At 51.9% G+C, this 140513-nt stretch overlaps 4 protein-coding genes and 1 long non-coding RNA gene across 7 annotated transcripts; 3 read left to right on the forward strand and 2 right to left on the reverse strand.

Moving 5' to 3' along the window:
* Positions 1-34068: 34068 nt before the first annotated feature.
* Positions 34069-44770, forward strand: Mlycd (malonyl-CoA decarboxylase). Its single transcript, XM_038312713.2, has 5 exons — positions 34069-34656; positions 38334-38446; positions 39251-39407; positions 41411-41560; positions 43669-44770. The coding sequence occupies exons 1-5, from the start codon at positions 34132-34134 to the stop codon at positions 44200-44202; spliced, it is 1479 nt and encodes a 492-aa protein (XP_038168641.1). The 5' UTR covers positions 34069-34131; the 3' UTR covers positions 44203-44770.
* Positions 44771-48090: 3320 nt separating this feature from the next.
* Positions 48091-65170, reverse strand: LOC119802009. Of its 3 annotated transcripts, none has more exons than XR_005283333.1 (5): positions 65140-65170; positions 64707-64829; positions 49167-49273; positions 48864-49056; positions 48091-48330 (listed from the first exon to the last, which is right to left on the reverse strand). It is a non-coding gene; the product is annotated as an uncharacterized LOC119802009 (long non-coding RNA). The 3 variants fall into 3 exon arrangements; XR_005283332.1 differs by having other exon boundaries at positions 49167-49277; XR_005283331.1 differs by lacking the exon at positions 49167-49273.
* Positions 65171-72499: 7329 nt separating this feature from the next.
* Osgin1 (oxidative stress induced growth inhibitor 1) lies at positions 72500-81253 on the forward strand. Its single transcript, XM_038312840.1, has 6 exons — positions 72500-72700; positions 76784-76888; positions 77744-77880; positions 78235-78426; positions 78562-78653; positions 79943-81253. Exons 2-6 carry the CDS (start codon positions 76822-76824, stop codon positions 80889-80891), a joined length of 1437 nt encoding a protein of 478 aa, XP_038168768.1. The 5' UTR covers positions 72500-72700; positions 76784-76821; the 3' UTR covers positions 80892-81253.
* Positions 81254-82067: 814 nt separating this feature from the next.
* On the forward strand, positions 82068-108525 carry Necab2 (N-terminal EF-hand calcium binding protein 2). The gene is made up of 13 exons (XM_038312841.2): positions 82068-82277; positions 85228-85252; positions 87240-87348; positions 89239-89264; positions 89416-89513; positions 99761-99897; positions 102210-102328; positions 102458-102537; positions 104849-104902; positions 105366-105478; positions 106551-106628; positions 107497-107588; positions 108006-108525. Exons 1-13 carry the CDS (start codon positions 82068-82070, stop codon positions 108032-108034), a joined length of 1170 nt encoding a protein of 389 aa, XP_038168769.1. The 3' UTR covers positions 108035-108525.
* A 9580-nt stretch (positions 108526-118105) lies between these two features.
* Slc38a8 (solute carrier family 38 member 8) lies at positions 118106-135719 on the reverse strand. Its single transcript, XM_038313344.1, has 10 exons — positions 135531-135719; positions 134178-134376; positions 131133-131265; positions 128442-128543; positions 127219-127276; positions 123733-123847; positions 122406-122553; positions 121874-122082; positions 119638-119689; positions 118106-118199 (listed from the first exon to the last, which is right to left on the reverse strand). Exons 1-10 carry the CDS (start codon positions 135717-135719, stop codon positions 118106-118108), a joined length of 1299 nt encoding a protein of 432 aa, XP_038169272.1.
* Between the last annotated feature and the right edge of the window lie 4794 nt (positions 135720-140513).

Genomic DNA, 140513 nt, shown 5'->3' on the forward strand with positions numbered 1-140513 from the left:
TTTATGAAATGCCCTCTGAACACTGAGAACTGCACCAGGCTCTGTGCCAGCCTTGCTATGTTCTGCTTACTCGATAGAACCACCTGGGAAACTTCACGTCACTACTGTTCAAGGGCTCGGTGGCAGAAATCCTGCTTCTCCTGTGCTGGGTCCAGAGAATCAGTCTATTTATGATGCCTTCTCCCAGGGCAAGTGATGAAGCAGCCTGCCTCCATCTTAGGCTTGAAAACCATCTTATAGTAAAGACAAACCAGGCTCACTCCTATTTGTGGTTAAACCTCTGTTTCTCAAGGATTGAGCTCTGCCCCACCTGTGACCTTAACTACAAAAGGTTCCTCAGTGCCTGTCCCAGAAACGGCAATCAAGTCTTTGTTACAAAAAGTTGAGATCATCTTGCAACCCTTCTTTTGTTTTAAAAGGTTATTATAACCACCTGCTGTTACGACTAACTTGTTATGGCCAAAGTTATATTCTGCCTCTATAACCCTGCCTATTTGCCTGCTAAATCTCCCATTCAGAAACCTTCTTCCCTGTGTCCAAGGCTGTCCTCATGAATCCCACCTTTAGGGAGAGAAGTCCATGTATACTCATTTTTTAAAAAAGCTTGCTTTAATCAATTGCTTGGTTTAATTAATCTGGCCGTTGTGATTTGGGTCAATGGTCTTTCTCCTCAAATCCTTGGGAAGCAAATAAGATATACTGTATCTCCAGTTACTAGAGAACATCTCGTGGGGGCATAAATGAGGAAGAGGCAAGGGGCTCATATCTGAGAAACAGCTCTAGAGCCACCAATGGGACCTCTCCACAATCCAGAGAACCATAGAGTGCCGACTTAGGGGGAAGGAGCTCAGATCTGGATACCTAGTTCTAACATTGTCAGCACTGGGAGGCCCAGGACAAAATGAAAGTCGAGGGTCTTTGTTTAAAAACAACTAAAAATTTCAAGGTGGCAACAGCAGAGATTCAAACCCACCACCACCCTACAGGACCCACCCCCAACAGGGTTCTGGGCACCCATCACATGCCACCCTCCCCACCCCAACCCCTGCCATTCCTGTCTCCAGGCTTTTTTTTTCTCATTTAATAAATTTTTTTCTCATTGCTTTCAATTTTTTTTAAAAAGGGGTCAGAGGTAGGCAGTGGGTAGGGTCTCTTAGACCAGCTCATCTGCATAACCAGGGACTTCCAGGGGCCTGGGCTCCTCTCTAAGGTCTTTGGACCCAAGAATCTGCATCTCCAGCCAGCAGCAGGCAACCACAATACTTTTGAGTTTTGGTGAGCTCAGCGGTTACTTCGGACGTGCAGCTGCTTGCAACCAATCATTCGTGGCTGTGTTCAAGCCCCATAATCAACTACTTACAAAGCCTGTCTCCAGGCTTTACTGCATTGACCACTCTAAGGCTCTGGACTCTCATTACTGCAGACGGCACTTGGGGCTGATTGTACAGTGTTCAAATAATGCTTGCATTCCCAGCTAGAGGGGGAAGGTGGACTGGAAGGTCGACAGCTGGCCATTGCCTATGTGCAGATACCCCTTATCCGCCAACAATTTGGTAGCTGGGATGAAAATGCCCCCTAACGTTGCAGGAATCCGGCTTCTGCTTAGACGTGGCCCCTGACCTCCAACTGTGGCCAGCAGAGGGCAGCATTACACAGTTAAGGCAGATCCAAGACAGAGACCTACTTTTCAAGATGGACAACTAAATCCCAAGCTACAGTAAAGGAAGACCCTATGGATACTTTAAAGGCACATGACTTGCCTGCAAATAAATAGTATAATGTGACGCCTTTCCCAAGGTCTGTAAAATCTCTTTCCAGGAAGGAGAAACATCAAAGGAGCAAGTAGCTTTCCTAAGCTGGAAAGAAAATAACGTTGATAGGCCTTTTCCTGTGCAGTATTTCATTTGATATTTGTGATGTCTTAGAGAGGTAAGCATTTTTATGAATCCCTCTACTTATAAATAGAAGAGTAGAGGGCTGGAGAGCTGGCTCAGTGGTTAAGAGCACTGGCTGCTCTTCCAGAGGACCTGGGTTCACTTCCCAGCACCCACACGGCAGTTCACGACTGTCTGTTAATTCCAGCTCCAGGAAAACTGGACACCCTCATACATGCAGGCAAAACACCAATGTGCATAAAATAAAATAATGAATCACTTTAAAAATAGAAGGCTAAATAATGTCCTGAGAGCTATGGTGGAGGTTAACTGGCTTTCTTCCACACAGGGGTCTTTGTGTACTGTTCCTTCTGCCTGATATGTTACCCTGCATCAGTGCTACGCACTTTGATGACGTCACTGCTCGGCTCTGACGTCATGTCACCAGGAAAGCTGTTCGAATCCCACAGACCTGTTGCTTTCCTGTCTGTGGACCTCACCGCTCAGATTCCTAGGGCTACAAGTGTCTGCGATCATTTGATTGACAGATTTCTCCCTCACGGTTTTCAAACATTCAATTCTGTAGTGTGTGCCCGCGCGAATGTGCGTGCGTGCGCGCGTGCGTGCATGCATGCTGTAGTATGCATGGGAGGTCAGAACTTGTAGAAGTCGATTTTCTCCTTCCACCAGTCAGTCTGATCCTGGGCATCGATCTCATGATTTCAGGCTTGACGGCAAGTGCTTTTATTAGCAAGAGCCGGTCCTTCTCTGCTAATATTCTCCAAGCAATAAAGAGGTAACTTTTTGTTTCTGCTCCCTGAAGTGTCTTTGCTGGCTGGCTGGATAAGTTTGTTGGAGGTGACAGAGCTGCAGAGAGGCCAGGGAGCATCCTTGCCAGCCCCTCTGATCCCTCTGTCACTTCTACTCCTGTTTCTGGTGCCAGGTGTGAGAACGTCAGTTACAAAGAGGTAAAAAAAAAAAAAAAATGATTAAAAAAAAAAAAGAAAGAAAGACATGTGAGGTGACAATGATAAAAAAAAAAAGACATGTGAGGTGGTGGATACACTGATTATCTTGATTCTATCATTACATATCTTATAAATGTGTCAAATATCACACTGTACTCCACTTACATATTGTTGAAAAATAGAGTAAAAATTGCAAATATTATCACTCTGATTTATTACAACGAAAAAAACAGCGATGCTTTCCTCTTGGTGATTAAGCTTGGTGTTGCGGTGAGATTTCTGAACCCATACAAAAAACACAACAGGCCTGCAGAGGCGAGACCCTGACTCTCCTCACGTCAGCCTCTGAGAGCATTAATAATAAACATATTCTAATACATAGCTTGTGAAAGTCTCCAGTAAGGAGAAGCAGCTTGGAATCTGTAGTCCCAAAGGCACAAAGGCCTTCCGAAGGTCAATCGCTTCCCTACTGTGACTTGAACAAGAAGCGAGCACAGAGAGGTTACATGAGCTGCCCAAACCACACAGCGTCACCACTGTGGGCTCCCGGGGCCTTGGTGATTGCAGGAGGATTCTTACTCTGACTTCTCCAGTCATACAGCACCTGGCTAGGTCCCTCTTCCTCACTGGGCCCCTCCTCCTGGCTGGGCCCCTCATCCTGGCTGGGCCCCTCCTCCTCACTGGAAGGGCCTTCCTTCCTGACCCAGGTGGTGTCTCTCAGTTTCTCATTTTGTTTCACGAGGATCCACCTGTCTCTGCCTCTGCAGCGCTGGGATTGAAAGCACACACCATTCCAGACTCTGAGCCTAGCTTTTTGCATTGGTTGTCTATGTCCAACCCAGGCCTTCATGAATGCACAGCAGGAACTTTACCCTGAGCCAACTCCCCAGCCCCAATAGCTGGGTCTTGAACCCAAACTATTTGTTTCTAGAACTTACATCCTTCGACAACACGTGGTACTAGGTTACTGCTTTCCCGGTCGCCAGGCTGGGGCAAAAGCTGCTTCTCCTGGGAGTGGGCACAGAAAAGATTCAGGAATGTCCTCAGGCCAGGACCAGGGCCCTCTCTACTCTTGTCCCCTCTCATCCTCCCTCCCTCCCTCCCTTCCTCTCTGTCTTTCAGCCCCCCCCCCCCGCCCTCCCTCCCAGGAAGCCCTTCCTCAAAGCCACAAATGCTCAGATTGCTTCTCTGTGCCCCTTCACCCCTCTGCCCTTGACTGTCACTAACTCACTTCTGACTCTCAGGCTCACGTAACAATGACTTTTGCAATGTCAGCCATAAATAGATTATGAGACGAAAATCTTTTGTTTAAACAGAAATCCTAATTTTCCTGGAGGCGGTAAATAAACACTGCTGGAGATCAGCAGCTGTGTTTGCAGAGAGTGGGGCTTCAGTTCTTTCTAGAAGTCACAAAAGGCCACTCTAGTGTCCTTGCCAGGACCTCTCTGTGCCAGAGACTCAATCTCCCCATATCAGTGTGCCTTCATGGGGCAGCGGAGCCCAGAATTCCCAGCCAGGTGGGAGGAAACCAAACGGAACCAAGTGACCTCAGAGGCTTACTGCAGGGATCCAGAGCAGCTCTGCTCTCCCACCCTCCCAGTCTCCAGCAAAGAGATGTGGCTTTGGGTAAAAGATGGGATGAGAGGCAAGAATCACTTCGCAGTAGAGAAAGGTGAGCCCAAGCAGAAAATCAAAGCCAACAAGAGTGGGTGATGAGTCTCCGGCACAGGTCATGATATGTGGTAAGAAGGGACAGCTGTCCGGCACCACAGAGGTCCTAGGTTCAATCTCTATCACCGAAAAACAGAAAGCGGAAGCGATGGGTGGAATGTCGCATTTGTCAGGGCTCTCTAGCGGAGCAGAACCAACAGAGCGGAGGCGTGCTGTACTGGACAGTGTATTAAATTAGCTCATACGGTATGGGCTGGGTAGGCTAACGATGGTCATCTACATCTTGGCGAGGCTGAGAACTTGGGCGTTTGTCAGTCAGTAAGGCTGGACGCAGGACCATGGTCAGGACACAACTGACCTCTAAGGAAGGTGGGAGGGGTGGCAGTAACATGCCCATGTGGTCCCACAGGGGATCATGGCTTCTAGAAGCTGGGAGAAGAACCCATGACTGGAGCCCAGAGGGACGTGGAAGCCTAAAAAGCAGGGGTGCCTCTCAGAGAGCAGGTGACAGGGTGAGACCACCTTCTGAGAGACTCCAGGCACCCCTGAGGTTTGGAGCTGAGGGCGAAGACTTTCTGGGACTTTCTGTCCTAAAATCAACGTTCTTGAGTTGTGTGTACTCTGATTTCAACCTGCCCCCAGTTTATCGGCCTCATCCTTGGGCTGGTGATAGCTGGGGACCACCCATCCGGGCATCACATGTAGGTTTCAGGAATGAGGGGCCTGTGCTCAGAATTGCATAGAGGACCTGTGTGCACACCCCAAGCTAACCTCTGCACAACACACGAGGCCACTCTAGCAGCTCACACGCCCCCAAGACCACCGTGGGCTGGTGAAGGAATGCTTTCCTTTCCTTCCCAGGGTTTCCATAGTGTCTGTCATCCAGAGCCGGGAGGGACTGGAGGCCAGCCTTTGCTGGCTCCTGCAGCCAAGGCCCCTGCAGGGTCCAAGCTTGGCCATGCGTGTGCCTTGGGCTATTGGGAGAGACTGAAAGACCTGGATGAATCAAGAGGGAGAATTAATAGTATTTCAGGGTGGACTGGCAAGCTTGTGTGGACTTTAGATCTTCATATGGGGAAGTGTTACATTGTTGTTCTCCTGCAATCATCTCCCTGATAAACATACCCCAAATCTGCCATAAAAAAAAAAAAAAAAAAAACACTGTTCTCCTAGAGACGAGGACACAACATTCTCAACCAAGAGTATAATACGAAATCACAGAAGATTAAGGAACAGGCTGGGAAGATGGCTCGATGGGTAAAGGGCTTATCATGCAAGCATGAGGAACTGAGTTCAAATCCCCAAAAGCCACATAAAAGCCAGGTGATACCGCACAAACCTCCCTACTTTGAACACACAAAGAACCACACTGGAAATCAAGGAGAGGTTGAGGAACCCCAGGATTCACTGGTCAGACAGCCTAGTCAAATCAGGAGTTCCCAGTTTGGTGAGAGAGCCTGTCCCAAAACAGTAAGATGGGAACAACAGAGGGAGACACCTGGCAATAGGCGCTGGCCACAGTATGCATGTACATATGTGGATATACATTTGTGCACACACACACACACACACACACACACACAAAACCACAGACATAATTTATCAGGGTCTGTTTTGTTTTCGAGACAGTCTCATTTTGCAGCCCCAAACATAATCCTCCTGCCTCAGACTTTTTGCACGTTACTATTACAGGTGTGAGTCATTACATCAGTTTCCCAGAAATGTTTTCTATCCTTGCTAATAGATTTAACCAGCATTCCAATCCCAAGAATTTAGAATCAATTCAGCTCAATTTGGAGTCATTTTTAAAGAAAAAGAAAACAAACACTGTATACAATCAATCTCATCTTTAATAAAATTATGCCTCTTAGGATTTTGATATGATGAGATTTAAAATATCAATATCTAGGACGACGTAAAAAGGGGTCTTTTATTAAAGAAACTCCCATCAAAAGCCCAGTTCTGACTTCTGGGGCTTTCTGTCTGCATTCCCTGTGGAGTGACTGCTGTCGGGAAGAGTTCTGCAATAATAAAGCTGCCCATTCTTAACTCAGATGCCACCTTCCTGTCCTGTGCAGGACGTTGCCCCACCTACTCTGCTCAGAAGGGAAGGTGGCTTTCCAGTGTGTGTGATCACCTGGAAGGAAAGCCTGTAAGAGACAAATCATGGAGTCCCTGCTCTTCAGGTTCTCCGCGAGCGGCCAGAAAGCGCTTCGTTTCTCATTGAGCCTTTCACTTCGTTTGAATGCAATTTGACCCTCAATCTACACAAACTATTAAGGAACACGAAGACATTTTCCAGTGCAGCTCACTCTGCACTTGAGATGTGTCCTCGAAGGTGACCACTTTGAACACATAAAGGACCACTCTAGAAATCAGAGAGATTCAAGTTCACCCTGACTCAACCATGATAAATTTGGGGGTTCTGTTATCGTGTTGTTGGTTTGTGTTTGCCCCTCAGATTGTTAAAAGAAAATTTCAGGAATTGATAGTATGAGGGCTAAGGCAAGGGGGTGGATACTTGTGGTGTGCTAATGATATGCAAATTAACTCGCCCTTATTGGTCAGGAGCTATTGACAACCTTTAGAATATACACACCCTTTGTCACAACAATATCCTATTTAGAGATTAAACTACAAGAAGACTTAGCCTCACACCAGGAGATGGTAAGAAACACTGGTTACAAGTGGAGAAAACCAAACACGACCCAGAGAACATCAAGATTTAGACTAACATGGCTGGTACTGGAGAGAAGGGTCAGTGCTGAAGATTACTTGTTCTTCTTGCAGAGGGTCTGGGTTAAGACCCCAGAACCCTGCCGGGCAGTGGTGGTGCATGCCTTTAATCCCAGCACTCGGGAGGCAGAGGCAGGCGGATCTCTGAGTTCGAGGCCAGCCTGGTCTACAAGAGCTAGCTCCAGGACAGGCTCTAGAAACTACAGGGAAACCCTGTCTCGAAAAACAAACAAACAAGCCGGGCAGTGGTGGCGCACGCCTTTAATCCCAGCACTCGGGAGGCAGAGGCAGGCGGATCTCTGTGAGTTCGAGGCCAGCCTGGTCTACAAGAGCTAGTTCCAGGACAGGCTCTAAAAAAGCTGCAGAGAAACCCTGTCTCAAAAAACCAAAAAAAAAAAAAGAAAAAGAAAAACAAACAAACAAACAAACAAAAAGACCCCAGAACCCCTGCTGAGCCGCTCACAACCGCCTATACCTCCAGGTCTACGAGATCTGATGCCCCCTTTTGAACGCCTTGGGTACCTGTACTCATGTGCACATACGCATATGTTCATAATTACAGATAAAATAAATCTTCTTAAGAATTAAATAGAGTTGGAGAGATGGCTAAGTGGGTAAAGCACTTACCACACATGTTTGAGGACCTGAGTTCAAATCCCCAGAACCTACGTAGAAGTCAGATGTAAAATGTGAGTATTTATAATCCCAGTAGGCCTACAGGGAGATGGGAGTTGGAGACAGGAGAATTCCCAGGAGTTTATGGGCCGGCTGCCCCGGAACAACAACAAAGCACCCTATCTCAAGCAAGGTGAGAAGTGAGGTCGGACGCCCAAGTCTGTCCTCCGATATTTACACGTTCACTGTGGCATGCTCGTGCAAGCAAGAGTGTGTGCGTGCACACACATAGATGTAAATAAACAGAGTATGTGTGTTCAGAAACATGAACAAGGCCTCCCTAACCGGTGTTATCTGGACAGGGTTAAGAGAACAGAGTGTAGTAAGAAAGGGATTTGAAGCCAGGTGATGGTAGCACACACCTTTAATCCTAGCACTTGGGAAGCAGAGGCAGGTGGATCTCTGTGAGTTCGAGGCCAGTCTGGTCTACAGAGCGAGTTCCAGGACAGGCTCCAAAGCCACAGAGAAACCCTGTCTTGAAAAGCCAAAAGAAAGAAAGAAAGGAAGGAAGGAAGGAAGGAAGGAAGAAAGAAAGAAAGAAAGAAAGAAAGAAAGAAAGAAAGAAAGAAAGAAAGAAAGAAAGAAAGAAAGAAAGCGCTCCTGATGGATGGGCCTGTAGCTCGTGTTCTGTAGTATGTTCACATAAGGGAAGAGCCCAAGGAGAGACAGGAGGGACAGGAGCTGTGGAATCTAGCCAAGGCTGGCTCAACAGCTTGGTAAAATGACTGAATTAATGCAAATTTGTTAATATTTAAGCCTTTTGGCATCTACCTCTCTAACTTCCTGTGTGGAGGTTGAAGTTTTTAATTTATTTGTTTGTATGGGTGCGGGGGCATGTGCGTGCCATGGTACCTGTGGAGTCAGAGGACAGCTTGTGGGAGTCAGTTCTTTCCTTCCATTGTGTGGGTGTGGCTCAGACCAAAGTTGCTGGACTTAGTGGCAAGTACCTTTGTCTGCTGAGACATCTTGCTAGCCATGAATGAAGTGGTGGTTTGAATAGGAACGGCCCCCATAGACTCATGTGTCTGAATGCTTGGCCCCTAGGGAGTGACACTATTAGGAAGTGTGGCCTTGTTGAAGGGAAGTGGGTGGGGAGCAGAATGTGTAGCCCCAGCACCCCCTTAGGTGAAAATTCACTTCTCGGGTGAAAGGTACAGATGCTGGCTTGTCTATGAGCTAAAGACTCATGCTAAAGTGGCTGGATGGGGGACCCGTCCTGGTCAGTGCCCTTCAAATGTCGCAGCCTGAGCAGGAGTTGGATCATCAGTCACACACCTTAGCCGGTGGCCAACATTCCACCTTCAAAACCTAAATGGTCTTTTCCACGGCTAGCAAGAGAACGGCCAAATCTCGGATCCAGGTCCCCAGACTGCTGTAAGAAAAAAAAAAAAAACACCCATTACTACATTTGGGGAAATCACCCCCAAACTCCCAATCTTACGTATTGCGAAGGGTGGTAGTTCCTCCCTCCTGGACGGTGGGTAATCAAGGATTCAGAGCCCTCCAGATAATTTGAACTCCGTGAAATTCTTTTCATTTATCTTTATCGTGTCTGGCAGAAATCTTAATTTTCCAGTTGTGTTAAGCTCGTCTCATTCCTGAGGCCAAAAAAAAAAAAAAAAGGAAAATCCTCAAAGCCATTGACTGGTACTCCGGTCTTCTCCAATTGCAGCTTAACACGGAGCTTAGAAGAGAGCGCAGGTTAATTAACTCACGTGTCACAACCGTGGCTGTCTCATTTGTTTCACTCCCCCAGATTGTCAGTCTGGGAAATCCAGCCAATAGTTAAGTCTGGCGGATTTATCCAGCGCGAACTGTTTGTTCATCAGCCTCCATAAAGCGAAGGGTTTTTGGATTTTAATGATTTCCTGAGGCTGAAAGGGAAGAAAAAAAAACCAGGAAGGAAAAGTAAGTGGCCAGTTTTCTCACATTTCTTCCCAGGGGTCAAAGTGTACAATCCACAGTAAAAATACGGTTTAATCAGAAAAGTTGGTGGCTTCCATTTAGATGGTTTTTAATCATCTTTTTTTCTTAACTCTGAATGGTCAGAGAATTTATTTCTGGCCCATGAGTGTGCGTGCATGTGTCTTGCATATTTGTCTCTGAGCACGCGCATGTGTGTGTGTGTGTGTGTGTGCGTGTGTGCTCGTGCACATAGACACACACAGGTGCAAGTGTCACAGAGCACATGTGGACACAGAGGACAACTTGTGGAGTTAGTTCTCAACTTCCAGCATGTGGTCCCAGGGACTGAACTCAGGGAGTCAGGCTTGGTAGCAAGCCCCGCTATCAACCAAGTCATCTTGCCAGCCTATGACTCAAAAAGTCAGCAATTCTGTTAGCTCGACTTGTTAAACCTAAATTCTTGAGACTGGGGATCTCTGAATCTAAAGGATCTGTGAAGCCGGCCAGGTGCCAGCCAGGTAAGGTGCCGCACACCGCACCCCCGTGTCTGCGTTCGGTGCGCTTGAACCCAGTTTATGAGATTCGGGCAAGGGGCAGGAGGTTAAAATACACAGACACACAAAGACAGAAAGACGGCGACACGGGTCATCCTTGAATTCCCCAAGAATGACCCCTTTATTGTGTTCAGGGGCAGATTATATAGAGATAGCCACGCCCCAGCCAAACCCACCAGAAACCACTCTCCTGCCATCAGGAACTCCTGAAGGTCTCATGCTCAGAGCAGCTGTAGGCACTCAGATCAGGGGATTACAAGAAATTCAGGATCTGGGGTCTCACTGCTCCCAACAGTAAGAGACCTTACACAGGTTCCCAAGTCTTCCAGGAGAGCGACACAGCAGCTGGGAAGCGACTCCCTACCGAGTGGCCGGAGCATTTTCTATCACTTGGGGGAAGCAAGGCAGAAGCTATTTATTACTTTGGAGTACTGAGTCTTGAGCCACTTCATTTAGCAAGATCCAGGATGCCCCCAAGCTGTCTAACCTTGCCTATGAGTGGATCCTTCACCTGCTGGACTTTTGAGTCCAAGATGACACAGCAGACTTCCCCACATACAGCCAGCAGCACCCCTGCAGAAAGCACTTCTGAGAACCAAGGGGCTGGCTTTCCCGTTTCCTAAAGGAACTGGCTCAATATGAGAAAGAAGAGAGAGAGAGAGAGAGAGAGAGAGAGAGAGAGAGAGAGAGAGAGAGAGAGGACAGAAATAAATTAATGATGGATAGAAGAAAGATGATGTAGATAGATGGATGGATGGATGGATGGATGGATGGATGAATAAATAGAAAGAATTGTACAAAAGGAATTACTAGATTATTGTACACAGTGGACCCTGGGTAATCTTAGAGTTGCTGTCTATAGACTAGAGATTCAGTCTGGTAGCTTCTCTGTCCAGTCTGGAAGCCTCAGAATAAGGGGGATGGGTGATGCCACCCCACTTCAGTCCGAAAGCCTTTGGTAGCTCCCTGATTCTGGCTTAAAAGACAAAGAAGCTGGAGTCCTAAGTCATAGACGACAGCCACAACAGCAGAGGCTTCCCTTGCCAGCCGGCTTTCCCTTCTGTTTCTCCTCTGTCTAGGACCCCCGGCCCCAGGTTACTGGGTTGGGACCCCTGCACATCTCCAGGGCAGGTCTTCCCTCCTCTGTTCTCCCACAGGTCGATGATCACTGCAAGCACTGACACAAACCCAGCAGCAGTGCGCCTTCTTAATCTCCCAGGGACCTTCCAGTCCAGTCAAGATGACAGTTAAGATCAACATCCCTGGCAAAGCCAGGCGCAACTTCCGGTCCTAGTCCATGGAACATGGTGGGATGGGTCTCTTACTGACCTACAGCGCAGCGTGTAAAATCAAAAGCAAACAGAACCACACGCTGGTGCTTGAGAGTCTTGTCTGGTGCTGGCTTCCGGAAAGTGTGTCTAAGAATAACATGAAACTTGGACAGCGTGACAGAAAAAGCTGATTCCTTTGACGAGAAAATTAAGCTGCCCTGACTGGAAGCGGGCACCATAAACAAATCAAATGACGTGACAGAGTGGGCAAGTGGCGTGTGTCTCCAAGGGGTTGATTGATTTCTCTAATATCCGTAGAGCACCTATGAATTGATAGGGCTCAGGGCGCGAAACCCCAAATAAGATCATAGGAGTCCAGGCCCACTGAAATCAGCCTCTTCCAGAATAGGCTTGACCTGGTGGTAATCCCAAAGTGGAAATATGAAAGATCACTGGCCCAAATCATCATGGCCAGATTAGCCAAAGCAAGCAATTAATTAAAACAAGCTTTTTTCTTTGTGTACATGGGCCTCCTCCCTCTAAGGTGGGGTTTGAGAGGTCAGCATTGGATGTGAGACAGATAAGGGCTTTTATAGCTAAGGGGTCAGGACTTTTCCAATGGGGGATTTTGCAGGCAAGATAGGTAAGGTTGCGGGAGCAGAACATAAGCGGAACAAGTTAGCCAGAAGGATCTCCTAAAACAAAGATGTGTTTACAAGGTGGCTGTAACAACAGGTAGTTGAAACAAGGTAGTCATAACAACCCTTTTGAAACAAAGGTAAGGTTTCAAGATGGTTATTACCTTTCTAAAACAAAGGCATGGTTGCCTTTTCCTGGAATAGGCAATACAGAACCATCTGTAGTTAAGGTTACAGAAACGAACTCAATTTGTCTTTGCTATACAATGGCTTTTAAGCCTACGACGGAGGCAGGCTGGTTCTTCACTAGTTATGCTGAGGAACTGAAAACTCGAACACTGCAAAGTTACTCATTTTAGATACCTAAGAAAAAAAATGTCCCTCTGAGGGGGAAATCTACATTTGAACGCTGCACAAGCTCAAGCAAGAGACATTGCAGCTGGCTCTTGTCCTGAGGTCTTCCCATCTTGGGAGGCTTTCTCCACCCTCTTCCCTAATTATTTCAGATGACAATGGCATTCAAGGCGGAGAGAGGAACTGTGCCTTGGATGTCTCATTTCTCTGTGTCATCCCCATGGACGTGGGAGGGAGATGGTCACCTGGCAGGAGGAGACACAATTTGATGTGTTTCTGGCCGCGTGGGTGGAGGCAGGTTCCTCAGAGATGCCCACTCAGGTGCAGTCAGGTTATTGTCTTCCGCTGCAGGAAAGTATTTCAGGGCTGGCCAGGAGGAAGCACAGTGGGATCTTATTAGGAAAAGAGCACTCAGAAGAGAGTCCTGTGCATGCAACAGGGGGCGCACTTGCTCGTCACTCTCCTTGCCCCTGTGACAAGAGCATCATTTGTCTCCCAGGACAGAGTGAAGCTGGCAAGCATCCTGGAGCGGCACCCAGCACAGAGGTCCCCTGCAAAGAGCTGTTGTACTCAGAACCTCAACCGGGATGTGTCACCGTGTTAATGAAACCATTCAACCCCTTTCTCAATGCTTCATGAAATGGGAAGAGATTCATTTTTTAAGTGTTCCTTCTTCAATTATTAAGGTTCTTCAATATTTTTTCTTGTCTAGTGACAAACGACCACAAAACACAGCCTTTGGCCTTTGCCACCTTTCCTTTAACAAGTTGTTCTACAGTGGTTGGCAAAATGTCCCCAAAGACACCGGCATCTGTCATCACGAGGTCTATTGATCTGTGGCATTTTTCAGAAATAGATTTTTTTCATGGTTCTAGAACTTTCTTTTGTAAGACAATACTCTAATTTTTAAGGATTGAGTATTAGAAAGCAGTTTTCTCTAATAGTCTCCTCACCCCAGCCTCTCTCTCTCTCTCTCTTTCTCTCTCTCTCTCTCTCTCTCTCTCTCTCTCTCTCTCTCTCTCTCTCTCTCACACACACACACACACACACACTAAAGATAGACATTACAGACATACACACATATAGGATTCCCAGTTTCTACATCTGATTGTCACCTCCTCCTTTTCTATAGGCCCTGCCTGGCCTCCTGAAGGCCCATCTGAGGATTGACAGCATGAGCCAGCTTTGGTCCTGGCTAGCCGAAGCAACTAACAACTAGCCAGTGGTCCTCTCCTCCCCATTTCTGCCCACCAACCCCTGGCAGAGATCAAGTCAATCTCTATGGTGGCTAGCAGCCAAGGGAAGTTGCCCCTCTGCCATGAAGATGGAGAGTCCTGCTGGCCATAACCCTATAAAATGCCACAAGGGTAACTTCGGAGGGCATGTTTAGGACCCTGGAGAGCCTGTAACTGACTGGTTTTCCCCTGAACCCCCTCACACCCTGCAAGTACCTCTGTCTACCTAGCTGCCCCAGACAGTCCATGATCAGTTAGCTTGGGCATTTCCAGCACCCCTCTCTCCCAGGGAATGAGGAGTCAGCCAGGCTTAATCAGCATACTGTGTGACCACCTGCCCTCCAGAACCCTCCCCTTCTCTGCCCACTCTGGGACCAATGCTGCTGGAGGTCTTTGCCTCTGGCTGCAGAGGACTTGCCAAGTGGGCAGTACCTGGCAAGGTCGAGGGGAGGGAAGTAAGTGACTGGGGTGTTACCCTGCATCTGCCAGGCCCTCCCCAGTGTCCCAGCTACCTAGCCTGCTGCCCTGTCTTGCAAGTCCAGCAGGCTGAGGACTCCTGGCTCTGCTGGTCCAGACTTACCATGTTCTTCCTAAGTTTTATAACCCTGCTCTTAAGTCTCAGGCTCCTGCTTGAGCAGCCATATTTCCTGCTGGGAGTCTGCACAGTTTTGGGGACTTCCTGGTGTCACCACTGCTCCTCCTGATGTGGCCAGGCCAGCAAACCCCACCCTCAGGCTGCCTCCTGTTTCCCTGAGGAGACTCTCCCACAAAAGACTCAGAAGGACCCAGAAGGGCTCTGGACAACCCCTCCCAACTGTTCCATGCCTGTCTCCTGCTCTCCCCGCCAAGTTCAGAAGTTAACAGAGGATTCTTTCCAGAGAGCACTTGGTCTGGACAGCATCTGGGCACAGCCTACAGAGATGTGTCTCTCCCTCAGATACATCACTCTGGCCTGACAGAAAATTGCTGTAATAGATTTATTTTGGATCCAGAAAGCTGTCAGAATAAATCTACATTGTATGCTAGGAATGACAGCCACCTCTTAGCCAGGACCTTTGCAGAGTACACAGCTTGAACTCCCCTGCTTTCCTAGATAAATCATGGGTGTGTTCTTCCCTGCTATACAGGCACGTCGAAGCCCTATGCATTTGGGGACACCTAGGGAGGGACTCTAGGGTCAAATGGCTAAAGCCTGTGTCTTGTTAGAGAGATGGAACACCTCCTCTCTCCTCTTCGGTGGTGATACATTCCTGATTTAGCTTAGGAGACAAGCTGCCTCAAGGAAGACACACTAAAGGATAGGCTCTTTGGTCACCTGGGTCCTCAAGGTTGTGAGCTTGGACATCAGTTGTCAGTTGGAGACATTTTTTTTACACTGCAGTCCGCAGCTAAGGCTGGATCCACTATGCTCTTGTCAGAATCTAATCAGCTTCTAAAGTGAGCATTGATACCAGCAGCAATGAGCAAAACGCAGCAAAGGCTACCAGCCTTCTCAGCCCAGGGAATCCGACTCCATCTCCCTCCAGCTCCTCCTCCACGGGTGCCCGAGCTAATGGTTGGCTTTTTTTTTTCCTTTTGGCTAATCAGAAGAAAAATTGATTACCAAAATTATAATTAAGAGCTGGAAAAATATGCAACAATTTAGCTGCTTCGTTTAACACGTATTTCAGGTTAATTGCGTGATTTTGCTAATGAAGATATTTGCATGAGTATTTTGGGTGGCTATATTCAACTTATTGTGTTGTGAAGACTCAGTGAGGCAGCTGACTTCACCGGTGTTGGATTTAGAACAGGAAAAAAAAAAAGGCCAGGAAAGGATGCTGGTGAGACTCCCAAGAGACTGCGTCGAGAAGCCTGCTGTGTAGCTGAGGGTGACCTTGAACTCCTGACGTTCCAGTACAGGCCAACTCTGAGATTCCAGGAGTGCACCCCCACTCCCACATCAGACAGTGCTGGAATTAGACCCAGGGCCTCTTGCACGCTAGCACATCCTCTGCCGTATTTATCTGTTGTTCTTGAGACAGGGTCTCACAGTGTAGCCCAGGCTTGCTTTGAACGTGAGGTTCTCCTGCTTCAGTCTTTGAGTTAAGCATGGAGCTTAGCAATGGAAGTTGGACAGTCGCATGGCAGAAGTGGGGCAGGTTAGTGGCTCATGAGTTTCAGAAGACGTATGAGAACGCCCAGAGTGTCCAGAAGATGTGCCCAGATATGGCCAGTTCTTTTGTTGTTGTTTTTGTTTGTTTGTTTGTTTGGTTGGTTGGTTGGTTGATTTGATTTTGAGTCAGGACTTCTTTGGGTAGCCCTGGCTGTCCTGGAACTTTCTCTGTAGACCAGGCTGACCTCAAACTCAGAGATCTCCCTGCCTTTGCCTCCTGAGTGCTGGGATTAAAGGCAGTCCCCCAGGAGGAATTGGTGTTTGGGCCGGAGCATCAATTCCCTGGTAACATATGGCTTCCAGCCAGAGAACTCATTGAGAGGAGGTCAGAAACCAGGGCTCCTCAGCATCTGGGCAGAGAAAGGAGGACATCCCTGGACCACTGCTGAGGCCCTGACCTGAGCTTCCTGCCCAGATTCTTCCTGTTAGCATCACATCTGTCCTCCAGTGAGGACTCCGCCTTCATGCATGCTTCAGCAGCGGTAAACAAGTGGAAGGGTTTCTCCTTTCTCTCCTTTCTCAAACACTGTGGTTCAGAATGTGTGGGTCCACTGCTTGCTTTTCTGGCTCCATGTTGCTTGGGAAATGCATCCAACAGCCTAGATGTGGTTCTGACCTATTTAATTTACTGCACATTGCATACTGTATGGGATCTTATTAGACTGGTACATTAGCTCTTTTCTCCCACAGGAGGACATGTCTGCCAGCTATGTTTCATCCATAGCCAAGAAGCAGAGATCAGTGAATGTGTGCTGCTACTCAGCTCGCTCTCATCACCCTCACAGCCCAGGACCTCAGCCAGGGAAAGGTGCCACCCCCAATTGGTAGGTCTCCCCATCTCAGTTAGTATGGACTCAAGATAGTCCCCTCGTGGGCATTCTCAAAGGCTGGCACCCAGGGAATTCTAAAGTCTATCAAGTTGACGACTGACTCTGAGCACCACAGGACAGCTGTTCCTCTGGTTATCCCCACCCAGCACGGGCTCTCCTTTAAGTAAAAGTTGGCAGAATATTCTGGGGACTATCACCATGGGGATGCCAAGTATAACCCCCCTGGGATCGTAATTTAGAATGTAGCAATAAGCCGGGCGGTGGTGGCGCACACCTAAACCTCTAAAACTGTAAGCCAGCTCCAATTAAATGTTTTCCTTTATAAGAGCTGCCGTGGTCATGGTGTCTCTTCACAGCAATTGAAACCCTCGCTAAGACAAGACCCGATTCCCACTTTTCTTTTTTCTTTTTGAGGGAATGGAGGAGCTTGTAACTCTAGACTGGGAAGGCGGAGCCAGGATCTCCACAGCAAGCTGGCTAGTGAGGCTGGCCCTATTGATGAGTTTTGCTTTGATGGAGAGACCCTGCCTCAAGGAGTGTGGTGGAAGAGCAACAGAGAATGACTCAACATCAACCTTGGGTCTCCATCTACACATGCAGAAGTACGTGTGTGCACTCACACACACACACACACACACACACACACACACACGAATGTCTGGTGGGGGTCACTTTCTTGCTATTTTATTTTATTCCAGATTCTCTTAAAGCGTCCTTGTTTTCATACGTTCAAGATGTTTGCAGGACGGGAACACTGATCATGGGGAAGATGGGACTTCAGTAACAGCGTGGTTTGTACTTGGCGTGTACAAGAAGTCAAGACCAACAGTTCTCTGGCAGGCCTGTCCCCTCCCTGTACCTGGACCTAGTACCTTACTTCATATAACCAGTGGATGAAGCCACTTTACCGCTTCTAAGTCCCATCAAGGCTTTGGAAAGGCTGTACCTCACACACACACATAAATTTCCACATGAACTTTGCTTAAGCTAGGTCTCATGGAAGAAGGGAATGAGGCACAGTGACAATCAAGCTGCCCTGCTCGGTGTGGCCTTGTTAGCACCAACAGAGCCACCTGTGAAGGTGGAACACTCCCCCATGTAATCCAAGGCCGCTATCTGCACAGAGGCTCCCCATACGGAGAACGTACCCACTCACATCCTTAGGGAGATGAGAGCAGAGGTGAGCCGTGAAGATGTCAAGGAACTCAGCAGGGAGACACTGGTGTGTAGTGAGACAACAGAGAGGAGCTTTGAGAGTGGAGAGGAAGCCTCGGGAAGGTGTTAGTTGAGCAGGAAGGGGAGGCAGAGTGAACCAGGCAGGGGCAACAGCGTGTGCAAAGTCCTGGGCAAGTAGCACAGGCAGGCATTTTGCCATAACTTGTTGGTGGTTTGTTCTCAAATCTGATCTTCATGTTGGGCTGTATGCTTCCTGAGAGCCAAGGACACATCTCAGTTCGTCAGTCTGGGCTTCCAGCACCTAGAAACCTGACACACTTGAAAATCCTTGGTGATAATGAATGGGTCAGAAATGTCTAGAAAAACCAGCCACATACTAGGAGCTCTTGGGAGCCCTGCTCCATCCATCACTGCTTCTTATTCATTCATTTGTTTGTTTGGTGTGTGTATGCGCTTGCATGTGTGCATGTTCGTGTAACTGCGTGCATGTGGCAACCAGAAGACAACCCCTAAAAGTCAGTTCTCTTCTTCTGCCACCTGGGTTCTAGGGAATGAACTCAGGTTAGTCAGTTTGAAGGTCCACCTGCTGCTTCTTCATGTTGATGGAACTCTGGGTCCCCTTCTGTAAAACGCAAGCGTGAGATCAGTGGGCCAAGAAGCCATTTCTGAACACTCTGTTAGAACTTCAAGGCCCAGCAGTACAGGAAGCAGTCATGCCCGTGTGCTCTGGGTTTTGCATGTGCCCAATCCCCATCTCTCTCTGCTGCTGGGAATCGAACCCAGGACCTTGAACACACTAAGCACATGCTCTACCACTGAGCTCCACGCCAGCCCCCACATAACCCTTAATGACACTAACTCTAACACCCATTAACCCACTCAACATCAGGCCCAGCATGCACTCTGGCACTGACCCAACTGAGTGGCAAAGAGGATGGCAATGGGTGGCCAAGGGGAGTCTGCTCAGGATGGGGTTTCACCCTCTGTATCTTGCTTTTCCTAAGTGAAGCAAACGGCTTGTTGAGGTGCAGGAAGGACTGCTGCAAGGCAGGGAAAATACTCTGCGCACACCCACATTGCACGGCTCGCTGTCACAGGCCCTCTTGCTACACATGTTACTAATCATTGAAGAGGCAATATCTGCATTTACACAGCAGCGTCCCAGGTTTAGCTAGTTTGGAGTCAAGCTAACAAATTTGTAGCTATTAAGAAACACAAATCACCCTGGTAGGTTTTAAATTCAGTAAACACAAGGGCTTCCCTGTTAAGACCAAGGCTACAACCCGGAGCAATTAGTCTAACAGTGCGTGAGTGGGGAGATAAGCCGAGATATAGGCCCCTGCCTCTACCTGGAGATCCCAGGTTAGAAGGAAGTGCAGTAGAAGACCGCCACAGGGCTATTTTAACTATCATCATCTAGTTTGCAAAATTGGGGAGAAAAACAAACTCTTAGCGTGTCTTCCAAAGAGACAGTTGAATCTTAAGAGTCCTGATTTTTACTGCTGAATTTCCCTGCTTGGTTACTAATGACAGCTAATTATGGGGTAATCATGAAAGGCTGGGCATGGGAAGACTGCTGGACTGTGGGGGCTAGTCAGACACTTGTCTTGAGAATGCTCCTAGTGGGGGTGGGGTAGCTGAGGGGACCCCACCCTGTGCACTTATCCTGGTGAAGTCATCACACTCTGTAGCTGAGACTAGCAAGCTCTGAGACCTGACGCTATAAGGCATCCACTAAAACCGGAAAGGCTGCCACAATCAAGGGTAATGAGGGCTATCTTCTGGCCTGAACTTTGCTTTTCTGGAAGGAGCAGCCACCTGGGCAGGGCTTGCTTTTCCCAGAAGAACATGCAGCCGAGTGACTGGGAGAGGTACCTTAGGCAGAGTTTGAACTCAGCACCTCTAAGGCAGGGCACACGAACAATAAGAGGAACCCCTGATTCCTGCCCTTGTCCCCTGTTTTTAATAGCATCCACTAAACAGGCTGCCCTTTTGAACTGTACTTGCACTGAACTACTCTCTGTACCCAAGGGAAGGCTACTCCCGAACCTACTTAGGCCAGACATCTGGGCTTCCCTTGCAGTGCTTGGGTCCAGTGTTCAGACACAACAGTCCCCTGACATTAGGTGTGGAGTGGCCCTGGTCTGGGTTCATCTGCCCCACTTGGAGCATGGCTTCCCCTAAAATATGCCCCCAGGACTTAGCACAATTGACTCCATGGTGGAAGTTCCTACCATTCAGGCCATGGAACCTGGCACGTAGACAGTACCACCAGCCAAAACAAAAACAAAGACCTAATCCATCAAAGTCCGTAGCTCTAGGAAAGTCCCTAAATCTACTAACCTTGCTTTTCCATAGTTCTGCTTCTGGCTAGCTGTTCGTGCTAACTGAGGTGTGTCAACCCGGATATGGTTTTGGTGCTTAAAAGCTCACCTGAGAAAGGCTCAGGATTGCACTGGGGTCCTGACCACCCAGTGTAATCACCAGTCAGTCAGTTAATAAAGACTTTCTACTGACTTAAACCTATGTCTGAGTAGTCCTCTCTGGTAGAGCCTCACAACATCCCAGCTGGCCACCTTGGAGCCTATTGGTGCTACAAAAAAAGCTTAGGAGGGTACAGTCACTCTGTCCCTATCTTGACTACAGATCCTTTTAAATGGGAAATGGGGTGTGAGGCTCAGGACAAGGACCATGGAGAGATACTTAGATCACAAGCAACCAGACACAGTGGATCCCTGGGTTCTCCCTAGCTTAGAAATAGTCAGGAGGAAGAACACAAGCCACAACCACAAAAGAACGCAGGGCAGTCGAGTGTCTGTGCATCACTGCAGACAGTCGGGGCTAGAAAGGGAGCTTGCGTTTTACCCGCAGCCTTCCTCCCAGGTCTCTTTCGCCTTTTGGCTGTGTTGCTTGCGGTGGTCCAGGCTGACATGTTCAGGAGAGCAATCTCCGGAGAAAGGGGTGGGGTAGTGGCGGGGGTCTCCTTCAGAATATTCCAACTGAAGCTGTAGAGTAGAGGGTTCTTCCTAATTAAAACCCTGCCTCCAGAAGGAAGAGGAAAGGTTAAAGTTCACAAGGCTAGCAAAACAAAAACTTGGAACATTCTGGAAATCCCTTCCCCGGCTTTATAAAAGAAATAAACAAAGTGTGGGGAAGAAGCTTCTGGCCAGGCCAGCTGCAGAAGGAAGACACCTCGTACATTCTGAGCTGCTGCAAGCTGTGCAGAGAGCATCACGGCTGCAGTTTCAGTGAGTTATGGTTGTCATCTGTGCTAGGGTGGACTTTCTGGTTATGCAGCTGCTTTTGAGTCACCCATGGTCCTACACATAACCTGTCACCCGTGCTTCTGTTAGCAGACCCAAGGTGGTCTTTGGTGCAATCATTTCATTGGACTGTTGAGGGCTCCCCTGCTGGGCTGAGTTGACCTGTGTGTTGCATCTCCCTAGAGTCTGTCACACAACAGAACCCTGGGACGGAGTCTCCTGGGTCTGGCCTGGGTTCTTAGTTCATCCTCGAAGTATCTGAGGCCAGGAGGGTAGGATAGGCTGATTGTCTGGGCCTGGGTCATGTGCTCAGCTCTGGGTTCGAGGATTGCTGGAGCTTGTATTGGTTACTCTGCTGTTGCTGCGTTAAAACACTGAGACCAAAAAGTAGCTTAAGAAGCAAAAAGTTTATTTTAGCATACAGTTCCAGAAGGCTAGAGTCCATCATGGCAGTAGGCGTGGAACTCACGGTGGCAGGAGCAGGAATCTGGCTATTCATATCTTCATCCATAAACAAGAAGTAGAGAGAAAGAACGGAAGTGAGGGAGGCTATAAACCATCAAGTATTGTGGTGCCATCCGCCCTCTAGTTCTGCCTCCCCAAACTGTGCCAGCAACTGGGGACCATGTGTTTCATTATATGAGCCTCCGAGGGACATTTCTCACTCAGGCCACAACAGTTGAACAAAGAACTCCATGTGCCGGAGGTGACGATGAGATTTCACCGAAGGAGCCGAGCTGTCGCCCATGAATCCCACATGTCAATCACGTGTCCTTCTCCACACACTTGACATTACGTCAGGATGTGTTAGCTGGTGAGCATCAGTTCTGCCATGATCAGCAGGACCTGTGAAAGGTAAGCACCCAGGGAGTGATGTCAAGGCTCCCTCGGGAGTTTCCAGTAATATATAAACGCCGGCAATATTCAGGGCAGTGCTTTACAGGGCTCTACTACATGTTATTGAAAATGTGGGAAAGCCTCTGACTTCCCACAAAGGACAAACAAGACGGATGTCATTGGAGGACGCTGAAGCCTCTTGCAGTAGGGAACACTGGGTGAAGAGTGTGGGGGATGGGGGAAGTGGAGAGGCCTTTTTCTTGCCAGCACTGCCTTGGAACAGACCCAGGAAGCCTCAAATGCCTGGGAAAGATGAGCGGTGGAGCTGCCTGCGTGGGAGTTTTTCTACACAACTCCTCGGGCGTGCTTGGGCTTTTTCTTCTCTGCAGAAGAAAACATGTCATAGCTAATGGTGTTTGCTAGATTTGGTTTCAGTAAAGAAATATGCAAAAGACCCACTTTGTGAGCCATTAAGTGAAAGCCATCTGAGGGAACACGCGTTCTCAGTCATGCACTTCCCCCTTTAATAAGAAGAGGCTCACGGGAAGGTTGCCCAAGTTAACTAGTGGTAGACTAAAACAGGAAGCTCAGAATGCGGGGTGTGTGTGTGTGTGTGTGTGTGTGTGTGTGTGTGTGTGTGTGTGTGTGTGAGAGAGAGAGAGAGAGAGAGAGAGAGAGAGAGAGAGCATGTCACGTGGGTGGATAAAAGGCAGGTTATTTAATAAATGGTATTAGATTACCTAACCAAGACAAGGCTCCTCCAATGAATTTGAGCGAAAGGAGGTGAAACAGCGGAGAGATGCTAACAGAAGAACAGGGTGATGCCTTTGTGCTCCATAGAGATTCTTTTTTTAAAAAAAAAAATTTTCCGAAGCACAAGCTGAAAGGCAAGAGGACAAGTACTGAATCAATGTGGCACCTCACAAGGAAAGCGTTTTTTTTTTTTGTTTTTTTTTTGTTTTTTTTTTTTTAAATGTAGTACCAGGGGCCAGAGACGGCTCAGTGGTTAAGAGCCTTGGCTGCTCTTGCAGAGGACAACTTCAATTCCCTTTACCTACAAGGCAACTCACAACCCCTGACAACCTCAGCTCCAAAGTAGAGGACACCCTTTTCTGGCCTCAGAGGGTACGGCACACATGTGCACACATATATGCATATACACGCACACATAAATTTTAGAAATTATTTTTAAACAAACAGCTAGAAGGAGGAGAGAATAGAAGACTGGCAAACTGTCTGGGAGGGCCATGGCTCCAATGTTTACACCATGACTTTTCACTGGAAATGGAATGTGCCTCGTAATGACAATGCACGTAACTGGAACATGCATTGTAACACTGACAATTAAAAATCTCTGCAGTGGCTTCCCAGTTCCAGAGCTGAGTCATCCTGCATGACAGGCACTTTGTGCCTGTGACCAATGTCCTCATTCCTCTCCACCCTGCCCCAGCCAATTCTCTGCTCTGTGTGTTATGTGTTTGATTTCCTTAGATCCCCATGTCAGTGAATTTACCTGGTGCTTGTCTTTTGGTCCCTGGATTATTTAATTTAACACAATGTTTTCCCACATTAATGCAAATGTCAGGCTTTTCGTTTTAAGGCTAAGATATTCCGGTGTGTAGGCATGCATACCACAGTGTACTTAGCCAATGATGACGTGAAAATGAGTCGCTTCCCTGTTGGGGTGTTGTGAAGAATCTCCCAGTAGGATCAGGAGTAGAACTCACCCTGGTGCTTTGATTTTGATCCATCTGGATGGAGGACATGGCTGAGTCGCAAGGTAGTCATGGTTTTCCACAGCGGCTGCACGAACGCAATTCTACCAACATTTTTTCGAGAGTTCTCTTTACTCTACCTCTTCACCAACCTGGGAGGTTCTTTTTGTTTGTTTGTTTTGTTTAAGTTGTCGCTATTCTAACAAATGGGACAGGACATGATACCTTGTCTTAGCATGAGCATTTGTTGGCTTGTGCGTATGTGCGCCATATGTATGCCGTGTCCGTGATGGCCAGAGAGGAACATTGCATTCCTTAGAACTGGAATTCCAGACAGCTGTAAGCCCGCAAGTGGGTGCTGAAAACTGGACCCAGTTCCTCTGCAAGAGCAGCCAAGATCTTAACCACTGAGCCATCGCTGGCCCCTGGTACTACATTTTTAAAAATGCTTTCCTTGTGAGGTGCCACATTGATTCAGTACTTGTCCTTTCAGCTTGTGCTTTGGAAAACAATTCTTCCATAGAGATGGAAGCCGGGCAGTGGTGGCGCACGCCGTTAATCCCAGCACTCGGGAGGCAGAGGCAGGCAGATCTCTGAGTTTGAGGCCAGCCTGGTCTACAAGAGCTAGTTCCAGGACAGGCTCTAAAAACTACAGGGAAACCCTGTCTCGAAAAACCAAAAAAAAAAAAAAAAAAAAAGAATCTCTATGGAGCACAAAGGTATCCCTCTGTGTCTTCTGTTAGCATCTCTCTGCCATTTCACCTCCTTTAGCTCAAATTCATTGGAGGTCACTGTGTGTGTGTGTGTGTGTGTGTGTGTCTGTGTGTGTAGTTGAAGCCAGTGTCTGTCACATGCTAGGCAAGGCAAGTGCTCTACCATTGAACTATGGTCCAAGACCTTCTACTGTTATTTTTAAACAAGAGCTCTAAGTTGTCCAGGCTGGCTTTGAACTCACTCTGTAGCTCAGGAAGCCCTTGAACTTGCAGTCCTTTTGCCTCAGTATCCCAACCAGCTAGGCTCAAAAGCTTGCATTCATGTGGTGTAGTCTTACTTACTTCTGTTTATTGTCGGTGTTTTTGATAAAAGAACCAAAAAGTGAAAAATGTCAAGAGCGAAGCCAAGGAGCTTTCCCGTTATGCTTCCGTCAAATGGTTTTGTGACTTCAGATTTAACGTTTAAGTTTTTGACCCATTTTGAACTTATTTTTCTGAGGCAAGGGTCCAATTTCATTCTTCTGTGTGGATATCAAGCTTTGTCAATATCATTTTTTGTTTGTTTTTTTGAGACAAGGTTTCTCTATATAACAGTCCTGGCTATCCTGGAACTTGCTCTGTAGACCAGACTGTCAACATCCCTTCTTAAAGAGACTGTCCTGTAGTCCTGGGTGCTCTCTCCTTTGTTCCTTTTGTCTGTGGATCTATTTCAATGCCATTGATGTACTGAATACTTACTGTAGGGGGTGGGGGAAGGCACAAGTGCAGGGGTGCATGTGTGGAAGTCAGAGCACAGCTATGGTGGATCAGTTCTCACCTTCCCCTGTATGTGGGTTCCAGATATTGAACTCAGGTCTCCAGGCTTTGGTAGGAAGTGCCTTTAGCCACTGAACCATCAAACTCACCTCCACTCTGAAAATTTTAAAATGATGAAATACAGTTCTTTCAATTTTGTTTTACTTACTTACAATTGCTTTGGCTTTTCATGGTATATTATTTCCATATAAATGTTAGGACTCCTTTATTTCTACAAAGAATGTCTTTGGGGTTTCAGTACAGATTACGTTGACTTGTGAATCCCTTTGGGACTTATGGGAATTTTAACAATATTAAGTCCAATTCAACATACACATGCCATCTCTCCATTTAGCCGTGTCCTTGACTATTCCCTTTATCAACATTTTCTAAGTTTTATTTGTGCAAGATTTCCACCTCTTTAGTCAAATTTATTCCTAAGAATTTCATTCTTTTGTTGCAATTGTAAATGGGACTATACTATTTTCTTAATTTCCTTTCTGGGAAGTTCACTGCCTGTATAAAGGAACGGTGCTTTTTTTTTTTTTTTTGTATATTGACTTGCAGCGTGCAACTTTATTGTATTTTTTAATCATAGCAATTTTGGTTAAGCCTGTGTGTGTGTGTGTGTGTGTGTGTTACTTATACAAATCATGCTATCTGCAAATGTCCTGGTTCCATATCTATTGCTGTGCAAATACTCTGACAGTAAAGCAGCTTGGGGAAAAATGGTTTATTCGGCTTACAGTTCCAGGTCACAGGATACTTGCCATATTGTAGTGAAGTCCAGGCAAGGATGTAAAGCAAAAGCAGAGAAAATAAGGCCAGGCAGCGATGGCACACACTTTCAATCCAGCACTCAGGAGGCAGAGGCAGGTGGATCTCTATGAGTGCAAGATCAGTTTTGTCTACATAGCAAGTTCCAGGATAGCCAGGACACTAAGAGACCCTGTCTTTAAAAAATTAAGTTAAATTTAAAAAGTGAAGAAAATAGATGCATGGATCCTTGCTTTCTTGCTCTCAGTTAGCTTTCTCCTTTCTTTTACTATTTATTTATCCTGCCTACAGAACGACACTGCCCAGAGTGGGCTGGGTCTGCCTATATCAATCAACAGTCAAGATAACACCCCATAGACATGACTACAGGCCAGCCTGACCTAGAAAATCCCTCACCAAGAGTCTTCCCAGGTGATTCTGCATTGGTCATTTTGATAAAGCCAAACAGCACAAGTACCACAGAGATGGATACATAGTAAGGAGTACCTGTGGCTCTTGCATAGGACCGAGGCTCAGTTCCTAGCAGCAAGTGACTTAAAGCCATCTGCAACTCCAGTCCCGGGGGTGGGGGTGGGGGGGGTCTTCTGCAGGTACCAGGCATGCACAGGATGCAAGAACATACATGCAAGCAAAACACCCATACACACAAAATAAAAAATCATTATTATTTTTTTAAATTTTGATATTTTGAGGCAGAGTCTCTGGCTGTCCTGGAACTGAATATATAGTTTTCAAGGGAACATTGGCCTCTACTTCTCTATCTCTGACTGGGCTATCAGTGTGGTGTTGGCTTATAAAGTGAGTTTGGAAGTACTCGCACTATTAGTTTGGAAAAAAATTCAAGAAGAATTGATTGCTAATCTCTGATTTTTGAGTAAAACTCACCCAGGAGACCTTCTGGTTCATGGTAAAGCAATGATGTCAAACACATCTGGCCCACTAAAAGGGTTGTTTGGGGACTGGAGATGTCCCAGTGGGCAAGTATTCTTGTTCTACAAGCTTTATGGCCTGAATTTGAATGCCCCAAAATCCACATAAAAAACCAGGTGTGGTTGAACATGGTTGTAATCCTACTTCTGCAAGGTGAAGATGAATCCAGAAGCCCCTCAGTGTGTGTGTGTGTGTGTGTGTGTGTGTGTGTGTGTGTCTGTGTGTGCATCTGTGTGTATGTGTTGTGTATATCTCTGTGTGTCTCTGTGTGTCTGTGTGTATGATTCCCTGGCTAGCTAGCCTATCCCAAATAGCAAGTTCCAGTCCAATGACAAACCCTGTCTCATGACAGCCTGGTGGAAAACAAGAGTAGACAACGCCTCACATTGTGCTATGGCTTCCACATGTGCACAACGCATACATACACATACACAACACATGTGCAGATACATACAGAGACACACACAACACAGACACACACAGAGACACACACAACACACATAGACACAGACAGACACACTGAGGGGCTTCTGGACCTCAAGTGCGGATATTACATATGTTATCTCATTTCTATCGTGTGAAGAATATGCTTTAATGGTCAGCTTACTACTATCAGGAAACTCCATCTCCCCAAACTCCAAACAGCAGTCCAGGTATCCAGAAATGGGCTCAACCTGGACTAAGGAGGATTGCCATTGGTTATATAAAAGTCAGCATGCCTCAGAAACTTGGAAAGCCTTTCCCCTCTTCCAAAAGGAGCTATTTCCCTTATCTTTGGCAGAAGGGACAAATGCCTATCCCTGGTGCCTATTAGCATACCAAAGCATATGCTGACCTCCAGGCTCCCTCTGTATCACAAATATCTCTTACACTCTCCAAAGTCCTTGATAGCCTGAAGGAACATGGCCCCATTCCTGGCTTCTTCAGGAGTGCCAAGCCTGATTATGACCTAAACAAACAAATTTTTAAAAAAGCAACCAGCAAGAGGGTATAATGGGCCATGTGCAGGATAATCCCCCCAAGGCTTGGAAACAAAGATCTTGGTGATGTAGCCACACTGGGCTTGCACATTTTCCCAACTCCTCAGGCTGTGAACAAAACCAGGCAGCCTCCTCCCCTCCCCTAAACTCCCTCCAGCTCATGGGCTTCCCTTCCCCCAGCAACTCAGTCTCCTTACAACCCTGCTATTTCAGTCCTGGCTCCGGGTGACAGTCTTCTCCAGGGTGGCATCTTCAACTCCCTGCTCGAGGATGGGGCACTCAGAAAAAACATCCTTGTCCAGGCAGCTCTTTCTTTGCATGTGACAATACTCCCCTCTACTGGAGTTCATGGATTTTGCTACAAATTTATATTAAGTAAAAATCTAATCTGGGCTTGTAAGCATTGTTATATGTAAGAATGTGGCAGAATGGTGTTAGGTTTTTTGTTTTGTTTATTTTTTGGTTTGTTTTTCACTGTTTGCTTAACAGATGTATGTGTCCCATGTCATCTGCTAAATGCTGTTTGGCAATATCCAAACACCTCCACCACCTTCATGAGACCATCTGTGCCCACTTGCAAAGGATCACCACAACTGGGTTTATTGACCATTGACACTTCCTCATAGAAGTGGGGGGCAGGGGACAGGAGAGGCATGGGACCCTCACCTGTGTATACAGACATTCCTCCCAAACAGTTTTATTCAATTCTGCCATGATTGCATGTGACTTCAAGGTCTCAAGGAGGGCCTAGAATATACAAGCTGGGAAAGACTGGAGGGTGGGGGCTCCATCTTCACAGCCGTGGCCCAGTCGTCATCCACAGTGGGTGCAGACCTTCAGTGTGGCTGCTTTAAGGTTACCTATACTCCTGCCTGTAACTGCTCACCCACTGTGGTAAGTAAACCTAATGAATTCATTAGCTACCCCAGGTGAACTTTGGTGGGATCAAACTGCTGGTTTGTCTTTTTGTCATGGAGCCTGGAGGAAATCTAGCTGTTACCTAGTCTCCCCCAGGGTGAATATTCTCACAACAAAAGGACAATTAACACACACTAACATGCTTTTCCTTAACCTCAGTTACCAATGTCACAAAGGACAACCTGTCTTCCCCCATCACTCTCCAGCTTACATATATGGCTCTCATGTAGTGCTCTCACGTGAACCCAGAGCTCACCGATACAGCTGGTTAGCCAGCTTATTTGCTCTGGGGGTTCCCATCTCTGCTTTGCAAGCCCTGGAATTATAAGGAGTGACCATGTCCACCCAGCATTTGTGTGAGCTGTGGGGATCTGAACTGTGGAGCTAAGGCTGGGGAGGTGGGGTAGTGGGTAAAGCTGTTACCACGTGAGCCTAAGGTCCACAGGCTGCACTGCCAGTCACATTGAACGCCATTTCCTACCGCTAGAAACCAATCCTCCTTCACTGTCTCTCGCTACTAGAGGTCAGGGACTCAAGGCCAAGCCCATAGAGGAAGATGATGTAATTGGAAAGCTAGAAAACCAAAGAGAGGCAGGCCGGCACTAGCAGAGACTATCTAGCCTCAGGGTTCCTGGTTCAAGGTCTACATATGAGAGTGTGGGGGTTGGAGTAAGGGGGGCAGGGGTAGGGGTCGGTACTTTGCTGATGCACTGGTTGCTGCTTCCCTAAGTCGCTGGATGCTCTGTGTTCCATGGGTGGAGGGAAACGTTCCTGGTGAGAAAAGTCTTAGGACGTACATCTTCTTAGTTCCTCTTCTGCCAGAAATGGTTGATTCTGAAATCATGAAGAAGCAAAAGGTGGCCAGGGCAGTGGTGGTGCACACCTTTAATCTCAGCACAGAGGCAGGAGGATCTCTGTGAGTTCGAGGCCAGCCTGGTCTACAGAGCAAGTTCCAGGACAGCTAGGGCTGTTGCACAGAAAAACCCTGTCTCAAAAAGTGGAAGAAAAAAAAAGAAGAAGAAGAAGTTGCCAAAGGCAGGAGGCTAGAGAGACGCCTCAGCGTAGTTACCAGGGAGTCTGCACGGGACTGACTAGGCCCTCTGTGTCTCTTACAGTTGTGCAGCCTGGTCTTCTTATGGACTCCTAACAGTGGGAGCAGGGACTGTCTCTGACTCTGCTGTTTGGGGGACCCTTTTCTCTTACAGGGTTGCCTTGTCCAGCCCTAATAGGAGAGGAAGTGCCTACTCTCACTGCAACTTGATAATACCAGGGCTGGTTGATATCCATGGGAGCCCTGCCCTTTTCTGAAGAGAAACAGAGAAGGACTGGATGGGGGAGGGGGTTTACAGTGGTGGAAAGGGCTGGGAGGAGAGGAGGGAGGAAAAACTGTGGGTGGAATGTAAAAACAAAACAAAACACACACACATATGCGTACATACATACATACACGCATACATAGCACTTGCTGCTTTTGTAGAGGACCTAAGTTCAACCACCTGTAACAGCTCCAGAGGCTCTGACACCTTCTTCTGGCCTCTGGGGTCACTTCAGCAAAGCCAGCTGGTTTAAGGTTTTTCTCAATAACATAGCCATTGTTACACACTAAGTACCTGTTGGGAGCAGTGAACCCCCCCAGATCCTGAATTTCTTGTAAACAACGTGTTTTCCTCTGCTCTGAGACAGCCTGCAGCTGCTCTGAGCACAAAACCCTCGGGAGTTCTTGATGGCAGGAGAGTGGTTTCTGGTGGGTTTGGCTGGGACGTGGCTATCTCTATATAAGCTGCCCCTGAACACAATAAAGGGGCATTCTTGGGGCATTCCTGTTCCAAGCATTCTGGCTTCAAGGATGACCCGTGTCTCTGTCTGTGTGTCTGTCTTGTTTCAATCTCCAGCCCCTTGCCCGGTTCACAAACTGTATGGTAGCGCATAGAGTGCAGACGGGCATGGTGCGCTACAAGTACCCACATTTCTGGGCCTCTTTCTTGGCTTTCAAATACATCCTACAGCTATCTGCTCACCGTTTTAATTACTGTACCTTCATCATTTTGTTTTGTTTTATTCCCACAGCCTCACACACGCTGGGCAGGTGCTTTACCACTAAGCTACAACCCCCACCTTCTTTTGCTTTATAATTATTTGGAGACAGGGCCTTACTAAATTGCCCAGGCTGGTCTTGACCTCATTCTACAGCTCAAGCAGGACTTGAACCGGTGATCCTCCTGTTTCAGCCACTCCAATAGCTTGGATCGCAGGCCTGCACCACCAGGTCTGGCTAACTCTATCAGTCTGTTGAATATCCTCTCCCAGCTTCTTCCTGAAGGCATCATTGTTGGTACCCAACTGGGGAATAAGAAAATATTTCCCTATGCCCTCTGGGAAGAAACCTCTCGAAGCCTCACTTTTTAGAGTAGAATTAAAAGAGATCTTTAAAGTCACAGGGTCAAATGTAGGCTTTGCCTCTCACTCACTCTTTACCTTGGTAAGTCAGCTGACCCCATCAGGTGCACCTTACCCACAGGCTGATGTAGCAGGTGTGGGAATTAGAGCATGCACTATTCCTGACGGTGGATATGGTGTCTGTTACATCTCAGCTCTTCGTGTTTCCCTCTGTACCGCAGCACAAACACAAACCCAAGCCTCACTATAGAAATCAATGCTCATTTCAGCATGGAAGGCCCCGAGTCAAAGCACAGGTTGGAGGGAGGCAGGCCTGTGCTCGTCCTCCTAATACATCCACCCCAGTCTCAGAGCAGCCTACGGGTTCTCACAGCCACCTACCAGCAGGGAACATTCACGAAAGTCCTTCCCTGTATCTCTCTGGGCTTCTGTTCTACCGCCATCACGTGGGAATGACAGTTCTCACTGTATGTGGTTATTGTGACATTGAATGTGCAAGAACTGTAGACGGCATGCATCTGGCACAGGCGCAGTGGTTTGTGTGTGTAAGTACAGAGAATACTCAATTGCTTGTACATCTGCCTCTTCAGATCCACATAAATTACTAACTATTGTGACTACAGAAGAGAAGAGACCACCCTCTAGCACCCACGGATCTTTTAGGGCTCCTGTCCCCATGAGACCCAGAGATCCTTCTGTAGCCACCTCCTCTGGTCTAAGCCTCATTTTTGTCCCCCCCCACACACACACCCCCAGGATTCGTTCCCCTCTCTGTATTAAAAACTTTTTTCAAAACTGACAGTCAAATTCTCTATGCTTAGGAGGCACCGTGATGCAAGGAGAGGCAGAAGATGGGCAGGATACGGTGGGAGCTTAGAAGCCAGCTCTGTGTGTTAGACTACAGCGCGTGGTTGTTGGGCCAGTGTGCATCAAGGGACAAGTCGGAAAATCACCCTCAGCGGGTGGAGCAGAGAGTGGGCTCCAGGGAGCGAGCCTGGGTGCAAAGACGGGCTGCTGTGAAATGGGACAGGAACCACAGGAGCAGTGGACCAGAAAGAAATAGAAACCAGTGCCATTTGGATACTGTAGCAGAAGGCAGGACAGGAGTTTTGAGTCATGTACCTGAGCTCGAAGAATAGACAAGATAGCTCTCTTTGTTCCTATTCCATAGTGTCTGCTCTCCACATAAATGTCTTCTCTGAGAGGCCTTTCCCGGCTATCCGATCCGTGAGGGCAAACTCTTCCGAAACAACAGGTCCTCGTGTGCATAGGCCAACCTGAGGTGCTATGAGGCCAAAGGCAGATACAGGCAGAGGAGGAACCAGAGAGCACAGTTTATTGGCAGACTTACCAATAAGTGTATTAGTTTTGGGAGACAGCAAAACCAACTGCATCCCACCATATGAGTCAGAAAGAGAGTCACATATATGGGTTAGGATGAAGTGACTGGACCCTGACCAGGGTGTACGTGTCTCCTTTCCAAGAGCCAGGCACAGATTGGAGCCTGGATCTGTTTTAAAGGCCCCATGAGTCATTCTCAGGATTTGGTCTACCTACGGTCTGAGGTGAAACCACACACCAAAAAACGGACTGTGGATTCTCCAGGACAGTCATGACAGTCCAGATTCGAGATGACTGTGGTTGTATCAAGCAGAATCCATACATACAGAACCCATTCCTGCCTTCTGCCTCCTTTTTTGCAGTTATTTTAATATTTTAAGTCTCTCCCTCAGTATGTAACCTGAATGAGAACAGGAGCAGGATCGTGTTAAACGATAGCCCACCGTGGGGCCTAGAACACACCAGACAAGTGAGAATGAAATGAATAAAAATGAATGAACGTGGCCCAGCCAGGAGGCTGGTAGGGAGAAGATTCATAGGCTATCCATTTGCAGCATGACCTGAAGCTTTTCAGGATGCAATAGGAAGCATGGGCAGGGTCTCTGGCAGGTAGTCCTCTCTGGGTGGAACCCTTGGCAAGAGCCAGAAGGAACCTAGGCAGGGTCAAACAGAATGTCTTGCCAGAGAATTACCCAGAGTGCTTCGTGTGGGCTTGTACACTTTCGTGTACACACCTGAGCGGATACACGTGTGGTTGTGGAAGCAAGAGGATGCTTTGGGTGTTCAGCACCAGTCACCTCATTTTTTGTTTTTGTTTGGCTGGCTCGGATTCACCAAGTAAGCTGGACTGGCAAGCCAGCTAGCTCCAGGGATCCTCCTGTCTCCACCTCTCCCCAACGCTGTGGTTACAATCGTTTCCCCACGCATTCTAGACGTGAACTCAAGTTTTCTAACGCTTTACCAACTGAGCTATCCCCAGTCCTAGGGGGTCCTCATTCAGCATGCAAACTCAGATCCCTCAGTTCCTTGCCCAGGCACCGGAGTGCCCAGCACGGTCCCTGGAGGAGCTGAAACGGCGAGCACTCAGATCAAGAGAAGCGCGTACGTAGTGGGCAAAGAGGCAAGGGGCCGAGAGGGTGACTCTTGGGACAAGTGTCAGGCTGCCGGCCAAGAGGGCGAGTCAGGTGCCCTGAGGCTACTTGTCGCGCCCCCCCCCCCCCATCTCCCTCGGGACCTTTAGCAGCACTTGGCTTCCAGCCGGAGGGAATTCCTTCGCCCAGCCCCACAGCTCTGCCTCCCGATTGGCCGATGCGCCATCCGTCGTCCCACTTCGACCAATAAGACCGGCGAGGCACCGGAAGCCGGAACAGGAAGTGAGGCAGGGTCCGGCGGCGTCTCCTGCTAGCAGCTGTTGCAGGTTATCATGAGATGCCTTGGGCCAGGTCTGAGGGCTCGGCGCCTGTTCCCACCCCGCTACCCGCCGCAGCCGCCGGGGCCTCGGGCGCCTCGGCTGTGCAGCGGGCTCACGGCTGGCGCCATGGACGAGCTGCTGCGGCGAGCCGTGCCACCCACGCCGGTCTATGAGCTGCGCGAGAAGACGCCGGCGCCCGCCGAGGCGCAGTGCGCCGACTTCGTGAGCTTCTACGGCGGCCTGAGGGAGACGGCCCAGCGCGCCGAGCTGCTCGGTCGCCTGGCGCAGGGCTTCGGCGTGGACCACGGCCAGGTGGCCGAGCAGAGCGCCGGGGTGCTGCAGCTGCGCCAGCAGTCGCGCGAGGTGGCCGTGCTGCTGCAGGCCGAGGACCGGCTGCGCTATGCCCTCGTGCCGCGCTACCGCGGCCTCTTCCACCACATCAGCAAGCTGGACGGCGGCGTGCGCTTCCTGGTGCAGCTGCGGGCCGATCTGCTGGAGGCGCAGGCCCTCAAGCTGGTGGAGGGGCCGCACGTCCGGGTAAGGCCCCACTCGGGGGCCCCCGCCTCCACCCCGAGGCCCTGCCCCTTCCTCCTCGCTTCCTAGGTCCTTATCCAAGCCCCCTGCTGCCCTCCGGCTCCGCCTTGCCCGCAGCAGGTACACAGTGCTTACGGCGGCGTGGTACTGTCAAGGGGGTACCCATTGCGCTTGCTCCAAAATAGCACTCTTAAACTGCGCTGTACCTGAACAAGGATGGAGCGCGGCCTTGGGCAGAGTTTGAGCGTCTACCCCAAGCGCGGCACCGCCCTGACAGGTTACAGGAAAATTACCTAGATGGCCAGAAGTGAAGGTCACCGTCTTAGTCTCCAAAGCCTCCGAGCTCAGCCCTAGACGCAGTGATTCTGAGTTTACTTTTTAGTACTTCAACTTATGACCTGCTTCCCCAGAGGGATCACGTAGCTTGCAAGTAACGGAGGTTTAAGTAGCTGTGACCCAAAAGATTGTCTAAGGTTGCCCCCAGCCCTTTACCGTTACTATTAGATAGAGAGGAATACTGGCCCGACCCTGAGTTCTTGCACAGCGATACCAGCATTTCAGAAGTTCCTGTCATTCAAAGGTTCATCTACTTTTTCAAAGCCAAAAACAGTGGAGTGATTCTGTCCTGACTCGTTTGAGAACTCTAAAACAGGCATGACAGTTTATTCTTCTAGACCCTTGTTTTCGGTGATAAGCATCTTCTTTACGGTGAAGGGCACAGATAGCTTCTAATGCCCATCCAATTCCAAATTCTGATTCTGGGAGTTCCTTTGCCAGCCGGGCTCTCAGCTCACCACGGCTGCTGACACTGTAACCCTGAGACTGACTGTGGGGAGGCGCTTGCATCTGGCCATCAGAAGCAAGACACACTTGGACATTTTACATACAGGTCCCCTCGCTTTTTAGTCTTGGCTGTCCTCGTAAGGGAGAAAGACACTGCCAGCTGCCGGCCAGGAGTCATGAATGAGGCTTGGAGGTATTTGTCAGCGAAGAGGGAATAGCCACAGCCTGACCTTTGCCCTTCTATACGGTGCACACTTTGGAGGCCCTGTGTGTTCCTCCACCTAGATCTAGGCTAACTGCCCTGCTTAACTGCACACAGTTAAGCCACTCAGTTGCTTTATCCTTCTCGCAGTTGTATAACATTTTCTCAGTTAAGTCACTTTGATAATAGAGATTTGATTCCTCTCCCTAGCATTTGTCGGCCAGGATTTGGTATTGTCACCTGTCACCAGGAGAACTAGAGTGTGGATGTGTACACGCATGAGCCAGAGGTCAGCCTGGAGTGTCGTCCTCAGAAGCTGTTAGTTTTTGAGACAGGCTCTCACTGAGACTCAGGACTCGCCAGTTAGATTAGGTGGGCTGCTCAGTAAGCCTTTCTGCCTGTTAGGCAGTGGAGTGCCTCATGAGTACTCTAGCAAATTCTGTGTTCTAATAAGTTCTGTGTTAATTGTGTGCTTTTTCTGTGTTAGAGCATAGTTTATTTTTTGACAGGGACAGATATATCCGTATATCATCCGCCCCCCCCCCCTCGCTGTGGCCTGTGAGCTGGAGCTGTACTTTCTTGGCCCCACCCATTTTTCCCTGACAATAGCTCTGCCTGCCCGCCTCCCTCCCCCCCCAGCTCTGGGCTCTCCACAAGGCAAAGCAACTTTCCCTCGCATACCCCAAAGAGGTCACTCTAGAAAGCCAAGCATCTTAGAAGAGGCCGGACTTTCCACTGAGAGAAGAGCAGCACTGGGGCTGAGTGCAGCAAGGGGGGCGGGGGAGAGGTCGGGCTGACAGCCTGATGGTTCCTTGGGCTCTCAGGCATCTCAGCTTCTCCTATGACTCATAACTGCTGTGTTAATGAGCAGAAAGCACAGGAGACTGTTTCTGTTGCCTATTGTGTGACCTGGTGACCTGGCCACTCGCTGTGGTTACTTCCCTCTGGAACAGCAGTTATAGAAGCAGTGAGACTTCTCACCTTTAGCCTACATCCCCTGTTCTTGTGTCCAGCATCACATGCCACAGCTGTCAGCAGCCCAAAATAGAAGAGGCTTCGAGAGGAGAGGCGTCATCAGTGGAGCCAGGGTTCCTGGCTTTTTCCTGCCGTGAGTGTCAAAATGTAGCCCATCATGCCTGCACAGCCAGCCTGTTCCAGCCCCACAGTGAGGGCACAGAAGCAGCTCCCCAAGCCCCAGAGGATGGGTGTAGGATGTGTTTGCATTTTTCCCTAGGGATAGTTAGTGTTTCTTAGCTTACTCTTTAAAAATGGAGATCTGAGACCTTGAAGGATGATCAGGGTCAGGTGCAGAGTATGCAAAAGCTTCTTTGTTCTGTTTTGGAGACCAGACTGGCCTCAGAGTCATAGAGATCAACCTGCCTCTGCCTCCTGAGTGCTGGTGTGTACCCCCACTACACCGAGCTCTTTTTTAAATCCTTGTGTATGTGTCATGGGTACAAATGCACATAGCATCAGTGGTCAGCCATGGCATTGGCCCTTGTCTTCCAGCTGCTCACTGCTGCGAATGCTACAGACCTGCAGCTTCCAGGTGTCCTCTTGACTCTCCTTAGGAGTGCTGTGTCCATGTGTCCAGCTTCCACTCAGGTTCTGGAGATCCACTCAGCTTTGTATTTTCAAGTGGGAGGCGCTTTACCCATTAAGCAATCTTGAGCCTGAGCATGAGGGTTCATAAAAGGCTCTCCTGTGTTGCCAGCCCGTGGCTCTCCAGTCACCATTCTCAACACCTTCTCTGTCTTCTTGGGGATTAGTATGGGGGTGAATGCTTTGACTAAGGTGAACTTTGCCCTGCAGCGCCTTCACCCGAGTTTAAAAAAAAAAAAAAAACATAAGGTGAAGGACCTGCATAGCTTCCACCCAGCCGCTTTCCCAGTTTGTGTCCTTTCCAGGATGGGCCACTCTTGTGCACCCGGCAAGCATTCCCTTCCTGCTCTTTCACACTCTCCATGAGCCTGAGAGTTGTGTGCAGCCATTCAAAACCCCTTTCTCACATTGAACAAGGTTCCTTGGTCCTGGGTTTGTACTCTGCACCCTGTAAAGCTGCCCAGGACAAAACTATGCCTCCTGGCACTTAACTGCATGAATGGAAAAGCCGTATTTATGTAAAGACTTTTCTTTAGATGTGGAAGGTCGCCTCAGTGAACCAGAAGCACTGGGATGTTTACTGTTTTGTCTGTCACTGTGGAATTCACCTCTGACTAATAGACCCACAGTCACAAAGGTCTGTGGAGCAGAGAAGTTGGTCACTTGGGTTGATGTCTGGAGTGAAGCAGCCCCAGGCTAACCCTGCTTTTTGGTGTCCTGGATTGGGGGTGTCCTGTTCTGCTCTGAAAAACCATCACAGTCACCTCCTGGCCCAGTGTGACTGCTCTAAAATTTTCTATCCCAGAAACTACCAGCTCACAGTGGAAAAGACGAAAGAAAAAAGTCAGCAAAAGCCATGCTCCTGATGTCATTGAGGCTCCCAAAGCCATTACAAGACCCCTTTGCTTACAGCTCATTGTCCAGAAGTCAGGCACATGGTCACTGCCACGTGCAGTACAAACTTGAGCCCGGCTGGAAGCATGGGTATGGACTCCGAGACATGAGGATATAGAAGTGTATGTCTGTCAGTGGGTGGATAGACTCCTGGGGGGACACTGGCTTCTCTGAGGCTGCCTTCCTCTCTCTTGCCCAGGAAATGAATGGAGTACTAAAGAGCATGCTGTCCGAGTGGTTCTCCTCTGGCTTCCTGAGCCTGGAGCGGGTCACCTGGCACTCCCCCTGTGAGGTGCTTCAGAAGATCAGTGAGTGAGTATGGCGGCCGTGGCCTGCATGGCTTTTACTTCACCTGATATATGAACACACTCTATGTGGGTTCTGGACTCTTATCACAGGGAGGGTGGAGATTGGGGTGCACCTCAGAAAGACCCTAGCCAGTCTGTTAGTCACCCAAGGTTATTTAAAGCAAATGGCCTCATCACCAAAGCTATAGGGACCAATTGGAACAAGTCTTGGCCTGAGAGGTCAGAATGTTGCTATTTCATCCAGTTATTAAAATACCCCGCCAGCATAATCACATCACATTCAGGGCTCAGTGCAACACATACCCTGTTGTCCTGCCCACACTCCACATTGGCCCATATAATTGAGGGCCAGAAAGCATCCTGGGATGTAAACCTTGGTAGTGTCTACTATTCTTCCCCGTGCTAGAAGTAGGAACTTGTGGGATAAGACTGGAGACATGTGTATCCACCAGGGTTTACAGCATGGAAATTTATTTCCAAAGCAAAGATAAGAAGCAGTGTTCAGCAGCAAGAAATTCCAGTAGGTTTGCCTGAAACTGCTGCATAAATGCACCTGAGAGCCCCACAAAGTCCTCTGAAAGCAGGTGCTGAATGGGCAGCACATCCTGTCATCCCAGTCCTTGGAAGGCTGGAGCAGGAAGATCATCCGAAGCTCAAGGTCAGACCAGCCAGGACTGTAAAGCAAGACCCTGTGTCAGGACAGACAACGTGGTGTTAGACGCTGAGCAGAAGTGGCTAAGAAGATTGGACTCAGCCCTTGATAGTTAATAATTCTCGCATCTGTCTAATCTCTGTATTGCTTGGTCAGGTGTGAAGCTGTGCATCCTGTGAAAAACTGGATGGACATGAAGCGGCGTGTGGGGCCGTACAGGAGATGCTACTTCTTCTCCCATTGCTCCACCCCTGGGGAGCCCCTGGTTGTCCTGCATGTGGCTCTGACCGGTGACATTTCCAACAACATCCAGGTACTTACAGGTGGTCCTTTCAAGACAAAATAGGCCTATCACTGTGTGGGGTGTGTGTGTTGGAAGTCTTCTACTACATAGGTCTCAGTGACTAAATTTAGATCATAAAACTAGGCAGCAGGTGCCTTTACCACTGATCCTTCTTGTCTGACCCCAGTATTTTTTTATGTTGTTTTTCAAATAGGTCTCACTATGTAGATCAGGCTAGTTTCAAACTCACAGAGATCTGCTTGCTTCTGCCTCCCAAATTCTACATGACCATACCCGGCTTCCAAGTATTTTTTAGATGGTGATCTTTAGTATGATCTTTTTAAAAGACTCTACTTTAAACTCTGATGGATAGTGTGACTGGATAGGTAAAGTCTCCTGGTGTGTAGTTTCAGGCCAGGCCAGGATAAGCACTCACCTGACTGTGGGGACTTCGAGTTGAGAAGAGCTTGTTGTCAGGGGAGGCTGCTTGCTTGTTTCCCGGCTGCCCAGACTCCCAAAATAGTCATACAGAAACTATATTATTGAAATTACTGCTTGGCCAATCACTTATGTGTATTGCTAGCTAGCTCTTATATCTTAAACTAACCCATTTCTGTTATTTTATATTTTACCACGATGATCATGACCTACTTGCAAGGTCCCAGCTAGTGGCTCACGTCTTTCTCCTCTGGCGACTCCTTGGCTTCTCTCTGACTCTGCCTGTGTTGACTATAGTTTCTGTCCTGCCTGATCCCACAGCCTGTTCAGCCCCAAAGAAACACACAGAGGTGTACATTAATTATAAATGGTTGGCCTATTAACTCAGGCTTCTTATTAATTCTTATAACTTACGTTATCCCATAATTCTTGTCTGTGCTAGCCATGTGGCTTGGTACCTTTAATCAGTGAGGTATTCTCATCTTGCTTCCTCTGTGTTTGGATGATGACTGCAAAATGAGCCCTTCTTCTCCCCAGAATTCTCCTCTGCTTCCTGCCTGGTTGCCCCACCTGTACTTTCTGCCTGGGTACGGGCCAATCAGAGTTTTATTAAAACAATACAAGACTATTGTCCCACAGCAATAACTCCCCCTTTTCTTTCCAAAACAAGAACTCTGAATCTAATGTCCTTTGTTTAGCTTTTTTTCCTGACCATTATCCATAACAACTTGTAACCAACACTCTAAACAAAGATAGATATCCATAATCCATCTTTTGGGAATGTGAGCATAGTTTTCCAGTCTACTTCCTGCTGACTGGGGGTGCTGATAATCTTATAGGGACCTAAAGAAAATTTTAAATTATGGTCAAGTCCTGACTGGAGTATTTTGTAAGGTTTGATCATCTCAGCCAGCAGTCTTGAATTTTCTTAACCCAGAATGAATCTACAACCTCTCATTTCCTGTGGAAACAAAAGCAAAATCTCTTCTCCAAGTAACATACCTTTTGACTTAAATTTTGAAGTCAAGGTATTTTCAAAATATATATGTTGTATTAATCCAGCAGCATTTGTAATCAAATGTCTTTTAGCAAGCTGTTGTTCCTTCCTCACTTGTCAAACAATTCAAAGACAACACAATAACATACAGTATCCAGACTCTCTGTGTATTTTCCATCTTTATGTGGCTTTATTTTAAACTCTATTTCTTTTATTTTTAATTTTTGGTTTTTGTTGGGTTTTTTTTTTTTTTTGAGACTAGGTTTCTCTGTGTATCTTTGGCTGTCGTGGCACTTAAAAGTATTGCCCCTGACACATTGCCCTTCACACAGTGTATGAAGCAGCTTGTTCCAGAGGGGCTTGGGAAGACCAAAGGTGCTGCTCTTCAGCAGAGCTGGCACGGGTCTCCAAGTGATGAGCAGGGCGGTGTGAAATTGTCTCCTCCAGAGTTTTCAAAACAGATGACCTGAGCTACCAGAACCTGGGAGTGGGGATGGAGACTAAAGTCTCCGGCAGCACTTCTGCTTCCATTGTCCTGTGACTCAGTGTGAGCAGCGCACATGGTGCCCTTCTGAGGCGTGTTGCCGGTGTTTTCCAGGGCATCGTGAAGGAGGACCCTCCATCTGAAACGGAGGAGAGGAACAGGATCTCTGCTGCTGTCTTCTACTCCATCAGCCTGACCCAGCAGGGCCTGCAGGGGGTCGAGCTCGGGACCTTCCTCATAAAGCGAGTGGTCAAGGAGCTGCAGGTAAGCATGGTGAAGCAGAACCCCAGCTCCAACAGTCTCTGTTGTCATGGCAGGTGAGCCCTGCCACCTCTCTGGGGACACAGGATTCAGATAGGAGGGGTTGGAAGAAAGGGAAGGAGGCAGAACAGCATCAGGTGCCAATGGGCCAGGCTAGGAACCGAAGGAGCAGGCATCTGAAGAATAGCATTGCACTGGCTATGCAGCACACACGTGTCATCTTACTGGCTGTTCAGCACACATGCGTCATCTTATTGACTACAGCACACATGTATGTGTATGTCACAAGGACATGAGCTATCTGGAGAGACCTTGCCTGTTTTGCCCTGCACTCCTGGTGGCACACATCAGTCACGTATGTCAGCATGGCCACCTATCACTCTCTGCTGCTTCAGCCCCTATAATACGGTTGACAACCCTTCCCACCATGCCATGCCAGACACTTCCTCCCTGCAGCCTTCAGGGCCTTGTGAGGGAAATTCGCAGGTTAGGCCAAGCAATATGAAGGTAAATACATTAGCTTACGTTGGTCTGATTTCCTTTATTTTGCTGCCCGGGAGGGACACATTACCTGTCCTGAGACAACAATGCTGCAGTTTCTCCTTGGCCCAGTTTTTCTGGCTGCCCTGAGGGGAGCTAGGTGGCCAAGTGAGGCGAGTCTACCTCTGAGCTGCTGACAGAGACTGCATCGGCTGCTTCCTGCTCCCTCCCTCTTCTGCCCAGGCACAGCATACAGTGCAGACTCACAGTGCTGACCTCACAGCAGAGCCAGTTGCAGTTGAGGCGCTTCCATGCTTGGCACTGCCTTACACTAGTAATGCGGTTTGCTCATGTAAGGCAAGCAGCCTGTCACTGAGCTACAGTCACAGCCCCCTGCCCCTCATCCGCCCAATGTAACACTTATTTTGAGACAGCGTATCTCAAAGTTTTTCAGGCTGGACTTGAACTCATGACCCTCCTGTGTCAGCTCCTGCATAGTTAGGATGACAGGCTCACACCAACATTCCTGAAAGGAATCAGATGTAGATAATTTTGTGTTTGGCAATCTGCTTTATCATCAATCTACCTCCATCCCTCAGAGATAGTGAAAGCAAATCTCCTCTCCCTGTTGTCTGCTGAAGGTGTTAACAAGTGATTCAGGGAGAGGAGACTCAAGAGGACAAGGAAGACAGGGAGAAAACAGGATCAAGGATTCTTGATCCACCCAAGACCATTTCATTGGCAGAGCTAGAAGCTTGACCCAGGAGCCTCCTGTGACTCAGAGTCCTTCTGAGTGTCCTCTCCTGAATGCTGGCCCCGCCGGGCTCACTGGGGTTACAGAGGAAGCAAACTTGAGAGCGCCAGTGCTCGTGAGAAGAGCACGGGAACCCGTTGACTGATCTTTACTACTGGTCTGTTTTTCTAAATTGATAAGTAGGACTTGTACACACTGTAAACTCAAATACAGAGTGTAAAATAGCCTCAGCTGTGGAAGAGCTGCAGAGAAAGGCCAAAGGCACCTGACATGCTGGACTCAGAGCTGTGTTTTCACAGCAGTGGAATATTCCCATAGTGGGTTTACTATGTTTATAACCAGGGAGTGCTTATGTTTAAGACTGTCCGTAAGATCTCTGTGTGATTTGTATGGTGCTGACGAAGCCATGTCCTGTGGTAATACATATTTGCCTGACCCTGCTGTCCCCTCTGCCACCACTGAGGTAGAGCAGGACAGTCACACAACATGGCATCTGTATGTCAGTCAAGCATCCTGTCTCTGGGATACTCGTAGGAGAGGTGTGGTGCAGAGAAAGTAAAGCCCACAGTCCATCATTAGGGCCAGCTCTCTGCTTGTAAGCAAGGCACCTATTCCTGACCTCTGTTTCACCATTGTGTCAGTGGTGTGACTGGAGATATCATGATTATAGGCTAATCTTGGGAACGCAAGATGCCTCCAGGCCTTGGAGCTCACCAGCGTCCTCGTGGACGTGGCTTGAAAGAAAGTCCAGCTATGCCGTCAGCTGACCCTGCTGCCGGCTGCAGCACACGTAGGCTATGTGTGGGGACTGTTCCTGTGTGTGTACCCCCTCCTGATTATGTGCTCTCTGCCTTCCCTTTTCCTTCCTGCTGTGCAGAAGGAGTTTCCTCACTTGGGGGCCTTCTCAAGCCTGTCGCCTATACCTGGATTCACCAAGTGGCTTCTTGGCCTCCTGAATGTGCAAGGAAAGGAGCATGGGAGGAACGAGCTATTCACAGACTCAGAGTGCAAAGAAATCTCAGAGGTCACAGGTGACCCGGTTCACGAGAGCCTCAAGGGCTTCCTGAGCAGTGGCGAGTGGGTGAAGTCAGAGAAACTGGTGCAGGCACTGCAGGGGCCACTGATGAGGTTGTGTGCCTGGTACCTGTATGGTGAGAAGCACCGAGGCTACGCCCTCAACCCAGTGGCCAACTTCCATCTACAGAATGGGGCCGTGATGTGGCGTATCAACTGGATGGCTGACAGCAGCCTGAAAGGCCTCACTAGCTCCTGTGGCCTCATGGTCAACTACCGCTACTACCTGGAGGAGACAGGCACCAACAGAATCACCTACCTGGGCTCCAAGAACATCAAAGCCTCTGAGCAGGTCCTCAGCCTAGTGGCCCAGTTCCAGAAGAACAGCAAGCTCTAGGGACATCCTCCCAAAGCCTGGGCCCTTGCTCAGAAAGGAACTGTGTTTGATGGGCCAGGCTTACTCAACGTAGGAGCCTTTTCAGGGAAGCCATAGCTGTGCTGTGTCCCCTGACCTCAGTAGGCACTCAGGAGGCCCCACCTCAGCTGTCACTGTGCTGGCCGACTGACTGCTTGGAGGAGGTGCCGGTGTGGGTGCACACTGTGGGAGATAGCACTGTGCTCCTCCAGAAGCTGCCCTGCTGCCCCACTACCTGTGCCTTCAGGAAGCTCTACACTCTGCAGTGTCACCCACAGGTTGCCCGGGACGGAAGCCAGAGTACAGACCCTAGGATTTTGTAGAGCTGACAGTCATGTCTTCCTTCCTGTCTGCGTTGTGGCTGCCATTGCAGCTTACAGCTCAGACTGGAGGCTTTGTGACATGCACAGGGCATAGTCGGCCCCTCAAGTATGGTGCTGCTTGAGGCCAGGGTTGGCTTATAGGGCTTACATGAGATTCCAGTTCATAATGAACTGAACAGTAAAGAACGAGTCTGTTCTATAAACACTAAACATGATTGTGCACTACACACCTTTCTTCGAGTGTGCTTCACTATGGACTTTTCTTCAAGATCAGAGTCCTGGCAAGGCTCAGTCAGCTCTGAAATGTCCACAACATCACATCCCCAGCCAATCCACTGGGAACAGAGTATGGATAAAGTCAGGTGCAGGATGAGGAGTAGAGAGGAGGTGTGTATGTGTGTGGTTGTCTGTATCTCACCATGTCTGCATGACTGAGAAGGTCTGTATGTGTTGATGTGTGTAACTGTGTGTGTATATATATGCTTGTGACAGGGCTGGAGACGGGAGGGTTTTGTGAGTGTATCTGTATGCATCTACATCCATACACGTACATCTGTGAGTGTGTCACACATCAGCAGGCACAGGGCTACTACTCTCAGTTGGACATGCATGTCCCTTGCCTTCATTGTCTGCATCTTCTAGACCTTCCCAGATTGGCCTCCCGCTGCAGAGGGATGGCTCCTGGAAGCAGCTGGGATTAGGGGCTAGTGTCCTCTTCACCCAACTAGAGGCAAGGAGTGGCCAAGGCAGGGAGACCTCCAAGGCATAATCTGTCCCCCAACCTCACTCAGTACCCTGTTCTGCAGGTCACCCTCAAACCGCCTGACTCTCTGCATCAGCTTGCTGACCACCCTTTAAAATGTAGCCCTGGAGCCCCTCCCTCCCCTGACCTTCACCTGCTGCTAGCACTCCAGTAATGGCTTCCTTTGTTGTGTTCTTGGTGCTAGGTCATCTGACCTGTTGGGATCCCACCATGGCCCGACCCTTCTAGCCTGCAGGGCCCTCCCAACAGCTCTGGAACCCCATCCTCACTAAGACCTCTGGCAGGATGCTCCTGTTGATACAAATGGGAAAATAAAAGAACACTTCTCAGTAATCCCACTTCCCTTCTCAGGAGCTGGGGGATCTAAATGAAATGAGGATGGTGGGAATGTGGGTACTGGAATTAGCACAGCATTTGTGGTGTGGTAGATCGCGCTGGTCCCTTCCCAGGCCAGCTGGTCATTGTAGTTGCTGTCCACCCATTGCCATCAGACAGCACTACTGTGGGTCCCCTGCCTTGTCCAAAGGGTGCAGAAGAGTGGGGTTTGGGTTAACTGGTCCTTGCTCGCAGAGCCACATCAGCCCACACAGACCTTGAACCTGAGCTCGGGGTGCAGAACCAACTCTAGGTTCCCAGAACACTGAACTAGTGGCAGGCTGGGAGCTGGAGAGGGATGTGGAGTTGGAAGGGGTACAGAGCTGTGGGGGACCACAGAACTTTGGGGGAGCAGAAATTGGGGTGCATGGAGCTGGGGATACATATAGTTGTGGGGGAACAGAGCTAGGGACATAGAGCCATCACTTCCCCTCCTCTCTTGTATGCCTGGTCTGCTTTGCCACCAGAGGCTGTCAACACGTGTTTCAGGGAGCCCCTCTCGTCTCCATTCCATGAATCTCATTTAGGCTGACTAAACAGCAGTTTTGGGCATGAGCCCAGATGGCAGATCCAAATCCCAGTGCACCAGTGGCCACATTTCAGGCATCAGCCCTTGAGTGACCATTGTTAAAATTTTCACGTCACCACTGTGCATAAAGATTCAGTATTTTATGTCCTTGAATATAATCTAAGGCTGAAAATAGGTGATTAAAAATAATAGTATCAATAGATTCTTGTTAAATTGTGGCTTCTTTCATAAAGGGGTAAGGCTGAAGAACTTGTCTGTTGCTAAAGTGCCAGGACCCACATAAAGATAGGACATGATGACACATACCTGTAACCCTAGCACTGGGGAGACAGAGACTCTAGGACTCCCTGGAGCTCGCCAGTCAGCTGTCTAGTCAGTCATAAGCCCTGACTTGGAAGTGACCGCAGAAGATAAACAGGACAATAGCGGATGATGCTTGATGTCAGCCTCTACACTCCATACACACACACACACGATGCTTCACACGCACAAGGGGAGTGGAGCACATTAGAAAACAAGAAGCACCACCAAGGCCAGTCAAGCCTGAAACACTCTCGCATTCCACCATTTGTGAAGCGAAGGCTAACTCAAAAGTCATAGGTTGTGCTGCCACCAACAGAGTGGAAGGGGTCGGAGTGAAGCCTAGGCAGGCTCAAGAGGAAATTCATCTGTGGCCACCAGCACCCTTGGCAGGAGCCCAGAGATACAGAGCAGAGCCGAAGATGATGTGTGTCCGCCTCTATCTCATCCAGATCTCACTGGCCTCCAGGGAGTCTTGACGAAGCCACTCAGCTATCTGTGAATCTTGCACGCTGTGGACATGTCACAGCCTGGCCCAGGTCTGCAGCCTGTGGTTTCAACGGAGAGTTCCTAGGACGCGCTGTCTTAGAGCTCTACCGCAGATCCCGTAGATCCCGGTGCGTTACTTTCCCCAGGGAGTCCATTTTTTTAAAGTTGTTAATCAGGAGCAAGAATTTTAGAATGTTTTGTACTGTCCTACTTTCACGTTTGGTGTGTATTCTCTGTTTTATCACATTTTTTCTATTTATTTATGCATGTATGTCGGCACTCATGCTGTGGCATTCGTGTGGAGGCCGGAGGACAACCTGAGGAGTCAGTTGTCTCCAATGGTGGGTCCCAGGGCTTGAACTCGGGCAGCGAAGTGAGTCTTGGCATTAGGGCCCTTACAGGTGAGCCGTCTCATGAGCTGTGTGTTTCTCTGTTGTCCCCCTTTCTGTGCGCATTCTCTGGTACACACTACCTGGGCCCTGCGCTCACAGGAGAAACTTGTAGGAAGGAACCTTCGTTAACTATTTACATATTTATTGTCAGCTAACTAATGACAGGCTTCTATCAGCTGTGGTCGGTGTTCTCAAAATGTTTAATTTGGCTTTTTGGAAGCTACAACACATTTTGTAATAGAAACAATAGTTCAAATAAAGGCAGGATTCCTGCACTAGCCTGGGAAGTCTGAAAAATAAAAAAAAAATAGCTCTGTTGCAGCTGGTCCTTCAATAGCATGTAGAGAGGTTCATTTATCCCATACAAGATGCACTTTTCTTTAAAGTATATATACAGGAGCAGAGGTCACCCAGTTTAATATTCTCTCCCTATATGGCAGGTGTGAGACACCTCGAGCTGGCAAAGGATGGATTTCCAAGCAATACTTGTTGCGTGGGGATGAATGGTTGAGTGATGCTCTTGCCCATGGAAGAATTAGATGTCGTAGTGTACTAATACAGGGAGCAAGTACACACAGGCTACCTAAAACTGTACTGCACATGGGTCCTTAGATATCAGGACTCAGTTGTATTGTTAGGAAACTTGTCCTAACCTCAATGAAAGGCAGGCTTTTCGGCAATTATAAAGGAAGCAGATGGCAATTTTTTAAAAGTTTTTAATTACACTTTTAGTTATTGGGAGGGATGCAAAGCACGAATGTGGAGGCCAGAGGAAGAGGCCCTGTGGAAGTCAGTTCTCTCCTTCCACCATGTAGATCGGTCCCCCAGGATTGAACTCAGCTCATCAGGCCCAGAAGCATGTATCTTTGCCCACTGAGCCATCTCTCCAACCTGTGCCTTTTTCTTCTCCCGGAATGGAGAGGATCATCACCTCCAGCCCTGTGAAAGACTGAGTTTATTGTTGCCACTCTTGGGAGCATAGGTGTGGAGTTCCCAGAGAACAGATAGATGTGGCACTCCAGCACCAGAGGGACTATGCTCATGGCACAGCGCCTGGACTGGTGATTCTTAGGGAACTGAGCTCTTGCCTCCTCCACAGCTCCATCCCTGGAGAACTGTTACCCCTGTCTGGGCTGGAAGATAAGCACACCTGAGCAGCCCAAGGTCAGCAGGCTGGCAATATAGGAGCCACATCAGCAGCCATGGTCACCCATTCCAGTGTGCTCCTCCCCCAGCCAGGCATGCTCCTCCCAGTGTGCTCCTCCCCCTAGCCAGCCATGCTCCTCCCCCCAGCCAGCCATGCTCCTCCCAGTGTGCTCCTCCCCCTAGCCAGCCATGCTCCTCCCCCCAGCCAGCCATGCTCCTCCCAGTGTGCTCCTCCCCCTAGCCAGCCATGCTCCTCCCAGTGTGCTCCTCCCCTAGCCAACTGTGCTCCCAGTGTGCTCCTCCCCTTAGCCAGCTGTGCTCCTGACCTCACCCCACCGGCACATCCTCCTAGGAACAAGGACTTTGGTCACTGCAAATCCGAAGTGTCCATAGGGTGGCTGTGGTGGTGGCACCATGGGAAAGAAGTCTCCGAGACAAGGCGAGGGCATGACTCACTGCCATGCTGCAGGCCTGTGCCAGGTCAATCAGAGGCAGTCTGGGGTGCCCGCCTACACCAGACTGTGGGATAGAGTCCTGGTGAAGACCCTCTCTCAGGGAAGCTCCAGTCCTCCCCCAATCCTTCCTCATCTCCCCCCTCCTTTACAGGGCACAGGCAAGGAGATAGTCACCTGACAGGACAGCGGGTGACTTCAAAGCCCTTCCCAGCTTGCAAGGGTGGGTGCTCTACAAATCCTCTTCCTGGAGCCTGCTCCCTCCTGCCCAGCTCCTCCACCTGCTAGCTAGAGCCAAGGCACCTCAGAACTGGCAAAGCCCCTTCGCAAGCCACTGCTATGGACAGTGGCCTCACAAGAGCCTGCTCTGCAAGGCCAGGCTTCTCCCCAAACTATCAGCCCTGCAGCAGTGTGGAGAGCAGAGCGAGGCCCTCCCAGGACCGCTCCCTCAGTGACAACCCAGGGGCTCCGTTGTCAATCTTTCCTTGGCCATCCCAGGGAAATTATCCCCAGAGAGGCTGGGAAAGCCCTGGACAGCCCTGGAGGGGAGCAGAGCCTCCCTGGCTCAGCCTTGGGCTCTAGGCTGCAGGGCCATGAGAAGCACAGCGTCAGCTCCTCAAGGCCACTTTCCTGCACCCCAACCTCCTCCCAGCCCTCACACTCCTCACTCACCTCCCTCACACGCCTCACACTCCTTCCTCCCTCCCTCCCTCCTTCACCCCTCCCTCTTCTCATCTGCCTACCTCTTCCCTCCTCATCCACACTTCTCTTTTATTCTCCCTCCTCCCTCCTCCCTCCTCCTCTCACACTCACCCCCTCCTCCCTCCTCCTCTCATACTCACCCCCTCCTCCCTCCTCCTCTCATACTCACCCCCTCCTCCCTCCTCTCACACTCACCCCCTCCTCCCTCACATTCACCCACTCCTCCCACCTCATCTCACACACCTTTCCTACACATTCCCTCCCCCATTTTTCTCACAGCACACCTCCCATAGCCCCCCTCCTCCCACCATCCCCCTCAACCCACAGACCCCTCCCACAGCCCCCATCCCACAGCCTCCCTTCGCCCACAGCCCCCTTCCATAGCCTCCTTCCTCCCACAGCTCCCCTCCTCCCACACCATCCCACAGACCCCTCCCACAACCTCCCTCCTCCCACAGTCACAGTCCTCCCACAGCTTCCCTCTTCCCACACCATCCCACAGACCCCTCCCACAACCTCCCTCCTCCCACAGCCCCCCTCCTCCCACAACCCCAACCCACAGCCCACCTCCCAGACTCCTCCCACAACCCCCCTCCTCCCACAGCCCCTCTCCTCCCACAACCCCATCCCACAGCCCACCTCCCACAGACCCCCCCCACAGCCCCCCAAAACCCCCCTCCTCCCACAGTCCCCCTCCTCCAACAACCCTCCTCCTCCCACAGCCCCTCTCCTCCCACAACACCCCTCCTCCCACAACCCCCTCCTCCAACAACCCCCCTCCACCCACAGCCCCCCTCTTCCAACAACCCTCCTCCTCCCACAGCCCCCCTCCTCCCACAACCCCCTCCTCCCACAGCCCCCCTCCTCCCACAGCCCCAACCCACAGCCCACCTCCCAGACTCCTCCCACAACCCCCCTCCTCCCACAGCCCCTCTCCTCCCCCAACCCCATCCAACAGCCCACCTCCCACAGACCCCTCCCACAGACCCCCCACAACCCCCTCCTCCCACAGCCCCCCTCCTCCCACAACCCCCTCCTCCCACAGCCCCCCTCCTTCCACAACCCCCTCCTCCCACAGCCCCTCTCCTCCCACAACCCCCCTCCACCCACAACCCCCTCCTCCAACAACCCCCCTCCACCCACAGCCCCCCTCCTCCAACAACCCTCCTCCTCCCACAGCCCCTCTCCTCCCACAATCCCCCTCCTCCCACAACCCCCCTCCTCCCACAACCCCCCTCCTCCCACAGCCCCTCTCCTCCCACAACACCCCTCCTCCCACAACCCCAACCCACAGCCCACCTCCCAGACTCCTCCCACAACCCCCCTCCTCCCACAACCCCCCTCCTCCCACAACCCCATCCCACAGCCCACCTCCCACAGACCCCTCCCACAGCTCCCCCACAACCCCCCTCCTCCTACAGCCCCTCTCCTCCCACAACCCCCCTTCTCCCACAACCCCCTCCTCCAACAACCCCCCTCCACCCACAGCCACCCTCCTCCCACAGCCCCCCTCCTCCCACAACCCCAACCCACCTCCCAGACTCCTCCCACAAACCCCTCCTCCAACAACCCCCCTCCTCCCACAACCCCCCTCCTCCCACAACCCCATCCCACAGACCCCTCCCACAGCCCTCCCACAACCCTCCTCCTCCCACAGCCCCTCTCCTCCCACATCCCCATCCCACAGACCCCTCCCACAGCCCTCCCACAACCCTCCTCCACCCACAGCCCCTCTCCTCCCACAACCCCCCTCCTCCCACAACCCCAACCCACAGCCCACCTCCCAGACTCCTCCCACAACCCTCCTCCCACAGCCCCTCTCCTCCCACAACACCATCCCACAGCCCACCTCCCACAGACCCCTCCCACAGCCCCCCCACAACCCCCCTCCTCCCACAGCCCCTCTCCTCCCACAACTCCCCTCCTCCCACAACCCCCTCCTCCAACAACCCCCCTCCACCCACAGCCCCCCTCCTCCCACAGCCCCTCTCCTCCCACAACTCCCCTCCTCCCACAACCCCCTCCTCCAACAACCCCCCTCCACCCACAGCCCTTCTCCTCCCACAGCCCCCCTCCTCCCACCCCAACCCACAGCCCACCTCCCAGACTCCTCCCACAACCCCCCTCCTCCCACAGCCCCTCTCCTCCCACAACTCCTCTCCTCCCACAACCCCCTCCTCCAACAACCCCCCTCCACCCACAGCCCTTCTCCTCCCACAGCTCCCCTCCTCCCACAACCCCAACCCACAGCCCACCTCCCAGACTCCTCCCACAACCCCCCTCCTCCCACAGCCCCTCTCCTCCCACAACCCCATCCCACAGCCCACCTCCCACAGACCCCTCCCACAGCGCCCCCACAACCCCCCTCCTCCCACAGCCCCCCTCCTCCCACAACCCCCTCCTCCCACAGCCCCTCTCCTCCCACAACCCCCCTCCTCCCACAACCCCCTCCTCCAACAACCCCCCTCCACCCACAGCCCCCCTCCTCCAACAACCCTCCTCCTCCCACAGCCCCTCTCCTCTCACAACCCCCCTCCTCCCACAACCCCTCTCCTCCCACAACCCCTCTCCTCCCACAACCCCATCCCACAGCTCACCTCCCACAGACCCCTCCCACAGCCCCCTCCCACAACCAGCCTCCTCCCACAGCCCCTCTCCTCCCACAGCCCCCCTCCTCCAACAACCCCATCCCACGGACCCCCTCCAACAGACCCCTCCCACAAACTCTCCTCCCATAGCCCCCTCCTCCCACAGCCACCCTCCTACAGCCCACTCCTCCCACTGCCCTTTCCCACAAACCCCCTCCTCCCACGGCCCCACTCCTCACACAGCCCCCTACCACAACCCCCCTTCTCCCATAGCCCCATCCCACAACCTCCCTTCTCCCATAGTCCCCCTCCTCCCACAGTCTCCCTTCTCCCATAGCCCCTTTCTCCCACAATGCACCTCTTCCCACAGCCCCCCTCCCACAGACCCCTCCCACAGTCCCCCTCACATCCCCCCTTCCCACAGACCCCCTCCTCCCACAGGTCCCCATTCCACAGCCCCCTCACACAACCCCCTCCTCCCATAGCCCCCCTTCTCCCACAAACCCCCTCCTCCCACAGCCCTCCTCCTCCCACAACCCTCCTACTTCCACAGCTCTCATCCTCCCACAGCCCCCACCCCACTCTCATCCCACACCCTCCTCCTACTCCCTCTCCCATTACCTCCCTCCTCCCCCTCCTCTCACACCCTCCTCCTCCCACTCCCTCTCCTGTACCTCCTACATCTCTCCATCCTCTCACCTTCTCTGTCCTTTCCCTTTTCCTTCCCATAGTCCTTTCCTCCCAATATCCCCTCTCTCCTGTTTCCAGTTCCTTCCACCCTGCCTCCCTGTCCTTCCCTTCTCCATCCTTTCCTCCCCCTTGCCCTCTTCCCTCTTCCACCCACTCCACCTTTCTCCCTTTTCCCGTTCTACCTCTTCTTCCCCACTCCTTCTAGTAATCCTCCCTCCTGCTCACCTGTCCCCATCTTCTCCTTCCTTCCCTCTTCCTTCCTCTACACCCCATCTTTTCTCCACTTCCCCTGACTCCCTTTCCCTTTCTCACTCCCCCCTCCCACATTTCCCTTCCTTTGTCATCCCCCTCTTTCCATCTTCCTCTTTCTGGAACTTTCCTCTCTTCTCCCTCTTCTCACCTCCCTCTCCCCTCTCTTCCATTCTTTCCCCTTCCTCTCCTACTCTCTTCCCATTCCACACACCCCCGTCCTCCTCTAACCTCCCCTCCACTGTTTCTCCTCCTACCTCCCCAATTTCTTCCCATCTCCCCCTCCCTCTCTTCCTACTCCACCTCTTCCCTTCCCTCCCCAGTCCACCCCCTTCTCCCCTCTTTCCTCCTCGCTTCCCTCTTTCTCCCTCCTTTCTCTTCTTCCCACCTCCCTTCCCTCCCCTTTCTCCTTCTTTCACTTACTACCTTCTCCCTCCCTCCTCCCTCTCCTCTTTCTATCTCTTCCCCCTTGTCTCCTCCCTCTTTACCCCACTCCAATTCTCTCCTATTTGCCCCTCTTCCCCTTCCCAGTCCTTCCCTTCCTCTCCCTTCTCCCCTTCCTCCTCCTCTGTTCTCCCCTACCCTTTCTCTGCTTATTTTTCTTCTCCTTCCCCTCCCTTGTATTCTCCCCCTCCCATCCCCCTCATTCTTCCTCCCAGCTCCCCTTTCCCTCATCCCCTTCTACCTCCCCATCTTCCTCTTCTCTCCCTCCTTTTGTTCTTCTCCCTCCATTCCTCCTCCCTCCCTCAGTCTAGCCCCACATTGCTGTCCTCTTTCTCCTTCATCTCACACATTCTTGTGGGTCCCCTCTTCCTTCCTGTCCTGTCTTCCTCCAAACCTGCCTTCATTCTACACACTCCCGAACCTGTCTACCACTTATAGGCAGCTCTAGGAAGCAGGTCCTACATGGTGAGCTGGGGCTATCGGTGGAATTTGGGGGCTGGATTGCTTACACCAGAGCTCCCACCAGCCTCAGCCCACCTAGCAGGATGCTTCATCCCTTAGGTGCCCTGCTGAAGCTACCCAGACACTAGGAACTAGCTCAGACCAAAGTGGCAGTCCAGCCTCACACCCCAGTCCCTCGGAGGCTGCCCCACTGACTGAAACCAGGCAGGACTTTATGATGCAACAAACAGGCACCTGTATCCGTGTCACCCAGATCCCCTGTTGCCTCATCGGGGTGGGGTCCCCTGGGGGATGGCCAGCTGCACTGTGCCTCCCCCCCAACCCCACCAGTAGTCCCTTCCACCAGCTCTGCCGCCAGCAGCTTATCATCAGGTAAACTGAGGCTGGAGGGCCAGTGGGCTCTGTCTAGAGTCTGGGAGGTAGAGTGGGGAGGGGTCTCCAAGGGAGGTGGTAGCTGAGCCCCTTGAGGAGTCAGTTGGTTAAATGGGGCCCCAAAGCAGATACTTATTGGGTATCCCAAGAGCATGCTCAGAGTCCCAAGCCTCAGTCTTCCCATCAAATGGGTTTACCAGGACTCTGTCAAGCTATAGTCCAGTCCTCTGTCCAACCCCTGACCAGTCAGCCTTTGCTGCCCAGCCTTTTCTCGTCCTGCCAGCTGATGGCCCCAGGGCACTTTCAGCCCAGGTCACAGCTCACTGTGCTGGCACCTGTCTATCATGAACCCAGACTCTTGCACACAAGCATCCATCCTATGGACAGGCTGGTTCCTAAATCACACAGAAGCCAGATGGCCCGTGAGGAAGAGGACGCCAGAGTCCAAGGTAGTTGGGAGCTACTTGCCAAGCCTCCAATCCCTTGGCCTTCCACGGCACCCTGCTACTTCCTGATGTGATGCGGTGACCACAGGAAAGTTGGCTTGCCTCAGTTTCCCTTGAGCATAGACTTGCCAGCACACACCCCAGGATCTGCATGTCCTCACCACCACACAATCTCGCCACACCTTTAAAAGGCCTCCAGGGCTGACAGCATAATTCCTAAGCCTTCAAATTCACAACCGCGGGCCAATGAAGCTGGCTCTCATCTTGCATGTGGCCCTGGGTCCCCCATTGCCTTGTGAAACTCTGCTTCTGACAAAGGTGCCACTGGGGATGGTCTGTGGGGGGGTGGGGGGCTTCTGCACCACCCCTGCTCTGCCCTGCCCTGTCCTCTTGTCTCCCACCTTCTGCTTCCTGTGCAAAAGTCCGATGTCCTATGGCTGGTATAGCCTATAGTCACAGGCTGGGGCTTAAGACCACAGGAGAATCTCTTAGCAGGTAGGAAAGTTGAAGACTAGAGCCCAGCAGCTCTGCCCATCTCAGCCCCAGGATTACTCTTGCTGGCTCTGCCATCCTCAGTACTAAAGGCTGCCTCAGCCCTAACCTCAGGCTAAGAGCTAACCAAACCAGGTTAATCTCATTTCAAGGCCCTCGATTCATCTGTGAAGATGCTTTTCCCACACAGTCAGCTCTCAGATTCCTGGGTTAGGATGTGGGCATATGGCAGCCACCAACACTTAGTGACACCTGCTCCCTCTGGTCGGGGTTGATGGTGTCTTACATGGATGTGGGTCTGCTGTAACAGTTCATGTTACAGACTGCTGACGCACGCACGCACGCACGCACGCACGCACGCACGCACCGTCTTTCCCCTTTCACTCACACTATCTCCCCCTGCCCTGTCACATCCTTCCCACTGTTATTGTAATAACAGGAAAGATGCAAGAGACAATATTCTAGATAGTGACTGGGGGAGAAGCTGATCAAGCGGCTTAGAGAGTTAGACCTGGGGCCAGGCTGGGGCCCTTGAGCATGCCTTACCTGCTCACTAAAGTCCTCCTGTTTCTCTGCACACCAAGTCTGCCCTGTTCCACCCTTTCGTCCCTTTCCTCCTAGGGTTTTCTAATCTCCCCCAGTCCGGTGCCCTGCACCACCCATAGAGACTTATCCCTGCCTATCTCACCCTCCCCCAGAACCATGAGGTGGTAGCCCTGTGAGTTCTGCACCCCTCAAAGCTCATCTGTGTACCTGAGCACCAGCAGAGCGCTGCCCTTCCAAGCCTAGTCCCTTTGTGACCTCCATTAAGGTGCCTCCCCTCAGGCTCCCCAGCTAATAATACCTGGATTTTGCCTTGTAAGCCAGTGCCTAGCATCCTTTGGCTCCTAAGAGCCTCGTGCTGCCCAGATCACCCTTCCTCCACCGTCTGACAAACCCACACCAGGGCTTCGGCACCCACCCGACTGGGCCCCTCAGGCCTCGGAGCCCAGCTTCAGCTCGTAGCCCCCAGTCTAGTTCCCTGGCAGAGCTGGCCATCTGGCTTTCTTACCCCAGGGTCAGAAAGATCCATCCCTGAGAGGGAGAAAGGGGAAGACACCCTGCCCCACCCGCCTGGAACTCACATCCCAGTGTAGAGGATCACACGAACACAGGAACAGGTAAGTGTGAAATACACGGAGGAGCAGCGGGCGCTCTGTGAAAAACGCGGATCTGTCCAGTGTGTGGGTGCACCTGGGTGTGTATACACACCCGTGCAAATACATATGGAGGCCAAAGGAAGACTTGGGTGCCTCCCGCTGTCATTCTCCATTTTCTTTTCCACCGGGCTCCTGAGTGCTGGCTGGGGGTAATGGCATTTGCAGCTCTACCCAGCCTTCCCACTACACCGGAAGCTCAGAATGTTTTGAGCCATCTCCACCCCCTAACAGCTGGATGATAGGCATGCACAGCCATGCCTGGCTTCTATGTGGATTCAAGTTCAGGTCCTCTGAATTCCTGCCTTGAGAGTGGGCTTACCACTGAGCCATCTCTCCAGCCCCAGAAAGCACTATTCTATACAGGGCGCTGTGGTCTCACTGAGGAGACACTGTTCACAAGGAAATCTGCAAACAGAAGGAAGAAGGGTGGACGGTCAGAGCGTTGTGTGCCAAGGGAATGGAGGCACGATTGTCAGGCATGCAACGAAACCATCCAACTCCCGAAGGGGTTTTCAGAGATGATGGTGTGAGATTTGCTATGGGTCAGGGTGAGTGAACATGGAGCCTGTGGTCAGGGTGAACATGGAGTCTGTGGTCGGGGTGAACATGGAGCCTGTGGTCAGGGTGAACATGGAGTCTGTGGTCAGGGTGAGGATGGAGCCTGTGGTCAGGGCGAACATGGAGTCTGTGGTCAGGGCGAACATGGAGCCTGTGGTCAGGGTGTGGATAGAGCCCTAGGAGTCTGGGCTTACATGGAGATGTTTGAGCCACTAAGATAGGAACTTTTGAGGGAGGACACCCAGCGGAGGTGGGGACTGCTATGACATGGAAGTGGCTGTAGCTTCCCCACCTTGAGCAGTCTGAGCCCAAGAAAGGGGACCTGTGGGCCTCCTGGGGGTTCACCTTCTGCTCTTAGCTGCTCTCCCTGCCCTCTGCCTGCCCTGAGCACCAACCACACCCAGCCATAAGCAGCCCTGGCAGTAGCCAGGGGATCACCGAGGGAACACTGTATCCCCGAGCTCCAGGGCCACAGCCCTAGTGCCCTCAGAGCCCAGCAAGGTTCATCGTCGCCAGCCCACCCACCTTCGGTTCACTGCCGTCCAGAGTAGGACATGGCCATCCTACAGTACGCCCAGTTGTGGGCATGGCGGGGGGGGGGGGGGAAACACTTGGGCCACATAGGAGACAACCAGCTCACCACAAAAGGTTTGGACAGGACCCAGGAAGGTAGGACCTTATAGCAGGGGGTGCCTTCTAAAACGAGTGTGCAGGCAGGAGGGAGGGCGTAGTCGGATAGAAGACCAGGAACCCAACCCACTTGGCCTAGAACTCAACCTGGCTCTTCCCTGCTGGTAATAAAGGTGACAATATGGCTGCTGACACCCTTGCCCCGGCTCTGGTTCCGTTCCTCTCCTCAGCTCCTCTCTGGCATACAGAGGCTGAGACTCGGAGTGCTTGGACCACTTAGCCAGGATAGACAGGCCCAGGTCCCCACCATGCTTAGGGGAAAACTGTTGTCACCACTGTCCTTTCTTGAGCCCACTCCCGTTCACTGTGGGGCCCTGTGGTGGTCCTCACGCTCACCCTGCTTTTCATAGCCCCTCCCCCACTGTCCTCCAGGCCACAGGGAAAACAGCCCTGCTCCCTTCCTGCCCTCCCCAGACTAGAACCTCTCTTGTTCACCCGATAACTCGATATTCAGAGGCCCACGTGACGTGTCACCTTTGTGGACTGTCCAAGGCACAGCGGGGACCATCCAGCAAGGCTGGCCCTGGCTAACCCATCCCACAGGGCAGGTCACTGACCCTGCCACTATTGCCTGCATCTACCCACATGTCACCCTGGCCCTCTCCTTAACCCCCTGCTCGTAAATATGCAGGAGATCACTGAAGCATGCCTTAAGCTGGCTTGTCTCCCTGTGCAACCTCGGAGAGCACTCTTCGGAGCTAAATGAAGTAATGTTTGCTGCTCCCCCACCCTACCCACACCTTCCCATGAAGCTTCAGTCCTTCGCACACCTGTCCTGACACTTCCACCCTCAGCAGAAAGACTCAAAGACAAGCCGTGTGTAGGAGCTAAGGGCTGGTATGACGATGGCAAACCAGTGTGGCCAGAAACGCCTGCTCTCAGGCAGTGAAAACGACTCGGCAGTACAGCAAAGAAGCCACTGAACCATCCTGTTCAGGGATCAGATATTCACGTTTAAACTGTGTGTCAGTGTTCGGCCAGGTGATAAATGAAAATAAAGTCAATTCTGATACTTGAGGCAGGAGAGTGTCTACAAGGGGTAGCTCAGATTGCATCCATAGTGAATGTTGGACCAGATGGGACCGGTGAAGCAGCCTTGGCCATGGATAGACAGGCCCAGGTCCCCACCATGCTGTCACTGACCCCTTCGTATCCTCTCTGCCCCCTCCTGTGCCCCGTCTTCTGCCTTCACCCAGTAGGCAAACTCTACCTACCTGTCTATTCACGTGTGTTCACGTGCAACCTTGGGCACCCTTCCCACCTGCCTTAGGGATTCTCCAACAGGAGAACATGCCAGGGCTTCTTTAATGAGTCTCTGTGATTGACACTTGGCTGGTGGCCCACATTGGGCCTCCATACAGTGCATAGCTTCTCACAGCCGTCACCAAAAGTTTGTGTGTGTGTCAAATGCCTAGCCAGGCACACAGACCATGATTGGCTGTCTCCAAGCCTCATGGTTAACTGGTGACCTCCTAGAGGACCTATGACTGTCATACCTACTGGGGACTGATGTCACCTTGATCAGCAGCTTCCTGTCCTCAAATTCACCCCACTCTGTGGTTTCCTGTTGTTTGGTCTCAGAGACATTTATTCTGAAAATTCTGAAATCTCACAGGGAAGGCTGGCCTATGGAGGAAGTGGCTGCAGTTAGACCAGATGGGTGGGCATCCGTCCATCCACTCCCCAGCGCTCCCCCTTAAAGGAGCCTGGCATACTAAGGACAGCAGCAGCAGGAAGCTTGAGCTGCCTTAGGGTTATAGAACAAATGCTGTGAGCCCTGAGGACAGTCTGACAGGGAAAGCAGAACCACAGTGGGAGCCTGGCCAGGCACCCAAGTGAGGAGGCACTGCCCTGGCCCACGGGAGTGCCAGCCTGTTCAGGCCCAGCATCCGGGGCCTGTTATTAAGTTTCCAGGAATCTTGGTGACTCGGTTGTTACGTACACCTGCTATTAAGGATTAAATGGTATGAACTAGAAATTCACACATTCATAAAGATGAGACAGGCCGGCTGGTCCCGTCCACTTTCCCCCTGCCTGAGTTCGCCAGGTCTCAGGGCTCTATGTCTTGGAGTAACGGTGTCCAGTCAGTCATGGAATCTCTGTTCCACTTTGTCTGTCCTTCAGAAGCCCCAAGTGTCACTCTGGCCATGTGAACCCAGCGGTGGAGGTTACACCACAGGAAGCAGTACACGATACAGCTTTCTTCATCACCCCAAAACTGGTTCTTGCTTTTCTAAGGATTCGTTGATTTTTTATTTATTGTTGGGGAATGGCACATGTGTGTAGGTCAGAGGACAATTTCAGGAGTCAATTCTCACCACCCGCCGGGTAGGTCCCTCCCAGTGCTGAAACTCAGGTTGTCAGGTTTGGCCACAGGCACCTTTGCCACCTGAGCCATCTTGCTGGCCCCAAGAAGCTGATTCTTAAGCTCTTGCCAGAACCCAACTCCTGGCTCCTCTCATCCTATTCGTCAACCTCTTGCCTTAATCAAATGTAACCAGAGAGCAAGCTTGCGTAGTGCTTGGGCACGGGGTTCCCCAGGGTTCAGTCTCCCAGGACTTGAAGAGCGCCATGAAGGAGTTAGGTGTCAGGGAAGCTGGTGGAGTATGACTGGCAAGCAGCTTCTGCCCCTCGGAGGAAAGTCACAGTGCCCCTGGATTGTACCCCCTTGCCAGGCAGCAGCACCTTAGTGCTGACCTGGGGACTGGTATGGACCTTCTTGGAGGTGTGGATGCTCTGCTCATGTGACAGACACTACCAACTCATGTGCTGTCTGCCTTCAAAAATAATGACGTTCTGGTTAGGCGGTGGTGGCGCACGCCTTTAATCCCAGCACTCAGGAGGCTGAGGCAGACGGATCTCTGTGCGTCTGAGGTCAGCCTGGCTAGCTCTGGGACAGCTAGGACTGTTACAGAGGGGAAAAAAAAGATGTTCTACTTGAAGAAACAGACCTTCATTTTGGATTCTTCGTCCCTTCCTGAGTGGGTTTTGGGTGACCGGGGCCTGTGGAAGCTCAGGCATCAGGATCCTGGGGGCTGTGGGAAGCTACTGAGGCCTTCAGCTAGGGCTTGGGATTCAGTGAGTGTGGGGCTGGTTTGCGTCCCTCATGTGTTGCTGATGTCAACGGAACCCACAGTCAGGACTAACCTACCTGCTCCAGCCCACTCTCCTGACGGACAGAGGCTTTGTGACATCGCACCACCCAGGACAGAGGGGTGGCCAAGGGTGTGGCTCCCTGTGGAGTGCGGTGATCCTGTGAGCCACAGTGTGTGCCGACTACAAAGCCAAGTGAACCAGTGCACGGCCCTGACCAGGACCGTGGCTGACTCAGTATTTCAAGAATATTCTAGGCCTGGAATGTCAAGGACGCTTTGCTGAGAACAGGAAGTTGGGGCCTTGAGGCCTATCTGTCTGCAGAAACCAGGAACTCAGAGGCAAAGTCATGGCGAGGAGGGAAACAAGAGGTCAGAAATCGGGGCAGAAAAGGCCAGGCCCAGGCTAAGGACGAGTCCAGATATCAGGCAGGGTCAGCCAGCCCCAAATGATCTGCTCCTCAAAGCGCAGAGTCGGATTCGAGAAAAGAGCCCCACGCCAAGGGAATGTTCTGGTCTCTGTGGCCCCATTTACTCCAGCACTGAGAGGAGGTTAAAAACCAAAGTGAGGGCCTAGTGGAAGTCCTCCAAGGGGGCCAGGTATGCCCTCCCCAAATGCGGTGGGGTCACAGAGATACCCGTGCTTTGCCCACGGAGCTCACAGCTCACCGTGTTCTTGGCCCCCTTCTCCTGACAAGGACCCAGAGGAGGCATGCACCTGGGATACCAGCTGTGCCTCGGCCCAAAACTGCCTGCAGAAATGGCTGTGCAAGGAGTGTGGCCTGTGTCTCCCCAGCTGACACCAGACTTTGCACCGCAGAAGAAAGGAGGAACTGGACCACTCTGAGAAGCGGAGAGAGTCTCCTTACTCTGGGCCACAATGCTATGATCTTGGATCCCACCAACATCCTGCTCTAGACCTGAGACACCACTGCCGGCCCACACACCTCTGCACACACACAAAGGTGCACACTCCCACACGCATGCAACATGCACCCATGCATCGACAAACATGCACACAAGCACATACCCGTGTATAGGCATGTGCACATGGAACTCTCCAGAAAAGCTCTCCAGAGGAAAGCTTCCACTTCCTCCTGAGGACAGGAAGTAGCTGCGACCTTGAGGCTTCCTTGGGACAGTTGCCAAAGTTCATGACCCAATCAACCTCCTCCTCTCCAGTCTTCAAAATGTACGTGGAGGTGCATTTTGCTTGGCAGCCTTTGCTCTCCTCCTCTCCTGTCCTCGTTGCTCTCTCTCAGGCTGCTCCTAGCATGGCCAGCCTGGTCAGCCTGCGTATCTTCCCATGCTTACGTGGGCAGTCACCACCAACAGGTCCCTGGCACAGCACAACACCAGGTCTTGAACTTCTTTGAGTCAGTGAGGGTGGGAGCTTTAGGCCATTGCGAAGAGCAGTGGCTGTCACTCAAGTGGAGCACATAGGGCTGAATTTGATCCTGAGTAACCCTGTCCCTGCTTAGACCTCAGCTTCTCCCTCCAGGAAGTGAGGTGTCATCTTGCTGTTAATCTAGATGCCCTATGCCCAGAATTGTCTACCCTGCCATTAGCAGGCAAAGTATGGGGCTCAGCAAGCTCAGAACCCCTGAGGTGAGAGCATAAGATGAGAGATCTTATCTTGTCCTTGGTTGGGGAGATGTCCTATTGACAAGGCAGAGGATGGTGTCACGCACAGGAAGGAGGTCATGGAGGTCTGGAGTTGATCCAGAATCCTTGACAGCAGCAAACAGGCCTGTCCTGGAGCACACACTGATGGCAGCAGAGCCAGGCCAGCGAATGGTGTCTGACCTCATGCCTGGGTATCATCTCCATGAGCGGGGAATGGACTGCAGAAGAGGATGTGTGGACCACAGTTCCTCTCCAACCCCGACGGCGAGGCTGCCCCCACCTTCTACCCATGTACCAACTGTGCACAGCCTCCAAGCTTGCCCAGGCCCGACTGGGCCTCTGGCATGCCTTTGTAGAAAGCCACAGCAGCCAAGGCTGCAGGACAGGACAGACTTGCCAGCACACTAGGCTAAAGAAAAGCAGGCCAAGATCCTGGGCCTGCCTGATCCTGCCTAGCGGGGCCGTGTCAGTAGGGCAGGAGGTCCGCTACTCAGCCAAGGCCCCTTGCTCCCACAGTGTCTTAACTCATGCTCAGCAGAGTGTCCCTGCTTAAAGATGGGTGTGTCCCTGATCCCCAAGGGAACCTTGCAATGTTCCCACTGTGCCGTGCCAGTGGCCTCCATAATGAACAGTCATGAAGGTGTGGTGGCAGTGATACTGGAGATGACGGCAACGACTTAGAAACCTTTGTGACTGTGTGGCTTCTGCCCAGAATGCGAACCATCCTTCCAGACCAAAAACACCCTCACGGAGGCTCTGCTTCGAGTTTGGAGAAGGAGCCTCAGAGCCTGGGCAGCCAGCCTCCCCTCCCCTGACAAATCCACCCACCTCAGGTTTCATCCCATTTGGCAACCAGTCTTGGTGGTGATCCTGTAGTGTGGTCTGGTTTTCTCTGCTTCATCCCAGTGGCTCCTTCTCTAGGTCACGAGCCACCCTGGTCTGAGCCAGTGGGGTATGAGGACCAGGCCAAGCCAGGATCACAACCAGGCAGAGTCCAAGCCCTGGGAAGCATAGCCAGTCCAGACTTTCCCCAGAGTGGCAAGAATAAGCCATCTCTCAGCTCCACCCAGCCCCCTGCTCTTCACTCTGGTGGGCCTGGGAAGGCCTTGTGCCCATCTCTTTGCCATTAAAACAGACGCCACACTACCACAAGCTCCATGCCCCCCATGTCCTAGACTTGTGGACAGCTGGACAGGTAGACAGGCTTCGCAGCCCCCATGACTCAACTTGAGCCCTCTCACGCTCTCGTCCTCTCCTGCCTATGGCCTGCCGCACGGGTGTCCTCCTGCCCACACCGCCCCGTTAGAGTCATGGCTGCCCTACGGACTTCTCCACTCATCTGCAGCCTGTGGTCAGCCCCAGCTGACAGGTCAGCCGCCGCCAGTGGAGTCCACACCACAGGAGTCCAGAGTGGCCACTAATCTGGGCTTTTCTATTGGGACACCGGTGGCTCGACATATTGTAGGACACTATTGCCACCCATGCTTGACTTTGTAATCCATCCCCCAGTGCACCAGTGCAAACCCCATCACCTTCTCGCTGGCCAGCTCTGGTGCCATCCCCACCTCCCTGGGCCAGCCCCCACATCCAGGCAGCCCAGAAACATCAAGGTGGTTTTCCAACCTTGGAATCCCTGCCAGCCTCAGGCTTCCTCCGGCGATCTGCCTAGCTTCAGCAGGGGCTTATCATAGAGCTGCTCTGTCTTCCCTCTGCCCAGCTCCACAGCCCACCTCTGCCCTGCCACAGAACCTTCCCCAGGGCTTCCAGCCAATCCACCCACTCTACCTCCCAGCTCTCTTTCCAAAGCTCCCTTTTGTTTTTGGGTTTTTTTTTTTTTTATCACCCTGACACACAACACTTAGGCAAGACACACTTGTTGGCTCACACGGTCTCCTTTGACAAATGGAAGCTGGCTGGGTCCATGTGGGATGTGCTGGTAGGTGATTTGGCATGAGCCCAAGGCACAGGCAGCTGGAAGATGCCACACCTGGGGCTGTCCCTGCTCATCCCAGCAGGAGAAGCAGGGATTTACCCAGGGAAGTGTGCCCAGGCAGCATACACGAGGCAGGGACAGAGAGCAGCAGCAGAATGCAGACAGAGTGCCCACCTCACTTAAGAAAGCCTTGAGCGTTGGGGCTGGGTCTCTAGGTCACATCCTGTGGACTGTCATCAGACACTACTGAGCTGGAAGCAGTCCAGGACAGCAGGGATGCCTGGGAGGCAGCAGGGTCTAAGTGGGAAAAACAGGGTTTCTTGTGTAGCTCTGGCTGTCCTAGAACTCACTATGTAGACCAGGCTGGTCTCAAATTCACAGAGATCTGCTTGCCTCTTCCGAGTACTGAGATTAAAGGCATGTGCTACCACCACCTGACTGAGATAGCCTCTCTTGCTTCCCACATCCTGTCACAGGAGCCTGAAGCCCAGAGCCACCCTCCCAGGCCATTCCCATGCTTGGTATCGAAGCTCTTCTGTAGAGAAGAGAAAGGCCCTGGATCTAATGCCAACCCTCTCTGTGGCCTTCTGCAGGTCACTGGCCTTACCTGCCCTAGAAGGAAGGTCTGTGGAGTTTACAGAGTCTGATAAAGGCAACAAACAACAGACTTTATTAACTACCACACACAGGACCAAAACAAGAAGGGGACCAATGGCTGCAGTTGTGTGGGCCAGAGAGCAAACAGTTCGATGGCCCAGCTTCCTGGAACTCCCTGGGCAATGAACTTGAGCAGGTCACGACTTGTTAGCTGGGAGTGGACGTGGGAAGATGTTGGTCAGACAGCCAGGAGCCTAAGGTCTGCAGACCCCTCCTTTGCAAAGTGCCTGGGTCCTCGTCCCCCAACAACCACTGTCCCCTCTGATGAGTCACACATAGCAAGACCCTCAAGGACTGGGTCCAGGGAGGTGGGAGGCCTGTGCTGAAACTCCAGGCCTGGAGACAGATGCCTCTTCCAACAAAGTTCCTTCCCAGGGCCAGGGCAAGGAGTTATCACCCTAGGGCCTCGCCCATGGCCCCAGAGTGGCTCCATCAGGCAACTGTCACCCTTTGGCAGTTTGTCACAGACTGAGGCCTGAGGTGGAGGTCTCACCCTGGATAGCTGTGGCTCTGAAGTGCGATCAAGCATCAGAACCGTCAAGAAGTCTCGGAATAGTGTGAGTGCTGGGCTTCCCTGCGCCTGCTAACCTGCTAGGAGCAGGCAAGCCTGGCAAGCCTGGGGTTCACAGGGCTAGGTGCTGGGAATGGCAGGCCACTCAGTGAGTCAGAAGGGGCTGAGCAGAAAGGAGGGGTCTCTACCCTCTGCTGAGAACCTACAGGGTGTCAGCAGCCAGAAACCCGCCACAGTGGGCAGCAGGCATCGCTCTCCCTGCCTTGCAGATGAGGACATGGAGAAGTAGGTTTCTCTAACAAGACCAGAGCCAAGATGGAGCCCAGCGTCTCTGACTTCACAGACAACTCATTTGTTTTGACTCCTCGTGACTAGAACAAGGCTGTCCTTCCTGGAGGAAGGGTCTTCACCTTTGGCCAATTCAAAATTATTGCCAAAGATTTAATCATAGGAGCCAACCAGGTGCATGTAACGCGACATCAGCAGGGTCACCCTCCAGCATGTTCTAGCAGTCAACAGGAAAAGCCGGAAAGCCGCAAGACCTATAGGGATGTATAGAATGCTTGTCCAGCACACATGCTACCTGGGTTCCCTCCCCAGAATTACAAAATGAACATGGTGGTAGGAACCTGTGATCCCGGTACTCGGGAGGTGGAGACAAGGAGGATTGGGAGCTCAGGGTTCTCCTAGGCTCCACAGCAAGTCAAAGCCAGCCTGGGCTATGCTGGGGGAAAAAAAGGAGTGAGGGTCAGAGGGGCAACAGAGGGGCAGGTCTCATTACTTCAATGAACAGTTGATTATTCGCTGGGCAGGTGAGACCCTCTGCATGAATGAATCTAACTGAAGGACAGAAAATGCTTGTCTGGCCAAATCGCTTTTTTGCCTTTTGTTTTAAAAATCTGTTTCTGCTTGGTGGCACAGTCCTGTGATCTCAGCTACTAGAGAGGCTGAGGCAGGAGGATTCCAAGTTCAAGGCTAGCTTGGGCAACTTATCTCAAAATATAAAGTTTGATAAGAAGGCTGGGGACGTGGTTCAGTGGTGGGGCCCTTGTCCAGCCTGGCGAGACAGACCCTGGGTTCCATGCTCATACTGAACAAGCCAAAGCCAAAGCCACCCATCTAGGAGCCCTGGACACCAGCAGTCCAGCCAGTTGCTCTCCTTCCCTCTTTGATCTGTGGGACCTGGTATCGGTGCAATTTCATGATCTCATCCCTGTGGCAAACACAGCCTGCTTCCTTTGCCTCTCTGCTTGCATTTTTAAGAGCTGCAAGATCCTGGCATCTGGGCACAGCCAGTGGTGACTGCCCTGCTCCCAGTAGGTAGCTGGGGAAGTGGTATGCAGTGTTTGCCCTCAGTGGTGTGACTGCAGCTCCCTGTGGATCAGCGAGTGCCCTTTCTGATTGGGAGTGCCCAGAATGATGAGATCCCAGAAGGAATGTAAGCTCTCTGCTGAGTGAACTCATTGTCAGGAAAACCAAGCAGTTACTGGGACTTCCCCTGAGGCCCTTGAGTGACCATGACCTCGCTGTCCAGCTGGCCTAGCTCACAGAAAAAAATGCCTTTCTTTTAGACCTCATGACTTCCTGTGCTTGGCAAGGAGGTGGACCACAGGGGGAGGGGTCTGGTATATGTGTGACCATCATCCCAGGACTGCTAAACTGTAGTTCTTCCCTAAACCCAGGCCTGAGGTAGGAGGACCCTGGAGCATCAGAGAATGAGCTCCCAGTTCTGATAGCGCTGCCCCAGCTAAGCTGTGGTGCCCAGGGAGCCTCAAGGTACCTCTGAATCTGTCCATAGGACTGCAGGAGGAGCATGACTGGAGCGGTCTCCATCTCCTAGGTGGGATAGACCACAGAGGTGAAGCCTCTTGCCTGAGGTCACATGACTTGAACGAATGGACCCAGAATCCCGAGGCCACAGTGAAGGCTTATGCATGCCTGGGCAGGACCCTTGTGCACCCACTGCCTTCCAGACACTAGAGCAAATATTCTTACTCTCCTTCAGACTGTCCCCTCACTGTTTAAGGGAAAGAGGAAGGAACCAGGCAAATAGAGGAAGCCTCAGCTGGAGCCCTGGAGCCTCCAGCTTCCTCCCTGTGTGCCTAGTCCCCTGGGGTTCATCCTCTCTCCTTCCCCCCGCCCCGGGGGCAGGGGCTGAGTCCCCATCTTCAGCAATTTCCCTACGGGCCTACAGTGCTGACCCCTAAGTAGGCTGGCACAGGCAGGCACTGGCCACCCACACTGGGTCCTGGGTGTCGCATAGAGCTTTGCTGGCAGACAGGCTATAGTGAAAGGCCCTCATCCCACCTCTGACTCGGGAAGCTCCTCTGGGCTTCTTTATCTGTAAACAAGTTATTGCTAAATACCTGGCCGCCTCAGAACTGCAGAAGGGACTTAATGAATTTGAGGATCATGGCCATGAACATTGTGAGCCTGAACAAATATTAGTTGTGTGTCCTGTGTCGGAAGGGCCCCTAGGCGGGGGTCATGGACCCAGCTCTGTCCCAACTGAGGCTTCCATTTGCTCAGGGCCTCAGTTTCTTCACCGGGAATTAAGTAGACTGATCCACCACTGTTGGGCTGGTGTGCAGGGCTGGTGTGCAGATGGACCCACCTGGAGCCCACCAGGAGTGTGGCAGCTAGCGAGTGAGCACAGTCCTGCTCACCCGCCTGAAGAACTGGACACTTGCCTACCTGAGCCTCTTATCTCTCCTTTATTCTAGTGCTTCTCGACCTTTCTAATACCGTGACCCTTTAACTCAGTTCCCCATGTGGTGGTGAATCCTCCCCCCCCCCCCCGCAATCGTAAAGTTATTCCATGGCTACTTCATAGCTGTCATTTTGTTACTGCTATGAATCGTATTGTAAATCTCTGATATGGCGGTCACAACCCACAGGTTGAGAATCACTGCTTTCTTCCCTGCCAGCCCTTTCTGGGAGCCACCTCAGTTCTGCCGCCAGTCACCCAGTCACGCTGTGTGTTGTGGCCTTAGGCTTGAGATGGACTTCTCTGAGTAGCAGCCTTGTGTAAGAGCTATCTATTCACAACGCCTGGTTCCTGGGAACGAGAAGGGATGAAGCTGGGTGGATAGAGGATCTTCTGGGTGGCTCTGGGATAGGCCAGGTGGAGAGAAATAGTGATTGTCTTCAGGAGTATTGACAGCAGGTCCAAGCCCCTCACCCACACCAGGCCCTTCCCCCAGCTCACACCTGTTGCCCTTGGCGACCTAGGAAGCCCCATGGTGGCTGCAGCTGTGTCAGGGAAACTGAGTCCCAGAAGTCACTCTGCCCAGCCCCTTGTGTTCCAAGTGGCTCACACTCCTGGTTAATGGATCCTCGAACTGACCAGGTGTCAGGCTCCTGCCACCCCAGCTCTGACCGAGGCCAGTGATGTCTGAAGACCCTGCAGAGGATCCCAGAGTGGGAGAGATGCTCTGAGGGAAAGGACAGCGATGAGGCGTCCTCAGAGACTCCACCTTTGTGCAAACGTCTCCTTTACTGATTGTATGTGAGCTCGTTCCTGTGGCTCTGGGGGTGGAAGCCAGGCCCCCAGTGTGCTGGGCAAGCGTTGTAGTGTTGAGCTACAGCCCCAACATTCCCTGTTGGCACTGACATATGTGATCCACAGGGCTGGGATGCACTCAGTGGTTGACGTATGCTTAGCATCTGCAAAGCCATGGATTTGATCCACAGCCTTGAAAAAAACATGAAGTCAGCGTAAAAATCATGAGTGACACTTTACCCTACTGGTGGGTGGGGTTGGCGTGAGCTTGCACACGTGTGTACAGGTGCGGAGGCCGGAGGCTAGCTAGTATCAGACATCTTTCTCCATTGCTCTCCACCTTGTTCTTTGAGGCAGAATCTCTCACTGAGCCTGGAGCTCGGCATTTCATCAAGCCCGACCCACCAGCAAGTGCCCCCCAGGATCCACCTGTCTTTGCCACCACGGCGCTGGGATTGCAGGTACGTGACACCAAGGAGAGTTTTTACGTGGATGTCATGGAATTGATCTTATGTCCTCTGGCGTGAACAGCGAGCCATCTCCCCGAGCCTTTTCCACTCGGTGTCTATGACCTCTTTAGGCTGCCATTGTCTTACGCACATTTTATAGCCAGAACTGCAGTGCAGAAGACAAGATGCCCGAGCAAGGTGACTCTCAGCCTCCCTGCTCCTAAGCTTTTGTGTAAGCCGGCCTCTCAGGATGTACCTGGCCTGAAGGCTCATTTCTTAGGAGTCTGAAGTTCGAGTTTCCCAGGAGCAAGTGTGGATCTGCTGGCAAGCCTGCTTGCTTTCCTAAAGGACCATTAGGGACCCAAATACTCCCAGGAGCTCTAAGGAGCAGCCCACTCCTGTCAGCCTGCTGACTACGCAGGTCCCCTCTGAATCCTCAGATAGTGCCCTTTGGTCTGCTTTCTCTGGCATCCGTATCTATCTTCATCTCGCTGGTTCTGCTGCTGATAACTGCTGGACAGGTAAACAAGGAAGGAGGAGAAAGTCCACAGAGTGTCCATCAGCCAACTCCAGTAAGGGGCCAGGGCCATGGGCGGGGCCAGCCTGGAGAAAGGCCAGTCGGTCCCGCTTTCCTGGCTTTCCGGGGCCCTAGCCCCTGGCCACCTCCAGTCTACCCCTTGGCAACCGAGGCTCCAAACTAGGAGTCCCTGACCCTGGGTACCTGCTCTCTCTTCCTCGGTTTCCGTATCCAAAAGCATGGGCAAGTTGCAGCCAAGCCAAGCCCTGTGGGGTATGAGACAGGCGGGAGGTGGAGGGGGAAGAAGTGGGGAGGTGATAGGGGAGGGTATGCAGCCAGACCCAGTGGCACACCTGTGCCCTGCAACTGTGTCCTCAGTATCTCTCACTGAGTTCAGAACCCCACTCCGGGTCCTGGTGTGTGGAAAGTACCCTTTGAGTCTGTAGAGGTGTGGAGAGAGGGTTCCCTCACCCCAGGTCATGAAACACACTTGCACTGAGCTGAGGCCTGTAGCAGGGACTCTCTGAATCTCCATTACCTGGTCTAGTGGGCCACGGCAACAGAGCCAAGCCCCTGAGGGGAGTGTCTCAACAGAAGAGTTCAGCTCAGGGTAGCTCCCACCCAGGTTGGGGAAAGTTGCCAGACCTAGTACAAATGGGAAATGTACACTGTGTTCCCTTGTTAAAAAATGACCAAGCATTTTAAGGAAGACACCAGAGCATTAAACCAAGATTAAGATCACAGGGCCCTAAGCAAAAATCACAGCCCAGGATCCCCCCCGGAGAGGAGACCAGATGGGAAGAGGAAGGAGCCTCCAAGAACTGATACCTGGGCTGTAAGCTATTGGTCCCTAGCCTCTCTCCTAAATCCAGGTCAGCAGCTAACCTTGCTCACCCCACCACTGTCTCCTACCTATAAACTCAGGATGACTTCCATCTTCACCCACCCCCTGCAAGAGGTGCCCTCAGCCAGGCTGTGGTTTGATCCTGTGTACTCCTTGGGGAACAACAGACTCTCCCATTGAGACTGCTAGTGTAAACAAGAACTCCGAGATGTGTGTGTGTGTGTGTGTGTGTGTGTGTGTGTGTGTGTAGCAGTACTTGGGATTGAATCCAGGACTTTGAACATGCTAAGCAAGTGTTCTGTTACTGAGCAATCTCCCTGAGCCCAGATTTGAACATGTGTAGTGAGGGCATGCAAGGTTTTGTGGAGGGACCTTTTTTTTTAATGGTACTAGGGCTTGAACCTAGGGCCTCGTGCAATGCTAGGCACAGGTTCTACTGAACTGGTCCCCCAGGCCTATACGCGGCATTTTGAATAATAATTTTTTAGTGCAGGAAAAACAGAATATCAAATTTTTAAATAAAAACATGTGCTAGCAGCCAAGATTCTCCCACTGGAGGCTGTCCCGCAGGTGGGCCTGAGGACCCTGTCTCCACAACTGAAGGTTTCTTTATCTGGTGTTTGTATTGCTTGATTATTATTATTATTATTATTATTTTTTTAGAAAATTGCATCAAAGTACCACTTCTTGATTAGCGAGTGTTTGGAGTCTCTCTTAAAGTCGGTTCTTAGAGCAAGAGCCTGACACCCACCTGAGTCCTGGTCCTGGTGGCAGAGAGGACCATGAGGAAGACAGCCGATAATGACAGGAACAGGTAAGGCCACCAAGGTCTGTGCAGTGAGCTAAACCCCGCCCACCTTCCTTCTGTGGAGCAAATCCTGAACACCTGTGTAGAGAGTGCTACTCCGGACCCGGTATGCAGCAAGCAGTGCCACCCGAGGACCCAGAGAGCTCAAGAGCAGTTCTGCAGATGGTGTGACCCTCTACAGAAAGGGATGTCTATGGGGACCAGGGAAATGGTGGCATGACCCCTGACCCCCCCACACACACCAGCCCAGGAAGGAATCAGACTGAACCCCAGTTTTCAGATGGGGAAACAGGTTTGTTGAGAGCGTCCAACCAGGAAGTTGCAAAGTGGGGACTGCAGGGGTCAGACTGATGCCTGAGGGCTTTTTTCTGCACACACACACACACACACACACACACACAAGCTGGGGTGGAAGCCAGGTGGAAGAGCTTCCTTCTGTACTTCAGGGGCCAACAGGCCAGTCGTTTCAACCGCACGTGGCAAAGTTGTCCTTCCCAAAGGGAAGAGACCAAGTGATCTCCCTCAAGGATCACTAGTTCCTCCTTTAGGCGGAGCCCAGGAACGGGGGTGGGGAGAGGGGTGGGGAGAGGGGCGGGGGCTGACCACCAGGGCCCCTTTAAGGCTGGCCAGGGGCAAGTTCATTCACCCAGGGGCCCCTGCTGACTCATGCTTATGAAAGTGATTTCCCTGGCCCCGCCTCTGCCTCCGCCTCCTCCCAGCCCCGCAGTGAAATACCCCTGCTAGCCTTGGGCCTCTCGCAGCCTCTGGGATCCCCAGGGCTAATGGGCATCCTGCTCCTGCAGCTGGGCACCGTGACCAAGTTCCTCTGAGTGTCCTGCCAACCCAGGCTCACCAGGTCCCTCCAGCTACTGCCCATCAGGTGAGTGAGTGGCCTGGGCAAGGCTGTGAGTGGGAAATGGTAGCCGTGGGGCAGAGGTAGCCAGACTGGAGCTGGGCAGTAAGTAGTCTGGTCCCTGAGCAGGACTCTGGGAGTCCTTCCTGCTCCTCCCAGCCATGGCCATGGCCAGGCACCTCGGCCCCTCTCCCCAACAGCCCCTAGTCCAACAGCCTCATCCAGCCCACGGAATAGCTGTTCTGGCAGGAAGAAGAGTGATTAGCCTTGCTCCTTGCCCACCGTGTCTACAGCCTAATGAGGTGCTGTGTCCTGTGTACCAGGCACAGATGGGCACCGCCAAGGGTTCCTGGGCACTCGGCTTATGGAAGGTGCCAGGAGAAAGTAGTGGGCTGTAGAAGTGGGGCATCGGGAATCTTGGGCTCAGGTGGGGCGGGCACTTGGAATAAGTGTTCCTGGTGACTAAGGCCAGGTAATCCTTGGCTGACTGCACACTTCCTCACGCCCCAGGGCTTTTGTCACTGGCAGCTGTCACTGTTACTTGTAGTTTGTTTGGGAATGGAGGGGAAGGGGACCAAACTAGGCTGCGAGACCCAGACAAGATGCCTCCCTCCACCCCACCTCAGTTTCTTTCTCTCTGTAGGATAAGAAACCCCAGCTCTTGGGTGTCTTAAAGGCCGGTGGCACATGACCCCAACCCTCCCCAGTGTGACAATTTCATAACCTCAGAAATATCTGCGGTGTGACAACCAGGACAGTTACCACCACTTCTGGGAAATTCTACTTTTCCTTTTTATGTGCATGAATGCATGAACTCATATCTGTGGAGGTCAGAGGTTGATGCCCTGCTATTTCCTCAATCACTGTCCACCTTTTTTTCCTTTTATTTTTTATTTATTATTTATTTATCTTGTTTTGTTTCCAAGACAGGGTTTCTCTGTGTAGCCCTGGCTGTCCTGGAACTTGCAGTGTAGACCAGGCTGGCCCTGGTTAGAACTTAGATGGGAGACCACCTTATTTTTTATTCTTTTTTTTAAAAAAAAAAAAAAAAACGAGAGAGAGAAAGCATGTATAGAGGTCAGACAACAACCCTCAGAGGTCAGGAGTCAGTTTTCTCTTTCCATCTTTATGTGGGTCCTAGGAATCAAATCAGGTCACCACCCTGATGCAGCGAGTTACCTGTTGAGCCATTTCCCTGGCTCTCCTGGACTGAACCTGGAGCCTATTGATTCACCCGGCTGGCCAGTGTTCTCCCTCCAGATCTGGGATTATAGATACCTGCTTTTTACAGGAGTACGAGGAATCAGAACTCAGGTCTTCCTGGTGTGGGGCAAGCGTTGTACCTGCCGAGCCATCTCCCTGGCCCCTCAAACCGGCAATTTATAGGGTTAACTTTTCTGCCAGCATTGCCCAGCCAGAGGGGCTCAGAAAGACTCCATCACATTAAAAGCGGGTTATTCTAAACTGGGAGGGCTCGCTCCTGTAGTCTGAGCACGTAGGGGTGCAGGCAGGAGGATCAAGGGTTCAAGGCCATCAAAACCAGGCGGCTTTTTCCAGCTGTACAAACTAAAGTCTGTGGGTGGAGCTGAAGCAGGGAGAAGCTGTGTTGCTTTACAGATCTGTAGCCGGTGTTTGTGGGTGGTTGTGAGGGTGAGCAGCCTGGAAGATGTGCCCTCCGGGGTCCAGGCCTGCTGGTGACCTCATGTGTATGGCATCCCGTTGCTCCAGGTGAAGCATCTGCCAGCTGTGCTGGAAAGGGGCCTGGTCTTGGGGTGCAAAGTCCTCCAGTGTATTAGCCCGTCCTACTTCCTGTGGAGCAACTTGGGCATCCCTTGGATCTGGCCTATGTGGAAAGGGCCTCCTGCGGGCACCTATGAGGAGCTGTATGCCGGGGTATTGCAACGAAGGAAAGAGTGGGCACCTTGGGTCTCTGGGGATAGTTGGCATGCTCTTTTCAGGGGTGTTGGGATGTCTGATAGGGTTCTGCCCACAGGGACCCAAATTTAGTTCTGTTATCTGCCTGCTCTGAAACTTTGGAAGCATGGCTTGCCCCCTGGAGCCTCAGTCTCCGCATCTGAGAAGTGGGTTGTCATGAGGACTAGAGGAGACGATTCATAGGAAACGCCCGGCCAGGATGTTACCCTCTGTTGTTGCTGCTGCTTCTGTGGAGACTGAAGACAGGAGGGGGAACCCCAGGCCCTTTGATGTTCTCTGAGTGCACTGGGGAGGGGACTGCCCTCCAGGAGCTGCAGCCTGAGTCCCCAAGGCTCTGAGCACCTTGTAGTCGGTGAGAAACTGACCCTATGGCAGGCCACTGGGGCCAGAATCTGCAGCAGAGCAAAGGGGACAGCCACACACTGCAGGAACCTCCGGCCCCCTCTACCTGCAGGAGAACAGACAGGGTTCTAGAGTGGGGTGGCCCCTCTCAAGTCCAGTCCAGCTGACAGGAGGGGGACAGGCTCCTGGCAGCAAGCTCTCTAGGCTCAGCCTCTCTATCCATAAATTAGGAGCGACAGAAAGAGCACCTTTAACACCCAGATAAATATAAGCATAAACTCGTGTGTGTTGAGGGTTTGGACCTCAGGTGCCAACAGCTCTGCAGAAGTCTGGCAAGCTGGGCGGTGGTGGCGCACGCCTTTAATCCCAGCACTCGGGAGGCAGAGGCAGGTGGATCTCTGTGAGTTCGAGGTCAGCCTGGTCTACAGAGCTAGTGCCAGGACAGGCCCCAAAGTTACAGAGAAACCCTGTCTCAAAAAAAAAAAAAAGTCTGGCGTCAGCTGCTGCGGTTATGCCATAGGTCATGTTACGCCAGTATTCTCTTAGGCCCTGTATGGGGAAGGCCTTGTGGTCTCCAGTATCAGGAGGAAGTCACCTGCACTCTCTCAGGGAGGAGGAGGGCATAGCGGGTGCTAGGGACATAGGGCCCATCTTTACAGGTCAGGGAAGCTGTCCCAAGCCTGAGCACAGCTGAGGCCAGAAAGGTTTGCACAGTGAGGTGCAGGGTCAAGCCCCACTAGTGGGCTGCTCCTCACAGTCACCCGCAGAGGAGCACTGAATGCCAACACTAGGTACAGTGAGGTCAGTTCTCCCGTCTGACTGGTTGGACCTGCCTGGTGGGAGATGCTGGTCTTTGTGTCCTGGCACACAAGTCACAGGGCCTCAGCTGTGTTCGTAAAGGTACGTCGTTAGCTGGCCACTTTTCCAAACTAGAGAGTCCATATACAACCCCCAGATTTCTACCTCCTCCGGAAGAGTTCCGGGGATGTGACCTCAGACCAGTGAATCCTCGGCTCTTAGGGACCGGCATGATGGCCCAGAGTCTTAATCATCAGTTAGCCTCGTTTAATCAGTTAGCCAGCAGCTTCTGCCCAAGGTCAGAGTGGGAGGAACAGGTCACTGCAAGAGCGCATCACCCCTGCTCCTCCATCGCGGTCCAACATTGTTTGTGGTCCCCCGGTTAAGCACACAGGGCTGCCTGGCTCCTGCTCCCAGCCTGGGAACGCTGCTCCGGTGCTTTGAGCAATTAGGAATTGTGGCCAGCAGAGGGCGCATGAACTCCAGAACCCCAGGCTTGCTGGCATTTTCCCAAATTCAGTTGTCAAGAGTCTCCCCAAGTCCAAAGTCCAGTCCCACCCTGAGCAGGAAGTCAGGCAGGGCCTTCCCAGCAGTAAATCCACCCAAGCAGGTGTTCCAGAATATTTTGCTTGCACAGCCTCTTGAGGCTCAGGTCTAGAGCCAGTGTCAGCAGTAAGGAAGCTACTGTTGTAGGCCTGTGGGGCAGTGGCATTGCAGCTACCAAAGAAGTCATCTTGTCTTGTCCTCCTCCCCACTTACTGGGCAAGGGTTCCCTCCCTGAGATGAAGTGGGGAGATGGATGGCATAAGGCTCAGTAGAGATCGTGGCCCCTGGTCCCCATGTGGCTGGACGTTGGATGCAGAGAGGAAGGAGGATGAGGATGCCGGAGGAGAGGAAGAAGAGATGAGGCACATTGTGGCTTCCGCCTGGGGCCCTGCACTCCGCGCTGAGCTGAGTGAGCTCAGAATGGAGATGAGAATGGGCTGTGTGTCCCCCAGCCTGACCACATAGGCTTCTCTCTGCTCTGCTCCCTAGGTCAGCTGCCAGCCTCAAGCTGAACTCCAACCCCAGCTATGAGCTCCTGGAGGCGTGACTCCCTCAGGGCCAGCAGCTCGGAGCCCCTGCCAGTGGTCATCATTGGTAAGTGTCACACTAATGCTCTGGGGACCCCTGGGGGTCTGAGGCCAGCAAGGCCGAGGCTGGCCTCTAGATGACTGTCTTCAGATGAAGCTGGTGTGTTTACTGTGGGCCAGCACTGTGTGTGTAAAACATTGTACCATTACCCCGGGTCCACAACTGTGCTGGATGCCCACGTGGGGAACACAAAGATGGGGCCCATGGTTCCTGTTCTCAGTACTGCAAAACTGAGAAGGAGAATCCTAGCATCAGGTGGATCCACACGAACAGACATTTTCAAAGTGAAAAATGGACAGACGGCACTAAGAGCAGGGGAGGGATAAGACTGGCGGAGGAAGCTCTGGGCCAGTTAGGAGGACTCAGAATAGCTATCATCCCACACACAGGGCCTGAAGCAGTCCATTCCACTGATGGACTGTCACCTACCTCCAAGTCTCAGCCCTCCTGGCTTAGACTAACACCCCTGCCTCTGAGACATGCCCCCATCCTCCTTTAACTTTTACTTTGGGGCTCACTGTGTTGCCCAGGCTGGCCTTGAGCTTCAGATCCTCTTGCCCCAGCCTCCCAAGTTTCAGGCTTGCGCAGTTATAGGGTCTGTCTGTCTGAGTGTGAAACCCTTATTAGCCTTGTGTGAACAGAGGCCACTTAACTTCTATACCCGTTTCCTGATAACACTGCGGAAGAGCACTTAGAAACCTTCCATACAGGAAGCCTTCAGCCACTGTTCAGAGTTTACTTCTTAATCAACATTACACATGGCATCTGACACAGAGTAAGGGCTTGGTGAATGTTTCATGGAGTGAAGGAGTAGCCAGCCAGGCTGAGTCCCCTCTGACCCCCGTTCCCCCATCTCTGCAGGCAATGGTCCCTCGGGTATCTGCTTGTCCTACCTGCTCTCTGGCCACATCCCCTACGTGAAGCCATGTGCCATCCACCCGAATCCCCTGCTGCAGAGAAAGCTGACTGAGGCTCCAGGGGTCTCCATCCTGGACCAGGTGAGTCTGACATGAGAGCATGGGAGGGGCATTCTAAGGAAAAGCCAGGGTTCCCAGGAAGGCTAAGCACAGAACAGAGGAGCCCACCACATCAACCATAAAACAGGAAAAGAGCAGCTAGGCTCTCACCCGAGACCACTGATGCCATGTTAGCTGTCTGCCTATGCATCAGACCCATGGTCCTCAATAAGGAATTCCCTCTAAGAACACTCACTGGGGCCCTTGGGCTTTCAGAGGGACCATAATGACAATCCCCCAAAATACTTAGTATAGCGGTCTCTGTAACCAGTTTCAGCCTCAGAGTGGGACTCTGCTATCCTCTGGGGGTCCCACTGACCTGTGTCCCATCTTCAGGATCTGGATTACCTTTCTGAAGGCCTTGAAGGCCGAAGCCAGAGCCCTGTGGCCCTGCTCTTTGATGCCCTCCTGCGCCCCGACACAGACATTGGAGGCAGCATGGACTCTGTGCTCTCCTGGAAGCAGCAGAAGGAACGTGCTATTCCCCACCTCGTCCTGGGGCGGAACCTCCCTGGGGGCGCCTGGCATGTGAGTGTCATCTTGGAACCACCCGTTCTCCCTTATACCTCCTTTTCTTCCCCGTCACCTCTCCTGCCACCTGTCCCAACCCTGGGGAGGGGCGCTGTCTGTCCAGGCTGAGCCTGAGAACTCCTCTCTCTGCAGTGCATTGAAGGTTCCATGGTGACCTTGAGCCAGGGCCAGTGGATGAGTCTCCCAGACCTACAGGTCAAGGACTGGATGCGGAAGAAATGCAGGTAAGGGGTCCCCCAGAGGATGGGCGGGCAGAGGAGACTCCCGTACAAACAGATACAAGTGGTCTCTCTAATTCTGGCTCTGGTGGATTCTGTCCCTGCAGATGAGGAGGGATGTCAGGTTTGCATAGGGACAGGAACATATGCTTCACCTGCCTTGTGCACACCACCTCTCAGAAGTCTCTGATGGTGAAGCGACAGAGCTTGTAGCTCCCCTTTTCATGGCTCTGTAATATTCCTAAAGGGGCGTGTCCCTGGTTCAGCAAATACCGTACCCCGTGATCCACTGCCGGCCACCTGCCTCCCGTGTGCCATCGAGAGAAGCACTCCTGCGGGGTAGCCCGTTAGGATAGTTCTCGGTTTTCACAAAATGAAAGCAAACACAGGAGGGAGAATGACAGACAAATTCTATAGCTCCTGGGTACCCTGGGGGCATCCTGGCCTCTGAATCACCCTTAGGACACCACATGTCCCTGCATTGGGTAACTGAAGCCATGTGGAAGCATACAACAGGGAGGTCTGTGGTTATGCCAAGCCACCCTCCCACCAGTGTCACAGACCCTGCAGACACCGTCCCTGGAAAGGGAAGACAGAATAAAAATGGCAGCAGAAATAAAGCAGCCCCCCCATACCCCCAGGCCTTCCTTTCCTGGGTGGCCCAGAACCTGCTAAGGGCTTCAGTGGGCTATTTTAAAGTTCACACTTCAGAATGGGATTCACGGGGTTGAGGGTTAGGGATTTAGCTCAGTGGTAGAGCACTTGCCTAGCAAGCCCAAGGCCCCCGGGTTCAGTCCTCAGTTGGGACTCAAGGCCGGGTTCAGAAGTCACTCTGCCCTCCTCTCACCCCCTCTTCCCCTCCTCCCAGTACAGCCCTGCTCTTGACTCTAGCTGCATAGACCCTTGACCTCATTCCGAACTCTATGTTATCTAAAATGTTAGATCTTACTACATTTTGAGTTTTTGAAGCAAGGTCTTGCCATGCAAGGCTGGCCTTAAACTGGTGATCCTCCTGCCTCAGCCTCCAGAGTGCTGGTAGTCACCAGCATTTGGGCTGTTATTACCTACTGGGGTAATGGCTTCACTGCTGGCCAGCCTGGACATATCAGTCCCATGTTCAAGTTCCAGTTTTCACCCAACCTTGTAGAATCCCCCACGGTCTGACACACTCACCACCCTGCCTCCCAAGTAGGGAAACTGAGAGACAGGGAGAGGCAGAGAAGCCTGACTGATCTGGGAGTGCCTGCCTCCATGCCCGTCTCTGACACCAGCTCCCACATCTGCTTCCTCCTCAGGGGTCTCCGCAACAGCAGAGCCACAGCCGGCGACATCGCCCACTACTACAGGGACTATGTCACCAAGAAGGGTCTAAGTCACAACTTTGTGTCTGGCGCCGTCGTCACGGCTGTGGAGCAAGCAAAGTCTGACCATGGCAGCCCCGAGGCCCAAGCACCCAGCCCCCTCTTCCAAGTAAAAGGTTACGTGACTGCCAGAGACCACGGCCGCCAGCCCTTTTCACTGTGGGCCCGGAACGTGGTCCTGGCCACGGGCACCTTTGACAGCCCAGCCTGGCTAGGCATCCCAGGAGAGACCCTGCCCTTTGTCCACCATGAGCTGTCAGCCCTGGAGGCAGCCCTGCGGGCAGGCACTGTGAACCCAAACTCAGACCCGGTGCTGATCGTGGGCGCTGGGCTGTCTGCAGCCGACGCTGTCCTCTTCGCTCGCCACTACAACATCCAGGTGATCCATGCCTTCCGCCGGTCTGTCCATGACCCTGGCCTGGTCTTCAACCAGCTGCCCAAGATGCTGTACCCTGAGTACCACAAGGTACACCAGATGATGCGTGACCAATCCATCTTGTCACCCAGCCCCTACCAGGGCTACCGCAGCCTCCCTGAGCACCGACCGCTGCTCTTCAAGGAGGACCACCAGGCAGTGTTCCAGGACCCACAAGGGGGCCAGCAGCTCTTCGGAGTCTCCATGGTGCTGGTCCTCATTGGCTCCCACCCCAACCTCTCCTACCTCCCCAGGGCAGGTGCTGACTTGGCCATAGACCCAGATCAGCCACTGAGCCCCAAGAGAAACCCCATTGATGTGGATCCCTTCACCTATGAGAGCGCTAACCAGGAAGGCCTGTATGCCCTGGGGCCACTGGCTGGAGACAACTTCGTGAGGTTCGTTCAGGGTGGGGCCTTGGCTGCTGCCAGCTCGCTGCTGAGGAAGGAGACCAGGAAACCACCTTAACATCAGCCAGACGCCCTGACACCAGGCCCGGGAGAGGAGGGGCTCACCATAGCCCAGTGGGACATGAGCCCATCTAAAGATTTCCCATATGGGGACCAGTCTCCCTAGCAGGAGATGAAGACTTGAGCCCTGTGGATGGACTGTCTGACCCAGAGGCATGGGGATCACAGGTTACCCCATCCTCGGGCTAGTCAAGGCCCAAGGTGAGAGCAGTAGCTATAGGCAGAGAAGCCTGGGTCTGGACCCCCTTGAAGCAGACAGTGTGTGCTGAAATCACGGGGCCAGCTGAGTGGCCAACTAGCAGGACCAGGCCTAACCTTTCAGAATCAGGTTCATAATAAAACCCACAGTGAGTGCCTCCACTGTGCCTGAGAAGTCTATGCTTGGGGAGTGGCTAGGCAAATAGACCCCCCCGCACTGGGCCCTTGGGTAAGGCCTACAGCTCCAGGAAAACGGGATGGGGCCCCAGAGTGGAGCAGTCCTGGGCACGGTGCTAGAGACTCTGGGCAGGGAATGAGGCTTCCAGAAGCCTGACGCAGCCCTGTCCACCCGGGAATCCCCTGGTCTGTTCATCAGTCTCCCAGTCTCACCTCCCTGTTACCTGCCGCAGGGCCTTTGCGCAGGCTAGTGTCCAGCCCTGGGCCCCCTATTCAGGTCTCTTGAATCTGAGTCACTTGAACAATTCTCCACATCTTGCTCTGCTTTCAGGGCAACTGGCGTCCGCGGGTGGAGGAGGGGAAGGGAAGGGACGCAGGGAGGACCGGCCGGCAGAGGGCGCGCAGAGCTCGCCGGACACCAGCACCACAGGGGAGGGGACGGGGGTCAGCGGGACCCTAGTGGGGACCAGGGAACAATCCTGGGGGCCCCCACCCTCCTCCACGCCCGTCTGCATCCCCGTGTACACAAGGCCATCCCCCTCTGCAAACGTGCCAGGGTCCGACCGCCGGACCCCGCGCCCCCGCGGGCAGTCCCCTGCCTCCGCTCTTGGCCGGCGAGGTGGGGGCGGCGGGCGCGGAGCACGTGGCTCGGGGTCCGGGTAGCCCCCCCGTCCCACCCCCCGGCACTGGCGGTCCCCGCGGTGTCCGGGCCGCGGGGCCGGCGGCGGGAGCGGCGCGCGCGGGCGGGCGCGGGCAGGGGGCGCGCGGGGGCGCGGCCGGGCGGGGGTCGGCGGACGAGATGTGTGAGCGGGCGGCGCGCCTGTGCAGGGCCGGCGCGCACAGGCTGCTCCGGGAGCCGCCGCCGCAGGGCCGCGCGCTGGGCGGGCTGCTGCGCTGGGTGGGCGCCAGGATGGGCGAGCCCCGCGCACCGCTCGTCCCCGACATTCCTGTTGCGGACCCCGACCCCGGGCCCGCCGCACCGCACGGGGGCACGGCAGTCATCCTGGACGTGAGTATGCGCCGGACCCTCTGCCCTGCGCGGCTGGGTGCCAGTTCACACCCGGGACCCGAGGACCCTCTCCTCCATCCGCTCCCTTCACGTTTCCGCATCCCCGCATCCCCGCATCCCCGCATCCCCTCATCCCTTAGCCGGGACCCTTCTCGGCGAGGAGACCCCAAGCGCAAGCCCCAACTCTCATTGCCGCTGAGGCGCCTATCCCCCAATCAAGACCTCACTATCCTCTCCATCCCCTCCCTCCACTTTCCCTCATTCCCACCTCTCCACATCCCGTAGCTGGGACCCCTTCTTCCCACAGGAACACCCCTGCCCCCAGCCCTCAACTCCATCCGGACTGTGTGATCCTCGCCTCCATCCTTTTCATCCACTTCCTTGCATCCCCACATCCCATAGCCGGGACCCTCCTCCGAGTGGGGACCTTGAGTCCCCCCAGCCCCGCACCCGGACCAGGACCCTCTTCCTCAGTTCCCTCCCTCCATGTTCCCTGTTCCACTCATCCCATAGCTGGGACCCTACTCCTCTCCCACCGCGGCTGGGGCGCCTGTCCCTACTGGAACTTCACGACCCTCTAAATCCCCTCCCATCTCATTCCTGCACCCCCGCATCCCATAACCCGGACCTTTAGGGCTGCCATAAATCTGGCCATTATTCCCCTCTTCTGGTCCTAACCAATCCACTCTCACTTGAGTCCCTATGACTGGGACAAGAGCCCCTGGGCACTTCCAGCCCCCTCCTCTCTATTGGGGATTCTTCCCTGCAGTGGTAACTTCTAGACCACACACACAGCCCCTGAACCACCCCTTCGCTCTTTTCTGCTAAGGAAACTGAGCCCCCCCCCACCCCTGCCCGGCCCTGCTCTGTGCCACTTTGCAAGTGTAGCCCCTTCCCCACCTCCTCTCTTTCCATAAAATCAGAGCCATTGCCTGGACCCAGGGGTCATCCCCTCCCCTCCCCAGCTCCACCCTCGTCCTGCCACCTTCTCCTTCCTGTACTTTCCTTTTGACTCTTGGACCCCAGGCTCCTCATTCCACCTAGCTCCTCATGCACCAACGCCCCACCCCCTGCAGAGTGGGGGAGTCACATGGGCCGGAGTGGGCTGGTGGCCCATGGAGGGGCTTCAGGGGGATGGGACTGGTCCGAGGGTGGGGCTTCATATGTTATGAGGTTCTAGGAGAGTGGGGTGTAAGTGCACGCTTGCTTGCTTCTGTGTGTGTGTGTGTGTGTGTGTGTATGTGTGTGTGCCACACACCCCTACAAGTGTCAAGGGACTAGAAACCCTACCCCCTCTTTGCTTGCCTTTCTAGATCTTAGAACCCATAGGTGTGTCTGGGCAGGAGGGTTTTGGAGATGGGTGTCCTAGTGCGTCTATGAAAACATACACAAAGAGGTGCGCACACACAGGAGGTGTGCACAGACACACACACACCATATACACACACAGAAGGATCCAGGAGTCCAGAGTGGAGGTGACAGCTTGGCCCTCTTTGAGGGAAGCTGTGTCCAGCCTGTTCCTTTGCACTGGGACCCTCGCTGGCTGCTGTGTGCTGCTGAGCCTCTATTTCTTTGTCTGTGAAGTGGGGTATGCAGTAGGGGGAGGGTGTCACTCATGCTGGTTCTAAGAACCATCTTACTTGGTGTCAGTTGGGCCACATCAACCTAGTCATTTCCACACCTTTTGAGGTCTGGGCGTACCCAGAGGGTTCCCAATTCTGTTGTCCTGTTGCTTGTGGGGTACAGGTAACCAGAACCATCTATCCTTCGACCCAAAGAGGTTCAAGCTGGTGGCATTTCCTTTCTGGCCTAGCAGATCCCCCTCAGACCTTCCTGAGTCTGGGAAAACTCAGAGTTCTGGCCTAGCAGATCCCCCTCAGACCTTCCTGAGCCTGGGAAAACTCAGAGTGTGTCAGGGTTGGGGGTGGGGAGTGGGAACCTGGACACACTGTGGGTTGAAGTTTCCTTCTGAATAAAGGGAGCCAATTCCTCCAGGATCCTGGGACCGTCTCAGAACTTACAGTACTGAGACCTCAGCCACCACGGAGCTAGCTAAAAGGCAAGCCTGATTCAGGGGGTCCAGGTTTGGACATCAGATCCCTTCTGTGAGCTGGGAGGTTTTAGCAGACACTCTGGTCTGTCAGGAACCGCTGGTCCACTTGCCTGGATTATGGCCTGGGCTGAGTGGCTTTTGGAAGTGCCCTGTAATAATCAGAAACAGCCTGCTTTTGGAAGTGCCCTGTAATAATCAGAAACAGCCTTGTGACCCCCTGGATCCTAGCACCTGTCATCAAAGGACCTTAAGGTATTCAAATGTCAGCAAAGCCTGGAGTGACTTTGTCTCAAAGTGCAGGTCCCAGGTTTGGGCTGTTCCCCATCCCATCCCTGCTGGTTGCAACCAAAACATTCCTGCCTGCCTCTCCCTCCCTATCTCCTAATGACGCCATACTTCCTGTGGGCTGATCTTGTCACCAGGCTTCAAGAGCACCTCCTTCAGAAGGGACCCAAGCAAGCCAGAGCAAGGGGAGGTGGGTCCTGGAAAGCGAATAACAGGAAGGCACGGAGCTTTCCTGGGCTTCTGAGCATGGCTGGGTGCAGCTGTGTGCACAGCAATGGGGGAGTTGAGAGGAATGAGTGTACATACACCTGCAGAGATACACGTGGGTGTGCGTGAGGGTGCAGCACGGATGTGTGTGCCTGTCAGCAGCCGTGGGCAGGCTGGCAGTGCAGAGGGAGAGGGAGTGGCAGCTTCTGAAGTAGTGAGGGGTGGGCCCCTGCCTGCTGCAGTCTCTCTACCCTGGGTCCCAGCCTTGGGGTCTCCTGGGGAAGTTTGGGCTTCCAAGCCTCATCCAGGCTGCTCGTGGGAGAGGAATCTCAGCTGGGTCAAGAGGCTGCTGAGGGCACCTGCCCAGACTCAGCTCAGGAATGACTCCAAATCTCCTCTCTGCAGATTTTCCGTCGTGCGGATAAAAATGGTGAGTTTCCCTCCAGGTGCTCCACTGCCCACACTCCTCGTCCTGACGTCTCATGGGAAACAGTTAGGGGTGGGGACATGTACTCCTATGAACCTGAAGGGGAAGAGCACAAGGAGTCCAGAGGCCAACTTCCTGTCACTATTCTGTTGCCTCGGTTTCCCCTTCTGTAAGCTGGAGCAGTAACAGCAGCCATGTGTGCTGCCCTGAGCTTTGGGGCAAGGTAGAGGAGATGCGGGTGACCTAGAGACACTTCAAGAGAACCAGAGAGCAGTGTGTTCATTCATGAAGTCCTCATGAGACCCAGGGATCCTGCCCCTGAGGCCCTGGTTCCCTTCCCAAGTGGGCTTGCATTCAAGGTGGCTCAGACTTTGTCCAGATCCTATGTCATTCCTGGGAGCCATTGTTGACTGCCGCATACGGTTGGTGGGGTGGGCTAGAACTCGTTGGGATGTGAAAGGGCAGGGAAACAGGCCTTTCTAGAGATGATTTGCATCCTCCCAGCCCTCCGATGAAGGACCACCTGCAGATGCCACACAGGACACAGGGCTATAGGGGACCAAAGAGTACTGAAGATGTGTTGGCTGTGTGCAGAGCCTTCACCACCCAGGCAGAGAGACCTGCCCCTCTCCCCCACCCACAACACAGGTCTCAGGAGTGTCAGCCTACAGCAGGCCCTAGACTGCACCCTCCTGATCCCCCAACCACTCCCACAGGTTGGGAACTCCCTGGCCAGTTCACTGTACCCAAAGCACAGCAGGTCCTCTGCCAGTGTGTGCAAGATGCCTGCCCTCATGAGGACACGGCTGTAGGTCTCTCAAAGGCACTCATGATAAGGACTAGCTTTGACCGTGGTGGACACAAAGTAGCCAATCCCCAGGGGAAGGCAAGAATGAGAGGCCTGACTGGCAGCCCAGGGTATCATGCCCGAAGACTGCATTGACAGCTGGCAGAGGGGTGAGGACCAGCCAGCATTTCCGGCCAGGGATGAAACTCGGGGCTCTTGCTATTTGAAAGGTCACTGCCGCAGGCTGGGCTCCTGCTCATTAGTAGAGCCACCTACAAACAGCCCCGCTTGGGTTGCTGGCAGAGGTGACGAAGCTCCGGGACAACTTGTCTTCTCTAATTGGACCAGAGGCCAAGTGGAAGATATTTTCCTCTTAATAGCGCATATGTGCTCATTAGGCTTGTGGCTACCACCCAAGGTAAATGTCAGAAGGCTTCTGATCAGAGGATCTGCACACCCTGTCCTCCAGCTGCCTGTTTTCTCTGGGTACAGAGGACACTGAGGTATCAGCCATGATAAGCAGGTGGAAGCAGTCAGAGGCAAGCTGGGCCTGGTATTGGTACACCCCATGCTGTGCCTGGGGTAGACATGACTAATCAATCACAGCACAAATTCATTGAGTCTAGTCTTTTCCATGAAGCCCAGCTACTCCATGAAAGATGGAGCCACTGCCTCCTCGCCAAAAGGGTGGGGGACTGTGTTGGCACCTACCACGTGGCACAAGGTCCTGCCCTAGGCTAGGTTGAGGTCTGAGCTCAGACTACTAATGCCTTGTAGAAGGACCCAATAGAGAGACTGATCCCCTTCCCAGAACTAAGACCTACGGCTGGGGTTGAGAGTGACCTCTATAGGAAGGCTAATGGTGTCAGGTTATGCACAGTGCTTAAACAGTCTCTGAGTCAGGTGATTGCGGGAGATGCAGGTTAGACAGAGTCAGGTGATTGCAGGAACCGCAGGTTAAACAGAGTTAGGTGATGGCGTGAGGTGCAGAAGGGAAGATTGTCTGGTAGAGAATATGCGAGGTGTTTGTTCCCCAGAAAACAACTTCTGTTGTCTCTGTTGGCTTGGGATTACCAGTCAGTAGGCCTCAGTCTGACAGCCAGGAGTTTGTCGGCTGAGGCAGTGGTTCCGGTGTTGGGCTGTGGGGCCACCGTGTGTTCTTCTCACTGAGACAGCAGCCGCTTCTTTGCCTGTCCACTGCAGATGACGGGAAGCTGTCCCTGGAGGAATTTCAGCTCTTCTTCGCAGATGGTGTCCTCAATGAGAAGGAGCTGGAGGATCTCTTCCACACCATTGACTCAGACAACACCAAGTGAGTCCGGCTACTGCGGGGCACCCTGGGGATGTATAGACTCCTCCCTTCTCCATAATGATGGGGCTCTGTTTAAGGGCAAGAGGCCTGGGACTCCCCTGCCTCACTAATCCAAAAGTCAGACCTGTCTGGCCCTCGCTGCCAGGCTGAGGTGAAGGCGTGGGTCCTGTGTGTATCACTGACACTAAGTTTGTCCTTTCTGAGCTGCCAAGCGGGGAGAGACCCTGGGCCTGATGCAGTGTGCACAGGACTGGTGGGCCATTGGCAGTGACTCTACTGTGTCTCCATTCGGTCCTGATTCCAGTGCTGCCCCAGAATCTGTTTTCTAAGCTCCTGTCTCCACGAATCCCCACCCCAAACCGCCCTTCTGCATATGAATCCAACTCTAGCATGAACCTCACTTCTGGCCGTGGAGCAAATTGAACCTTTTCTGCAATCCAGTCATGATCTGGACCTGCAGCTCAGCCCCGCAGGACCCTTGGCCTCCAGAGCCAGCATAAGTGTACACCGCCCACACTTGCGGGCCCGTCACCCTTCACCCTTCACCCCACACCCATCTTTGTCCATTGCTCCTAAATTCTGCATGGGTAGGTGAGAGCCACCTGGTTACTTTTCTCTGCCGCACTGAGGTGGTGAGGACTAAAGTTTCTGGGGGCGATAGAGCAGGTTGGATCACTTGGGGGAGGGTCCCAAGACTAGCGGTGATCTGGGCACAGGGTGATTACCAAGCCAGTTTGCAGGGGTCAGAGTAAAGTGGTAGCTTGGAGTCAAGGCTGGAGACTTGACAGGATTCTGGGGAAGCCACTGTGTAGGAGTGACTTAAGTCTCCATAACAGAGCAGGGGACCCTGTCTCCAGGCCAGATGAAGTCTCACAGCTTCTCTGTAGCCTTCTGGGCACCCACTGAGATAGTTACACATTCTCACTGGGAGCCTCGGGTGTCAGCTAGTGAAGAGGTTGACCTGGAGGAGGGGGTGGGAGGGCTGAGCGGAGTGAACCTTCTTTAGGGAAGGTCACAATTCTGAAGACAGTCTGGATTCTGTCCTCCAATATCCCCTGAAGTAAGCACAGCAAACATCAGCCCCTTGTGAGATGCTAAGTGCACCTTCTGACCCAGACAGCTCACACATCAGAAGCGGCCACTCCAGGGTGTCAAAGAAATTCCAAGGCAGTCACCAGCCTTGGAATCTATAGAAAACTTTTGCCCAGATGTATGCTATTGAATATGGGATTCATCAAAAGCAGGCCTAAGCCAGGGTAGAGGCTAGGCCCAGAACAGAGAGAGCATCAGAACTGGCACAGCCCCTGCCTGGTCCCTCTGCTACAGCATCCGGCGCTAATGCCGTCACACACCTCCCCACAACCCTGAGCAGAGACCAGATCCTTCTGTGCTTTGGTATAAGGGGTGAAACCTAGGGGAGAATGGAAACTGAAACAGGACCCCAAGAGTCCCAGTGGTGTTATTTTGACAACCTATAAGAATCACAACCCATCCTGCAGCCCTTTTCCCACCCTGCTCCCAGGCTCAGCCCCTCATTGGTCCCATCTACTCTTCATATGGCCCACAGGCTTGGAGAGAAATATGTGGTGGCCTAGGTCTGTAACCACAACACTAAGGAGACTGAGGCAGGAGGATCATGAGAGTTCAAGGCCAGCCTGGATTCCATAACTGTAACCTTATCTCAGAATATGGGAAGAAAAGAGAACGCGGCGCCTAGGCAGGTGGCTCCCGCTGCACCTTCTCCTAAGAAGTGAATTTCACAGTAGCGGTGCCGAGGGTGCAGAGGGGGCCACAGCAAGTGTTTAAGGGCTGCTGGGAGGGTCGGAAACTGGCCTGCTGACTCTCTCCCCCTCTCTCTTTTCATCATTTTCTCCCTCCCTTCCTCTACAGCCATGTGGACACCAAGGAACTGTGTGGTAAGTACCCGGACCTACAGCAACCGTGTTGTGGACAAGAATGCCCAGAGACGGGCAAAGCAGTGTGGACCCAGATGGGGCTGGTGAGGGGGCCCCAGGGAGAGGGGTGGCCTCCTCTGTGACCCCTGACCTTTGCAACCTCCTTCCCCAGATTACTTTGTGGACCACATGGGAGACTACGAGGATGTCCTGGCCTCCCTGGAGACCTTGAACCATTCGGTCCTGAAAGCCATGGGCTACACCAAGAAGGTCAGTGGATGTGGGTAGGGTTCTCAAGAAGCGAGGGCCTGCGTGCCAGCTGATTCCAGGTTGTGCCGAGTATTGTCGTCCAAGGGTGTCTGGATTCGTGGTGACATATGCTGGCAAGGGCTCCTTGAGGATCTCAGAGAAACCGCACAGTGAGAGGAGTGCCTTGATGGATAGTTCGGTCCAGCAGGGTGTGCGTCGGAGTGTGAGGGCCGTTGCCGGGGCTAGGTCTGGTCCTGGTGTGGCTGCCCGGTGAATTCAGGAATCCCCGAATGATTGGCTCCTTCAGGGGCAGTTCAGACCTAGGGATCTGGAAGTGGGTATTTTAGGTTTTCTCTTTTGAACTTGACCCAGGCGTGCACTGGTGTCTCCTGAGTGGCTGACGTGTGCAGTAGAGGAAGACCTAGCTGACCTGGTCAGTGAGGCAGCTGAGGAATTGGAGTCTCCCTGGGAAGTGGGCGTGTCCATCTTCCGGACCTCGGCTCCTCTAAACTGCTAAACGCTGGGCTGCTTAGCTAAGGCCAGCTCCCTCAGTTCCTCACATGCAGCCCATGCCCCACTGGCAGTGGACTGAGGGGCCCTTTCTTGCCCTGCACCCGAATGTTGCTGAGTCTGCTCCCCCCACTACCATTACACCCCCCCCCCCCGCTTATCCACACTGCCATGCTGGTCTTGCACTGTTGGGGTCTCTTGTTGCTTGCAAATATTTTAAGACCTTGTGAGAGCCGCTCTTCAGGGGTGAGGGGGTGTTCATCATTGCTGTTTTTCCGACGGCCCCAGTGTCCCACGGTGGCTGGAGCATTAGCAGAGTGTGCCAGGCAAGTGTCACAGCCTGTTCTGCTGTCACTGGCCGTATAGGGGGAGGGTGGATTTTGTGCAGCAACCCACTCCTTGATCCTTCCCCTCCCATCTAGGAGCAGAACCCTGTCCCAGTAAGGCTGTATTGAGGCTCTGTCTACTCTTGGATCGTAGGGATCGAACCTCACCATCCATGAGGGAGGGGAGCTGAACTCCTCCCAGGAGACTCAGCCCAGCCTTAACCATGTACCACGAGGACCTTGTGCATGTGGCCTCAGGTAGTCATGGTGGTTTCGGGTGATGCCGGAGCATCCTTGCAGGGCCTGAAATGGTAGCTGACTCTTATTTTTCCTTCTTGGGTATCTCCTAACTGGCCTGTTTGTAGAGAGGCAGTTTGTTGATGATCTTAAATGCTTTCCTTGTGTGCTGGCTTGTTGGGAGCAGTGAGACCCCAGATCCTGAATTTCTTGTAATCCCCTGATCTGAGTGCCTACAGCTGCTCTGAGCACGAGACCTTCGGGAGTTCCTGATGGCAGGAGAGTGGTTTCTGGTGGGTTTGGCTGGGGTGTGGCTATCTCTATATAATCTGCCCCTGAACACAATAAAGGGGGCATTCTTGGGGAATTCAAGGATGACCCGTGTCTCTGTCTGTCTATCTGTCTGTGTGTCTGTGTATTTTAACCTCCAGCCCCTTGCCTGAATCTCGTGAACTGGGTGCCAGCGCACCGAACGCAGACACAGGGGCGCGGTGCGCGGAACTGGCTAGCTTCTGTGTCAGCTTGACACAGTCAACTGAGAGGAGGGGAATCTCAATTAAGAAACCCCCCCCACCCGGGCTGGAGAGATGGCTCAGAGGTTAAGAGCACTGACTGCTCTCCCAGAAGTCCTGAGTTCAATTCCCAGCAACCACATGGTGGCTCACAACCATCTGTACTGAGATCTGGCACCCTCCTCTGGTGTGCGGGCATACATCGAGGCAGAATGTTGTATACATAATAAATAAATAAATCTTTAAAAAAAAAAAAAAGAAACCCCCACCCAAGAGATTGGCCTGGGAGCAAGCCTGTGGCATCTGTTTCTGAATTTATGACTGATGGGGGAGAGCCCAGCTCACTTTGGGTGGTGCCACCCCTGGGCTGGTGGTCTTGGATGCTTTAAGAAAGCAGGCTGAGCAAGCCATGGGGAGCAAGCCAGTAAGCAGCACCCCTCCATGACCTCTGCATCATTTCTTGCCTTGGCTTTCTGCCCTGACATCTATCGGTGGACTGTGATGCAGACATGTACCCTTTTCTCCCCAGTTTGCTTTCGGTCATGGTGTTCCGTCACAGCGAAAGAAACCCTAAGACACCTTGCAACCCCTGATCGTAGCTGACGGCTTTGATTCTGTAGCCTCTGTCATGGTTAGCTGGGCTAGTCTCCTGCTCGGTGACTAATGTGGGCTCCGCTGGTGACTCTGTCGCATGTGGCATCTTCCCCAGATCCTAACACATCCCAATGACGCCCAGCCCCAGCTTTTCAAGTACATCTCTCCAGCATCTCTCTGCTAATTGCAATATTAATGCCAACTCTTATTTTAGAACCCTCTTCAGTTCAGCCCGTGCAAAAATATGTTTCGCCTTCCCCTTTGTTCAGTCTTGTCTTGGCTGATGGCGAGGAGTCTGCTCAAATGCCTGTGGGCTTCTTCTTCTTCTTCTTCTTCTTTTTTTTTTTTTTTTTTTTTTTTTTTAATGATCTGATGATTTTGCTCCCCCGATCGATGGGTGGATTCTATTTTTAGGTTTTGTCGTACTGAATATTCAGCGCTCTGTGATAAACTCTCATCAGAGCGTCGTAATTTCATCATCGCTCACTCAGTCCTGTCCCCTACTGAGTGTCTTCTGTCTGCGCTGGGAGGTGAGGTGGGATGCTGGCCTGGGGAGCAAATCACGTGACTGGAGCATCTCCTCTATGATTCCCCATCCCTGAGATGTGTACGGACGTGTTTTTTTTTTTTTCTTCTCTTCAAAATCAAAATGTATCAATAACTCTTGGGTCAAGGGACTAAAAGGGTCGGCTTTTGTCATCAATCTTATTTTATCGCTTTATGGGTGAGGTGTTTTACCTGTGTGTACATCTGTGCACCATGTGTGTACCTGAAGCCCGCAGGAGCCAGAAGAGGGCATTGGATCCCCTGGGACTGGAGTCACAGATGGTTGTGAGCCACCATGTAGGTGCTGGAGATCAAACCCCGGATCCTTGGCTAGAGCTCTTAGCCACTGAGCCATTTCTCTAGCCCCTGTAACAGGGAGATTATAGCAAACCCTACTTATAGTCATTCCCTTTGGGGGTTGTTCACTGTAGCGTGTTCTTTAACCAACCTGGACATTCATGATCAGTTATATACAGTATGTTCTTATGGTTATTTTTAAAAGTCTAACCGTCGTTTGACCAAGACAGATACTTCATGCAGAAAAGAACAATAAGAATTCCTTAGGTGGTTGTGAGGTCAGGACTGTCACAGTCTGGGAGCCCTTCAGATAATAGCCCCATTTCCTTCATGGTCTGTTTCCTCTCTCCCTCCATCCCTCCTTCTCTCCCTCCTTCCCTCCTTCCCTCCCTCCATCTCTCCGTCCTGTCCTTCTCCTTTCATCCCCTTTCCCTCCCTTCCCTCTTCCTCCATCTCCTCTCCCTCCATCCCTTCTCTCTCAATCCTTCCCTCCCTTCCCTTTCCCTCCTTCTCTCCCTCCCTCCTTCTCCCTCCCTCTTCCTTTCTTCCTCCATTTATCCCTCTACCCCTCTATCCCTCCCCTTCCCCCTTCCTTCTTTTCTTTCACTTTTTGTTGACACAGGATCTTACTATGTAGATCAGGCTGGTCTCTAACTGGTAACCCTCCTGCCTCAGCTTTCTCAGCACTGGAGTTAGAAGCATGTGCCACTTCCAACTGCTTCCTACGTTTTAAAAACGTTGTATTTGACAGTGTTGTCTATTTTAATTAGCTATTTTTCATAGGCAGCCCCAGATACTTACTTAATAAGAGTGTTACATTGTCTAATTTATTTGTGCTTCTTATTATAATTCTTGCTCTCCATTGGCTTAGGTTCAATGTTACCTTGGTCACTTTTTTTCTTTGTGTGAATGGAATGCTTTGGTTAATATGAAGTTCTGAAATCCAAAACACTGACCTTTGGTATTTCTGAGGCCACCACCACAGATGGTACCACGCAGCGTCTTTGTCCCCAGGATTTTCCGAGCTGTCTCTCGCATTCCCTTTATTGTGATAAAGATGAGTGACCACTGAGCCTCCTCCCTCATCATGTCCTCTCTGGACTCATCTTTTGGTTGCATGACCCTTTGTCTGATGATGGCCTCACATGTGCCTGGGAGAGAAATTTGGAGAGTGTGGGAGGTCAGATCTGAAAATAGATCTCCAACCTTTGTTGGGAAATGCTTGCAGCTGGAATACGCTCTTTAAAAATACAACACTAAGCCCGTCTGTTCTGCACATGGTAAAGTGTCACTTTGGTGATATTGCAACAGCTTTGGAGAAGTCAGAGAACATGTGTGTTTGTGTGTGTGTGTGTGTATGTGTGTGTGTGTGTGTGCGCGCACACGCACGCGCGCGCATGCACATGCACATGTGTATGTGTTGCTGCTATCTTTTCACAACCATGGGTCCTAGGGATTGAACTCAGGTTGTCAGAATTGGCTGCAAGTGCCTTTGCCTGTTGAGCCATCTTGCTGGCCCTTTTCCCAGTTTATGATTTTCTAATTCATCTTTCTTGGGGGACATAAGACCTAACTTCTCATACTAAATAGTATCTTATCATTTAAGTCTTACGTTTCTGTTGTTTTCCTGTGAATATTTTCATCATTTTGTTTTGTGCATTGAGACTTCAATTGTATGTTTTTATTATACCAAATAATCATATTCGGTAAAGCAAAGTTCAGAAAGCAAACTGTGAAGTGCCAGGTTCAGATTTCTGTTCACCCAGAACTTCGATGACCGGGAGGGGTTTTTTGGGCGATTGTAGCAACTTTTTAATGGGAAGTTCTTTAATTTCTTTAACATTTTTTTTATTTAAGTGCCCTTGGAGGCCAGAAGAGGGTGTCAGACCTCATGAAACCAGAATTGTAGAAGGTTGTGAGCCACCATGTGGGTGCTGGGAATCAAACCCGGATCCTCTGGAAGAGCAGCCAGTGATCTTAACCACTGAGCCATCTCTCCAGTCCCAATATTTTTAATATGCTGTCAGGAAAATTGTATTTTCTGCCTTTTAACTAATATTTGAACACTTTCCCTGTAATTTTAAGAGTGTCTATTAATTCATTCATTCCTTTATACTTTCAGGCAGTGTCTCACTGTGGCCTTGAACTCACAGACATCCACCTGCCTCTGCTCCCAAGTACTGGAATTAGAGGTATATCTTTGGGTTTCTATTGCTGTGATGAATCATCATGGCCAAAGCAAGTAGGGGAGGAAAAGATTTGTCTAGGTTATAATTCCACACTGTAGTCCCCCCCCCCTTTTTTGTAGTGTGTGTGGTGGGGGAGTTCGAGACAGGGTCTCACTGTGTAGTCCTGGCTGTCCTGGAACTAGCTTTGTAGGCCAGGCTGGCCTTGAACTCACAAAGATCCACCTGCCTCTGCCTCCCTAATGCTGGGATTAAAGGTGTGTGCCACCACCTCCAGGTAGTCTGTTATTGAACAAAGTCAGGACAGGAACTCAAACAGGGCAGGAACCTGGAGACAGGAGCTGATGTAGAGGCCGTGGAGGCTTGCTGCTTGCTGCCTTGCTCTTTATAGCTTGCTCAACCTGCTTTCTTATGGAGCCCAGGACCAGCAGCCCAGGGATGGGACCACCCACAATGGGCTGGGCCCTCCCCCATCCATCACTAATTAAGAAAATGTCTTGGGACTGGAGAGATGGCTCGTGGTAAGAGCACTGGCTGCTCTTCCAGAGGACCCAGGTTCAATTCCCAGCACCCACATGGCAGTTCATAACTGTCTATAACTCCTGTTCCAGGGGATCTGAGATTCTCAGACAGACAGACATGCAGGCAAAATACTAATGTACAAAAAAATACAAAAAAAAATTAAAATAAAAAAAAAACTAAAAAAAAAACTCCTTAAAAAAAAGGAAGGAAGTTCTTCTGTGCCAGCTGTCTTCAGCAACACCGCTGGCCATCCATCTCCCAATACCATCAGCGAGTGCCAGCGCTCCGTGCTTGATACCTTCTGGCCATGGAGGCTGAGGCAGGAAGAGCTCAGGTTCCAAGATAGATGGATACTGAATTCCACCGCATCTCAGTAATTTCCATTTTCCTCCCTTCCACCACAGTTCAGAACATCACTCCACAATATCAGAAATAAGATAGGATCTTATTTGTTTCTTCTCATCTTCTGTAAGTATTCGTTCTTCATATGCAAATCAGGGCAGTATTAAGACACAAAAGCTTTAGGTCTCTCCTTTACGCTCATTACCCTCACAATGTAATTCTGCTCTGGACGGCAACCCACGCAGTCTCCTGCCTCCTGCTCTCTCCCGGCGGTGCTGCAGAGGAGAGCTGGCACAGTAGACATTCATAACTGTCTTCTAGGGTGGTCATCTCTGAGAAGTGATCGGGGAACTTTTCCAAATGAAGACTTTAATCCTACTCTGTGGGGAGTAGGACATTCTGGAGAAGACTGGGGCTCAGCTCTTGTGCTGTGTTGTTTCATAGTCCCCAAGAGGTATTAAATACAGCGGGAATAATATCACTTTCATAGTTCCTAAAAGGAATAAATGTGTGTTGCCAGGATTTTGGGTTTTGTTTGTTTTTGAGAAAGCTTCTGTACTTTTGTGGGTAGGGGAGGGAGTTCTAATGGATTTGTGGTGCTTTTATATGTTTCTAGATATTTTTCTTTGATCCTATTGTTATAAAATAACCCCTTACTCTTTTAGGTCTTATGAAAGTAAAAATAAGATGTGTTAAGAAAAAAAGAAAAAGAAAAGAAAATGCCCTACAGGTTTGCCTGCAGCCAAATCTTATGAAGGCATTTTCTCAGTTAAGGTTCCCTCCCTTCAGATGACTCTAAACTCGCTCTGTAGACCAGGCTGGCCTCGAACTCACAGAGACCTGCCTTCCTCTGCCTCCTGAGTGTTACGGTTACCTGTGTGTGCCACCACCGTCCAGATGTTCTCTCTACTCTTAAGGAACAATGATCAGAACTGGAGGCTTACTCGTCTCAAGACTATGAACAAGAGGCCAGAGAGATAGCTCAGAGGTTACTAATGCTTGTGGTTCTTCCAGAGGACCTGAGTTCAGTTCCTACTCACAACTCCTGACTCCAGCTTCCTCTTCTGGCCTCCACAGGCACCTGAACACACATAAAAATAAAAAGAAACCTTAAAAAGAATATGAACAAGTTAATATCATGATACATACCTGTCACTCTAGCTATTGTCTGGGCTGAGGCAGGAAGATTGTTACGAGTTCCAAGCCAACCGGAGACCCTGTCTCAAAAAGAAATAGGAAGAGTCTAAGCCTCTTGATACTCAGTTGACTTGCTTTTTATGACAGCTGTGGCCCTGTCACCAAGCTTAGCAAGGCTCACAGCAGCCTCAGCGCCAGCCCCAAGGATGGAAACAGCCTGGCGCACACTGTGTCCCTCAGCCTCCTTATCTCTGCTCGTGTTTTCTCATTTAAGCTCTAGCGGCCTGGTGGTGTGGCAGCCGGCCTCGTCTGCCTGATCGAGTGTGATTGCAGAGCCTCTCTGCACCAGCTTCTGCCTGCAAAGCCTTTGCTGCACTGATGGGGTGCAGCATCTTGTTTAACCAGCTCCAGAATGGTGTCTGCACCCGGGAGACTGTGGCTGTCTTTTCTCATTATGAATGTTCTGTGCAGGCTGGCGGCTCTCGGGATCCTTTGTTCTTCCTCCGTTTCATTCTCACTTCATCTCTTTTACACTCTTCTTTTCGATGGTCTGCTCTGCTTCATTGATTGTGACTTAGAAGATAAAATTCTCCATTTTCATCTTATTAGCGGCTTCTGAAGCCAGGTGTGGTGGTGAAGGTATTTAATCCCAGCACTCAGGAGGCAGAAGCAGGTGGATCTCTGTGAGTTCAAGCCCAGCCTGTTCTACAAAGCTGTTCCAGGACAGCCAGGATTACACTGTGAGACCCTGTCTCAAAACATCAAAACATACATACACACAGACAGACAGACAGACAGACAGACAGACAGACAGACAGAGAGACTCCCACACCAAAAAGAAAGAAAGAAAAGAAAAAAATTCTCAATCCTATTTTTATTCTTAGGTTATTAAAAACATTTCCTGTTGACTTTGGGGATGAAGGAATTCTGAAATGGGAGAATGTCGTCTGAATTGTCTGTCTTAATATGATCATTGAGACAGCTCAGCTCTTTTCAAGGGAATTACTACTAAACCTAAATGACCTGAGTTCAATCCCAAGGACCCACATGGTGAAGAGCAAGAGCAGATTTCCACAGGTTATTCTCTGACCTCCATACACGCATCATGGCACACACACACACACACACACACACACACACACACACGCACGCACGCACGCGCGCGCGCGCGCATACACCAATAAATAAATAAATAAATAAACAATTAGTGGCTGATGTTTTTCTTTTTTACCTCAGAAGCCATTGCTCACACAGCTTCCCTCTTGGGGGATCTCTTTCTGTGGCTAACGTTTGGATGGATGATAGCTCTCACCTGGCAAATCAAAAGCTCTGCAGGGCTCTGGGCAGCTCCCAGCGACCTGCAAATGGTTTGTCACAGGGTGCAGGCACAACAGCCTCTCTGGCTTTTCGCTGAGGAGCTTCACCTCTTGGCTGAGCAGAAAAGGGTCATGTCTCCATTGCTTCCCTCATCTCAGAAGGTGGCCTGGCTTTGGAATTCGCATTTTCTGCATTTGCTGACTGCCTTGTCGGTTCCTGATCTGAACGTTGTGACCCAAGTCCCACTCCTGTCCTGCTTAGAACCTTCCTAGCAGCCTCTTTCTGGGGGGCTATTAATTTAGCTTTAAACCATGTTATGTCATCTCAGTCATTTGGAGGTAATCAATTGTCCATTGCTCTCCAGTCCATGGGTGGCGTCAGGTTGTTAGAAAGACAGCCGGGAGCTGCCTGCACCTCAAGGTAGGGGCTAGAATGTCTTCTCCACTGGGGTCTGCCCACAGTGGCACCAAGCCAGGCTTCAGGACAGAATGTCTATCTTCGTGTGTTCTCCCCTGCGCCACTCCCCATGCCTTGTTTCTCAGGCTCTCTGTCTTCCAGCCATGTTTCCCAAAGTGTAATTATTGCTAATTAATTCCCAGTCAGAGTGATGGATAGTTTAATTTGCTTTCCTTGAGAGCCTTGTTCCCCCCACCCCACTCCCCCGCTTTGCCAGGAACTGGGCAGAGTTCCAGGGTACAGGGGGAGGGGCCACTCCAGGCAGTAGGGTATCGATGGAGGTCCAGCACCTCTCCCCCACCCGCCCTCCCCAGCGGTGGTTACCTCTACACCACTGTTGACCCTAAGAAGCCACGCTTCTCCCGTCTTCTCTGCAACCTTCTGCAGAGGCAGGCGTCTCAACGAGGGATGCCAGTACTGACGTCTTGCCAGAGGAGAGGTTCTGCTGCATACCTCGCAGTGCACACCGCGCAGCATCCCCCTCTCTTCAAAGCTCGCCACGCCTCGTCATGTGCGCCTGCCCATCTCTCCCGCATCCCCTACTCTTGTGCCCCCACCTCTGAGCACAGGCCTCAAGAGGATTTCTATGGGGGCCTGCACTGATTCTCTTCCGTTAGTAGTCTGAAGAGCAACATGAAGACTCAGGGACACAAAGAATTCTTGCAGAAGGAAGGAGGGAGCAGAGTCCATGAGGCCATCTTTCCTGGTGCTTTCTCTCTCCTGCAGCAACAGAAATGCCAATGGGTGATGGCTGGCATTTTTACCATCATCACGGTCACCACCATTAGCGTTAGCATCACGAACACCACCACCATTCTTCACACCATCACCGCTACCAGCATCGTCACCACCCCCATCACCATCGTCATTGTCATCGTCACCATCATCACCATCGCCGTCATCACCGTCACCAACACCTCCATGGCCGTCTTCACCATTGACATTGCCATTGCCATCATTGGTTCACCAGTGCCATCGCCAACATTGTTATCACTGTCACCGCTGCTGCCACCTTTGTCACAGCAAAAGTTCACGCTCAGTCGTGTGATGGACACTGTGCCCCGCATCTTATACTCCTCTGGTCCCTAACGGCTGGGCCTGGAGAGGTGATCCCAGTGAAGCCAGACGTCCTGCTTTGGCCTCTGAGTCTGGGGCCCTGCTTTGTGGGCTCTGCAGCCTCTAAGATGCAGGCGGCAGTGCAGGCCACCACAATGCAGAGTCACTAGCCCAACGTGTCCCCAGTCCCTGTGCCAGCCCACATCCAGGTTCTCTCCTGATGCCCCCAGGTGTATGAAGGTGGGAGCAATGTGGACCAGTTTGTGACCCGCTTCCTTCTGAAGGAGACAGCCAATCAGATCCAGTCGCTGCTCAGCTCCGTGGAAAGCGCTGTGGAAGCCATTGAGGAACAGACCAGCCAGATCCGGTACGTCAGTGGGACATACGGGGTGCTCATGGCAGCCTGACCCTTAGCGTACCTCAAATCTCGGTGACCTTAGCCAGGTGGCTGCACCTCCCTTGCCCTCCTCCAGTTTCTCCAACTGCAGTATGAGGACACACTCAGGACCTCGTACCCGAGTCGTGAGACTCACACAGCACAGAACACACTCGGGAGAACGGCTGTTACGGGCCCTGCACTCCTGGGACCCGTAGATCTTACCATGGGTCTTGTTTCCACAACACCGACCTGCTGCCCGGCCTTCTTCTGAACAGGGGAAAACAGTTTGGGAAGTGGTGTCTAGCTTCAGGATGGGGACACGAGTACCACGTGCCAGAATTGGAGTACCCAGAGGGTGTTCTTACCAGGTGCCCTAGGATCCCCAAGGGCTCCTATCTTTGTTACCTGGGGAGCTGTAGAGATTGAGGAAACTACTGAGGGCAGGGTGGGGACCCAACTAATGCTGAAGGAGAGGGACGGAGTTCGGGGTGTTGCTCTTTTGGTCTCTGGGTACACAGGCAAGTACCCGAGGGTTTCTCATGGGCACTGTGGGTGCTGTGTGTCTGGCGCCTGGACTGGGACGTTTCAGTCTGTCCAGCTAAGCAGGGCCTGCTCAGCTTCAAGCCCACCCGCATGCTGCCGATAGCTGGCTGAGCAAACTCTCATGTGCTCAGAGCAGTAGAGGGGAAGTGGGACCACACACAGGTGGGCAGCTGTCAGGGGACCCAGACCCCTGGGCTCTCTGGCCTTGGCTTTATCTGTGTACAACTTCGGGGTGCCTGGCAGAGAGGCACAGTGTGACCGGGATGTTCTTTTGCCGTGGGGGTGGGGTTTGAGTGGGTGCCACATGGTTGGTGAGGACACCGATCAGATCAGGTTGTGAGGGGCCGGCTCTTCATGACACCGTGGCCAAATGTGTTGGCTGTCGGCACTTGAAAGTCAGTTCATTGCTCTGTCCGCGTGGGCAGCCTTGCGGTCCCAAGTCCCCAGGGTCAGCAGCCACCTTCCTGGGGACAGACAGCTTTCCTCTATTGATTTATTATTATCAGCTTAATCAAACTTCCCCTTTTTCTCCTGCTGTAGATAGATAGCAGCCTTGGGCAATTTTCCTGGCTGCCTTCCTACGCTGCTCCGCTGCTCGGTGGCTCCAACCATGGTTTTGCTTGCTCGCCTGCCCCCACCTGGGAGGGGACAACTCTGGGATGTCAGTGGAAGGAGTGGGAAATCTGTTCCACGCCCACAGACACCTCAAGCTGCCCCACATTAAACACTTTTGGCTCCAGGCCCTGAGTTCCCTGGCGCTACCCTGTGTCCCCACCCTGGAGCAGCCCCCAGGGGTGCTGTGTTCCAGGAGAAGCTTATACAGACCCTGCTGCTTGAGGGGCCTCCCACTCAGCTCTTCATGGTCTAAGGGACACACTGAGTTTGTTACTGGTTTGTAAAGATGTTTGTGATTGACTGCTCAAAGCCTCCGCCAGCTTTGTCTCGCTAGGGGAGCTGAGCCTGCTTCTTCAACACGGGAGAAAGACTTGTTAAACTTTTCAGGGGTCACAGGAGACAAATTCAAACTGTACTAAAGAGTTCAGGCATGTGGGGGTGTCAGCCACATGCCCGTTGACTGGTATGTCGGTAGTCGGTTTTGCAAGCCCATCTTTGTGCGTAAGGAATTAGCTGTTCACCCTGCATTTTCGGAGACCCTGCTGGGTGCCTGTTGCTGTGCTAGGGGTGGAGGGTGCTGGGGAAGGGGACATGGGGAGAAGAGATGGAATCTGGCTCTGGCCAGGCTCAGAGTATTTTCTTGCCGCCTTGTTGGAGGTGGCTGTCTCTCTGGCAGAAACCCAGGTCTTCCCTCAGAAGTCATTTTCACAGCACAGTGGCCTCTACTGAGGCAGGCAGGGAGGAAGACACACTGTGTGTCTCCATCCTGGGATCAACCTGTACTGACTGGAAGCTATGAGCTATGAGATCAGCCAGATAGGTTCCTGGCCCAACCTTACCCCAGCCGTGGAAATGAGCCTGTGGGGCACAGGACTTGGCCTCTAGAATCTTGGCATGGAGTTATGCCCCAGCTGACCACATGGCCTTGGTCAGGTCACCTGCCTTGGGGGGCGTGTCTTGTTTCCTCCTCTGTGAAAATGAAGGCCACCCTGACTATCCTGCAGACATGGGCCCACAGGGCAGGTCTGTGCACATTTCAGGACACGGTCAGTACTTCCTAAGTGCACGGGGAAGGTTGCAGAGGTGGCCGTGGCCCTACCATTGCCCTCTCCAACACCTCGTTTCTTTTGTACACACTGCAGACAGGAGCACTGCAAACCCAGCCACGGCATCACCGAGAGCCACTACAGAGGCCCCAGTCCTCCCTACATCGCCAACCACAAGCTGGCAGCCCCAGAGCCAGGGAGAAGCCTGCCTGTGGGTGAGAGAGCATCGTTGGTGGTCACTGCCCTCCAAGGGGACCCAAGGAATCTGCACTAGGGCCAAGCCTGGGCTTGGGGCTCTGCCCTCTTAGGATGGCTACCATCAGGATCTCTTTCTTTCTTTCTAGCCACAGGGGAGCCAAAGGAGGAAGGGCTGGAAGGCCAGATAAGCCGGTTGGCAGAGCTGATTGGGAGACTGGAGAGTAAGGTAGGCTCCCCACCCCATCCTCGTGAGAGCTGTGGAGAGGCTGAGGTCAGGACAGAGGCACTCTGGTAGGTTGGAGTTGAAGAGAGCTGGACTGGGGCCATGGTCCTGACGACGGAGGGCAAGCAGCATTCTAGGGACTGAGAGTAATCAGTAGGATCCCGGGCTGTGGACATAGCCAAAAGAGCCATTTCTAAGACTGGAGGCCAAAAGCCCATGTGAATGGGAGCCTGCGATGGTTCAGGACAGGTTCCCAACAGGAGAACGCTGACAGCCAGCACAACACAGTCCAGTGCAGGTGTGAATGGGAGCCCACGATGGTTCAGGGCAGGTTCCAAACAGGAGAACACTGACAGCCAGCACAACACAGTCGAGAGGTGTGGGGCAGTGCATCCTCCACAGAGACATTCCCAGGGTCAGTACATAACTCGCAGGAGTCCCAAAGGGGCTTGCAGATGGGTGGGCTCGGGTGTTCCTCTGTTCAAGCCGAATATCTGCTGCTTGGCTTTGAGTGGGTGGCTTACTCCCCTCTCTGAGCCCGAGATTCTCGCTCCAATGACAGCAGAGACATCCAGGAGCTCAGTGTTCCTCACTAAGGTGCAGGTGGCTGTCATCTCAGGTCTGCTGTCCTGGTTAGCCTCTAACCTTAGCCATGCTATCACTGCTAGTCATCTTCCCCCAACTTCCCCACGCACGTGCACAGGGCTCCCATGCACATGTCACAGAGTGACAGGTGTCTCAGAGACCTGGGATCGCGGTGACATTTCTTCTGTTTCTCTGTATTTCTTTTGCAAGGAGCTCTGGTACTTAGCTGGGTTGGGGGGCTTTGTTCCGAGGGACTCATGGGCGTGAAGCAAGGGCCTTGTCATTGGGAAGCAGTCTGACGGGAGGAAAGGCTGTTGGTGGTAGCTCAGCTGCAGGGCTGTGGCTGAAGAGGGGGTCCCCCTCCCACACCCCTTTTAAGCCTGCTGCCCTGCCCAGGGTGAGAGCAGCATGGTGGGGACCTTGTGCCCGGTTGTCATAACAACTCAGTGGGGGCCCCAGGAGGGAGGCTTTTTGAAGCTTATTTTTAGTACCCTGTCGCCCTAACAACCAGGCTTGCTGGTAACCAGGAGCACCTAGGCATCCTGGAGATGGGGCGGGGTCCACCAAGGTCTTTGATTGGCCTAAGCCACTAGTATGGGTAGATTCAAGCCAGCTCCAGGCTGGGCCCCCAGCTGGCCAAGCAACGTCTCCAACTGTGCCTGGAGGGCAAGGAGGATGGAGATACTGGGTGGGTACTGCTGGCAGGTCTGGGTACTGCTGGGCTCACCATCTGACTCTGGAGAGGCCAAAGGGCCCCCAGTGGGGCCCCAGCCCCCCAGGAGCTGCCCATGTGCCTGTTAAGTGACAGAACCAAGCTTGGACCCACAAACACATCTTCCCTACTGGGCACTTTCTTGAAATGTGTGGGTAAGGGTCAATAGAGGCTGGAGGTGTGATTCCGAAGCAGGCCCTCGTTCAGACGTTTGAGAACTCCGGTCCACCTGCCACCGCTGTTGTCTTTAATAGTGCATGCTCCTCTTGCATGCTTGTGTGTGCGCTGGTTGGCACCTCCTGTCTTCAGGCAGGGCAGACAGGCATGCAGGCTGTAATTATGGGATAACCACATTGAAGGAAGAATGGATTTCTGTCAGGTGGGGTTGAGACACGGGTTTAAAACCCAGGCCCTAATGCAAACCCATCTGGGGACCCTGTAGAGTCCCAGGGTTCTGTGCTGTGACAGCTGTCACTGAACTTCAGTGTCTGCTTGGCTCTGTCTTGGGCGCCAGGTACGTGGCTTCTGCATTCCCGAATCACACAGTAGGCAGCAGCTGGCTCAGGGAGGCTGGGAAATGGGGTCACTGCTAGGGGCGAGGTAAGCAAGTTGTAGGTCTTAGGACTTTTATGAAATTCTGGTTTGAAAAAAAAAAGAAAAAAACAATATCTTGATTTTGGGCCGGCCCCCTGAGTGCCTGTTACTAAGATTGCCCTGCCCCACCCACACACCCCAAGTTTCCTGAGAGTCCATCTTAATCTCTGAGCTTCCCAGTGCTTCAGAAGCCTGGGACACAGGAGTTCTCTGCGATTTCCCTGACTCTCTGGCTTCAGGGTCCCCCTTCATGCTGCTGTAAGCAGCCTTATCCACTAGGCCTGGCCATGGGAGCCACACTTCTAGCCTGGGAGATCTCAGAATCCCTGGCACATTGGGACAAGGGCTGTAACTCTGTGGGTCCCAGGTACCCCGTGCCCTGGAGGTGGCCTGAGTCGCAGGCCCCACTGTGCTTTGTTCTAGACCCTCTGGTTTGACCTGCAGCAGCGCCTCTCAGATGAAGAAGGAACGGACATGGTAAGGCCCTCTCCACCCCTCTTCTGACTTCTTCCTCCAGCCTCTGAGGAGTGTTGGAGCTCCATGTCTCTGGCCACCCTTCTCTGCCCTCTCCTCCTCCAGGGGCATGGTGAGCCGAGGCTCCAGGACTGTGATATAAAAAACACCTGGCCTGGAGCAGGGCAAGCATCTGGCCCACTCTGTCATCAGACTGAAGGCAGCCTGCTGGTCACCAGCTGTGCCTCTGGATGGGGCTCCCTGCAACATTTCTACTGCCCTGTTTGTGGGGGGCCCCTCGGGGACTGTACCCATTTGTCCCCACCCTCCTTTAACTGATTTGCACATGTAAGAATAAAATAGGGTTTCATTTGATCCTATTGTCCTGACCTCTCAGAAGCAAGGTCCGGGCTGCTAGGATTTCAACTATGCCCACGTGGCTGGGGAACGGCCTGGCACACATGCTCATTCCCACTTTGGCCCGCAGCACCTGCAGCTGGTCCGGCAAGAAATGGCCGTGTGCCCTGAACAGCTGAGCGAGTTCCTGGACTCCTTGCGGCAGTACCTCCGTGGCACCGCTGGAGAAAGGAATTGTTTCCAGTAAGTGACAAGGCTCTCTGTGGAGCTTTGGCGGGGGGGGGGGGGGGGGGGGCTGGCAGCGACAGGGGGGACCCTGCAGAGCCAGCCCTCCTAGGGGTGGCACGTGACAGGGAAGTTAAGAAAGTGAGGCCCAGCTCCATTGCAGCTGTAGGTGGTGGGTGAATTAGTTCTCCCCCAGGCCCGGGCTCACTCACCTGTCAAGCAGTTAGTGTGTTTCGGGAGGGTGAATAGAGCAATGTGCTGTGTTGAGGCCGTTCTGGTTCATGTTCCACTCACCCAGCGTGACCACTGTTACTCACACGATACAAGACGGGGCCTGACTTTATGGAGGCGTTTTCTCAGCTGAGGCTCCTTCCCTTCAGATGACGCTAGCTTGTGTCACCATGCCTTTAATCCCAGCACTCAGGAGGCAGAGACAGGCAGCTCTCTGTGAGTTCAAGGCCAGCCAGGTCTATAGAGCAAGTTCCAGGGCAGGCTCCAAGGCTACAGAGAATCCCTGTCTCAAAAAAACAAAACAAACAGTCGGAAAAACTAAGCAGTATGGTCAGAGGAAAGCTTGCGGGGGGGGGGGGGTGGCGGGGGGATGTTATCTCCTCTACTGTGTAGGTCCTGGAAATCAAAATCAGGTCATCAGGCTGCATTTCAAGCACCTTTACCTGCTGAGCCATCTTACTGGCCCTAACATTGTTTCCTGGAGACAGGATCTTCAGTTTCTTTCACATGGATTCTGGGAGTTGAACCTAGGTTTTCACAGCCATGTGCCTACTGAGCCATCTCCCCAACCCCCAAAACCAGATGTTTCCAATCATCTAAAACCCTGCTCTCATTGTGGGCCATGGTGCTGTGCCAGGTGGCCTTGTGGCTGCCCCTGGAGGCTTGGCATCATTGAGGTCAGGAAAATAGCGCTTGCAAGCGGGCGACGCTGCACTATCTCCCAGGGTATCCCTGGTGTCTCCAGCTCCCACTGCCCTGTGGAGAACAAATGGGGAGGACAGAGGTTGAGACTGTGGCATGCATCTGTGAGGGCGGGCAGCCACTGCCAGCCACACATGTGCATGTCATTTCCCTGTAGCGTTGCTGCGGTGCGGATGGCAGACGGCCTCACCTTCGTCATCTACGAGTTCTGGGAAACAGAGGAGGAGTGGAAGAGGTTGGTACAGCACTGTCCCTACCCCCATGATCTGGGGGTAGGGTTATGGTAAGATGGGACTGGCTGGCTCTAGGCTCCTGTCCAGAGAGGAGAGAGTGGGGAGGATGGTGAAGAGCCTGGAGTCTGGTTGCAGAGGCTTTTCCATCCGGGCAAGCTTCCTTTCCTGGCGGGCTTCTGCCTTTCACCCAGAAGCAGCAGGGTTGCTAATGGGACCCTTGACCCAGGGTCTTCATATGGCACCATGCATGGACATCTCTGCTCTAAGGCCACCCCTGCCGCTCAGCACCTGCCTGCATTATCTGGTGCTGCGTCCTGGAGCCTTGCTGTCAGTAGTGCTGCCAAGGGCTGTGGGGCTGAGCACAGGGATACTGCACGGGTTCAGAACACAGCCCAGGCACTTCGCTGACCTCCCTAGATGGAGACACAGTACTGTGTTTGCAGAGGTTTCTAGTTCCCCACTTACAACCCCAACATAGAGGGGTCTCTTTGGCCCCTGTTCTTCCCCACAGTGACTACCGAGGGCTGGGAGATGGAGGAGACCCGGGTACTGCAGGGAGGAGTGGGAACACAGGGCTGGCTGGACACTGGTACTCAAGCCTCCAGGGGCAGTGTTGCTGTCATCTGCACAGGATTAAGTCCTTCCCCCCCCCCCCAACACTGCAGCTAATCGGGAGGGGACAGGTCGGGGCTAGAGGTCTGATCTTGTTCCCCTGGACAGTTTAGAACCAAAGGCCTTCCTGGACGGATGCTCACAAGGTCACAATCCCTCCCCCAGACAGAGCAGGACTGGACCTGGGCCCACTCCTAAAGTTCCCCTCACCCCTTCTCCCAGACATACCCCCGGACTAATCGTGCTCCTGGCTTGCAGGCACCTGCAGAGTCCCGTGTGCAAGGCCTTCCGACACGTCAAGGTTGACACCCTGAGCCAGCCTGAGGCACTCTCTCAGATCTCCGTTCCAGGTAGCAGGCCAGGGGCAAAACGGCCACTGGGGTGGGGTGCCCCAGATCTCTAAGCAGCACCAGCCACTATGAAGGGTCCCAGACCTACAGGGGCTTCTGGTCCAGATGCATGTTCCTGACCCAAGGCCTGGTGGATAGAGAGAAATAGGGCAAGGCCAGGGTACCACTGGGCACATGTGGGGACTCATGTGAGAAGCTTAGGAAGTATGTCTGCCTAGAGAGAACCTAGGTCCTCCCACCCCTCACCCCAGACCTGAGTGAGCAGCACAGGGTTGCAAAGCCTGGTGTGGAACTCTGCCCAAGGCCTCCCCTACCCGTTCTGCCTGCTCCTGCCCACAGCCACCGCAGCCTCCATGGAAGGGGCCTTGAGCTCCACAAGCCCAGCCACTGACCGCTATCTCTCTCTCCTGTTTCCAGCTGCCTGGTGCACTTCGGGCCGAGACTGACCCCCTCCCGAGGCCCTGTTAAGAAGCCTAGTGCCCCCTCCCCTCACTTCTTGTAAAGGACAATACCCCTTTTCTAGAGACTTTGGTACACAGCTGTCTTTTCAATATACTAATAAAAGGATGTGTACTTACCCCTGCTATGACATGGAGGAGGCCCCTCCCCTGGCATCCACACCTGACTTGACTTGGCAGAGCGTATTGCTGGGATGCTGGTGAGGCCAAAGTTAGCAGGGATGGCTTCCCAGGCCAACGTCTGACCAACAGCTTCCCACCCCAGCCTGCCTCTGGCCTCCCCGACTCCTCATGGTGGAGGCCCAGCCGGACCCACCTCAGATGGACAAGCCTCGTTCTCGACTTCCCTCCTCCTTGATGGCCCACTACCTAGTAGGAGCTGTGACCCTGTAGTACCCAATGTAGGCTCGGGTAGAGCCCAGGTCCCCAGCACCATGCTAGGCCCTTAGCCACCAAATAAAGTCTGGTTAGGAACAGTGTGTGTTTGTGTCATGCCTCTGTCCCTTTCCTAACTGACGGCAACGGGAGGAGGGAGATAGTTGGGGATGCCATCGTGGGCAGCACAGAGCCAGGGCGGCTCCTAGCCAGCTCTCCCTGAGCCTCCATGTTCCTAAGTTGTCAGTGGAGCAATGCTTGTTATCATAACAAGTGAGTTTGGTGACCCCTGGGCCACCTCAAGTGTAGCAGCCCGCAGGAAGTGCAGCAGGACTGGCGGGGAGGGGGGGTCATTCGCAGTTTGGCAGCACAGGCACCGAAAGAAGCCAGCAAAGGAGGGCCAGGCATGGAGCCTCCAGCCCAGGCCACGGGGGACAACACAATTGCATGTGACAACTTATATCAGGGGTGACCAAAAAGAGACTATGGAGAGTGGCTGACCTTCAATGCCACCCTCCATAGATGGGTCCGCAGCCTAAACCCAAGACTTTTGGTAACCAGAACTGTCGCTAGCACACTGGGACTTAGAACCAACCTCCCCGGAGCCTGGGGCAGAAGCCATCACGTGCCATGTGCCTGTCACTGCTCTCCTGCCAGGGACTCTAGCATAGATTCGGCCCTTGCAATGCTGCTTGAGGACCTGAGTTCAAATCCCCAGCACCCATGTAAAAAGTATAGCCATGAATGCAGGTAACCTCAAGCATCGCGGAAGCAGGGGTTTGGTACAGAGACGGGCAGATGTGAAGAACTCACCGGCCAGCCAGGCAGCCTAGCTGACACGGTAAGAGAGCCTGTCTCAGGAAATAAGGGAAAGAAGGAAAGAAGACAGCACTCTGCTCGGCCTTCCAAGTGAACACATTTTACCTCACACACCACAGACACAACATGCACACAGAGACAGGCTACTGAGACAAATGCCTGGCACAGATAAGACCCCACATAGCAGCCCTACAACAGACCGGTGCAGCAGCCCTACCCCCCCTCCACCGCATCTATGGGGTCCTGGTTTTCTTTCCCATTGCTGTGATAAAACACTCCAACCAAAGGAACTTGGAGAGGAAAGGTTTTTTTTTTGCTGTGATCAATGAGGAGAGCCTAGCCCATGGTGGGTAGTGCCATCCCTGGGTTACTGGTCCTGGGTTCTATAAGAAGGTAGGCTGAGACATCGGAGGCCTACCCATTTCTGAATGGAGACAGAGGAGTGGATGGGGAGGGGGTAGATGGGAGCTGGGGGAAGGAACAGGAGGAGAGGAGGGAGGGAAAACCATGGTTGGTATGTAAAATAAATGAAAAAAAAATTAATTAAATAAAGAAAAAGGTGAGTTGAGCAAGCCATGAGAAGCAAGCCAGTAAGCATTTCCCCTCCATGGCCTCTGCATCCCTGCCCTGTCTGAGCTCCTGTCCTGCCTTCCATGAACAGATGGAAGTGGGAAAAGTGTAAGACAGATAAATTCTTTCCTTTCCAAGTTGCCTTTTAGTCATGGTATTTTGTCATAGCAGTAGAAACCCTAAGCACGACACTGTCTGGAACTGGAAGCATGAAATAAACTTTCTTCTACAAGTTGCCTTGGTCTTGCATGGTGTTACAGCTACAGAGAAGAGACCAAGAGGGAAGTTGGTATGGGGAGTTGGGTGCTTCTATGATAGGCCTGGTCATGTTTCTTAGAGGAACGTGGAAGACTTTGGGACTTTGGACTAGGAGCAGTTGAACGCTGTAAGCAGGGCTTAATGGGCCATCCTAGCAGGTGTCAAGCCTGAGATTCACAGGAGAAAACCCAGGTCCACAAGTTTGAGCCCATTTGAAGGCATTTTTAACTCAGTCGTGACCAGGATGGGTACTGGTTAGGTCTACTCTCAGGAATCTCAGCAAGTGGCCATGAGGCGACTGTTGTAGGGGCTTTTGAAGGACAAAACCATATTACCCACGTGGCTTTGTTATTTTCCAGGAACTACAACTCCCAGCATTCCCAGAAGTTACCTGGTCCTTGGGCAGGTGGGGCTTACAATTTGGCCCTTCCCTTTCCCTCTTGGGTTGTATCCTGAGTTAAATCCTTCACTGTGATGGGTGCTGTTTATATTGGGATCTAACAGCCATCAGCTTAATGGTACCCAGACAAGAATTACCATCTAGTTGAGGCATCAGTGACACAAGGGCAAACAGTAATTAGCAGAAGCAGGAGGGCCAAAAGACCTGTGATAGCTGACATCAGAGCTACTACCTAGAAGGAGCCTGGAAATGGATGGGGCGCCAGTTATTTCATCCCTTTCTGGTAATATTTCTTTGTGTACAGCCAGATTATAATCCCAGATGGTTTGCAAAGAGATAATAATTTTCTCTTAAAGCCGTATAATACCTCTTAGTTCTGCATAAAGCAGGCCAAGTGCCCTCTAATATTGTAGAATTATTTCAGTTCATTGACCTACCTGTCACTAAAGTGAGCTCACTTTTCTGGTACGCCAATTGGCACTATAGGTAGCCATTTTGTCCCCTGTGCCAGAGAGTTTCCCTTTGACCCAACACTCTGGCCTTGTGTTGAGGGTGGTGGTCTCTTATCTGCCACTGCTTCCTGCTGAAACCAGGGCCCAGGAAGGACAGAATGCTAGGCAGAGGCTGGGCAATGAGGCATTCATCAGAAGCATCTGGTTAGCTGGCAAGGCTGAAGGGAGAGGGAGCCATCACATCAGCTGGACTGGTCCGCATCTGCTTTCAGCAAGTCCAGAGGTAGCAGGTTGCCGTCCGTAGGTGATCCCTAGAGAGTGTCTGTCAGCCAAGGAGAAGTCTGCTGAGACAAATACAGACTAGGGACAGAAGTTAAACTTTAGACACGGAAAGGAAAACCTTACATTTGAAACTTTCAGGCCCATAGACCTAATGATTAGGGAAGGGGAGGAGTCCTGAGACCAGGAGAGAGAGCCCATCCTTGGGAATAGACGTGGGAAAACTTGGGCTGTACTTATCTGGAGTCCATTTGACCCGTGAGAAGTAGATCCAAGTCTTATGACTTACTTCTTTGACTCCCTGAAGTGTACATGAATTTTTAGTTTACAAAAAGGTAAAATTTCAGATATATTAGTATTAATCTGTATTGAAATTCACATAGGAAAACAGCTGGAATAGATTCACACCTTCGGGTCCTAGAAAAAACTATAGCTTTGGGTTAAAAAGCATGAACATTTTTTTTTCCTTTACCCAGAAAGCCATATTTTTTTTAAATTGATTTTTATTGAGCTCTACATTTTTCTCTGCTCCCCTCGCTGCCTCTCCCCTCCCCTTCAACCCTCTCCCAAGGTCTCCATGCTCCCAATTTACTCAGGAGCAGATATATGTTTTTTTAGCCTAATGAGAAGTGTCTCTAAATCTATATTTAGAAGACAACCAAAAGAAATTTAAACTCGTAAGCCTGTAACTGAACAGTAAGCAGTAAGCAGTCAGTGCTCTGTCAGCTTATCAAAACTCCATTGATCAATGTTAAAACGCTGAACATTTGAAATCTTAGTATAACAATAGCACAGAGAGGGGAAATAAATTAAAATATTTCTCATTTATATATATTTCGAATCATTTTATATCATTAAAATTTAAGCTTTCATATCTTTAGATGTTTCTATATCTTAGAAAATTTTCTTTCCATCTACTCATTTGTCGGAGACATGAATAGTGTTATTCAGAACAATCCTTGCAAGATATGTTCCTTTGGTGAAAAAGTCATGTCCAAAACTTGTTTATCCTTTAATACGGTTTCTCAGCGAGAGCCCTAGTATCTCGAGACAAACTAACAAGGTGACTGCAGCCTTGGGGGAAGGAGCTGGCTGCCTGCTGCGGCCCAGATCACAAACCTACAGTTAGCCTAGCCATCAATGCCATCAGTGATCTAAGAAGGATAAATTATTGCAAGAATATAATCCAAATTGCCTATGTATCAATTAAAATGTTGGTGCCTAGTTCATAATCCATTACCCATTATCCCAGGCGCCTGTCTCCATGGTGTTGGAGGCAGAGGTACCAGGGATAGCATCAGTGTTTGGCTGCCAGGCCCAGAAGATGAAAAACCTGGGGGACTGACTTTACTTTGTCTAAGCAAAGTGGGGCAATCAACTCTCCAGCTTTGCCCACAGTTTGGGTAGGGTTCCGGCAGTAGGCAAGGCATTGGGGTAGTCTATCCCAATGGTTAGCATTACCACACTCCAACTGGAGTTGCCATTGTGCCCCATAATCTTCTTGGAGACGCTGGGGGTCACTGTTAGGATCTGGGAGTCTCCATCTGTCAGAGTAAACTCTTCCACTAACCATCTTAGGTGCTATATTCAGCCGATCTCTGACAAGTTTGAGGATCATTGTCTATTAAGTATATCTGATATAAACAACCTTTTTGTTGTTGTTACTTATTTTAGGGTTATACCTTGAAAACACATACAGGAGGTTAAATAAAGCTTTTTCCTGTAATTAATTACATTAGCACTTAGCATGACTATTAGCATAGTTCTGAACATACTTAAGCTTAATCATCTTTAACAGTTTATAATAAAAATAACAATTTCTGAATTGAAACTCATCTCATGAATACAGTCCATCAGGAGTTCAGAAACTATTTTCCTGGTCCTTACATAGGATAACATTATAGAGTATAAGAGTTTCTTGCATGACTCAGTTTACCAAAATAGCTACAGTTTAACAAAGTAGCAAAATCAAGGAAGTTAGACATACATTCTTAAATCAGTCTCTGTTAGCCTGAAGAGACCTTACATAAGGAGAGACCTTTTGTCAGACAGCTTAGGTCACTGTATCAAATTTGCTGCATCAAATATAGAAACACCTTAGTCTCTAGTTTTTAATGTTTTGTGTTCATAGCTATGGCCCTAGTTTTAACCTTTTATTTATCTATTTATCAAAATCACATATTAATAAAGACATTATAATATCTTATAAATGTCCCAGAGCCTTATAGAATTAAATATTCTTAAAAGTTGTTTCTTAAAAATATCCAGTTTTTAATTTACACTTTTTGGAAAAGTCCAAAATGTCTTTTTAAAGAAGTTTAAAATCTTACAACTGTGTGCTTCTGTAATAAAGTAACTTTTTTTATTCAAAAGTAAAAAAACTGGGCACAACCACAATCTGTACAAGGCAAAAGCAAACTTCAGCAGTGCAAACAATTCAATGTCCTTAAAACCACCTGGGTGACTTTTATGTTACAAAGTTTGACTGCCAGGGAAATTCATTCTTGTATGTGAATGCATGAAGATACAGCTTTAATACTTACTTCACTAAACAAACACTGTGTTTTAAGTCCTATTTTTCATAAACAGTGTTTTCAAGTTAGGATTGGAATTATCATACAAAAATCCACCCAAATTTAAAAGTATCTTGGGAGACGTGTTAGCTCCTTGGTTGGCCACACCTTATGATTGTCCATAGTCAAGATGGCAGTGAAGCCTTAGGACATCTTGTCCTGCAAACCTAGCAAAGACGGCTTTCAGTCACGTGACTGCCTAAGGATGGCAGCAGGCCATGTGTTGCTTATATACCAAAATACAGTCATGCCATACAGTCCCTTTAAGATTACCTATGCACAGACTTTTAACTATCAATCCTAAACAAGTTTTATGGTTACTTTTTTGTTACAAGTATTACAGTTTTTCAACCATACCCAATAAACTTACAAACCAATAATCCCTTTAGCTGTTTTGCTCTCTTTTCTCCCTGCTGTGTGTCTTGACCCCAGACATAGACTTTAAAAGAATGTCTTGGTCTGGAACAGGGAGAGCCATAACCTAATTTCAGAGCCAGTTTTTCAATAAAGTTAATATTATTCATACCCAAATGACATTTGAATCCCTATTACATTAGATCCACTGGCCAGACAGCTCAGAGATGAATTCTGGGTCCTGGGCCATCACCGACTGTAATAGTAACAGCTGAGCTGTAAGGAAGAAGCACAGAACACAGTAAGTTCACACATTCAAGGGAGACCAATCAGAAACAAACATGCAATGTCCACATCCATGCATTCAAAACAGCTAGATAAACTTTCTTTACCTCCTCCAAGGTTGTAATTTGTGGGGAGAGGCACCTTGGTGGTCACTGCTGCTGAATGTATTTTCCTACTGGCACAGTAGTGCTAACCACTGGCTTCTGTACGGGGACCGTGGGTTTTTCAAAGCTGCCCAGCATCCCCAAGTCAGAACATATAATGACAGGTATATCCACAAGACAAGACACAGAGTCAAAGCGGCAAAGGCAAACGTAGAGCCAAATGACAACAGAAAACATCAGACAATGACCTCTAACAATTGGAGTCCTCTGCTTCAGGCCAAGAGACATTTACCAGGTAAGAGGTCGTTTCAGTTGTCTCCTGGCACAAGCCTTGGTCTTTCTGACACCTCTGCTCCGGGCCTTTCCAAACTCTAGGTTTGGCCCCCATGTCCTGGGATGTCCTGTCTATGTTGCATAGTCCATGTGTTGGCACCCTGCTGATGAACATCCATGGGCCAGGGCTTTCTGATACACTTGAGCATATGGGCCCCCAGTGTCACTAGGATGCTTTCATAGCGGGTCAAAAGAAAAGGAAAATTGAGACTCTGGATGAACCTCCCCAGAAATAACCAGTGGGCTGGGGGACATTTCCCTTCGCCAAGTATGGGGGTACATAGACCTCATAAGGTCCTCCCCATTCCTAGATCAGAGTACCCTGGAACCAGAATCCAGAAACCAGGTAGAAAAGTGTCACAGGAAGCTAAAAAGTCTTCTATGACTTACCGAAAATGCTTGCTCTTTCCTGGCCATTCCCTGTGGGGGGCGGGGAATGGGGAGTGGAGTTTTGGATTAATATTCCAAAGTGTGAACCACAAGGGAGACCCACCAGCCCTAGAGGGAAGAGCATGAGCATTTGAGGTGGAAAGGTCTTTCTTATCTCACCGGGACTTCCAAATATTAATCCTGAGACCTGCAAGAGAAAATCCAGTTCCACAATTTTGAGCCAATTTGAAGCAAGCTTTAATTAAATGCTGACCAGGATGGACTCTGGTCAGATCCACTTTCTGGAATCCCAATAAGCAGCAACAAGACACACATTGTAGGGATTTTAAAGAACAAAACCAAATGGCTGCCATTTTCCATGTGGCCTTGTTATTTTCTGGGAACAACAACTCCCAGCATTCCAGGAAGTTACCTGGTCCTTGGACAGGTGGTGCTTATAGGTTGACTTTGCTCTTATACAGGAGCTTGGCAGGCAGTAGTGTTAAGAGCAATATGAACTATGGAGACCCAGCTCAAGAGGTTTTAGAAGGGAACAATATCAGCAACTAGGCTAGCGATTACTCTTGGGATATTTTAGCTGATTTTTGCCCTTGTCCTAAGAACATGCTGGAGACTAAATTGAAGAGAAGAGTTTCATACTAATTTTATTGACAGAGAAGATTTCAAGACAGCCCAATATCAAGTCTATTCCACAGTTATTAATGATCACCCTTATGCAGATCTACAATGAAAAAGTACAAAAGGAAAAAAAAAAAGAAATACAAAACATACAGTTTGAGGAGAAAAAGAGCACCAGGAAATTCAATGTTGGAGCTATGATTTGTGAGAAAGGATGGATGGAATAAAGGAAGTGGTGCCCTCAGGGTGAGGCCACACTCAGATAATCCTGCAATTTATGAAAGGAAGAGGCCTGATGGGCTTTCTGCTTCCAAAAAGCATCAACAAATCAAAGATTATGCAAATGCAATTCACAGAGGGGGCCAAATTCCATTCCAAACAGGCAGCAGAACTTGGCAGCATCAGCTGTGTGGTCCAGGCTTTAGAGTCATGAAGGATACAGGGGTAAGTAAGTACATGGGTTGTGGAATCCTCCTCCGGGAAAGGGTGCTGAGGCCAGGTGTATGGCAGGGGAGTTTCTGCATGGAAGCCTGGAGAGGCCACCGCATGGAGCTGTGAAGAAGAAGCCTGGACTGTGTCGGAGACCCAAGATGTTGGTGGTGCCGGAGTCATGGATGTTTGCCAGGGAGAGCATGCAGGGAGTGGAACAGCCCCAGAGAGAGGAGTGTGTCACAGCTGGCAAAGCTGGAAGGGCAGAACCATCTAAGGCCTTTGATATTGGACATAAAATTACAGGATTTAGAGTTTGCCCTGACAGATTCCGATCTTCCCCTGGTCCATATTTCCTCCCTCTGCTCCTACACCTCCCCTTTGGAATGGTAATGCATATTCTGTGCCAATGTGTGTGTGAGTATGCAGGGGGCTGTGCAAGAGACTGTCTTGAGTCTCAAAAGGAACTCTAGACTTTGAAACGGTTGAGACTGAAAGAACTGCGGTGGGAGAGGTTGGCCTGGAAGAACTGGAGTGAGGAGCCGGGGGACTCAAGGCAACCAAACACTGAGCGGAATGTCACAGCGAGGCTCACTTTTATTATTACAGCTCCTTTGATAACAGAATGCATTTACAGGTGCAGAGAAACCTGCCTTACAGCCTAGCACGTTCAAGGTTACATAAAGCACAACTGTGTTGTTTGTCTTGGGAAAACTGTCTGAGGTATAGGAACACCATCTACCATTCTCTAGAGATTGAGGAAGGTCACAGGCATTCCTGTGCTCCCTGTCACATCTGTTGGCATTCTAAATCTACTTCTTGAGAAATGTCAACACCACATCTTCCCATGCCTGTTTCATGATCTCATTATATCCTCATATAACATTCAGCCAAACACCAATAATGGGCACTTTTGACATTGGGTTGAATGCATTTTGCATTATGATATGGCTACTAGCCTGTGGGGACAGGGAGTAGAATGTAGTGGTTTGAATGACAATGGCTCCCACAGGCTCATATGTTTGAATCCTTGGTCTCAGGTTGGTGGAACTATTTGGGAAGGATTAGGAGGCGTGGCCTTGTTGGAGGAGCTGTGTCTCTAGGGGGGGCTTTGAGGTTTCAAAAGCCCACACCATTCCTAGTGTGCTCTCTCTGCCCTGTGCTTGTGGGTAAGGATGTAAGTCAGATCTCAGCTGCTAATCCAGCACCATGCCTGCCTGCTGGTTGCCCATGCTGCCTGCCACGATGGTCATGGATTCTAACTGTCTGAAAATATAAGCCCCCATGAACTCTTCTGTAATTTACCTTGATTGCGTGTCTCTTCGCAGCAATGGAACAGTAACTAAGACACACACCTTTAGTAACTAAGAGGAGACATAGCCAGTGTAGACAAGTGCTTGTTAACTTGAGATGGGTCCAGACTGGGTAGTTGGCATCTGGCTTGGGAAATGGGAACTTGGGCAGAGACACACAGGGCAGGTACTGACCATGTCACCATGAATATAGAGACTTGAAGGACACGTCTCCAAGCCAGAAACACTAAGGAACCTCTTGCAGCCACCAAAGGAGGACAGTAGAAGGGGTGTTCCAGAGCCTTCTGAGGGAGCGCGGCCCACCACACTCCGGTTTTCAGTAGCATGAGTACCTATTGTCCTGAGTCACCAACCAGCGTGTCACAGTGGTCCTTCCTCACCGTGGCCCCAGGAGCCACAGGAGAAGCAGGGCTCAGCAGGCAGCCAGCAGGTAGGAACATCCATTTTCTTAGCACCTTTTTGATTCAAGAGGTCACAGGGGTCTTCGGGCAAGAGCCCAGACGTCTCTCAGAGCAGTTCTACCATGGCCTCAGCTGTGCTCTGGCCAAAGATGAAAGTGCCCACCAGCACGGAGAGGGTGCCCCATGCCTCCAGGCAGCGCCTGCAATACAACAAACCTGGTTGTGTGACTGGCAGTAGGCAGTGCCAGATGGTGCTGATGGGCCAGTGTCGTCAAATTAAGACAAAATTCCCCTGTGCTGGCTAGCTTTATGTCAACTTGACACCTGCTAAAAATCACGAGAGGAGGGCATCTCAATCGAGAAAATGTGCCCATGATATCCAGCTGTAGGCAAGCCCGTCGGCCATTTTCTTAACTGGAGATCAATGCACCAGCGAATGGCAGGGCTTCCAGAGAGATCACTGCAGCATTAACAGGGGCCAGAAGGAACTGTCACCAGAGAGGGACATCTCTGGATGAACAACATCACCCCCATAAATCCACAGATTACAACAGGCAGGACAGAACAAGGATGGTTTCAGAAAACCATCTTGAAAGTGTATGAATGAACCATGCCGGACTTGTCGATAACAAGATTCCACGGCTGCTCCTATGACCAGCCAGCGGGGACCAGTCAGCTAGCTTACAACTCCTGTCAGGACAGAAGGGGTCTGAGCCACACCTGCTCTCCCCTGGTGACCTTGGGTTCACTGGGGCTGAAGGATGGGGACTGGGCACAGAACTCCAGCCACAGGCACCCATGCCCATGGCTACACGTGTAAGCCATGGGCATCCAAAATGGTGGTACCACACATAGCACACTTACATGGGATTGGGGCCTTCTCTAGACCAGGGTCTGCAGGAACCATTAGGGGCAGGGTGTGGGGCCTGAGTCCATGACAAGAGTCCTCCTACAGGAAGGGTGGTAGGGATTTGTGGACCACAACGCAGCCTTGCCAGATGAGCAGCCGATTTCAGGACTGCTTTTCAGAGCCTGCAGGGTGCATTTGCGCCTCTAAATGCTACTCCCAAGGCCATGGTCACTCCCAGCAGAAAGCTAAACCCGCGTCCTCGGTCTGTTTCCCACGCTGTGCAGTGGCAATCAAGGGAATTCAGACCCCAGGATCTGAGCTAGGGCTGGCTCCATCCTCATTAGCCTCCTGAGCCACCCCTTCATTTGTACAATGGAGATAGGTCTACGAGGGGTCTAGATTAGAGGAGCCTCCTGAACCTTGGCAAGATCTGCTACCATTGGTGACATAGCAGGTGGGCCTCAGCCCTCTCAGTCAGCTGACCTGTAGACTCAGGACCAGCCTGTGGCCTGCTCCTGAGCCAAACTTCAAGGGAGGTATAGCCTGGAGTACTAGAGGTGGTGGGGGTATACTCCAAACAGACAGGAAGTTCCAAACGCAGAGCCTGGAATATGTGCACACACTGGTGATGGCTGGCTGCGGATCTGTGCGGATCTTATGGACGCGTGCTCACAGGAGGGGGTGGCCACACCACCACCTCTGGTTTCCCAGGCCCAGGAGAACACATCATTCCAGCTCGCAGTCCCTCAGTACACCCTAGGTACCACCCTCATCTTGGGGACACTCACTTGACTCTTGGTCCCATGGGCTCAGTATCCACAGCACAGATGAGGCACAAACCTGCAAAGGAGACACAAGGTCAACCCGACTCTCCTTTGCTGAACTGGAGGCACAGGGGCTGCCAGTGAACGGCCAGTGGAAAACTGGTACATCTGGAAAGGCACAGTGGTTAGGGGACCAGTTTTGAGTTAGCGAGGCCGGTGAGAGCTCCAGCTAAGCACCCCCAAAATGATCTGGCTGAATAGCACGGCCTCTGAGGGCTCTGCCTTGCAGGGGAAGGAACTTGGTTGGTACCCAAGCCTAGCATGAACCCGTGGAGCTGTAGCCATCCCTGTACCTTTGCTTTCCTTTCTTTCAGACAGGGTCTTGCAACACAACCCAGACGGGCTTAGAATTCTCCAACCCCCTGCCTCAGCCTCTCTATTGCTTGGATAACAGGCAGGTGCTACTATGTTCAGCTTCCTCTTCCTCCTCCTCCTTCATTTTAAAATATTTTTTAGAAGCTGGGAGATAGCCCGTTGGTAAATCTCTTGCCTTGTAAGCATGAAGAGACCCAAGTTCGATTACCCAGAAACCATCTCAAAAAACACAAAAAAAACAAGGGAGCTAGTATGGGACTGGGGAGCAGGCCTAGTGTATAAAGCGTTGGCCACGCAAGCACGGGGACTGGAGCTCAGCTCCCTGGAATTCCTAAGCTGGTGATGCGGTAGCCCACCTACAGGCTCAGCGTATGACTGGCACAGTGGTCTGGGCTAGGAAATGCACAGGATGGAAAGCAATTAGTGAAGACACCCAATGTCAATCTTGGGCCTCCACTTGCATGCACACACATATGCATGTGCACACACACACACACACACACACACACACGTTATAGGCAGAAGAATAAGGAGGAGGAGAAAGAGGAAAAGGAGGAGGAGGAGGAGGAGGAGGAGGAGGAGGAGGAGGAGGAGGAGGAGGAGGAGGAGGAGGAGGAGGAGGAGGAAAGAGAAAGAGCCAGGTGTGTAGCTTAGGCAGACTCTTGGCAGTACCCCACCCCCACACCTCTTTTTAGCTGTGCTTTAGCTCTGGCCTGGCCTACATGAGTCCTGGGTCGCACCTCCAGCATCCCATCAGTTCTGTTCAGTTTCAAAGCCTGCCAGCTCTGCCTGGAGCTCCCAAACTTCTCCCACACTGATTCCGCCTTCCCACCCCCAGGCAGTTCCCTTGGGCACAGGCAAGAGCTAGAGCTTTGAAAAGGCTCCCCTGGGGCTTGAGCCAGACTTGAAAGAGCCTCAGACCAGGGAGTTGAAAGAGGAGCAGGCACCATGAAATTCATCAACCTCTATCCCAATCCAGAGTGAACAGAGACACTCTCTGGTCTGGCTTCTTCCTACGCATAGACGTGCCGCATCCAATGGCGTCATCATCGCTGTCTCAGAGATAACCTGGGTCAGGCATCTGGAACATCTGGCCATGGTTCAACATGGGGCCATTGCCCCCCTCCCCAAGTTCGAAATCTACTTAATATGCAGCTCTTCTCATAGCCAAACTGCATAGTCTAGACATGGAAGTACTTCCGTGTGCTGTGCACCTACTGTGTGCCCAGGTCCCTATTGTATGCTGGAGTCTTTCTCCAGTCTCACCCCCTGCTGACTTTCCCGTCTGGAGAGTACACCTGCCATGTCCCCTATAACTTACCCCCTCAGCTCATATCACTCAGAAGCCGTCACCACAGAACATGGGGTCTGCCTCCCGGTCTGGGGCAGTGCCAAGGAGATTCTCGTGGAATGCTCCTTTGTACTGTGAGCCTCATGAGTTTCACACAGACAGTATTTTAAAATAACCAGCCATCCCACAGTGGGAGACCTTGGCAGTGGACCAGGTAGCCTTTCTGTCTTTCCATTTGTGGGACGGAATGACATGGTATACCCATGTAGGGCTGTTGAGCCACTCGGCAAGAAATGTCTGGAAAGCCTGGCATTCCGCTGGCTCAGTGACCTAGGCCCTCATCCCAAGAGGGCGCCACCTCCAGATCTGGCAGACACAGGTTCTCAACCTTCCTAAGGCTGTGACCCTTTAATACAGCACCTCAAACTGTGGAGATCCCCAACCATAAAACTATTTTCATTGCTACTTCATAATTATAATTTTACTACTGTCATGAATCATATTGTAGGTATTTATGGAGCTATTTTGGATGTTTGCCAAAGGGGTCACGACCCACAGGTTGAGAACTGCTGGAGGCTGGGGGCAGCCACTCACCGGGGAAGATGAAGATGAAGAAGGAGCTGATGCCACCGATGATGCTGATGATCTCGCTGAGGTCTGGCAGGAACAAGGCCATGGCAAGGGTCACTGATACCCACAGGAAGGTCAGTGGCAGCCGAACCCATGGCCCTGAGGGGTCAGCCAGCACTGGAGGACCCCATGTGGCCCAGTAGCTCCTTTTCCAAAAGTCCTGCATCACAGACCTGCAGATACATGGATGCTAGTCCTCAGCCAGCGCCATGGCTGCTGAGCTCCTGGTTTCCATGAATCCTGCACACCGCCCGGTCTGCCCCACATCCAGCCACAGGTTCCCCAGGGCACCTCTCAGACTCCGGGTATGTAGGGTGCGGAGAGGGAAGTCAGGGTTCCAGGCCCAGTTCTGATGCCCATTCGCCGGTCAACACCTAAGCCCACTGTGCCTGTGTACCCCTCTGTCCATTGGGGATGACCTCATTCCCACAATACACACATGTACCTCCACACACGGAGAACACGACCCGTGGTGCACCGGGCTGAACAGACTCACCTCCCCAGGAACAGCACAATGGGGTAGACAGTCACAATGGAGACAGCAAAGAGAATCCGTGCTACAATGATGGCTGTGTCATTGCCTGGGTAGGACATCAAGACATCAGCAGAGACTTCAGTTCCAAAGGTCAGGAAGCCAAAAACACCTGCACGTGGGAGAGAAGGCGGTGGGCATCTGCAAAGAGAAGAATCCCACACATCCCACGCCCCCAATACCCTAAGGGTTTTCTTTAGTATAGTTGGAAGGTTCTGGGAGGGTTCCATGTTTGGTGTCCCAAACACTGCTGCAGACTAGCTGGTTACTCAAGGCTGGCGCCAGGGCTCAGATATGACCCCTGACTGGAAGCCCCAGAGCCTTGGGAAACAGACACATACCTCCCATGTCCCATGTCCTCCAGCTCGGGGCAACAGCAGCCAATGAAGCAGCTGGTCCCACATCCATCTTCTAGATGGGAAAACCAAGGCCTAGACGACCCCTGATCCTCCACAAGAAGCTAGCTCCTTCCCTTAACACAATACCGCTTCTTGTCACCCAGGTCCTCTGCGGTGTCCTGAGAGGTTACTTCTGGCCTCAGCACATAGATGTCTCTTAGAGGTCTATCTCAGAAGTCCTGTGGTCCTACTGACCCTGACACTAGGGACATCTGGAGGAGATAATACAGTCACAGCCTTCAGATCCTGGGGCTGCAGAATGACAGGATCTGCTGGCTGGGGAAGAGGTCCCAAGCAAATCCCTCCGGTGACCCTAGGAGTCCAAGGCTGAACGGCAGATGCACCGCAGCCCAAAGCCTTCCAAGTCGGCAGCTCTGATAACGGAAACAGGAAAGTCCACCAGGCAGTGACCACTAAAAGTCACTGTACTGAGACCTGAGTCTGAACAGGCACATACTATAACCTTGGGCCTCTCGAGGCTTCTCTCTGGGCCTTGCTTTTACCACCTCTGATGACCTCTGCCTTCCTCATAAAATATGGTTGAGAACTTGAAGTCATTACATCTGTGCAAATGCTTTGTAAACAAGCAACTTTCCAGATATAACCACACCTCAGAATAGCAGGAGAGATGAGAACAGGGTTTGGAACATTAAGAACATTGGTGTGGGTCTCAGCTTTGCATCTCTAACTCTGGGACCTTGAGAAAGCCACAGGAGCCCTCTGAGCCTCAGTTTTCCCATCTGCAGCCCTTTCCTATGGGGCAATACGGATTAAATGAGCAACGGTATTGACAACCCAGCACAGGTGGGCTCTCTCAGGAGCCTGGTCTTTGCCTGCTTTCCACGGCCACTCCCTACCCTCTGGGGCACCCTCCCTGCTCCCCCAGGCCCTACCTGTCAGCGAGTAGACAAGGCAGCAGGCCAACAAGGACAACCCCGAAACCAGGGCCCAGTGGGAGAGGCTCCGGTTCCGCATGCTGCAGTAGATGGAGACCGCGGCCTCGTGACACTGGAAGACAGAACTTGCAGCTCAGCCCCTCCAGACGACTGCGGAGGTGTTACACCCCAAAGCAGGGAAGTACCCAAGCGTCCACCAGCAGCACAGGCAAATCTCAGGACACTTATGAGCGGAATACTGTACAGCTCTCAAAAGGGCCGCCCTTGATGCCCCACCTCAACACTGAAGACTCTCACAGAACAATGTAAGATTGACGGAAAAGTGCCAAGCAAGGGAGAGGCCTGAAGCTCAGATCACGAGACAGACACAGTTAGAGCAGAGTCCAGGGTTCTTGGTGTCCTTGGGCCGGGGTGGGTGACTCCTGCAAGGAGGGCTGTCCTGTGTAGTGGAAGGCATTGAGCAGCATTCCCTGCATAGACTGCTGGATTCCCATGCATGTTAAAAATCCAAAAGAGTCCCAGATGCCTCTGGGGAACCATCAGGCTGCTTGGATGCCACATCTCCAGTAACAGAGGACAGAACGGTGGTTTGGGTGGAGGGGTCACTACTGATGGAGGTGGTGAGGGCACGCTGGGGAGGTCATGTGGAAACACCCACACTTGGGATTCCACTTTAAAAAGAAGCAAATTCTGGGCCAACAAGATGGCTCAGCGGGTATAAAGGAGACCGCCACCAAGTCCAATGCCCTGCTCTTGGTTCCCAAAACCCACGTGGTGGAAGGAGAAGGCCGACTCCCACAAGTTGTCCTTTGACCTCCACACATTCATCATTTCATATGTGCATGCGCGTGCATGCACACACACACAATAAGTAAGCAAAAACATTTTTAAGGTGACGTGCTATATCATGCTGACAATTGTCTGTGTAAAATGTGTAGCCGGGCCAATGCAATTTGGCTTCCCTCATCTGGCGCAACCCAAGGCCAGGTTTCACACAACAGATGAGGGACCCTGCGGAGCACACAAGGTGGAAGTGTAGACAGGATGCATCGCTACTGCCTACCACACTCACACCCTTGCCTTCATCCCTAACAGACCTCTTTCCTCCACATGCCCCCGCCCCCACCCTGTGTGACTCTGGCTCTCTTTGTTCTGCCTCTGTCAGCTGTGAGTCGCCATCTCCAGCTCGGCTCTCCATGAACCCATGTTTGGTCCCTAGTGTGCGATGGGGACCACAGCGCTCCCAGGAGCCCTGGAGCATAGGTGCAGTGGGGCTGCACAGGGGCCTTGCTCCTCCCGGCCCAACCTAGGGATGGCACAGACACACTAACCCTGACCCATGAACCTAGGGCAGTGGTATACACTGTCTGACCTGGGCTTCTCTGATAGCCAAGAACCCCTGGGCTGGAGGCAAGCTCAGTCAGGCGATGGTGACTATACCAGATCCTTGGCTGACAGTGGTGTGGCTCAGGGTAAACCCTCCCTCCCGTGTCCAGAAGCAGTTTTGTGTGTGCCCTATGTACCTGTCAGGACAGCCAAGGGATTCAGGATCCAGCAATGCCACTTAATACTCTTTGTCCCACCCCTGGAGCGCCTGAAGGGACACCAGCATCTTGACCCTGTCACAGGTTCTGCTTTAGGGAGCCATAGACAGCGCCCCATGCGGGGGACCCAGAGCCTCAGCTCTGCAGGCAGAAATGCAGCCAAGCCCCGACGACACTGGCGGGCAGACACATCCGGGAGCTTGCCTTCCCTGTGCACCTATCTGAAGACAGCAGGTAGGAACAGCAGTCAATGCACAGCGGAGGGGACTCATGAACCAAAGACTGTGACAGCCTCAGACGCACACAGGCAAGGGACAGACCGTAGCTGTCTACATGACTGAATGCCACTTGGCTTTAAAAAGGAATGAGGCATGGTGGCAGATGTCTTTAATCCCAGCACTCAGGAGGCAGAGGCAGGCGGATCTGAGTTTGAGGCCAGCCTGGGCTACAGAGCAAGTGACAGGACAGCCTGGGCTACTCAGGGAAACACTGTCTCAAAAACAAACAAAGGAATGAGGAGTGTCTGACCCCCACGGCCCAGATGACAGGACACACAGGGTCACAGAGCACTCATGACAGGGAGATCCACAGACAGAGCAGAGCATGGTCACTGGAGGCTGGCAGAAGGAGGAGGAGCAGGTCGCTGGTGGCCACACCGCACACCCTGACCATGGCAGCACGTTAGAAAGGCAGTTGTATGAGCCTCGGTAAAGCAGTTTAAAACAAAACCAGGGGGTGCCAGGGTGGCTAGAGACAGAGTCTGCAGCCCTCTGCGCCCCCACACTGACCCAGTTCACTGTGGGATCAGGGGTGCCCTATTTCTCAGTGTATTCCGGGAGAGGTGGTGTGTTTAAATCCTGTCAGAAGTACTGATGGCCGGAAGCCTTGATGCATCTCCTTCCTCACAGCCCAAGCTGCCAAGCTCAGCCATCTTCACCCTCATAGATCTCAGACTCCTGACTCTCCGGATCTTTCACCCACCCCTGGCGTGATCCCCGCCCCCACTCGCATCCTGTCCTCAGCTCTGCAGTCACTGCAGCCCTGGAAACCTAGGAAACCACAGCCTGGTTGCTAGGAGAACCAAGGAGGGAGCCGAGGTCAAGGTGAGGGCTGTAAGCCTTTGGAAGGAGGTTTGCGCAGGCTGCCTGCTGCTGCGTGTTGGCCACACCCAGGCAGCAGCCCAGAGCAAAATCAGCCCCAGGCAGCTTTCAAAATAACAGGTGTGCGAGCATCTCAGGAGCCTCTCCCTGAGCCCCAGAAGTCACCAGGCTGAGAAAAGGCAATGTTGCCAGGGGTTATCAAAAACAGCTCTGAAAGAAAATCCAAGCGGAAGAACAGAATTGGAGGGTAAGGGGAGGGGGCACAGGACACAAGGCCTGGGTGCTGTCATAGATCCCTGTGACCTGTGCTCTGCGGTGTAGTTGTTGGCGAGGATGGATTTTTAGAAGGGGTAAATCTTAGCTGGACGTGGTCCCCTGTCCTGTCACGTGGTCTCACGTACATGCTCTATACCCTCGAGGCAGTAAACCTTGAGGAGTATTAATCTTTCTTCTCCAAGGCCCAGGGCAGAATCTATTCATTCTGCAAGTGTATGTGGATGGCTCTGTCCCCAGGCCTGGTGGCAGTTCTGTGATCACTCTTCAGAGAGGTGTGTCCCGGTCCCCACCCTCTTCTCTGGATTCCAGACCCAACCAATGTGGTACTACTGTACGGGGCAGGGGTGAGGGGGAAGAGGGTGGTGTGTGTGGCGGGGTGGGGAGAAGCTCAATGACAGCTCACAGCCCCTCTAGGTGGCCCAGATGTCACGGCCCCTGGAAGACAGCCCATGTCACAGCTGGACATTGAGAGCAGAACAAACGCTCAGACCTCCCCCAGGGGGAAGCTGCACCCCCCCCCCCAGAGGGCTCAGAAGCCTCAAAATGTCACATTCTCCACGTACCTGGAATCCGAAGCAGATGGTAGGGAAGACGCTGAACACAGAGGTCCAGGGGGACGGGCTGCGAACAGACAGGGGCAAGTGCTCCTTAGGAGCCGGAAACAACCTTCAGTCTGAGAATATTTGTTTTGAACAAAATGGGGGAAATGTGGTGGGTGTGACTACAGGATGCGTTTGGAACGGCTGAGTCTGTGTGCGTGCTCTGGGGCTGAAGGGAAGCATGTTCCGTGCTGCACCTTCTAAACACGTCTTTGTGGACATTTGGTGACATGATGCTGCCTGTGTGGGTGGGGCTTGGGCAAGGCAGTGTCAGGACAGAAGCCCTGTCTTCCCTCTAGAGGCTACCTGTGGGGTGCAAGGGCACATGCAGGCACTGTCTGATACATCTCCCCGAATGTAAGGTTGGTGTGCCCTGTGTCCAAATCACTTCAGGGAGCAAATGTCCCCTCCCCTGGCTCCTGTCTGGTAGATCTTGTTTGCTTTGCTAAGAAACTCTTCATGTCAGTCTTGGGCACCCACAGGGCATGAACAGCAGGTTCCTGTGGTGAGCATATTAGGCTGTGGGAGAGTTAATTACGACAAGAGTGCTGATTACGGTTAGATGCCCCTGACCTGTCACCGTCTCTGAGAAACAGATGTCCACACACCTAGCATCTGACCACGTCATATCACCTGCCTGGGATGTCCCCTAGCCTGAGGCCTCAGGCCTGAGGTCTGGGCTGGGACTTCCTGTCTAGCCCATATTCCTGTACCTGACTCCCACAGCCCACCTGGGAACCCTTTTCAGGAACAAGCCATGCCCTATCCCTGCTGTGCTCAGAACACTGAGAGTACCCCAGTTCACCCATGACAAAGACAACAGTCTTCACAGAAGCTCCGAGTCCCTATGAGACACCCTACCTCATGTACAGCCCTATTTCTGGGCTGCTCAAGAATTCCACTGTGCTCTAAGCCTGGGCACCTGCCAAGTCCCCCAGCCTCCACATAGAGGGTGTGTCTATTTTGGCCTAGGCGTGGCCTTCAGTGCCTTGGTTTTTTGTTTTGTTTTGTTTTTGTTTTTGTTTTCTGAAGGAGGAATTTCCTTGGCTCATCACACATCAGAGAGAAGAGGGATTTCATGGGAAAGAGCCAGGGTTCTGAGGCAAGCCCCAGAGGATCTGTTCCAAGAATTCTAGGTTCCCAACCACAAAGCAGGAAAAACTGTCTCCCCGCCCCCCGAGACTCACCTCAGCAAAGGACGGGGCTGGCGCACGAGGCCCTGGGGCCATAGGTAGTATTGGACTGTGATGACCAGCGCCAGGTAGCAAGCAGCCAGGGTACCTAGGATACTGGCACACACATGACAAAATCAGAGACCCTGCACAGGAGATGCACAGTCAATGCCCACAGGGGCATCCCAGCTCTGCCCTGGCTAGAGTGGAGCCAGGAAGCTCTCCCGAACCGCCATTCCCTCTCCAGACAGGAAGCCCCAAGGGGTGGCTGGGCAGTGCCGCTCTGCCCAGAGTTCAGAGGTGTGACTTCTGGATGGCCCGGCATCCTTGGGGAGAGCAGCTGGGACTTCTCTTCTCTCACCAGCAAGCGCCAGCCAGCTGCTAGGGTTTGACACCCAAGTCAGGACATCTTCCGGCTTGGCCACAGGAGAGGGGCAAAGCCTGTCGTGACCTGAAGGCCACAGGAGTCTTGTGGGCTGCAGCTGTGGAAGGACTGGGCTCTGGGGCCTCTGCTGTCAGGGTTCCAACGCACATTGCTATTCACACACAAAGGGGAAAGCCAGCGATGAACCTGAACGTGGGCCGAGCCTGTCTGTCATTAGGCTTTGGTTTTTTTCACCACCACCCCTGGAAGCCTCAAGAGCAAAAGTGAATTAAAACCCATGCCCGTTTGATGGTATAACCTGTGAGGCTGCATCAGGGTGGGGCAGGGCGGGGCGGGGCGGGGCGGGAAGGAAGCCTGTCCCAGTGAGATGACAAGAGGTCCTGTTAATGCTGTAAAGAAAGCGGAACACAGAAACGGACAGAGAAATGGACGGAGCTGGGAAACACTAAGGGAGGTGACCCAGTCCCAGCTAGACGAACACTGCTGTTCTCTCTCCCGCGAGCCCCGGAAGCCAGGGCGCAGAAGGCAATGCACTCAACCATGTGATAGTCAGATGGAGAGGGAGATACTGAGGTTAAAGGGTAGGCGTGGATAGGCATGGGAGCAGAGGAAAGGTGAGGGGTAGGGCTAACCAAAACTAAGGACATAGGGAAAATTCTTAGGGAAAGTAACTACATTGTAAGCTAATTAAAGATTTAAAAAAAATAAAAAATAAAATTTTTTTAAGGAGTTTAAGTTAGGTGTAGTGGCATGTGCCTTTAAACCCAGCAAAGAAAGAAAGAAGATCTCTGTGAGTTCAAACCAGCTAGAACTGTCTTGTTTTTTCTTTTCTTTTTTTTTTTTTTTTTAAAGGTGGAATAGTGGTACCCTACATGGGTGAACAATACTGCTTCCAGAAGACATGGGTCATTCAACAAAAATCTCAGTGCCAGGCAGGGGATACCTCTGTTAGGAATAACTGGTCAGGGAGGTACCAAAGTGCCGCCCCCCCCCCCCCACAGAAGAACCCACAGGCTATTGCCACAGTTCTGGTTACCCACCAGAGAGGGCAAGCCGCTTTTGCTGAAGAGGCTGTACACTTTGGCTGCAGGCTGTAGAGAAATCAGTCTCCAACCGACTGGGAAACATCCCCCTCGTGGCTAGCTTTCACAGTGATGGCAGTACTGCCAGGCTACGGTGGGAGGAAAGGCAGCCGTGGTCCCACCCAGCACCAGACACCGTATGTCACAACAGCAACCTGCTGGGCACTAATGCATGACAGTCCAGGGAACCAGCATCTTTCTGAGTTGGCTTGAAGCCTGTTCCACAGGAGCGGGGCTTTGCCTGGGATTGTAAAACTGGTCCAAAGCCCAATGCGGGGCTATGCCTATACCCACGGATTCGTGGCGCTCTCAACCATGGGCAGAGAAGCCTCTTTTCTCAGGGTGGGGTCAGTGCAGAGACTCTTAAGTGGGCAAACGTGTGGAGAACAAGGGATTGTTGAGTGGTCAGCCCCGAACAAGAGAGACCTCTGTATCAATCCTCTCCCTGTTGGGCTCGGATAACATCGTGGAAGAGGGGAGAGAAAGAACGTAAGGGCTGAAGGATGGGGAGGGCTGAGAAATGCCGTCTTCTGGACATGGCGTGGCCAACACACTCATTAGCTCAGAGCAACTGTGGTGAGGTCATGGGCAGGACCGGACGGGGCGGAGCATGGATGAGGAGGGGACCACAAAGCCCCTTTGGAGGGTGTGGCCTATGGATGCTGCTCACGCTCCAGTGGGTGGCACATCTGCACACATGTGGGTAACTGATGTTAAAGGTGCGGGGGAGGGGGATAAAGAGAGAGATGGAAAGGAGATTTGGAGGGGATCCAGATGGAGAGAAAGGTGGGGGTGAGGAGTGGCTAAGATCAAGATACACCATACACATGTAGGAAATTATTGAAGAATAAGTTAAAATTTATTTTTAAAGACTTGCTATTAGGGGCTGGAGAAATGGCTCAGAGGTTAAGAGCACTGACTGCTCTTCCAGAGATCCTGAGTTCAATTCCCAGCAACCACATGGTGGCTCACAGCCATCTGTAATGAGATCTGGTGCCCTCTTCTGGCCTGCAGGCATACATACAGACAGAATACTGTATAATAAATAATAAATCCTTTTTAAAAAATGTTTAAAAAAAGACTTGCTATTAGTATTTCTTGGCTGTTCTATATTTTCTACTGTGAGTGCACAGAACCTGTAAAACTTCCAATTTTCTTTTCAAATGGAAGCAAACCTGGCCTTCTTTTATCTCTCCTGACATACAGCTCCCCTGCCCAGAAGCCTCGGAGGCCCCATACCTGGTATACTTCTGGAAGGCAATTTCCCGAAGTGCTGACAGGGGAAAGATGACCAGCACGGAGATCAGGGGCAGAGTGACATCTTGGGCTGCATACCAGGGTTGTGGGACATCAGGCAGGAGAGAGTCACACACTATTAGAGACAGGGACAGAAGCTAGGCTGTGGGACCCGAAGTAACCACAGGGTACAGACATATGGGTTGGTAGCTAGGTCAACCTGGGAGTGGAGGGATCAGAAATAAAATGGGGCCCATCCTATGACCCCCTTGAAGGAAGGAACCCCATATTTCATGAAATCATTTAACAAACACACACTGAGCTTATTTCTCTGCCTTTGTGGCACTGAGACCTGAGCAAGGCCCCTTTCTGTTTGGTTCCGAAGCCCATTGGCTAGCTAGGGTCAGATGGCACCATGTGGGGCTCTGGATGCACTACTGGGGGAAAGTGAGCCACTTGGTTCTCTCTGCAGCTCCACACTGGTGCTCAGTAAAGCACTCAGCTGTGTGGCTAAGAAACGTAACTCTTGCTCCCATTGTGAATTGGGGTGTAAATTTTGGAAGAGCTGGTCCAGCCTCTCAGTTCCACCAGGGGTGGTTGGGACCCATTGGTGCACCCAGTGGCGGCAGAGCTGATCTGGAGGTCCCTCACGAGAATAGCTCCTCCAGCTGGTGAGGTGAGCAAGGGCCCACATAGAAATACCTGCCTTGCGAGAACAGCTCCCCCAGCTGGTGAGGAGAGCAAGGGTCCCAAAGCCAGGTCACCACCATGCAGAGGCTTTCCTCCAGACAGTCACTCACAACACACCAGCACATAAGCATGCATGCACATACCATGGATCCACCAAGAGGAGGCAGGAGAGGAAGTCCACAAAGAGATCCCAGGTGGGATTCAGAACAGGTGTAGGGTGGAGTACGCAAACCCTTCACCCCCAGAGCTTCCGGCAGCCAGGAAACAGCGGCCCTCACACGGGTATGACACCCCCTCCTTCCCAAACCTGCAATGTCTAGACAGCCTTTGAGGTCTTCAGCCCCGATGGCGTCACTGCCCCTGAGCACTCGAGCTCTGATTAGCGTCTCCTTTCCAAGAGTGTGATGTCAAGGACGGCAACATCCCCAGTGACAGACCATGAAGGGATGAGCGTGCTCGCTTTACCCATCAGTCCACCGAGACCCGGGGCAGCTCCTGTCTCAGTAAGGACTCTGGGGTACAGTGCTCCATCCCTGCGACTGGGACTTCTCATCACTGCCTGGCTATCGTTTCTGGAGCTGAGGTGTGTGTGGGGGGAGGTTCTCCACTTGCCACACCATGGTCATGTATTTACCCACTGGGAGGTCCGGAGAGTTCAGCCTCCGTATTCTTTGGCACTGGACAGTGTCGGAGGTTCTAAAATCCCACAGCCAGGGCCTTGTCATACATGGGCAGGGAAGACAAACACAAACAGCAACACGGGAGACTACACTCTAACCCGAGCAACAGCTATGTTCCAATTAAGTCCAACAATTCCAATTAAAAGCCTGAGGTTGACAAGATGATTAAAAAACCAACAACCCATAAGCCTCAGCCATATGTTGTCTCCAAGGAGTGTATTTCCAACCCCAAGCTGTGGCTGACTTCAGAGAAGAAGAATGGGAAGGGCTACCCACTGACACTGATCTTGAGGAAGCTGGCGAATCTATTAATAGAGAGGGAGGCTTCATGCCAGAGATGAAAGCAGAGGATTTCATATTAATAAAGGATGTGCCTAATCACGGGGTTTCGGACGCCACAGAACGGAGACTGTGGAATTAAAGGGTGAGGTCAGCCAGGTCTGCTGTCCCAGCGGGAGGTGTTGACACCAGTTCTTAGATAGCATAGACCAAGCAGGACATTTTAAAAGTCAGAAAAAATGTGCCGGGGATGCAGCTCGGTGAATGGAGAGCTCACCTAGCATGTGGGAGGCCCTGGCTTCCATCCCCAGTACTGCATAAACCAGGCATGGCTGTACATGTAATCACAGTGCTCCAGCAAAGGCATGGGGCTGGAGAGGCGAGGTTAGAACATGTACTGCCCTTGCAGAGGTCCAGTTTGACTTCCGGCATCTGCATAGGATTCCAGCTCCAGGGGACCTGACAACTCCAGCCTCTGCGTGTACCAGCACTCCTGAGCACATAACCCATCCCCAACACAATTAAAATAATGATAAAAAATAAATATTTTTAAAATAAGGTGAAACAGGGGGATTAGGAGTTCAAGGACATCCTCAGCTACATAGGGAGCTCAGTTGTAGTCCAGCCTGGGCTACTGAAACCCTGTTTTGAAATAAAACAGAACAACATGTAATGCTCACCAAGACTGACTAGCAACCAAAAAAAAAAAAACGGGAAGCAGAGGCAGGCAGATCTCTGTGAGTTCGAGACCAGCCTGGTCTACAACAGCTAGCTCCAGGACAGGCTCTAAAGCTGCAGAAAAACCCTGTCTCGAAAAACCAAAAAAAAAAAAAAAAAAAAAAAAAAAAAAAAAAAAGACTGACTAGCACTGGGGTCACAAGTGGGCTTTAACAGGCTCTAAATCTCATAATTGTGCAAGAGAATATCTTGCCCAGCATACATTTAAACCAGAGGATCTGAGCAACTGCCAAATGTAAACTAAGCAAGATGGCGCAGACACCTGCAAGTCAGGGTGGAAGGCACAGCAAGTTACTAAGCTGTGCCCAGCATGGTGCAAACAGAAGGTAGGAAAACACGCCAGGTGCAGCAACAGCCATGCTTGGAGAAGTCTTAGAGAAGGCCAGAGGCCATGATCATGGGTGTCTTCACAGAGCCCAAATGAAGAGAGCTACTGGGAAGTTCTCAGGAGGTCTTTCTGCAGTTGGCTTAGTTTCCCCATCTGTGAAATGGGCCGACTCCATTAGCCATTCCATCCAGACTGACTGCTCCCTTCCTAAGCACACTGGGTCCTCAGGCGAGGTCCTGCCTCTACTATCCATCTTGAGGTTTATCCCACTGACCAGCTCATCAACTGGGTGCCCTGCCCCCGGGTCACCCCAATGCCAGGAAGGGAACTCACACTTCTCCAGCTGGTCTCCGATCACCCTGAGGAAGGCCACAGAGATCATGATCAGGTTGGTCAGGAAGCAGGCCTCACATAGCTTCCCCATGGCGGCCCCACACAGCTCACGGACCACGCCCTGGTAGGTGATCTCGCCACTGACGGAGGCTGCATATCCCAGGATGACCAGGCCGCTGATCAGGAAGAGCAAAGAGACCTACAGAGGGGACCATGGGGGCTGTGTACGTTAGAGGTATGACTCACAGGCCGGCCGGCCCGGGGTGCTTTCCCTGAGGTCTCTGCAAGGTCAGCGCTGGGCACGGCCTAGGCTTCTACTGGACAGGCCAGAGCCTTGCCCGAGGTTAGAGCTTCAGGGAAGATGGCTGCTGTCAGCTGTCTGGGTCTGAGGCCGGGACTGGGACTCTTAGAGTTCTGTATGTGGGACAGAGGAAACTTCACAAAGCCAGGAAGTTGGAAATTCTCTCCTGTTCTCTTGAGACACATGGCTAGGAATGGGGGCAGGACAGGGACGTCTAGCTCAGAACTGCAGGCCGGTCTGGGTGTGAAGCAGGCTCTCAGACCTGCTGTTTGGCCCGTGAAATGGTAACAGTCTCATTCGCCTCCCAAGGGAGCTGGGGCCTGACACATTCAGATGCGGGTTCAGGGTGAAAGCTCTCGAGGAGGCAGGGGTTGTGGTTTGTGTATGTGGCGGGGGGGGCGGGGGTTACTTATTGCTTTCCAGGGCTCTCTCCATTTTTTTTTAAATCATTGATAGTGAACAATTCCACACATACATGAGTTAGAATACTACCCTGAACCCACTACCCATCCTGGGTCCCTGGGCATGTTTCTGTCTGCCCAGACACTCTGCAGGCATCTCGGTTTACAGGGCATAGGAACAGGCTGCAGGTATCGCTGTAGTTTCCCAGGATGCTTTGGGTACCCACCGTTGAGAGCTCAGTGCCTTGTTCACCCCTCCCTCATGGGCCAGACTTACACGGAAAGAGCTGCAGAAGGGCCTGTGTGGCCCTAGGACGTGCAAGCTGAGCCCCTCGGCACACAGTCCCACCCTGCCCCAGACAGTCCCGTATCCGGCACTGTCCTGGTCTGGTATGGGTTTCTTCTAAAACTGTGTGCACCTGCAGCTTGGGGCTCTTCTTCCCCGGGGAATAGTTCAGGGCATGACGGATCTCATCTTAACCCGAAGAGCCCGCAGAGACTCAGTGGGACACTTCTTGCACATGATCCACTGAGAGCAGGTCACGTCTCCCCATACAGGGGCTCGGAAATAAAATCTCGGGATACCACGCACAAGACAGTCAACTTTGCCGAAGGAACCCTTAGGACCCCGCCCAGAAGAGCCTGACTCACCAGTGCCACTAGGAAGGTGGGCACCAGGCCTCCTGCCTTATAGAAGGCCCAGGGGAAGTTGAGCAGGCCGGCACCCAGGGCGGACTTCAGGAGGATGAACACGGCACCCAGTGAGGACAGAGTGGGATTGGGGGTGGCAGAGAGAGGCTTCTCCAGAAGGCCTCTGCTCCCTCTGGTCTGTCCTTCCATGGCTGGGGCAGCAGAGGGACAGAGAGGGAGGTGAGCATCAAACCTTCCTTCCTCATCCTTTAGGTCTCAAGCCCAGGTCAGCACGAGACAGGGCAACTATGGTACTCCTCACCCCCGTCCTCCTCAGTCTCGTCTCCCCTCTTCCCAAGGGGTTCGTGTTCATTAACCCCGACCCTCTAACATCTTACATTTCTTCTCTCTCCCGTCCTCCCTCTAATCCCTGACCTCCCCCCTCCTCCCCCCCCCCCCCCCGCCGCCATTCTCCTTTTTGTCTAAAGCCCCAGCTTCCTCTCCTGGTGGATGCTTACTCTCCAGCTCTTACCCACAACTGTGCTTCCAATCTGAGCTCCCACCAGGCCCAGAGCACTGATCCTTACCAAACCCAGCAAGGTACCCCCACGGTCCTGAGTCACCAAACTGGAATTTAGGCTTCCTCTCCGTGCTTTGGCTGCATCACCAGGGCCCTGAGTGGCAGCTGGAAGGGAAATCTACCTCCACAAGGCTGGGCCCGAGAGGGCACGTGTTGGGTTAATGATCCAAGTCTGAAGGACAGAGAGGACGGACCAAGCCCACCTGTCCCAGAAGCCTGCAATGGACCTGATCAGGATGTCTTAATTCTTGCGACCTGCAGAGGCCCCTCCCTGGGGTGTGGCTTTGTCTGCAGCTTACTGGATAGAGCAGAGCGGGGCTCCATCAGGGCCAGGCACCCAGAAGCCGATCCCACCCACTGCAGGCCGGGTGGGTTTCTTCAGAGCCTCTGCCATCCCTCTAGACCTTGTCTTGGGGAGGGTGGTGGGAGGCACTGGGCTGTGTCTATCACTGTCATTCACTGTCATCACTGTATGTCACTGTATGTTAACAGTATGTCTCATGGAGGTCCGTCTGTGGAAGGGTCCTCTCCCTGCCTCTTACAAGGCCAGTGGTGGGCGCTCCTCAAACTAACCCCGAGCCTCAGATGAACCTTGGGGAAAGGCAGACTGCTTGCCTCCACTGTGGGGAAGCCTGAGGGTCTTGATGCCCAAGAGCTCCAGGTGGTAGCTACACTGAGTAGAAGGGCAACCTTCGATGCTCTGAACCTGTGTGTGGCTAAGCTGCCTCTGGAAGACACACGTCAAGATCAAACTCGCTTCTGGGGAATCCCCTGGGGGCCTCTTCTGCACACAAGTGGCCAGTCCGTCTGTCCCTGGCATTTCTGCCTCAGTGGGCCCAGGATGGGGTCTGAGACTCTGTCTACCTGTCTGTCTAATACGTTTCCTGCTGCTGGCCAAGGGACCCTGTTGAGAACCGTTTCCATCAATCGTCTCTGTCCAATCAGTCTGTCAGGGATGCCCCCAAAGTGCTGATTCCTCCTGTGTTTCTAGTCTCTCAACTCTGACTTGGCGACCTCCTTGAGGCTCCACACAGCTGGCGCCCGCTAAATGCCTGACAGCTCTCAGCGGGACTGCCTAGGGAGGCTGTGATTCCACTGGCCCCCTGCCCTGGGCTGACAAGAGTTAGCACACAGGAAGTACCATAGGAAGGACCGAGGAAGGAAGGGACTCCAGGAAGAACGGGAAAGTCACGGGGTCTCCCCCTGCGAAAGCTCCTGGGGCAGCTGTAACTAGAAGCCATAGGCTGGGGGCTTGAAACACCAGAGATTTAGTCTCATTCTGGAGACTCGGGTCTGAGGTCAGCAGGACCTGGAGAGTGCTCCCTCTGGTCTCCCCATGGGGCTACTGGTGCTCCATGGCTATTATGGCCTGGTTTTCACATGCTGGCCTGGGGTCTGGTGCTCAGAGACCGTGCCGAGCTGTATAAAACCTTTCAACTCCACATCCTCTTCACTAGAGTGGGGTTATTAAACCTGGGGACGATGGAGATGTATACTATGAATATTAATCAGGATCCAGGGCAGGAGTCCAGGCTGTCAGGGAGAGGGGCCACACACAGTAACATATAAGTGACCCGGTGTCAAACCATACCTTCCAGGAGCCAGGAAGCTCAACAGCCCACCCCCATGCACCCCTCCTCCCAGCCTCCTAAGGAAAAAGATAAAAAGTGCTTGGCCAGACCGTGGCTAAAGCTTTGTACTCCTTAATCAGGCTCAGGGGCTTAGGGCACTCCCCTGTCCCTGCCCAGGGTCCCTCATTAGCTGCTCATTAGTGTGCATGACTTAGAAATTGGCCACTAAGCTGTAAAATTCCATGATCTCTTAATTCTTGGGGGCTTTGATATCCACTCCCTTGCAGGCCTCCCAAGGCTGTGTGACCTTTCCCAAGCTGTGGAGGGGGCACCCTGCAGGGCACCATCTGCAGCCAGAGGAGGGTGGGCGGCCACCCTCTGCTCAACCTGGTACAGCCAGTCCCAAGGTACTGAGCAGAAGACAGCCAAGGAGGTGTGCACAGGCACCCTGGGGATCCTGCAGGTGGTGGTGGGGGCTTGCAGGGCACTATGCCGGAGCATCCATGCCTTAGAGCCATCTCCCTCCATTCCGGCTGGCTGCGCACCTATCCATCAGGGGCTTCCCGACAGCTGTTCTGTTCTTCCCCACAGTGTATGACGGGGACTCTCCTCAGAAGCTTAGAAAGTTCTGGATCATGTGAGGCAGCTTACGGGAGTGGCCACGTTACTGGCACAGGGTCTCTGGCTTTGACCACGTCTGAGAAAACAGTAAATCCTGGCCCGGAGTCATTCATGAGAAGCAAGGAAAAGAATACTGTCAGCAGTTAATGCTGAAGCAGGAGCGCAGGTCACATGACACTGCCTATGGATTTTCATTTTGCCCTCAGCCCCATAGGGAGCTTCGAGAAGCTGCCAGTGCCAGTCCGTCAGCACCCCAGGCTACACTGGTTTCCACAGGACTCCTAACAGCTGCCAAAGAAAGCCTGGTGTGCTGCAAAGGGGGAAAGCCACCAGGCTGAGTAGGTGGGGCCTCCTGTCATCCCCCCATCAGCCTGCAGAGGTGGTCCAATGAATGCTGCTACAGTTCAGCTTCCGTGACAGGGTCCCCTAGGGTAAACACATGACACCTTGGGGATCCAGAATCCAGCGTGCCTGGCTGATGAAGGCACAAAAAAAGGCTCCATCCTAACCTGCAGTCCTTGTGATGTGACCTCATATGGCAGGAGGGTTCCACAGATGAGATGAAGATCCTTGACCTGAAGAGGTGAGCCTAGAGGGGTCACGTGATGTGACCATTGCAGGAGACCCTCATGGAAGTGAGGCCTACTGAAACTCATTTAGATGGGGTCTCAAGACCCTTGTCTGAATCCTAGGTACTCACTTCTTCCCGCAGGGGCAGGGAAGAGTGGGTGGAGGGCTGACTGGGGCAACTTTGGGGTTGGGGTAGGCGTCTCAGAGTCACCTATGCTCCTGCAACAAACTCCAAAGAGCTCAAAGGTTCATCAAGTCCTTGGGGTCCTCATCAGGGTACACAAGTGGTTTTGTGTCTCTTTACTGACAATCTTGCAACAGGTGTCCTTGTAAGAGTGCCAGAGTGGTCAGGGGTCATCAGGAACTCAAGGGCTGGGAGTGGTCAGCTTGGGGGATGAAGACAGGCCAAGATTTACAGTGTCTACTGGAGGCGAGACAGGCAGGAGGCAGTCCTCTTTATCCCTGCCACCCAGCCAAACAAGACCACTTCGAAGCTATTCCAATCTTTGGAACCAACATGAGGGAACGAAGCTCCCAGCCAGCTCACGGCACCCTGATCCCTGAGCCACCTGAGAGCAGAGGCCTCGGGCCCCTGGGCAAGGGCCGGCCGGGTCTGTGGTTACAAATCCTCCTGGGTCCTCTTGTCCCCTCCCCTGATCATCGGGCTGCTTCTGCAGGCATCATCAGGAGTCCTGTCTAAAATGAGGGAGAAGGGACTGGACTTTGGAGGTGCAAGGAAGTCTTCTTAGATTTACATCCAAGTTCATCTCCCTCTTGCCAACAGTATGCCCAGGGAGAAATGGGAAGGCTAGGCAACCAAGAGACCTGGGGCACGACTCAGCTGGTGCAGAGCCCACGGTCTCTTCGTCCACCATAGCCTGATCACAGACAAATGCTCCTCATGTCTATAGGACCAGAGATCCTTTCCCAGTGCCCCAACTAGATGTTTCCTGACACTGGCCCAATCGCAAGATCCCCTGAAGAGGCATGTGTGAGCCTGTGAGAGGAAGGGAGGCAGAATTAACATAACTCACCAAGTTAACCATGCTGAGTGCACCTCGGGGGGGGCTTAGGCACATTCCTAGCACCATACAACCATTCCCACTAATTCCCAAGCATTTCATCATCTCTCCCCCAGCAGCCCCTTCCTCCCCCAGCCCTGGCAACAGCTAATCTGCTTTGTCTCCATGGATTTGTCTGTTCTGGCCATTTCATGCCAATTCAGTTACAAGAGCTGAAGCTTTTCCTATCTGTCTTTTCTCATCACGTGTGTTTAAAGTTTATCATGAGGTGAATGTGGCAGAGTATCCTTCAAGGCTAGTTTGCCATCTCACCAGCTATAGAGACTCCTCCCCCACCAGTAGTACCTGGTGGCCACTGCCTCTTGGCATTAATAGAACTATACATGTCTTCTCTAGCTTTGATTTAGTCACTTCTGGGCACATCTAGGAATGGGGCTGCCGGGTCTTACTGTCACTACTGACTCAGACCCTTCTGGGTGAATTAGGACACTGGGGGCAAGACCCTGAAACTTGGGGTTCCAGACCACTCCTCTGTGCTTTCCAAGGCACCGTGAATAAAATACAGTAAGGGGTTATTGGGGAAAAAAAAATTCAAGAACTCTGGGAACTTCCGCTTAATCCACACAGGGAAAAATGGACA

The sequence above is a fragment of the Arvicola amphibius genome, chromosome 15 (genome assembly GCF_903992535.2).
Source record: "Arvicola amphibius chromosome 15, mArvAmp1.2, whole genome shotgun sequence".
Classification (NCBI taxonomy): Eukaryota; Metazoa; Chordata; class Mammalia; order Rodentia; family Cricetidae; genus Arvicola; species Arvicola amphibius.

Coding starts and splice junctions, on each gene's coding strand:
- Mlycd (XM_038312713.2), top strand. CDS start 34,132: ATGAGATGCCTTGGGCCAGGTCTGAGGGCTCGGCGCCTGTTCCCACCC. Junction 34,657..38,333: donor TGGAGGGGCCGCACGTCCGG/GTAAGGCCCCAC, acceptor TCTCTTGCCCAG/GAAATGAATGGAGTACTAAA. Junction 41,561..43,668: donor GAGTGGTCAAGGAGCTGCAG/GTAAGCATGGTG, acceptor CCTGCTGTGCAG/AAGGAGTTTCCTCACTTGGG.
- Necab2 (XM_038312841.2), top strand. CDS start 82,068: ATGTGTGAGCGGGCGGCGCGCCTGTGCAGGGCCGGCGCGCACAGGCTG. Junction 82,278..85,227: donor GCACGGCAGTCATCCTGGAC/GTGAGTATGCGC, acceptor TCCTCTCTGCAG/ATTTTCCGTCGTGCGGATAA. Junction 106,629..107,496: donor ACAGAGGAGGAGTGGAAGAG/GTTGGTACAGCA, acceptor CCTGGCTTGCAG/GCACCTGCAGAGTCCCGTGT.
- Slc38a8 (XM_038313344.1), bottom strand. CDS start 135,719: ATGGAAGGACAGACCAGAGGGAGCAGAGGCCTTCTGGAGAAGCCTCTC. Junction 134,377..135,530: donor CCACCTTCCTAGTGGCACTG/GTGAGTCAGGCT, acceptor TCCCCTCTGTAG/GTCTCTTTGCTCTTCCTGAT. Junction 119,690..121,873: donor CTTCATCTTCATCTTCCCCG/GTGAGTGGCTGC, acceptor TCTCCTTTGCAG/GTTTGTGCCTCATCTGTGCT.
- Osgin1 (XM_038312840.1), top strand. CDS start 76,822: ATGAGCTCCTGGAGGCGTGACTCCCTCAGGGCCAGCAGCTCGGAGCCC. Junction 78,427..78,561: donor TCCCTGGGGGCGCCTGGCAT/GTGAGTGTCATC, acceptor CTCTCTCTGCAG/TGCATTGAAGGTTCCATGGT. Junction 78,654..79,942: donor TGGATGCGGAAGAAATGCAG/GTAAGGGGTCCC, acceptor CTTCCTCCTCAG/GGGTCTCCGCAACAGCAGAG.